This window comes from Esox lucius, chromosome 13 (assembly GCF_011004845.1).
Source record: "Esox lucius isolate fEsoLuc1 chromosome 13, fEsoLuc1.pri, whole genome shotgun sequence".
NCBI lineage: Eukaryota > Metazoa > Chordata > Actinopteri > Esociformes > Esocidae > Esox > Esox lucius.
This window is the reverse complement of record NC_047581.1, coordinates 39,284,756-39,413,288: the sequence shown is the minus strand read 5'-3', so window position 1 is coordinate 39,413,288 and position 128,533 is coordinate 39,284,756. Positions and strand designations below refer to the sequence as shown.

The 128,533-nt window shown below is 42.0% G+C and overlaps 1 protein-coding gene across 5 annotated transcripts; it reads right to left on the bottom strand.

Annotated features, from left to right (window-relative positions):
* Positions 1 to 40,628: 40,628 nt before the first annotated feature.
* Positions 40,629 to 108,871, bottom strand: smarca2 (SWI/SNF related, matrix associated, actin dependent regulator of chromatin, subfamily a, member 2). 5 transcript variants are annotated; one of them, XM_029124838.2, is made up of 35 exons: positions 108,765 to 108,871; positions 107,222 to 107,444; positions 106,878 to 107,010; positions 106,018 to 106,374; positions 103,475 to 103,576; positions 103,105 to 103,351; positions 96,586 to 96,712; positions 96,257 to 96,430; positions 87,636 to 87,809; positions 87,281 to 87,451; positions 85,729 to 85,779; positions 85,503 to 85,633; positions 85,358 to 85,415; positions 84,998 to 85,113; positions 81,618 to 81,771; positions 81,066 to 81,229; positions 74,838 to 74,904; positions 74,469 to 74,579; positions 73,411 to 73,653; positions 67,507 to 67,620; positions 67,310 to 67,417; positions 67,106 to 67,192; positions 64,847 to 64,893; positions 64,556 to 64,722; positions 61,598 to 61,761; positions 61,187 to 61,462; positions 60,845 to 60,871; positions 56,228 to 56,305; positions 55,664 to 55,882; positions 53,868 to 54,091; positions 51,605 to 51,710; positions 47,682 to 47,783; positions 44,917 to 45,067; positions 43,764 to 43,930; positions 40,629 to 42,424 (listed from the first exon to the last, which is right to left on the bottom strand). In XM_029124838.2, the coding sequence occupies exons 2-35, from the start codon at positions 107,432 to 107,434 to the stop codon at positions 42,389 to 42,391; spliced, it is 4,866 nt and encodes a 1,621-aa protein (XP_028980671.1). In that variant the 5' UTR covers positions 107,435 to 107,444; positions 108,765 to 108,871; the 3' UTR covers positions 40,629 to 42,388. The 5 variants fall into 5 exon arrangements, with proteins under 5 accessions (XP_028980671.1, XP_028980672.1, XP_028980673.1 ...); XM_029124839.2 differs by having other exon boundaries at positions 61,235 to 61,462; XM_029124840.2 differs by lacking the exon at positions 60,845 to 60,871 and having other exon boundaries at positions 61,235 to 61,462.
* Between the last annotated feature and the right edge of the window lie 19,662 nt (positions 108,872 to 128,533).

Genomic DNA, 128,533 nt, shown 5'->3' with positions numbered 1-128,533 from the left:
GTGTCTAGATTCAACATAGTGTCTAGATTCAGTGTAGTGTCTAGATTCAGTGTAGTGTCTAGATTCAGTGTATTGTTTAGATTCAGTGTAGTGTGTAGATTCAGCTTAGTGTGTAGATTCAATGTAGTGTCTAGATTCAGTGTAGTGTGTAGATTCAGTGTAGTGTGTAAATTCAGTGTAGTGTCTAGATTCAGTGTAGTGTCTAGATTCAGTGTAATGTCTAGATTCAGTGTAGTGTGTTGATTCAGCATAGTGTGTAGATTCAATGTAGTGTCTAGATTCAGTGTAGTGTCTAGATTCAGTGTAGTGTGTAGATTCAGTGGTGTCTAGGTTCAGTGTAGTGTGTAGTTTCAGTGTAGTGTGTAAATTCAGTGTAGTGTGTAGACTCAGTGTAGTGTGTAGATTCAGCATAGTGTGTAGATTCAGCGTGGTGTGTAGATTCAATATAGTGTCTAGTTTCAGTGTAGTGTGTAAATTCAGTGTAGTGTCTAGATTCAGTGTAGTGTCTAGATTCAGTGTAGTGTGTAGATTCAGTGTAGTGTCTAGATTCAGTGTAGTGTGTAAATTCAGTGTAGTGTCTAGATTCAGTGTAGTGTGTAGATTCAGTGTAGTGTGTAGATTCAGTGTAGTGTCTAGATTCAGTGTAGTGTCTAGATTCAGTGTAGTGTGTAGATTCAGTGTAGTGTGTAGATTCAGTGTAGTGTCTAAGTTCAGTGTAGTGTCTAGATTCAGTGTAGTGTCTAGATTCAGTGTAGTGTGTAGATTCAGTGTAGTGTGTAGATTCAGTGTAGTGTCTAAGTTCAGTGTAGTGTGTAGATTCAGTGTAGTGTCTAGATTCAGTGTAGTGTGTAGATTCAGTGTAGTGTGTAGATTCAGTGTAGTGTCTAAGTTCAGTGTAGTGTCTAAGTTCAGTGTAGTGTGTAGATTGTGCACTTCCCAGACCAAAGAGCATCAGTCTAGCAGAGCTTTAACCCTAATTACAAGGCTGTGGTATGTGGCTGAAAGAGGTGGTTTTCTATGACTACCACTAAACACAACATTTTCACAAAGCAGAGCCAGCCTGCATCATAAAGGACATGTCAAAGGGGTGAGGGGGCTGGTGGTGTTCTTTCTGTCTCATTCTCCCTTCTCATCTTTGTCCTGAAAGAAAACTGTTGGTGGACAATAGCTGGTGACGTCTCTGTGAAGTTATGCTGGAGTCACAATGTCCTGTTAGATGGTGCTGTGACCTTTCCTGGTGTCAGAGGTGGTTCTGTCCCGGGGGTCTCTCCGTCACTGGGAAGTTGTGTAATAAAAGTATTTGATGCAAAGAAACCCATTCCAAAGCCAAGGGAGCGACGTGAGTGGACATCATTCAAAACAACCACGTCATATTCTGGAAGTTTCTTTTACCTCCTCCTCTGTCACAAACTCAAATTCACTGTGTTCATTCCATCATCAGGCAAGCATTAGTGGCCTGTTTTAACCAGAAACCGTTAGCATAGTAACAGGTGGCCGGGTAAATGTCTTCACTAATTTGGGAGGGTGGCAGAATAAGATAACACAGTTTAAGTGCTTATTTTTTCCTTCACAAAAATGAAATGGATAAATTAATGTCTAGTCATTTGTCCCAGTTTCTGTGTAATTCCAGTAACAATATGCTAGCGACTTCATCATACAAAATACACACAGAGACATAAAGACTGTATCCAGAGATTGTCTGGGCATGTAGGTCTGTAAGGAAAACCACATTATAAATGAAAATCCTTAACTATCCTTTCACGGCACAAATGCATTAATCAATCAATCAATTTATCAAATACATTTTCTGAGGACTTTCAAAATAAGCAGTTATAACCAAGTGCTTCCACAGATACACACCTTAAAAGCTCAACAGCATGTTGATTTAGCAGCTGGATCTCGTTCTAGTTACTTTATTGACTGTATATGAGCCCCCATAAAAGGGTTCACCATATCTTCCGTCTGTGACCATCATCTGCACTGATTGGAAAAAGTATTGTAAAAGCCCAAGCCTTCTCCATACTTTTTTCCTCCCTTCAATCTGGTACAGATTGATCTTTGTTTTGTTATTGGATATACTACATTATGGTTGGATCACATTATTAGATATACTATAGTACATTAAGGTAGGATCACATTATTGGATATACTACAGTATGGTAGGATCACATTATAAGATATACTACAGTATGGTAGGATCACATTATTGGATATACTACAGTATGGTTGGATCACATTATTAGATATACTACAGTATGGTAGGATCACATTATTGGATATACTACAGTATGGTAGGATCACATTATTGGATATACTACAGTATGGTAGGATCACATTATTAGATATACTACAGTATGGTAGGATCACATTATTAGATATATTACAGTATGGTAGGATCACATTATTGAATATACTACAGTATGGTAGGATCACATTATTGGATATACTACGTTATGGTTGGATCACATTATTGGATATACTACATTAGGATCACATTAGATTAGATTAGATTAGATTTAACTTTATTGTCATTGAACAAGTACAACCAAATGCAAATGGCATCTAACCAGAAGTGCAAATAGAAGATTGCAGAAAATTATGTGGAACAATCAAGAACAATATATGTTATAGGTGGGATGTAAAAATGTGCAATGAAGGCAAATGCAAGTACAAATGGCAGTTCTAAATGTGCAATGATGGCAAATTGAAAGTGTACGGTAGCAACAGAACTGCAGGGATAGCAGCAATGAGGTTCCTGAGGTAGACATGTACATGTAGCAACTGAAAACGTCCTTATCAGACTTTGTAAAGCGAGAGAAGTGCAACAAGGTCCATGAGAGGAAGTACTAAGCAGTGGGTGGGTGGGTGTGGTTAGTGATGGGTCACAGAGTTCAGCAGGGTTACAGTAGATGGAAAGAAACTGTTCCTGAGCCTGCTGGTGCGAGAATGGGGAGACCTGTACCACCTGCCTGATGGAAGGAGGGCAAACAGTTTGTGGCATGGATGTGATGGGTCCCTGATGATGGTGCGTGCCCTATGCAGACAGCGCTTGTGCTGGAGTTCTAAGATGGCTGAGAGCTGGGCACCAGTGATGTGCTGGGTGGTTTTCAAAACCCCTTGTAGGGCCTTCCAGTTGGCCACAGAGCAACCACCAAACCACACTGTGGCGCATTTAATCAGAACATTCTCGATTGTGAAGCGTAAAAGTTCACAAGGATGTTCGACGGGCCTTCTTCTACCTCCTCAAAAGTTCAGACACTGCTGCACCTTTTTGATCAGGGCTGAGGTGGTGAGGGTCCAGTAGAAGTCCGCGGAGATGTGGATACCCAGGAATTTAAAGCGGGACATGCTCCACCTTAGTGCCATCGATGAAAACTGGGGCATGACTGCACCCTTTAGACTTCCTGTAATCCACAATCCATTACTGGATATACTACATTATGGTAGGATCACATTGGATATACTACATTATGGTAGGATTACATTATTAGATGTACTACAATATGGTAGGTTTGCATTAGTTATTGTAGTGCCTAGAATGTGTATGAGCAGTGTGTCCTGTATGTAGAGTTTCTAGTGTGTTTAGTGTTGTGAATGTGCAGTGTGTCCTGTATGTAGAGGGTCTAGTGTGTTTAGTGTTGTGAATGTGCAGTGTGTCCTGTATGTAGAGTTTCTAGTGTGTTTAGTGTTGTGAATGTGCAGTGTGTCCTGTATGTAGAGGGTCTAGTGTGTGTATTGTTGTGTATGAGCAGTGTGTCCTGTATGTAGAGTTTCTAGTGTGTGTAGTGTTGTGTATGTGCTGTGTGTCCTGTATGTAGAGGGTCTAGTGTGTGTATTGTTGTGTATGTGCAGTGTGTCCAGTATGTAGACGGTCTAGTGTGTGTAGTGTTGTGTATGTGCAGTGTGTCCTGTATGTAGAGGGTCTAGTGTGTGTAGTGTTGCGTATGTGCAGTGTGTCCTGTATGTAGAGGGTCTAGTGTGTATAGTGTTGCGTATGTGCAGTGTGTCCTGTATGTAGAGGGTCTAGTGTGTGTAGTGTTGCGTATGTGCAGTGTGTCCTGTATGTAGAGGGTCTAATGTGTGTAGTGTTGTGTATGTGCAGTGTGTCCAGTATTTAGAGTTTCTAGTGTGTGTAGTGTTGTGAATGTGCAGTGTGTCCTTAATGTAGAGGGTCTAGTGCGTGTAGTGTTGTGTATGTACAGTGTGTCTAGTATGTAGAGTGTCTAGTGTGTGTAGTGTTGTGTATATGCAGTGTGTCCTGTATATTGAGTGTCTTGTATGTGTAGTGTTGTGTACATGCAGTGTGTCCTGTTTGAGAAGTGTCCTGTATGTCCTGAGTTGTGTATGTGCAAAGTGCTTTTATTTGCAGTGTGCTGTTTGTAAGGGGTCCTGTATTTGCAGTGTGGTGTATGTAAAGGGTCCTGTATTTGCAGTGTGCTGTAAGTAAGGGGTCCTGTATTTGCAGTGTGGTGTATGTAAAGGGTCCTGTATTTGCAGTGTGCTGTATGTAAGGGGTCCTGTATTTGCAGTGTGGTGTATGTAAAGGGTCCTGTATTTGCAGTGTGCTGTATGTAAATGTTCCTGTATTTGCAGTGTGGTGTATGTAAAGGGTCCTGTATTTGCAGTGTGCTGTATGTAAGGGGTCCTGTATTTGCAGTGTGCTGTATGTAAAGGGTCCTGTATTTGCAGTGTGCTGTATGTAAAGGGTCCTGCATGTGCAGTCTTCTCTTTCACTTCCTTCCATCTCCTCTCCCAGCTCCTCTCATTGTCTTTATCTACTCTTCTTCTCTCTCTTTCTCCATCTCTTTTCTTTCCTCTTCTTTTCTCCAAGTAAAACAACAGAAAGGAGATCCTATGTGCAGTTGCGTTGACTACATGGTAGAGGAGGAGAGAAGACAGGAGGAGAAGAGAAAATTGGATATGAGAGGGTAGGGAAGTGGATTGTTCAAATGAAAGGAAGATTTTACATCAGACATGGTTTCAGTTCAGCTGATCTAGGTCATGCCAGCTGAAGGCTGAGGGTTAGGTGTGGTCTGATCTGATTTTAAGGTATGGTCTTGTGAGTTTAGGATGTGGTCATGTGAGGGTGTGGTTATGTGATGTTAGGGTCTGGTCATCTGATGGTTAATGTGCAATTTTATTTTAACAAGCTCATTTCCCCATTCACACTTCTAACTCCTCACAATGAACTTTTTAGGAAGAAACCCTTAGCCAATAGAAAGACTAGGTTTTGTTGTAGTAGTCTGTCATTACAGTTGTTTTATGGCAACCTAGAAATGGGTAGGTTTGTAATGTACTGAATGGCCCTGAATTCAATTAAAAGCTAATATCCACTTTTCCAGCTGACTAGATGTGATAATAGTAAGCTACTGCTTCCACATCATATCTTGATTTTGGCAGAAGATGATAGTTGTATTCATAATGTTGCCAACTTAGCTAGCTAGTATACATACATACAATTAGGGGAGAGTGGGGTAAGTTGAGACATATTTTACTCATATTTTACTTGGAAAAAAAGAGACCACTGCACCTTTTCCTTTCCTTTCCAAAAAGGTTGGAAAGGATGGTTTTGAGTGAGGAACAGAAGGGTTAAAATTATACTGCATAACTGCAGATTTTCTGTCATATTTCAATTATTTCAAAGAAAATGTAAACTAATCAGATCATTTATTTTGCCAAAGATCTAAAAGCAGCCAGAGTATCCTCTTCTTTAGGTAAAATGTGTGTGTTGTATGTTAGAAATTCTATGACATTAAATTATGCAATGAGAGATACACATCACAGATATACACGTTTTGTGGCATGACAGCTTTTCTACAATATTTAAAATAAGATTTATTCAGTTTTACTTTGAAATCATATTTGATACACCAGAGACTTAACTTATTTTATTGTGGGGCAAAGTGAACCATTGGTTCAACTTCCCCCGAGTTTTGGCTCATCTTCCCCCACAATCCCAAAATGCCTAGCTTAACTATAGAGGGCTAATCTTTTGCAAAACAATGAACATGTGTTCATACAGTGGCAAATCACCAACATGTATGATATATATTATTAGACCTGGATACATATGCTTTGATTTAACAATCATTATATCTGAAGTGAACATTTTACATTGTACCTGTGTACCTTACTTTATCCCTGCCATTTGTAAATAATAGGTTCTGCCTGAATATATGGTCACAACAAAAACATCTACAATTGTCTAGATACAGAGGGTGGGTCAACTTACACACTGGCTCATCTTACCCCAAGAATAACTGGCTACTATCTTGCTACTATTAAACAAGTCGTAATAACTACCTAGCTAACTACTGTTAGCAAATGTTTTGGTAAGTAAAAAAATATAGACTGCATGTTGCAATTGATGAAAAGCAACTGAAAGCAACTGCACTCAAAACTTTATGATCTGTGAACTCAATGTTGGATAATTGCATCTAGTCAACATGTAGTCACAATTGGCTACTTTCCCCATAATGCAACACACTTTGTTTCCTCATAATGCCCCTAATTTATAGTCCAATAATGTAACACACTTTATTTCCCCATAATGCAACACACTTTGTTTCCTCATAATGCCCCTAATTTATAGTCCAATAATGTAACACACTTTATTTCCCCATAATGCAACACACTTTGTTTCCTCATAATGCCCCTAATTTATAGTCCAATAATGTAACACACTTTATTTCCCCATAAAGCAACACACTTTGAAAGTCAGTGACCAGCAATGGTTAATGTCTTCATTTTGCCGGACAAGTGAACATAAGTGACATGGAGTCAAATCTGATAAACTTGGCCAAACCTAATTGGTTCCCTCAGTCATACAAAGACATGGTCCAACCTAATTGGTTCCCTCAGTCATACAAAGACATGGTCCAACCTAATTGGTTCCCTCAGTCATACAAAGACATGGTCCAACCTAATTGGTTCCCTCAGTCATGCAAAGACATGGTCCAACCTAATTGGTTCCCTCAGTCATACAAAGACATGGTCCAACCTAATTGGTTCCCTCAGTCATACAAAAACATGGTCCAACCTAATTGGTTCCCTCAGTCATACAAAACATGGTCCAACCTAATTGGTTCCCTCAGTCATACAAAGACATCAAGCATGCTCTCAAGGCTAGCCCTACAGTCAAGGGCATATTCAGAATAGAGTAAAACTGCTTTTGAAAACTATGCTCCAAACATGGAATGTCATTCAGACATTGGTCAGCCTAGTTGGTTCACTCAGTCATATAAAGACGAGGTCAGCCTAGTTTGTTCACTCAGTCCTATGAAGACGTGGTCAGTCTAGATGATTCACTCAGTCATATGAAGACGCGGTCAGTCTAGTTGATTCACTCAGTCATATGAAGACGTGGTCAGTCTAGTTGATTCACTCAGTCATATGAAGACGCGGTCAGTCTAGTTGGTTCACTCAGTCATATGAAGACGCGGTCAGTCTAGTTGGTTCACTCAGTCATATGAAGACGCGGTCAGTCTAGTTGGTTCACTCAGTCATATGAAGACGTGGGCAGTCTAGTTGGTTCACTCAGTCATATGAAGACGCGGTCAGTCTAGTTGGTTCACTCAGTCATATGAAGACGTGGTCAGTCTAGTTGGTTCACTCAGTCATATGAAGACGCGGTCAGTCTAGTTGGTTCACTCAGTCATATGAAGACGTGGTCAGTCTAGTTGGTTCACTCAGTCATATGAAGACGTGGTCAGTCTAGTTGGTTCACTCAGTCATATGAAGACGTGGTCAGTCTAGTTGGTTCACTCAGTCATATGAAGACGTGGTCAGTCTAGTTGGTTCACTCAGTCATATGAAGACGTGGTCAGTCTAGTTGGTTCACTCAGTCATATGAAGACGTGGTCAGTCTAGTTGGTTCACTCAGTCATATGAAGACGTGGTCAGTCTAGTTGGTTCACTCAGTCATATGAAGACGTGGTCAGTCTAGTTGGTTCACTCAGTCATATGAAGACGTGGTCAGTCTAGTTGGTTCACTCAGTCATATGAAGACGTGGTCAGTCTAGTTGGTTCACTCAGTCATATGAAGACGTGGTCAGTCTAGTTGGTTCACTCAGTCATATGAAGACGTGGTCAGTCTAGTTGGTTCACTCAGTCATATGAAGACGCGGTACACCCTGATTTGTTCCCTCAGTTCTCAGTGTTATTTATTACAGTATGGAGACTCACAGAAAGTAACTTTTGAAAACAAACACTTCTAGGACAGATGCCCACTTTCCATCTATGCAGGCCAGGATGCCTCGCCAGAGGCTTGGAACATTTAGATATAACCAAACAGCCACAATGTGTTTAGACAAATGTTTATGCATATTAATACAGTTCAAATACACAGCTACAGTCAACCCTACAGAGGAACACAGTGGAACTTAAGGTTTTTATTAATAGTCTAAACCACAGCACTGCTTTGGACCACATCTGTTTCACATAAACACTGAAGGGGTATTTGCAGAGAGGCTTTGGCAGCAGGTCATGTTTGGTCACTCTAAAAACTGTTTGACAAAATTAAGCATTTCATGAGGATGTTAGGTGTGTACGGACTGTATGAGGAAGTCATGAGGTTTACGAGGACAGTAGGAGAAAGTCTGGAGATGTATAAGGACCGTATGAGCAAGATAAAGCAACAGACCATGAAGGGACATTTCTATTCTGCTCTATTTACCTGTTTATTTCTGTTTATATGGTATATGGTTAATGTGTGCCATTAAATTGTGAATTTCCAAAAACTAGAATACAGCTTCGGAAAAAAGGAAGAGACAACTGCACCTTTTTCTTTCCTTTCCAAAAAAGTTGAAAGGGAAGATTTTGAGTGAGGAACTGAAGGGTTAAAATTAAGAGACCAATGCAAATTGAACGCTTCTGTTCCTCACTCAAAACTTTATTTTTCAACTTTTTTGGAAAGGAAAGAAAAAGGTGAGGTGGTCTTTTATTTTTTTCTGGAGCTGTATCTACATTTCGCTGGTGGATATGGGCGATCATGAATGGTTGTCAGCAATCCACATTATCCAGAATTGGTTGTGATAACCATGCCTTTCTCTAATAAAGAATCATCAGAAGCAGTGATTGTTTTGCAATCTCAAAAAGACTCCAGAGAATCTGTCAAAACTAGTACTGCCCCTGTTTTGAAAAGCCTACCTTTGAGGGTGGGACCGGAGCTCCTGATTGGCTGTCATTAAAGCCAGAGATAAGTCAACCTGGCGATACTGCAGTGTCAATGGTTGAGAGTCCAATGGCTCCTGAACACAAACACATCAGGGTGCTGGAGCAATCTGCGAAACATAAAAGCTACTATAATCGTAATCAAGAATGTCATTGGTTGAACTTACCAGCTACGAAATAAAACAATACTGCTGATGTGCATAATTATGTCTAAAATTACAATCCAGTGGGTTAGGGTTAACCTAACAGGCTGACAGGCTGGGGCGCGACGGGGCTAAAGCACTACCAAAAATAAGCCTAACACCCACATTAGGACCCCCAAGAATGAGTCAGGAACGTGTTGACACATCAGTGGATGTTTCAAGACATTATTCAATGATGAGACGAGGGTCACCAAAGTCCTAACCAGACTGCAGAAGTGATAGACCTAGCCCCATCTTAGCACCTCCAGACATAGATCTAGCCCTGTCTTAGCACCCCCTGGCCTAGACCTACCCCCATCTTAGCAGCTCCATCCCTAGACCTAGCCCCATCTTTGCATCTCCAGGCCTAGATCTAGCCCTGTCTTAGCACCCCCTGGCCTAGACCTACCCCCATCTTAGCAGCTCCAGCCGTAGACCTAGCCCCATCTTAGCATCTCCAGGCCTAGATCTAGCTCTGTCTTAGCACCCCCTGGCCTAGACCTACCCCCATCTTAGCAGCTCCAGCCCTAGACCTAGCCCCATCTTAGCATCTCCAGGCCTAGATCTAGCCCTGTCTTAGCACCCCCTGGCCTAGACCTACCCCCATCTTAGCAGCTCCAGCCCTAGACCTAGCCCCATCTTAGCATCTCCAGGCCTAGATCTAGCCCTGTCTTAGCACCCCCTGGCCTAGACCTACCCCCATCTTAGCAGCTCCAGCCCTAGACCTAGCCCCATCTTAGCATCTCCAGGCCTAGATCTAGCCCTGTCTTAGCACCCCCTGGCCTAGACCTACCCCCATCTTAGCACTCCATGGCCTAGATCAAGCCCCATCTTTGCACCCCCTGGCCTAGACTGTAGAAGTAGTTTAGGGGTACATAAGGGTAGAAGTAGTTTAGGGGTACATAAGGGTAGGAGTAGTTTAGGGGTACATAAGGGTAGGAGTAGTTTAGGGGTACATAAGGGTAGAAGTAGTTTAGGGGTTAGGGTGACCAGACGTCCCGAAAAATTCGGGACAGTCCCGAAATCCAAGCAGTTGTCTCGAATCCTGCCCTAATTGTCCCGAAAATTTGAACGAAGTCTCAAAAGCAGACTCTAGAGGAATGATATATATATTTTTTTGACTCTCGATTAGTTCTAGGATGATAGAACATTAAAAACTGTCCATGCATTGAGGCGTCCTGCAGCCAGCTCCCATTGGCTGCTCATTGGCTGCAAGTTGCAATAGTATGTATAGGTGGCTACAGGCGCGAATTTTCATTCATTCATTTTTGAAATGGAGGCTCAGGCTGGTGTCAAGGTCAACACGTAGCTAAAAAGCAAAAACGCCTCTGCAGATACCGGGAGGACTGGGTAGGGAAATACCCCTGGATTACTGCAGTTTTACGCGATGCTGAGAGTGCTGGCAGCAGTGAAATCCTCCGCGAAATATGCCAGCGTCGTGCCTCCAGCGCAACCCAATCTTAGGAGGTATTATATAGCTTATGTATTACACTTTTGTTGTTTCTGTTATTTTATACGCACAAAGAAAATACAACCTATTTGTCCCCTTTTTCTGTCATAGAGTAGATGAAGACAAATAACTAAAACTGATACATCCACCTGACATTATATACAAGAACCTTCCTATAGAGTTAGTGTATTAGAATGCCTGAGAGCCAGCCAGGCGCACCCACCTTGTCTCCACTGGCGCTGGTGAGGACAAACGTGGAGAAGACCGGGAGCTGGTACTTGGTGTTGAGGGGCCAGCTCTCCACGGACATTACATACCACCCCGACATCCCCCCCCCCCCCCCCCGTCGCCTCGTCCCGAATTTTACCCATTCTCATCTGGTCACCCTATTAGGGGTACATAAGGGTAGGAGTAGTTTAGGGGTACATAAGGGTAGGAGTAGTTTAGGGGTACATAAGGGTAGGAGTAGTTTAGGGGTACATAAGGGTAGAAGTAGTTTAGGGGTACATAAGGGTAGGAGTAGTTTAGGGGTACATAAGGGTAGGAGTAGTTTAGGGGTACATAAGGGTAGGAGTAGTTTAGGGGTACATAAGGGTAGGAGTAGTTTAGGGGTACATAAGGGTAGAAGTAGTTTAGGGGTACGTGAGGGTAGGAGTAGTTTAGGGGTACATAAGGGTAGAAGTAGTTTAGGGGTACATAAGGGTATAAGTAGTTTAGGGGTACATAAGGGTAGAAGTAGTTTAGGGGTACATAAGGGTAGGAGTAGTTTAGGGGTACATAAGGGTAGAAGTAGTTTAGGGGTACATAAGGGTAGGAGTAGTTTAGGGGTACATAAGGGTAGAAGTAGTTTAGGGGTACATAAGGGTAGGAGTAGTTTAGGGGTACATAAGGGTAGGAGTAGTTTAGGGGTACATAAGGGTAGAAGTAGTTTAGGGGTACATAAGGGTAGGAGTAGTTTAGGGGTACATAAGGGTAGGAGTAGTTTAGGGGTACATAGGGTAGAAGTAGTTTAGGGGTACATAAGGGTAGGAGTAGTTTAGGGGTACGTGAGGTGTGAGGGTAGCGAGGGTAGCGAGTGCATAATGGAGAGGCAAAAACAAAAGTAAAAAAACAATACTGACACAAAGGATCACTTTCTTGTCTTTATGAGTAAAACACAGAACCACACAGTGTCAACAAACAGACTATAACCTGTGAGGGGAGGGTGAAAACCAGGAACTAATAGACATCATAATAACTAACTGAAAACAGGTGTGTGTGCGTGCGTGTGTGTGTGCGTGCATGTGTGTGTAATGGGTGTGCATGCGCGTGCGCGTTCGTGTGTGTGTGTGTAATGGGTGTGCGTGCGCGTGTGTGTGTGTAATGGGTGTGCGTGCGCGTGTGTGTGTGTAATGGGTGTGCGTGCGCGTGTGTGTGGTACATAAGGGTAGAAGTAGTTTAGGGATATATAAGGGTAGGTGTAGTTTAAGGGAGCATAACAGTAGGAGTTATTTAGGGGTACATAAGGGTAGGAATAATTTAGGGGTACATAAGGGTAGGAATAATTTAGGGGTATATAAGTGTAGGTGTAGTTTAAAGGTACATAAGGGAAGAAGTAGGTTAGGGTTTCTCTCAAATCTCTGGCATCTCCTCAAACCAACGTTTCAAGAACAAGTTAACCAAAACAAATACTTCACAGTCGGATCAATTTTCCTCAGCCGTCCCTCCCCTGTCAACTTTCCATTTGATGCCCATGAAACATAGCTCTCCACATTAAACCCCATTGATTTCACCTCAATCTCCAAACTCATAATGGCATCCAAGATGGCATCCGGCTTCCTAGATTCCCACATTTCTCATTAAAGCTTGTCTGGCTGCTCTCTGTTCATAGATCACACATAGTGTCAATCTATCCATCACGTCTGAGGAGGTGGCGATGTAATGTCTGAGGAGGTGGCGATGTTACCTCTGTGGAGATAGCTTCATCACTTGCTTTTCTAAAAGAGGACGTAATCATTGGGTGTTTTACACAAGCATGTTCAGACAACACAGATGCTGTGTTTTTGAGTACTGTAATGCATATTTTTTTACTACTGTCATCTATCAAAACGTAATGATTAGCAATTTTGAAAGCAGCATAATGCACATAAGGCCATTGTTGCCAGATTCAGGGATTTTGAGACTATTTAGCTCCCTTTTCGACTAGAAGGGAGAGGAAGATCTGTTACGTAACCTATTTCACAGGCTTCCTTTACCTGGTAGTCGAATCACCGTCTTAAACCCCATCTGCATCATTCAGCCTGTTCCCTATTTAGTGCCCTACCTTTCAGCCTGTTCCCTATTTAGTGCCCTACCTTTCAGCCTGTTCCCTATTTAGTGACCTACCTTTCAGCCTGTTCCCTATTTAGTGCCCTACCTTTTAGCCTGTTCCCTATTTAGTGCCCTACCTTTCAGCCTGTTCCCTATTTAGTGTCCTACCTTTCAGCCTGTTTCCTATTTAGTGCCCTACCTTTCAGCCTCTTCCCTATTTAGTGACCTACCATTAAGCAGGCCCCATTTGGGATGGGGGGCAGAATAGCTGCAGCCTCTGAGGACCGACCAGACAGTCCCTCCCTTACCAAACCATCTACACAGGAAAGGGCAATATTTGAACAGTTTCTTCATCCAGCTTTGTATAGTGTTGTGCTCGTTTAGCAGAGAAGCCTGCATTGTACTGAGAAGTAGACTGGAAACGATCGTTTGGACGGGTGGCTGCCTAGTCTGAGCCGGGTTGGGTTGAGCTGGACCGGGTTGGGTTGAGCTGGACCGGGGTGGGTTGAGTTAGACCGGGGTGGGTTGAGTTAGACCAGGGTGGGTTGAGTTAGACCGGGGTGGGCTGAGTTGGGCTGGGGTTGGGTTGTGATGGGCTTGGGTGGTTTAAGTTGGGCTGGGGTGGTTGAGTTGGGCTGGTTTGAGTTGGTCTGGGGTGGGCTGAGTTGGGCTGGGGTGGTTTGAGTTGGGCTGGGGTGGGCTGGGGTGGGCTGAGTTGGGCTGGGGTGGTTTGAGTTGGGCTGGGGTGGGCTGGGGTGGGCTGAGTTGGGGTGGGGTGGGTTGAGTTGGGCTGGGTTGGGTTGAGTTGGGCCGGGGTGGGTTCTCGTGGATTTGAAAAGCACTGTTCTTGCATTTCATCAATATTCATACAGAAGATAATTTTTTTTATAAAACTTGGTTTGTTGTTTCTTAAACAATGAGATGATCTGTAATGGCAGGTTTGGGGAAACTATATTTTCTTTTAAATTATAAAATACAATGTGAGGTAATTAGAAGCACTGTGACTGTGAGTATAATTTATCAAGGGACTGGAAATAAATCACAGTAAGGTGAAAATTGGGACAACATCTCTCTCTGGCCAACACACAGTGGGAGGATGACAGGTTAATTCCTTCTCTATTCTCCTCTCCCCCCTCCACTCCTCCCCCCTTATCTACACTTCCCGTCTTCTCTATCCCCCTGTCACCCCCTCCCTCCAACCCCTCCACCCCCAAAAAAACACTGACAGAAAGGCAGGACAGTAATTGATTGATAATTGTGCATTCATTCAAAGAAAGACTTTTCAGCAGCAGAGCGTTTCTTTTTTGTTCTGCAGCTGCTGTAGAAACACCAAAGCTTTTCACTTCTCACAATCTCTAAGCTCAATGCCCACAATCCCAACCCTTCAAAGGAAAAATAGACATAGATTTTTTTACATTTCAAATAGTTTAAATTCCTCATATGATTCATTGAATGAACATCAACAGGAAAATGACAGTGAAAATAATATTGGTTGATATATTTCTCAAGTGGTCTCAAAGTGAGTCAAGTTGATTGAGATAGTTTGGGACTTTTCTTCGGGCTGGGGATACAGATGTGAGCGTTGTATTCTTAAACATGTAGATAATGGGTCAACAGAAGAGTACTGGTCTGGTACCAATACAGATGGAGTGGAGTGGGCCATCATACTGGTAGGTCATCAGAAATAAATTGTTCTAAATGCTGAGCAATCTTTATTAAGTGACCCTCTATGGCTTTCTTATTGTGAGTAATACCACTTTGTAACAAGTTACAGTTTATGCTAAAAATATTTGGGAAGTATAAATCATTTGTTGTTTCAATATGCCGGCCAGTAGTCACTGAAATTAAATTATTTAGTGGCTATATGGTTAAAGTATAGATTGTCAGATTTCATTATTATTTTATTTTACATATCGGATATAAAAATGCCAGCATGGTTTGTTTATGATTCTAAAAAATATAGCCTTGACATCGTCAGCACTCAATGATTTGAAATGTTAAACAACTATAGAGGTCCCAAACATGTTTCATGTCAGGTTATTTGGGTCTATATGGATGAAGCATTTAAAAATAACAGCATGTTCTGTACATAGTCAAGGGTACAAAAAGTGTTTGAATAGGTGACAAAGTAAAGACAATTCTGAATAAACACTAATTATAATTAATTATAACAATTTATATCACTATATAGAAATTTAACACAATACTGATGGGAGGCAAATGAAAGGATATCCCTGAATAAATGATTGGAGGAACATAATGAATGCAGATGCTTCCTTACAGATGTACTGCTTGATACAGTTAACATCATGCTCTGTGGTCTGTATAAAAATGCTGAGCAGGCCCAGTTGACCACAATTTTGCATCAAGAAGGCAAGAGGAAAGAATTGTATTGATTTTGAAAGAGGGTTCATTATTGGGTCTCAAATGGCAGGAGCTTCAGTCACGATGACTCCAAAAGGCAAGCGTTTCAATAGAAACAGTGTTTTATATTCATTGCATCCATTTCAGGAAGCAAGGAGGTGCACAAAACTCAATAACAGTAAGTAAACTCCACTCATATATTAATTAATTACCAGCGAAAGTCAGTGCGGGGAAGACCGTAGAAATACAGGACTGTAACAGGTGTGAAGGCAAGTCGTTTAATACAGCATTCAGGATAGATAGCAAACCAGTTATGTCGCTCTGAGACATTAAAGGACTTGTTTGGTTTTGTGGGGTGATTGTGACATTGCTTCATGGGTGACAACAATCATTGTGTTCAGAAGTTGTTGGGGCAGTTTGAAACAGTTATGCGAAGGCAACAGGGGGGTGGCTATTGTAACTTTGGTTCTACTTTGAAGAGGTTAAGTTTCACATGTTTTCTGAGAATCAGTAGACTCTCCTATCCAAGTCTCCTGCTTTGTAGGCAATTCACTACTGCCCTGTAGTGAATGTGAACAACTAGAAGCCAGTAGAGTGGGTGGAAGAGCGAGGTGGCATGGAAGAATTTGGGAAGGTTAAACATCCTAGCAGACATTCTAAGTAAGTGGCTGGGGTTTGGTGGCAGAAACAGGGAATTTAACCAACACTGAGCTGCAGTAATCAAGTGAAATGATAAGCGCCTTGATTAGTGAGGAGAAGGGGGAAAATAGTTTTCTGGATTAGAAACTTGGCATTTTAAAAGATAGAAAGAAAGTGGCTTTGGCCATAAGATTGATAGAGGAGATGGTAGTAAGAAGGGAGCAAATGGTTGCCAAGTCATTCTGTTTTCCTCCAATTTCGCTGTCCCAAGCCCCCTTCTGTGAGCTTGCAGTGAGTCGTTCAGCCAGAGAGCAGGATGGGAAAGCCAAGCTGGCCGGGAGAAAAGAAGACATTGAGTCATAGGGTTCGGAAAGGGATGAGTGTCGGGTGGAAAAGCCAGAATCAGGAGACAGAAGGGATAACTTAGGAGATGGGAGAGATTAGAGGAGCAGTCGGGAAGAGTCCAGAGGGACCTGGGTGGAGGCTGACAGTGGAGGGGTGAAGGAAAGCAATAGGAGACAAATTAGACATCAAAGGTCTCGCGCGGCATAACGGTCCCTGACCCAGTTGGAGGTGCAGGGTAGGAAGTTCCTCTTTGTTTCAGGGCATTTTGTGCCTTGAGTTGTCTTTAACAAGCTGAACTCATGCTCAGTTTTATTCAGGGTCTTTGGAGTCATTGATGTGCTGCAAGGTGAAGTGCCATCCAACAAGGTTTTTATGCATTTGTTTCATTTTGAAGGAACAAGATGTTTCTTCGCAGTGTAGAATTCATTGTACAGGACTACTGCTATCAGCAGGTACATTCATGAAGACAAGTTAGCCAGTTATATTGACTGCCATACATGCCCAAAACATAACACCCCCTTTGTCTTATTTCATTAGACAAATTGATTAAAAAAATTCTCTCCACTATGTATACATCTTAATATGTGTAATATTTTTCCACAATACCTTTTTTTCAGAACACTTTCTGGTAATTCTTAGGCGATCCTGCTTTTGAGACAAACTAGTGTTTTTGCCCCATGCCGTCCAGCCTCTGTAGTTCTGGTGAAGTCTGATACATCCATGTCACCTCCTGGTACATTGTTTTCGTCTACCTTATGGTGAAGTCTTCCTTTGTCATTGCTGAGCTAAAACAATTTATAATACAAATTACAGGTATTATTAATACAGCAGGAGGCGCCGGGGCAGTAGGAGGCACCGGGGCAGCAGGAGGCACCAGGCCAACAGGAGGCGCAGGGAGCTCAAGAGGGGGGTACAGGACACCGGCGCAGCGAAGGACCCCGCCCCCAGAGCAGGACAGGATGCTGGGGCGGTGACAAGCTGTGGAGCAGGGTCTGGGGCGGCAAAAGCAGGCCGTGGAACAGGTCTCTGGGTGAAGGCTGTAGGTCAGGCAGGACTCTGGGTGAAGGCTGTAGGCCAGGCAGGACTCTGGGTGAAGGCTGTAGGCCAGGCAGGACTCTGGGTGAAGGCTGTAGGCCAGGCAGGACTCTGGGTGAAGGCTGTAGACCAGGCAGGACTCTGGGTGAAGGCTGTAGGCCAGGCACCAGGGTTTGAGGACCTACCTGCTACTTCCATTCTGACGGTTGGTTATTCTGTCATGATTTGGTGGGTGGTGGAAGTAATCACAGACAGGGTGTGCGTCAAAAGGCCCAAAAGGCCTAAAAAATTAAAATCAAACAAACAGACGGCATCTTATGGACAAACAATAACTGACAAAACCATGAAAACCAAAACAACTTCAATAGGATCCCCAATCAGAGGCAACATGGGCCAGCTGCCTCTGATTGGAGACACCTGACACGAAACATGGAGATACCTAGAGGCATCTATTCCTGCCTCTGATTGGGGACACCTGACATGAAACACAGAGATGCCTAGAGGCATCTATTCCCTGCCAGGCCCTGACAATGGCCCCCAGACCAGCGCAGAGATGGCTAAGGGCATTCACATAGCCAGGACCTGACACTAAAATTGCAGAAAGCAGCTGAATCATTGTAGTTGGCTCTCTAAACGGTGGTAATACCATTTATCTGCAAGCTTCAAGGCCTAATGTCATTCAGCCTAATGTTTTCTCACCCATCAGAGACATCTGACCCCATGGGTATCTTTACATTGTTGTGGGGTGGTCATCACTAGCAACATGCAGCATTTAAAAATAAACAAATATTCTATTAATTAAAACATCTTTTGAAAAACAGTTACAGTATATCTATTCTATATTCATGCTCCAAAAGAAGACGCTCAGTCTCATTAATAAGAACAGAGTCTCAGTAATAACAGCTTTCCATTAATAAGAATATAGTCACAGTAACAACCACAGAGTCCCAGTAATAAGAACAGTTCCAGTAATAACAACAGTCCCATTAATAAGAAGATTGTTCCATTTATAAGAACAGAGTCACAGTAAAAACAACACAGAATCCCATTAATAACAACAGAGTGCCAGTAATAACAACAGAGTCCCATAAATAACAACAGAGTCAATTGAAATAAGAAAATAAGTCCCAGTAATAAGAACAGAGTCCCATTAATATGAACAGTGTCCCAGTAATAACCATTGTGTCCCAGTCATAAGAACAGCTCCCTGGTCCAGGTGGGTTCATTCTTTATATTTTCGTTAGAATTTCTGGGGTATGTTCCCCATATTCTATTGTTCACAGGTTTGCAGGGGTCATCCACAAAAGGACAATCTGAACCTCCAGGAACCTGTAGGACAACCTGAACCTCCAGGAACGTGTAGGACAACCTGAACCTCCAGGAACCTGTAGGACAACCTGAACCTCCAGGAACCTGTAGGACAACCTGAACCTCCAGGAACCTGTTGATTGTTGAGACACGTAGAGGTTGGAGTTGCTTATTGTGACTTCTGACACCAATGCACACAACACACACACCCCCATACACACACCCACACAAAACACACCCACATACTGTATATACAAACCCACACACACACATTACCTAAATCCTCAGTCTGTTTGCAATGTAGGCTGTTCATTTGTAAAATAAAATAACAGCAATTATCACAGCACCCTACCAATACCAGCCCATGTGCTTGCAGCCATTTTTGTAAATACAAATGTTTCAGTATTAAAGGATGAATTAAATAATCATTTTGCTTTGTGTCCAAGACATTACTATATTTTATACTGTAACAATTGGAGATAAAAATGATTCTGTTACCAAGCTAGTTGAAACATTATGATCCACTCATCATCACCAATCCATCTGATAAAATTTATAAATCTGACAAAATCCTTTTGTCATCTGTGTTTATCATTGGTACCTGTCAGAACGTCTGTCTGAAGTGATAAATAGTTGTGCCATCTGATATTGAAAGAACTTTCTGTTTTTAGTGTTAACTGCATCTTGCAAAGGCTTACCTATTTCTTCTTAATTTGAGAGAAAAACATAACAATCTTCTATAACAACTAACATGACACTGTGGAAATGTTTTGAGAATTCCTGTTTTGACTGAATCCAGTATTGCTGTCAAGTTCAATTTCATATTGACTGTTTGGTTCCCATCTTGATCTTCAGGCCAGGCTTAGTCTCAGAGGCTTCATAGCAGCCAACACGTAACTAACCCCATTCACTCACTCATTTTACACACACTCACACACACACACACACAAACACACACACACACACACACACAAGCACACACATTACTCCCTGTGGAATTAAAGGTGACATTTTGAAAGTAGGCTTGAAACTGGGTCAATATTGCTGTAATTAGTAATTAAATATTTTTCAGTATTCTACTGTGGCTGGGAGAGGAGAGGACTTGGCTGATGTCAAACGACCATCCCTGTCACACAGCCTCAAGAACGCTGCAGGAACAAATGTCAAAAAACATTTGTCACAAAGTTGTCTGTCTGACATCTTCAGATGGCCTGTTTGACAAGACCTCCTGCTTCTCCCTGCACAGAAAAACTACAAACATTAAAATGTATATTTGCAGTAAAAATGTATTACAATCTGTTTAGTAAAAAAAGACAGTGTTAACCTATTTAGGTGAAAAGTGTTAATCTGTTTAAGTGAAATGTATAAACCTGTTTAGGTGAAAGGTGTTAAGCTGTTGAGGTGAAAAGTGTTAATATATTTTGTGAAAGTTTTAATATGTTGAGGTGGAAAGTGTTAATCTGTTGAGGTGAAATGTGTTAATCTGTTGAGGTGAGAATTGTTAATTGGTTGAGGTGGGAGGGGTTAATCGGTTGAGGTGGGAGGGGTTAATCCATAACATTTTGATGTGTTAATCTGTTGAGACAAGAAGTGTTAATCGTTGGAGCTGAGAAATGTTAGGGTAAGAAATGTTAATCCCAACTCATTGGAGATGGGATATATTTATTTGTTGAGGTGACAGGTGTTAATCTGTTGAGGTGAGAAATACTAATCAGTTGAGGTGGGAGGTCTTTTAACACCTCCCATAAAGACAGTCCCAGTCTTTATAGTCCCAGTCTTAAAAATCCCTGTCAATAAAGTATCAGTTTCCACAGTCCCAGTCTTTATAATCACAGTCTCCATATTCCCAGTCTCTACAGTCCCAGTCTTTATAATCCCAGTCTCTACAGTCCTAGTCGTTATAACCATAGTCCCAGTCTCCATAGTCCCAGTCTCTACAGTCCAAGTCTTTATAGTCTCAGTCTCCATAGTCCAATTCTTTATAATCCCAGTCTCTGTAGTCCCTGTTTCCATGGTCCCAGGCGTTAATCAATCCACCCACATTGCCAGGCATCACCCAAGGGGACACCCACCATCTGCAAACTACTTGATTGAGGGCAGAGTATTGCCAGCAAAATACAGCCCAATTGCACAAGTGTGCAACAAAGAGACAGCAAGCCAGTGACTCTTCCCCCGAAAGCCATTGGAGGGAGGGCATCCCAGTGGCGACGAGAGCCCACCTGGCAAGACAGCAAGGGTGGACAGTATCAAGCCTTCTGGTCACCTTCACACCCCGGGCCAGGCTACACCTAATTATAAACCGTGCTGTAGAGATGAGTTTTTAGTAGACACTTGAAAGTTTGCACTGAGTTTGCATTTCTAACCTTAATTGGCAGATCATTCCACAGGAGTGGAGCTCTATGAGAAAAGGCCCTGCCGCCAGCTGTTTGTTTAGAAATTCTAGGTACAATTAAAAGGCCTGCATCTTGCGATCGTAGGTTACGTGTAGGTATGTATGGCTGGATCATTTCAGCAAGGTAAGTAGGAGCAAGTCCATGTATTGATTTATAGGTTAACAGTAAAACATTAAAATCAGCCCTAACCCTTACAGGCAGCCAGTGTAAAAAGGCTAGTACAGGAGTGATGTGTTCTAACATGTTCTAGTTAGGATTCTAGCAGCCGTGTGCAGCACTAATTGAATCTTATTTATTGATTTGTCAGGGTAACAGGAAAGAAGAGCATTGCAGTAATCTAGTCTAGAAGTAACAAAAGCATGGATTCGTTTTTCTGCATCAGTTTTTGATAGAAAGTTTCTGATTTTTGCAATGTTTCGAAGATGAAAATAAGCAACTCTTGAGACATATTTTATATGTTCATCAAAGGAGAGGTCAAGGTCAAGGGTAACGCCAAGGTTTTTTACAGTTTTTTGGGATACGACCATGCAGACGTCGAGGTTCACAGTAAAATCTGCTAACAACGCTCTTTGTTTCTTGGGTCCTAAAACAAGCATTTCTGTTTTTCTTGAGTTTAAGACCAAGAAGTTCTCGGTCATCCACTTCCTTATATCTGAAATGCATACTTCCAAAGTAGCTAATTTTGGGGCTTGTCCATGCTTCATTGAAATATATAACTGTGTGTCATCAGCATAACAGTGAAAATGTACACTGGGGTTTCGGATTACATCGCCCAGAGGCAGCATATATAGTGAGAACAATAATGGGCCCAGAACCGATCCTTGAGGAACACCAAAGCATACCTTTGACTTGTCAGAGGATATGCCATCCACACTAACAAACTGATATCTTTCAGATAAGTAAGATTTAAACCAGGCTAGAACATCCACGTAGCCCAATATGGGTTTCCAATCTCTAAGAGAAGGGAGTGATCAATAGTGTCAAAAGCAGCACTGAGATCAAGAAGCAACAGAACGGATGCAGAACCTTTGTCTGAGGCCATTAGAAGGTCATTTTTACCTTCACAAGTGCAGTCTCAGTACTATGATGTGGTCTGAAACCGGACTGGAGCATTTCATAAATGTTATTTGTCTCCAGGAAGGCATTAAGTTTTTGGGAAACACATTTTTCTAAAATTTTTGAGAGGAACGGAAGGTTCGATGTTGGCCTATAATTGTTTAATATGTCAGGATCCAAATGAGATTTTTTTAGAACACGCTTAATTTCCGCAAATTTTAGTGAGTTTGGTACACATCGGGAGGAAAGGGAGCAATTTATTATGTTCACCATTGGCTGACCAGGAAATAGCTCCTTAAGTAAGTATCGAAGATACATTTTGGATTGTTTTTGTTCACCTCAAACAGGTTGGAGAAATAAGCTGATCGAGCAGACGTGAGTGATTTTCGGTATTGTTGTGTACTGTCTATCCAGGCTAGTCTGAATACTTCCAACTTGGTGGAGCGCCACTTGTATTTCGCAGTGTTGAGTTTAGATCCTTGATTTGATCGTTTACAGATTTATTTAATCTGTGGTTAATGAGCGAACTTGTAAGAATACCAAGGAATTTATTTTTTGTCCGAGAATTTATAGTACGGCTTTTGAAACTCATTGTTTGCGGAGCAAGTGGATTTCTTGTTTTAACGGTAAATGTAATAAGACACTGATCCGATAATCCAGGATTTTGGGGGGAAATGATTAGATCTACAATATCTATTTCTCGTGACAGGACTACATCTAAAGTGTGATTGTGGCAATGTGTTGGACCTGAGACATGTTGGATAAAACCCATTGAGTCAAATATGGCTTCAAAGAGGATCATTGGAATTTTCCATATGAATATTGAAATTGCCAAAAATGTGAATACTATCTGCCATGACTACAAGGTTAGACAAGAATTCTGGAAACTCATTGAGGAACATTGTGTATGGCCCGGGGGGCCTATAAATAGTAGCTATGTAAAACAATTAATCGGCCTGGTTAACTTTCATTAGTAAAACTTCAAAAGAATGAAACTCAGTGATGTGTTTGAGAGTAAATTTATATTTACTGTCATAAATATTAGCAACACCCCCTCCTTTTCGGGATGCAGGAGGGATATGATCACTAGTATAACCAGGAGGAGAGGACTTATTTAAGGCAATGAATTCATTAGGCTTTAGCCACGTTTCACATAAACAAATAACATCTATTTTATGATCAGAGATTAATTCATTTACGGCAACAGCCTTTGGAGCAAGGGATCTAACATTAAGGAGTCCCATTTTGAGATGCGAGGTGATACAGTCATTTTTATTTTTATTTGTGACCGAGGTGGAGGAAGGCTTTATCTTAATAAGGTTGTTTTTGTTAGCACTACACCTTGTTTAACTTTTCTCAGCCTGGAACGAGTCACTGTTGCAATAGGTAAAGCTGTACTAACTACTCTGGCTATGCTACAGACTCCACTATGCTAGCAGGCTGGCTAACAGCCTGTGGCCTGACCTGCACCCTATCTCATGGTGAGGCTATAGGAGTGAGACTCCTGTCAATGTTCCTAGACAAAAGAAGAGCACCACTCCAGCTAGGATGGAGTCCATCGCTCCTCAGCAGATCAGCGATCAGCGATTGAGTTGTGCAAGTCTGCTGTAGAGCTCGTCACCACCCCTAGCTGGGAGGGGGCCAGAGACAATTACTAGGTGCTGACACATCTTTCTAGCTAGTTTACATGCTGATGCTATGTTCTGCTTCATAACCTCTGACTGTTTCATCCTAACGTCGTGGGTGCCAACATGAAAAACAATATCTCTGTACTTGCCAGTTTTAGACTTTGCCCTGGTAAACAGTGTACGATTGTCGGCTGATTCTTTAGTCTAATACTTGACTCTGACTCCAGTGGGGAAAACCTGTTGAAAGTCTCAGTTGGATTTAGCAGGTTTAACTAGTCGATGGCATTTCTTCCCAGTGACCAAGAGAAAGTTCTTGCCAGGAGCTGTGCCGGGGGGCTAACAAGACTATCGTTTCTTCCTGGTGGCACTGACAGTTTTTTCTATTTCTACACTAGCATAATCCTTGCCTGACATTTGCGTCTGAAGCCGAGCCTCTAACTCTGCTCTCTTTAACTGAAGACGATAGTTCTCCTCCGTGTTGTTGCTACAACAATTACAGTCATAAGGCATTTTAATGATATTTAGAATCAGGTGTTCAGGGGTGAGTAGTTCCGTTAATTATGTCCAAAAAGAGTCCCGGTGGAGTAAAGTTGGGTAAGAGGTCAACAGATAAAAATATGGCGTTGGTAAACTTTTAAGTAAAATTTGACCAATTAGTTTATATAGAGTACATTCGAATAAAGTTTGGCAGGTAGGTAACAGCAGGCATCGGACAGCACGTCAACGTTCCCACAATGCAATTGGTAAGTCACGAACACAACTTCATTATCATATTTTCTACCAGGTGTTTTCCCAGCACTGACAAACATTAACACATCAGTGCTAATATGGTGTACATTTGTTTGTGCAACATTATGCAACCTCATTTATATGATATGTATTTCTTTAGGAGTCAGAGGATAATGATCCTGAAATTATATATTAAAACATGAATATGTAGCTTCAGTTTAAAGACACCATAGTATACATGTCATGTTCAGATTGAAATGTCAGGTTAGACTAAATATGACATAGAAATATTTTGCTCTATTTCACAGAGTTTACAGATTAAGACTTAAATATAACCCTGTTAGTGTTGCATTTACAAACTAAAATGTCTTATGTACCAGGACAGCATTTTGTCATAACTTTGTCTCCTTACGAGTTCCAACAGTCCAACCAACAAGTTCTAGCTTTCTGTCGGACGATGTCCAGTGGGCAGCAGTTTGAGTTCTGCAGGTGGCCTGTTGACAAAGCTGCACCCGCAGGGCTTCTGACTGCTCTCTGGTGTAATCCAGGGCATTAATGACTTATTCAGATGTCCATTCCTCCTAAGCACATCACCACAGATGTATGAATGGAATCAGAAAGAGAGAGATGGCACGCCATGCCTCTCTTCTCTCATCCTTTCCCTCTTCCTTCCTCTTCCTGCACTCAACCTTATCCCTCTGTTCAAACACAGTGACCACCCATCCACTCAAACCTCACAGAGGTTGGAGGTTCACCGTGACTGTAAAATTACTCGCAGACATTAAGAAAAGTAAAAAATTACAGAGCAGATATTTTTGTCACTACATTATATTAATTTAAAGAATCATTGTCACCTGGATGACATTTTTCTCAATACTTTGCATTAATGGTAACAGTTGACAGGTTTGTTCACCAGCCAGATCTTCCATGCTTTCCACGGACCGGCTGAGAATCCAATAGGCATCGATCTGGCTGCCTTAGGAACAGTATAATCAATCACCAGGGTATGTCTTAACAACAATTGGGTATCACCAATTTCCCTGTCGGGGATTAAATTACACATCACTGTCATCCCTTCATACACTTCAAAGGATCTCAGAGACAATTTGGGATTAAATTACAAACCATTCCCCTTCCTTTATATACTTCAAAGGGTCTCCCTGGGACAGAAAGGCAGACTGAATGGGATGCATCAATATATAAACACCATGGAAGGGCTGAAATGTTGAAAGCAATCCAGAAATGTTGAAAGCTTTGGGTGTGGAGGGGATGTCTTGGATGACACGCCTCTTCAACATTGCGTGGGAGTCGGGGAAAGTGTCTAAGGAGTGGCGGACCGGGGTGGTGGTTCCCCTGTTCAAAAAGGGGGACCAGAGGGTGTGTGCCAATTACAGGGGTATCACACTTCTCAGCCTCCCTGGGAAAGTCTACTCAAAGGTACTGGAAAGGAGGGTTCGGCAGATAGTCGAACCTCAGATTGAAGAGGAACAATGTGGATTCCGTCCTGGTCAACAACCGACCAGCTCTTTACTCTTGCAAGGATCCTGGAGGGGGCCTGGGAATATGCCCATCCAGTCTACATTTGGAGAAGGCGTATGGATTTGGAGAAGGCGTATGACCGGGTCCCTCGGGAGATACTGTGGGAGGTGCTGCGGGAGTATGGGGTGAGGAGGTCCCTTTTGAGGGCTATCCAATCCCTGTATGTCCAAAGTGAGAGCTGTGTTAGGTTTCTCGGTTGTAAGTTGGACTCGTTCCAGGTGGGGGTTGGCCTCCGCCAGGGCTGCGATTTGTCACCAATCCTGTTTGTAACTTTTATGGACAGGATATCGAGGCGTAGTCTGGGTGGGGAGGGGTTGCAGTTTGGTGGGCTGGGGATCTCATCGCTGCTTTTTTCGGATGATGTGGTCCTGATGGTATCATCGGTCTGTGACCTTCAGCACCCCATGGACCAGTTCGCAGAGGAGTGCGAAGCAGTTGGGATGAGGATTATCACCTCTAAATCTGAGGCCATGGTTCTCAGCAGGAAACCGATGGAGTGCCTCCTCCGGGTAGGGAATGAGGCGTTACCCCAAGTAAAGGAGTTCAAGTATATCGGGGTCTTGTTCGCGAGTGAGGGGACAATGGAGCAGGAGATTGGCCGGAGAATCGGAGCAGCAGGTGCGGTATTGCATTCGTTTTACAGCACCGTTGATACGAAAAGAGAGCTGAGCCGGAAGGCTCCATTATATCACGAAAATTAAAACTTTATTTTGAGGAATATAACATTGTCATGTTCTTTGAGATAAACAACACCACTTGTGTTAGTTTGGAGTGTTTTAGAGTAGATTTCCACTTGCAATGCAGCCTTGCGACAGGGGATTGTACAGTTTCTAGTTGTACAATGCCAATAACGCTAATTATTGACTGAGACATGGCTGAATAATAGATTGTTGTAAAAAATTACTCTATGTGCCTGAAGGACCTACTCAGGGTAAGGAGACTAACCACCGAAATATGAATTTAATATGGATTTTAAAAAAATTTACACAATGGCTGCTTTTTTTAAACATACTTTTTAACACCTGTCACAGCAATATTTTTTTTAAAAGCACTAAATTCTGACTGTTTATGAGAAGGAAATGCAATTACAGATTGGCTCAGTCTTGGTTTCACATTTAAATTGATTCTGAGATGACTCTGAGAATGCTACCTTATCCGTATACCTCAGTTGTATTGTCACAAAGGTCTCCAGCACAACACAGGATTTCCTGCACAGGAAGTCCCAACATCAGTAGTAAGCTGTTTAATTTAATGGAAAACCCAAGCACGCCTCTAGGTACCAACAAATACTGTGTTTGACCCCCTTTCGCCTTCAGAACTGCCTTAATTCTACGTGGCATTGATTCAACAAGGTGCTGAAAGCATTCTTTTGAAATATTGGCCCATATTGATAGGATAGCATCTTGCAGTTGAAGGAGATTTGTGGGATGCAAATCCAGGGCACGAAGCTCCCGTTCCACCACATCCCAAAGATGCTCTATTGGGTTGAGATCTGGTGACTGTGGGGGCCATTTCAGTACAGTGAACTCATTGTCATGTTCAAGAAACCAATTTGAAATGATTTGAGCTTTGTGACATGGTGCATTATCCTGCTGGAAGTAGCCATCAGAGGATGGGTACATGGTGGTCATAAAGGGATGGACATGGTCAGAAACAATGCTCAGGTAGGCCATGGCATTTAAACGATGCCCAATTGGCACTAAGGGGCCTAAAGTGTGCCAAGAAAACATCCCCCACACCATTACACCACCACCACCAGCCTGCACAGGGGTAACAAGGCATGATGGATCCATGTTCTCATTCTGTTTATGCCAAATTCTGACTCCACCATCTGAATGTCTCAACAGAAATCGAGACTCATCAGACCAGGCAACTTTCTTCCAGTCTTCAACTGTCCAATTTTGCTGAGCTCGTACAAATTGTAGCCTCTTTTTCCTATTTGTAGTGTACCCCATCCGCCTCAAGATTGTGCGTGTTGTGGCTTTACAAATGCTTTGCTGCATACCTCGGTTGTAACGAGTGGTTATTTCAGTCAAAGTTGCTCTTCTATCAGCTTGAATCAGTCGGCCCATTCTCCTCTGACCTCTAGCATCAACATGGCATTTTCGCCCACAGGACTGCCGCATACGGGATGTTTTTCCCTTTTCACACCATTTTTGTAAACCCTAGAAATAGTTGTGCGTGAAAATCCCAGTAACTGAGCAGATTGTGAAATACTCAGACCGGCCCGTCTGGCACCAACAACCATGCCACGCTCAAAATTGCTTAAATCACCTTTCTTTCCCATTCTGACATTCAGTTTGGAGTTCAGGAGATTGTCTTGACCAGGACCACACCCCTAAATGCATTGAAGCAACTGCCATATGATTGGTTGATTAGATAATTGCATTAATGAGAAATTGAACAGGTGTTCCTAATAATCCTTTAGGTGAGTGTATGTCCTGTATGTCCGGCAAAACTAATCTTTTATTTTTTATGGGATTTACAATCAACTGTAGGTCATAACAGAATGGCACAATCATAAAACAAAACATGGCAACAAAGTAAAAAATGAACTGACCCCTGTTCAAAAGTCTACATACCCTTAATTCTTAATACTGTGTATTGCCCCCTTTAGCATCAATGACAGCGTGCAATCTTTTGTAATAGTTGTCTATGAGGCCCCAAAATCTTACAGGTGGTATGGCCTGCCCATTAGTCTTGGCAAAATGCCTCCAGGTCATGCAAAGTCTTGTTGTCTTGCATGAACCGCACGTTTGAGATTTCCCCAGAGTGGCTCGATGATATTGAGGTCAGGAGACTGTGATGGCCACTCCAGAACCCTAACCTTTTACTGCTGAAACCACTGGAGGGTCAACTTGGCCTTGTGCTTAGGGTCATTGTAATGCTGAAATGTCCAAGAGCATCCCATGCACAGCTTTTGTGCAGAAGAAAGCAAATTGTCTGCCAGTATTTTCTGATAACATGCTGCATTCATCTTGCCATCAATTTTCACAAGATTCCTTGTGCCTTTAGAGCGCACCCACCCCAAAATATCAGTGAGCCACCTCCATGCTTCACAGTGGGGAGGGTATTCTGTTCAGGCCTTGTTTACCCCTCTCCAAACATAGCGCTTATGGTTGTGACCATAAAGCTCTATTTTGGTCTCATCACTCCAAATTACCATTTGTGCCAGAAGCTGTGAGGTGTGTTAAGGTGTTGTCATGCATATTGTAACCACGCTTTTCTGCTCCCCATTGCTCAGTATCTAGTCTGCTCAGTGCATCCATGTGAGAGTTAACAAACTCATTGACTATTTATACACAGACACTTATTGCATTTTAAAAAGCCATGTGTCGGAAATTCACCTTAAATTGCCATTTTCACCTGTGTGTGTCACCTTGTGTGTGTCACATTTCATAAATGGAGACGGAAGCAGGTGCAGAATTTCGAGGCGTTTCCTTTTTAACCCTCTGAGTACTATGCTTAACATTTTTGGGTGGCACTACTTTTATATTTGGGCTTATAAACAATATGTAATGTAAATCGATCATTTGGTATTTGGCATAAAATTATTCCAAAGTACCTCAGCTAATATAAGCATGCATGTTAATGTTCTTATAAGGTAGAGTTTTAGGGAAAAATGCACAATTAAGTAAATAATTTCATAAGCGAAATCATATTTTATTCTATATATCATTGAATTCTGACCATAACACACCCATACGGAGTGGTACTCCCAATATAAATGTTCTGTGCAAACACAATGCACATGTGTGTAAGAAAAGGATGAATGTGAACAGAAAAATTTAATAATTTGCCTTTTGTCCAACACGTTTTTGACACCATTTTTAATTTAAATCAGCCCAAAAACCCTTTTGGAACTGACCACACAACCATGTGGAACAGTTCTCCCATTCTAAATACGCAAAGCAGACAATATCTCTAATGATCACATCTGTATTACATTATTACATGATAAATTGGTTATTAGATGTTACTTACCAACTGTTTATGCGTTAGCATTAACCTGTTGTTAGCATTCGTCCTTTGTTGTCCGGGAAAATCAGCTATCCAGCATTTGATAAATGTAACGGACTATGGCTACATTTAGTAAATGATTTTTTTCGTTTTGCCATTTTATACTAATAATAATACTTCTAAAACTGTTGAAAACACATCCTTTCTTTGTCTTTTCGACAAGTTAGCGTTAGGCAATGACACAATGCTAAAACGTTCGCTAATGCTAAGTTAGCATGCTAGTTAAGCGGACATACTGCTATAACCTCTTCTACAGTAAGATTGAGCAAATGAAGAAAACGAAACTTATTTCCCACCCAGCAACCTTATGATTTGATCAAATAAACAGATACCTTCCCTTGATTGGGTAGAATAAACTATTCCGGCAGCGGGTCGGGAGCAGGGAAGGTCGGCGGAGAGCCAGGAGCCGGCGAAGGGCCCGAAGCCGGGGGAGCTGGTGGAGGTTCAGGAGCCAGGACGGCCGGCGGAGAGTCAGGGGCCGGCGGAGGGCCAGAAGCCGGGGGATCTGGTGGAGGTTCAGGAGTCAGGAGAGGTGCAGGAGCCAGCGGGGGATCAGGGGCCGGTACAGGGTCAGGGACCGGGAGAGCCGGCCGCGATAGGCTGGGGAAGCGGAGCGGCCAGGGAGCGCCGTCGAGACCGGGACTGGAGAGGATGGTGGAGCGGACGAGACAGGAGAGGAAGGCGCCGCTGTGGCGGGGTCAGGAGAGGAGGGCGCCGCTGCGGCCGGGTCAGGAGAGGAGGGCGCCGCTGCGGCCGGGTCAGGAGAGGAGGGCGCCGCTGCGGCCGGGACAGGAGAGGAGGGCGCCGCTGCGGCCGGGACAGGAGAGGAAGGCGCCGGGGCAGCAGGGGGAGCTGGCGGCTGCGGCGGACACTGGGCAGTATACCTGTCGGGCATGGGGTTTTCCAATGTGGGAGATGGGGACTGGTGCAGGCCGCGGGACAGGAGGGGGGACTGGGGCAGGCCAAAGGCCGCGGTGCGGGAACAGGGGCGGTGGAAGGTCGCGGAGTAGGTAGCGGGGTGCGCCTAATGGCCAGGCCTACAACCTGGCCAGCCCGCTCGGGGTTGGGGAGGCTGAGGAACGGGGCCGGGAGCAGACCGGGATGAGCCCAGGGCGGTTTGTTGCCAGCGTTGGCGTCGCCATGGTTGACGCGGTATGGCGTGGCCACTGGGGGGACCAGCGCTCTAAGGTGTGACGGTAGGGGTCCTCCTCCTCGGAGTCTGAATCAGGCCATCCAAGGAGTTCCCCTACAGTCCACTCCTGCTGCCTCCTTTGGGTTGGGTTGGTCATTCTGTCACGTTTCATAAATGGAGACGGAGGCAGGTGCAGAATTTCAAGGCGTTTCCTTTTTAATAAACAAACAAAAGCAGAGAACACAAAACGGAGTGCCGGGAGATACGAAATACTCAAGGTTTCAGGAGTTCAGGTATACATAAAACATGAGAAGCAGACAAGCACAATGACCAACAGCGACAGGGAGAAAATGGCCGAATTAAATACACAGACAAACGAGGAGAACAGAAACAGGTGGGGGCTAAACACAGGTGAAATTAATATACTGATTAACTGAAACAAGAACAGGAAAGACCGTACAAGGACAAGACAAGTACAAACAGAAACACAAAGTGGAATGGTCCCCTCAGGCAGGGACCGTTACAGTGTGTCTGTAACAAGGCCAAACATTCAAGGGTATGTAAACTTTTGATCAGGGCCATTTGGGTGATTTATGTTATCATTATGATTTAAAAAGGAGCCAAATAAATATGTGATAACAAATGGCTTCATATGATCACTATTCTTAAATAAAAAATTTTTTTTGCACCATCAGTAATATTTAGAAAATCAATGCCAACATTTCTGCCAGGGCATGCAACCTTATGTTTAGGTTTGGAAGGTGAAAATTCTCACATGGGGATGTATCGGAAATGAAACAGAAAAGTGACATTGCTGCTTTTTTCTACTAGCACTGGATTTTTCATGAACGATATATCAACCCAAAATGTTGGCCCTGCCTGTCCAACCTCAAGATTTCTTGTGAAAGTGGTTTGTCTGACGAGAACAATTACCTGGACAAGTTTTTTTTTTCTCAGAAATGTACCAGAAATGTGTTGTTGCAACCCAAGGTCCAACAACACAAGACTGCTTTACAACTGACAGAATAATCACACATAAACCAGCACTCCACAGTCACTCATACCCAACAGTGAATTGTCACACATAACCAAGGCACTCAACAGTCACTTATTCCCAACAATGAATAGTAACACATAACCCAGCACTCAATAGTCACTCATACCTAACACTGAATAGTCACACATAACCCAGCACTCAACAGTCACTCATGCCCAACACTGAACAGTCACACATAACCCAGCACTCAACAGTCACTCATGCCCAACACTGAACAGTCACATATAACCCAGCACTCAACAGTCACTCATGCCCAACACTGAACAGTCACACATAACCCAGCACTCAACAGTCACTCATGCCCAACACTGAACAGTCACACATAACCCAGCACTCAACAGTCACTCATGCCCAACACTGAACAGTCACACATAACCCAGCACTCAACAGTCACTCATGCCCAACACTGAACAGTTACACATAACCCAGCACTCAACAGTCACTCATGCCCAACACTGAACAGTTACACATAACCCAGCACTCAACAGTCACTCATGCCCAACACTGAACAGTCACACATAACCCAGCACTCAACAGTCATTCATGCCCAACATGGAACAGTCACACATAACCCAGCACTCAACAGTCACTCATGTCCAACACTGAACAGTCACACATAACCCAGCACTCAACATTCACTCATGCCCAACACTGAACAGTCACACATAACCCAGCACTCAACAGTCATTCATGCCCAACACTGAACAGTCACACATAACCCAGCACTCAACAGTCACTCATGCCCAACACTGAACAGTCACACATAACCCAGCACTCAACAGTCACTCATGCCCAACACTGAACAGTCACACATAACCCAGCACTCAACAGTCATTCATGCCCAACACTGAACAGTCACACATAACCCAGCACTCAACAGTCATTCATGCCCAACATGGAACAGTCACACATAACCCAGCACTCAACAGTCACTCATGTCCAACACTGAACAGTCACACATAACCCAGCACTCAACAGTCACTCATGCCCAACAATGAACAGTCACACATAACCCAGCATTCAACAGTCACTCATGCCCAACATGGAACAGTCACACATAACCCAGCACTCAACAGTCACTCATGCCCAACATGGAACAGTCACACATAACCAAGGCACTCAACAGTCACTCATACCAAACACTGAATAGTCACATAACCCAGCACTCAACAGTCACTCATACCCAACACTGAACAGTCACACATAACCCAGCACTCAACAGTCATTCATGCCCAACACTGAATATTTACTTACACCAAATACTAAAACTAGTCACACATGCATAACGATGAACACAGACACTCATAATATCTCTATAGACTGGCCTTACATATCCCTTTAATCAAACTATACTCTATATTATTATATAATATGTATTATAATTAAAATTTTTACACTGGAAAGTCATTAATTCCCAGCATAAAACAGAGTTACATACTGTATACATATACACAGCAGGACCATGGACAAGAATGGTATTACAGAGAGAATGGACTAGAGTGAATGGACTAGAGAGAATGGACTAGAGAGAATGAACCAGGGAGAATGGAACAGAGAGAATGAACCAGAGACAATGGAACAGAGAGAATGAACCAGAGAGAATGAATCAGAGAGAATGGAACGGTGAGAATGGAACAAAGAGAATGAACCAAAGAGAATGAACCAGAGACAATGGAACCGAGAGAATGAACCAGAGACAATGGAACAGAGAGAATGAACCAGAGACAATGGAACAGAGAGAATGGAACAGAGAGAATGAATCAGGGAAAATGAATCAGGGAGAATGGAGCAGAGAGAATGGAACAGAGAGAATGGACCAGAGAATGAACCAGAGACAATGGAACAGAGAGAATGAATCAGAGAATGGAACAGAGAGAATGAATCAGGGAAAATGAATCAGGGAGAATGAACCAGGGAGAATGAACTAGGGAGAATGAACCAGAGAGAATGGAGCAGAGAGAATGGACCAGAGAATGAACTAGAGATAGAATGGACCAGGGAGACTGGAAAAGAGAAAATGGAGGAGAATGAACCGGAGAGAATGTACCAGATGGAATGGTCCAGAGAGAAGGAACCAGAGAGAAGGGACCAGGGAGAATGGATACTGTTTGCTTAATGAACTGGTCACCATGTTACTGTAAATGGGCTCACAATACTTTTTAAGTCAACATTTAGGGTTGAAACCACCCTGTTCCTAATAGGCTATAAATGATAGGCCTACTGAAACCCTCCCTGTTCCTAATAGGCTATAAATGATAGGCCTACTGAAAACCACCCTGTTCCTATCCATCCATCCATCTTCTCCCGCTTATCCGGGGCCGGGTCGCGGGGGCAGCAGTCTAAGCAGGGGTGCCCAGACTTCCCTCTCCCCAGACAGTTCCTCTAGCTCTTCCGGGGGGACACCGAGGCGTTCCCAGGCCAGCCGGGAGACATAGTCCCTCCAGCGTGTCCTAGGTCTTCCCCGGGGTCTCTTCCCGGTGGGACGGGACCGGAACACCTTCCCAGGAAGGCGTTCCGGAGGCATCCGAAAAAGATGCCCAAGCCACCTCAGCTGACCCCTCTCGATGTGGAGGAGCAGCGGCTCTACTCTGAGCTCCTCCCGGGTGACCGAGCTTCTCACCCTATCTCTAAGGGATCGCCCGGCCACCCTGCGGAGAAAGCTCATTTCGGCCGCCTGTATCTGGGATCTTGTCCTTTCGGTCATGACCCAAAGCTCATGACCATAGGTGAGAGTAGGAACGTAGATTGACTTCACCACGACAGACCGATACATCGACTGCATTACTGCAGAAGCTGCACCGATCCGTCTGTCAATCTCCCGTTCCATCCTTCCCTCACTCGTGAACAAGACCCCTAGATACTTAAACTCCTCCACTTGAGGCAGGCACTCTCCACCAACCTGAAGTGGGCAAGCCACCCTTTTCCGACTGAGGACCATGGCCTCAGATTTGGAGGTACTGATTTTCATCCCCACCGCTTCACACTCGGCTGCAAACCGTCCCAGTGCATGCTGAAGGTCCTGGTTAGAAGGGGCCAACACGACAACATCATCTGCAAAGAGCAGAGACGAAATTGTGTGGTCCCCAAACCTGACACCCTCCGGCCCCTGGCTGCGCCTAGAAATTCTGTCCATAAAAATTACGAACAGAACCGGTGACAAAGGGCAGCCCTGCCGGAGTCCAACATGCACTGGGAACAAGTCTGACTTACTGCCGGCAATGCGGACCAAGCTCCTGCTTCGGTTGTACAGGGACCTGACAGCCCTTAGCAAAGGACCCAGGACCCCATATTCCCCAAGCACCCTCCACAAGATGCCGCGAGGGACACAGTCGAATGCTTTCTCCAAATCCACAAAACACATGTGGATTGGTTGGGCAAACTCCCATGAACCCTCCAACACCCCGTAGAGGGTATAGAGCTGGTCCAGTGTTCCACGGCCCGGACGAAAACCACACTGTTCCTCCTGAATCCGAGGTTCTACTATCGGTCGTATTCTCCTCTCCAGAACCCTGGCATAGACTTTCCCGGGGAGGCTGAGAAGTGTGATCCCCCTATAGTTGGAACACACCCTCCGGTCCCCCTTCTTAAAAAGAGGGACCACCACCCCGGTCTGCCATCCAAGAGGCACTGTCCCCGACCGCCACGCGATGTTGCACAGGCGTGTCAACCAAGACAGCCCCACAACATCCAGAGACTTGAGGTACTCAGGGCGGATCTCATCCACCCCCGGTGCCTTGCCACCGAGGAGTTTCTTGACCACCTCAGTGACTTCAGCCCGGGTGATGGACGAGTCCACCTCTGAGCCCTCATCCTCTGCTTCCTCAATGGAAGACGTGTCAGCGGGATTGAGGAGATCCTCGAAGTACTCCTTCCACCGCCCGACGACATCCTCAGTTGAGGTCAACAGCTGTCCACCTCTACTGTAAACAGCGTTGGTAGGGCACTGTTTCCCTCTCCTGAGGCGCCGGATGGTTTGCCAGAATCTCTTCGAGGCCAGCCGATAGTCCTTCTCCATGGCCTCACCGAACTCCTCCCAGGCCCGAGTTTTTGCCTCCACAACCACCCGGGCTGCAGCTCGCTTGGCCTGTCGGTACCCGTCAGCTGCCTCAGGAGTCCCACAAGCCAACCAGGCCTGATAGGACTCCTTCTTCAGCTTGACGGCATCCCTTACTTCCGGTGTCCACCACCGGGTTCGGGGATTGCCGCCTCGACAGGCACCGGAGACCTTACGGCCACAGCTCCGGGCGGCCGCTTCGGCAATGGCGGTGGAGAACATGGTCCACTCGGACTCAATATCTCCAACCTCCCTCGGGATCCAGTCGAAACTCTGCCGGAGGTGGGAGTTAAAGATCTCTCTGACAGGAGACTCGGCCAGACGTTCCCAGCAGACCCTTACAGTACGCTTGGGCCTGCCGAGTCTGTCCAGCTTCCTCCCCCGCCATCGGATCCAACTCACCACCAGGTGGTGATCAGTTGACAGCTCCGCCCCTCTCTTCACCCGAGTGTCCAAGACATACGGCCGCAGGTCAGATGAGACGACAACACGGTACTCGAAAAACATTTTGAGTACCGTGACGTCGCCCGGTATGGCGCAGCCGGGGCCCCACCCTGGAGCCAGGCCTGGGGTTGGGGCTCGTATGCGAGCGCCTGGTGGCCGGGCCTTCCCCCATGGGGCCCGGCCGGGCTCAGCCCGAACGGGCGACGTGGGGCCGCCCTCCCGTGGGCTCACCACCCACAGGAGGGACCATAAGGGGCCGGTGCGAAGAGGATCGGGCGGCACCCTGTTCCTAATAGGCTATAAATGATAGGCCTACTGAAACCCTCCCTGTTCCTAATAGGCTATAAATGATAGGCCTACTGAAAACCACCCTGTTCCTAATAGGCTATACATGATAGGCCTACTGAAAACACCCTGTTCCTAATAGGCTATAAATGATAGGCCTACTGAAAGTGAATCTGGATGACAAACTGCTATAGGATATACAGACCTTCAAAATGCAGATTCCCCTTATCAATACTTTTCAAGATTATTGGAATACATTTTTGGGAAAAGGAAAATGCCATTTGCATGTCTGAGTGAGATAAGCTGCAGGTGGCATTATGATTTTTTTTAGATCTCCATTATATAGTGAGTGTAGGTATTATAATGTTATTATAAGGTATTATAAAAAACATAACTAACATTAACTGGATACTACAAAGGACTGAACTACACAGATGTAATACAACCTTTGCTTTCTAAAAATGACTTTTTCTGAGCAGGCCCTGAAATACTGACCTCACAACACTGTTCTATAAAATAATCAAATTGTTTTTCCGCCTCAGTTCTGTTAAAAGCCAACACTTTGCCTTCAATCAGTAATATAAATATGGGTGATAAACAGGGATTTAGAAGCAGTTTTCCCTGAATAGGATTAGAATGTCAGGTGATGACTGTTGGGTCGTTTTAAGTAGATTGACTGCAGGCAGCCGGCAACATTATAACCAGAAAATGAATGAGAAGACGACGTGCCAATTTGTGTTTCATCTAATAATAAATAAATGAAACTTTGACAATACCTCATCATTCATCCAATCCATGGTAGTATAGTATTCTCCTGTCATTACTTTGTCGCTAGACTAGATTATGGTTTGGGGTATTCAGGCAATAACAACACAAAGCTGTGGGTCAGTAGAGGCTGAGTGTAATGACTTCATGGTGGGAAGGCTTTGTTAACATGATACATTGTGTATTTTAAATAAGAAAGTGCAACAGCCACGTGTTACCCAATGGTGTGACCATGTACCCAAAATATGTGGAATAATTCATTAATTCAGCATTAAAGGTATTTTGATTCAATACTGCGATATGACACCATGACCTGTTATCATAGCTCTGTACTAAAGGACCAGTTATCACAACCCTGCACTGAAGGACCAGTTATCATGGTTCTTAACTAAAGGACCAGTTGTAACAGGTTCTGTACTGAAGGACCAGTTATCATGGTTATTTTCTAAAGGACCAGTTGAAACAAGTTCTGTACTGACGGACCAGTGATCATGGTTCTTTAGTAAAGGACCAGTTATCATGCTACTTTACCAAAGGCCCGATTGAAACAGGTTCTGTAGTGAAGGACTAGAAGTCACAGTTCTGTACTAATGGACAAGTTGAAACAGGTTCTGTACTAAAGGACCAGTTATCATGGTTCTGTACTGAAGGACCAGTTATCATGGTTCTTTACTAAAGGACTAGTTGAAACAGGTTCTGTAGTGAAGGACCAGTTGTCACGGTTCTGTATTAAAGGACCAGTTGAAACAGAATCTGTACTGAAGGACCACTTGAAATAGGACCAGTTATGTAGGTTCTGTATCAATGGACCAGTGGTCATGGTTCTGTAATGAAGGACTAGTTGTCACGGTTATGTACTAAAGGACTAGTTGTCACGGTTCTGTTCAAGGACCAGTTGAAACTGAACCAGTGGAAAAAGGTTCTGTAATAAAGGAGCAGTTTAAACACAGCTATGGCGATGCAGACGTTTGTACCGTTTCTCTCCCGCCTCATCCTTTCTCTTCATCTCTCATTCTCTTCAACATCCTTCTGTTTCAATCTCTCTCTTCCTCTCTTTTCATCACCCCCCACTGAAATACAAGCAGCAACCTCAGTTTTGACATCACACAAACATATTAAGGAGCAGGAGTGTGACAGTCTCTCACACACACACACACACACACACACAGTGGAGTAGGAGTGTGACCATCTATCTCACACACACACACACACACACACACACACACACACACACACACACACACACACACACACACACACACACACACACACACACACACACACACACACACACACAGTGGAGTAGGAGTGTGACCATCTATCTCTCACATACACACAGTGGAGTAGGAGTGTGACCATCTATCTCTCACACACACACAGTGGAGTAGGAGTGTGACCATCTATCTCTCACATACACACAGTGGAGTAGGAGTGTGACCATCTATCTCTCACATACACACAGTGGAGCAGTATAAGCCGTCACCTTTAAGACACACTAAGGATGTTGAGCAGGAATGAACGTCACATTTCTCAGCAGTAGCTTCTATTATCTTGTGACAGCCGTGTTTCAGCCATGTCCACCAAGCATGTTTTCTTGGTGACAGCTGAGTGAATCACAATGTTTCATTTCAACAGAAGTAGTGGCAGGGAGTAGCTTTTATTATCTACTGGTTCTAGTGCTGCCAGCACTCTTATCTCTCTACCCACTTCACTCTATCCTAGCTGGAGTGGGTGGGACAATTTTTTACCAAGAAGCTTTACGGACTCAGAGATGCACTACTGTCTTAAAGGTTGGGCAGAGCTTTAGGTTAATTGCGTTAAAATTATGCCTTCTTGTTGTTTTACATTTCCCCAACCATTCTGTTTTGGGATCCAAGCTTTCTGTATAGATAGGAAGAAAGCCAGCTTGAGATGGGGCTCTCTCACTACAGGGATTAAAGTGGTTTACATCCAATAGATGCTTAGTTTTCATACAAATAATTGTCTGAATGCCGCGCTCTGCTCCGGGCTTTGGCCAAGCTGGGCAGACCAGCTGCTGCAGTGTGAAGGAGGGGTGTGTCTCAGCCATGCGTTAAACCTGGAGCGAACCCTGGAATCCAGCAGGGGACAAAGCCTGTTAGCCTTTTCCCGTCTGGCCTTTTAAGTCATGCAGAGTGGGAGATAAGAGGACCAAAGTTAACACGCTACAACAGCATCAAACTACAGAAAGCACCTGCTCCTTTCTCCTCATACGTGACTCACCAAGCGCTCTCGGGAGAATTCCTTGATGTGTAGCGTGTTAGGAGGACTGGGTCACACTATCACTGCTGGGTTGTGATGATTGCTGAGCGGCTCACAAAGACTACTGAGGAATAGCAGGGATGGCTTTGGCAGCGCGCTCTGTCCAGCTGATATCTGGCTCCAGGACCACAATTACTATCTAAATTACCTCTTTATTCTCCGGCTTAGGTTTGTCAAAACTTTTCCTCACTTCCAATAGCCAAACACACACGGGTTAGCCTGGCAGCACAGGGCACTGCTCACAAAGCAGCACAATAGTTTAGCTGCAGCTTTGAAAATGGCCGGAGTTCAAAAGGAGATATTTGCACGTGTGGGACAGAGAGGTATGATGAGCTACTACCGGCCCCTCTAATGCCCTCTACTGGCCTGGTGAGGAACTGCAGTGGATTGGAGAGGTGAGGGTCAAGGACCCAAAAGACACTGTTAAAAAAACATTGAATTAGAAAGACAAAACTAAAACACATAGGGAGAAAGAAGTGGACTTTAATTTGCCCTGGGCTACGACCCTCAATCACAAATAGTAATATGTGCAAAGCAAAGATGAAATCACACTTAGGAGAGTTGACCTGAGCAGATCAAACCACACAGAGATGTTAAGTCTGTCTGTCCATATCTAATGCCTAAATGAAACAATCAAAGCAGAGCAATTCAGACCATAAGCATAAAATCAATATAACGTATGGCAAAAAGAATACATTTCTGTTCAAAAAATTCAACACATTCAATGCATGTTTTAAATATATATTTTTTCTTGGACAGCTAGCTGCGGGAAGTAGAAATTGGCCTAACATCGGACTCAGCTGTCTACTCATTAGCTAGGATCAGGGTTGAGCTCAACACCAGCCACTGACAATGTTAGTCCAATTATCTCCAATACTCATTAATAAGAAAAAGTACTTCCTGATTCAACTGAAATGGAATTGACTCCACCATTGGCTAGGATAATCTCAGAAAAGGAAGTGATATTCAAGGATAATGTTGGAATAATAAATGACTGAAAGACAATGATGAATAATTTTTGAATATTAAGTGACCAAATAAAGGTTGATAAACATATTAAAAGACTAAAGGATCATGTTAGAATATTAAATGATTGAAGGACAGTGAAGGATAATGTATGAATAATACAGTAATGAAAGATAATGAAGTATAATTTCGAAAGTATTAAGTTACTGAAAGATAATGTTTGAGGAAAGGCAATGAAATAGAAAGAATAATAGAGAAGATGAGCTGTCTGCCTCTGAATACGTTAAAAAAAACACAAAGCTATTATATCAACTAAGAAAGTTGCTAGCTTATATTTGTTCATAGCTAAATGGTGTAGACTGTATTTCATTGTAAGCAAAAACATTTACAAACATGCATAAAATATAGATTCTCCACAAAAAAATGTTTATCTTAAAAATATTCCTGTTGGGTAAACTATAAAGTCTATTGCTATAGAAACCCTGTCTGTCTCTGTGTGTCTGTCGTTGGCTGTGTTTCAATATGCATGGTTTGGTTCAATCTACAGCGTATAGAAAGTATTGAAGTTGCTGTAATTTTGAAAAAGCAATTCCAAACCTAAGAACACGAAATGGTACATACTAAGACATACAAAAGCATATACTAAGATTATGAAAAGTTCAGAAGCATACTTGGGAGTTCTGGAAAACCAAGTGCCCATCAGAGTATACCTTTTCAGATGTGATGTTTACAGTATTCATACTAAATAAAACTTTTGTAGGTTATTTACTGTCATGGCAGAGCACACAACCAAGCAGCCTGTGTCAACTAAGCATGCATTATTATTATTTTCACAATGTATACATTATGGATACGTAATATTAAAGTAGCTATCTAGCTAATATAACCAGAGCAGCTGAAGCTAGCAAGCGTAACCACAGCAGCTGAAGCTAGCTCTTGTCAGTTGTGATGGGGATCTGGTGGCGTTTCAGACTAAACATATTTTCAGCTGTTCTCTGGGACTATACAGTATTCTCAGGTTCTCTCGACAGAAGAGGAGAAAGCAGGATGCATTTTGATACACAGCCTGTGTCTGTCTGCCCTATGGACTGTCACAGTCTTAACATAATCACATTACATCACAGTAGTAGCGGGGACCAAGAGAGAAAACAAAGCCAAAATCTATTTTCAATAAGTTCAAATATAGGAAATGACAGAAAGATAATAATGAATGTTCCTTTTAAGCACAAGGGTCAGCACTCTTCCTTTTCCACTTGGTCACTCATCTTCACTCCTGCTCCCCTCGGACTGCTCCTGCAGACGAAGAGACAACAGTGAGGTCATCAACACGTCCTCAACAATGAAGACAACACTGTGAGGTCATCAACACTTCCTCAACACTATAAGGTCCTCAACAATGAGATAAACACCATAAGGTCATCAACCCCCTGAGGTTATAAACACCATGAGGTCATCAACAGTGGACCGGCTGTGCTGAGAAGCCCCCAGACCAGGGCAATGGCTAGAACAAATGCATCTAAGGTTAATATTATGTCCCACTCAACCACAGTCCTAAGGTTAATATTATGTCCCACTCAACCACAGTCCTAAGGTTAATATTATGTCCCACTCAACCACAGTCCTAAGGTTAATATTATGTCCCACTCAACCACAGTCCTAAGGTTAATATTATGTCCCACTCAACCACAGTCCTAAGGTTAATATTATGTCCCACTCAACCACTGTCCTAAGGTTAATATTATGTCCCACTCAACCACAGTCCTAAGGTTAATATTATGTCCCACTCAACCACAGTCCTAAGGTTAATATTATGTCCCACTCAACCACAGTCCTAAGGTTAATATTATGTCCCATTCAACCACTATCCTAAGGTTAATATTATGTCCCACTCAACCACAGTCCTAAGGTTAATATTATGTCCCACTCAACCACAGTCCTAAGGTTGATATTATGTCCCACTCAACCACAGTCCTAAGGTTAATATTATGTCCCACTCAACCACAGTCCTAAGGTTAATATTATGTCCCACTCAACCACAGTCCTAAGGTTAATATTATGTCCCACTCAACCACAGTCCTAAGGTTAATATTATGTCCCACTCAACCACAGTCCTAAGGTTAATATTATGTCCCACTCAACCACAGTCCTAATGTTAATATTATGTCCCACTCAACCACAGTCCTAAGGTTAATATTATTTGACATTCTTGCAAGAGTTGGGGATTTTTCTGATGATTTTGAGACATGGGAAAAATGTTCAGGATTATTTAGTAAAAAAAATATATAATTACGTTAATGTCAATCAATCAATCAAATGTATTTATAAAGCCCTTTTTACAACAGCAGTTGTCACAAAGTGCTTTTACAGAAACACCCGGCCTTAAACCCCAAGGAGCAAACAAAAGTAGTGTTGAATGTCCCAGAAAGTGGTTTAGCAGTCCCACTGATATTAGCTATTTTTAGCTACTTCCCTGGCAGATCTGTGGACAGATGTAACACTGTTACAGAACATCACTACTTGAATCAGGGTTGGAGTCTGAATCTCCATTTTAACACCAGACAAATCTTGGCTCAAATAAATAATGTGAAATAATGTCGCTGGGGTCAGCAGGTTGCCCCTGTGAAGGACCTACATCCTCCTGGTCGTCGTCAGTGTCATCGTCACTGACGACAGGTTTGGCCTTGGAACGACTCTGTCGCTTCTTGCTCTTGTCTTTTTCGTGGTGACGGGATCGGCTGCTGCTGCTTCCTTCGCGGCCCTCCTTTTTACTGAGCTTAATCTTCACCCTGACTGACTTGGCTGCAAGACAGAGATGGTGGGGGGAGAAAGAGATAGAGATGGTGGGGAGAGTAAGAGATAGAGATGGTGGAGAGAGTAAGAGATGGTGGAGAGAGTAAGAGATAGAGATGGTGGGGAGAGTAAGAGATAGAGATGGTGGGGAGAGTAAGAGATAGAGATGGTGGGGAGAGTAAGAGATAGAGATGGTGGGGAGAGTAAGAAATAGAGATGGTGGGGAGAGTAAGAGATAGAGATGGTGGGGAGAGTAAGAGATAGAGATGGTGGGGAGGGTAAGAGACAGAGATGGTGGGGAGAGTAAGAGATAGACATGGTGGGGAGGGTAAGAGAGAGATGGTGGGGAGAGTAAGAGATAGAGATGGTGGAGAGAGTAAGAGATAGAGATGGTGGAGAGAGTAAGAGATAGAGATGGTGGGGAGAGTAAGAGATAGAGATGGTGGGGAGAGTAAGAAATAGAGATGGTGGGGAGAGTAAGAGATAGAGATGGTGGGGAGAGTAAGAGATAGAGATGGTGGGGAGGGTAAGAGACAGAGATGGTGGGGAGAGTAAGAGATAGACATGGTGGGGAGGGTAAGAGAGAGATGGTGGGGAGAGTAAGAGATAGAGATGGTGGAGAGAGTAAGAGATAGAGATGGTGGGGAGAGTAAGAGATAGAGATGGTGGGGAGGGTAAGAGAGAGATGGTGGGGAGAGTAAGAGATAGGGATGGTGGGGAGAGTAAGAGATAGAGATGGTGGGGAGAGTAAGAGATAGAGATGGTGGGGAGAGTAAGAGATAGAGATGAAAGGGGGGATGAGAGGGAGAGGAGGTAGAGAGAAACCACATTTATTTTTCCTTCAGTGAATATACTGGAATGGATTTATGAATGATTAAGCATAATGAACAAGCCCTCAACACATCACTCAGATTGGAATGAGAAAAAGGGAGTGAGAACGGGAACGAGGGTAGTGGAGAGGGGGGTGATGGAGACTAAAATAATCCCTATCTTACTCTCTGCCTCTGACTCTTCCTCATCCTCCTCATCGTCCTCATCATCGTCCTCATCATCATCGTTGCTCTCCTCTTCACTCTCCTCCTCCTTTATGATTCTCTGTCGTGCACTCTTAAACACAGACTGGAGCACGATGGAGTCCTCATAGATCTACAACACAAAGAATGACATAGCAATGTTCCTCATAGATCTACAACCCATACAAAAACATTGAAATTGAGTCATAATAAGAAATACATAAAAATAACATTCTACTGTCCCTGAATTTAAGTGCCCTTGCTTACACAAACTTTAATATGCCCATAACCCTTGTAGCCTGAATGAGGGAACGATTTGCAACATACTTGGGGAACATGCTCTCACTGAGCACACAACTTGAGAAGTAAATATAATCAACCCTTTCATAATATTTTATTATAAGATGAAGAATAAAATTAAGGTTAATATTTTTATTAACCAGTTTTATTTTAATTACAAACTCAAACGCCAATTGTGCTCTCTCTACTGATAATAGAAACGATCTTGTTTGAGCCTGGTGCTTTTTCCCCTCCACTTTACGCACATTACATCAACGTTCTGTGGCTTCACTGCCATGATGAATAGCAGCCTCAAATTACTGTAGAAACTGCAATATTCCTCATTTATTGTCCCTTATTTACAGTTCCTCTGACCAATATAAGAGGAATATAAACTACTGTCATGTTTTAGAAAAAAAATAAAATCAGTTTTTTATGGAAACCTAAGCAGTTCCAGTCCAGTGAATAGCCTGAAAGGTACGTGGAAAATTGCCACAAAAAAAGGTAACCAAAAACAGAAATATAATTTACATTTCAGAGTTATAAAAAAGGCCCTTTTCAAGGTATGTGATGGGTTAACAACTTTTCAGCTGTTCTACAGCAATGCAAGTAAATTAAGACATGGAAGTTGACGCCAACAATTCCTACAGGTGTCCCAACTTTAATTGATTACCTACAAATCGCAACCGCCTTCTCTGGGCCTGAGCTGATTTAAGATGCACTGAGGCGAAGTGAAAAACTGTCCTGGGGTCTGACAAATCAAAAAGTGAATTTTTTTGGAGGGATCATGGATACCGCATCCTCCAGACTAGAGGAGATGGCCCATCTGGCTTCTTATCAGCGAACAGTTCAAAAGCCAGCATCCGTGATGGTATGGGGGTGCATTAGTGATGGTATGGGGGTGCATTCATGCACATGGCCATTATGAAACGAAAAGTACGGCAAAGGAGACCCCGAACTGTCCAGCTGAAATCCAATAACAAGCAAGAATGGGAAAACATTTCACTTTCAAAACTGCAGCAATTAGTCTCAGTTCCCAAACACTTTCAGAGTATTGTTATAAGATGAGGTGATGCAACACAGTAGTGAACATGCCACTGGCCCAACTTCTTTGAAATGTGTTGCTGGCATCAAATTCGGAATAGACATTTTTTCCCAAAACAATAACATTTCTCAGTTTCAACATTTGATATGTTGTCTTTGTACTGTTTTCAATTAAATACAGGGTTAAATAATTTACACATAATTGCATTCTGTTTTTATTTACATTCTACACCACTTCCCAACTTTTTTGGAATCGGGGTTGTAGAAAGAATGCTACGACTGTCTTCAGTTGTTATGTCTGCAAAAGGTATCTACTTTGATGAGTCACAAATTTAGATAAACATTTTGTTAAATAAATATTATTCCATGATTTATTTTTTGTCTACAGTTGTTTATTTGTTCTATGCTTTAATTTCAGAGTACATTAAGTCAACTGTGTGTAAAAACTGGAGAAAAAAAAATCTAAAATGTTTGACCAGTAGTGTATCTGCTTAGCATATTAGACATCATACTATTAATACTGATAATATTGTGTTGGTCCTTATTCCTATCTATTCTTTCCTATATAGCTTTCCTAAATACTTCAAAACTATATAAAAAAAAAAGATAAAGAACAGTAAACAAATATTTCTTAGCAGTACATTATTTTAGCTGCTTCTAAATACCACCAAGGTCTAGGAGCTCTTTCAAAGTAATTTTGAAAATGTAAGATAGTTAGCAACACAATGGTCAGTAAGTCCCTCAAAACCCAAAATAAGTGGGGCACCCCTGGGGTTGGTCCATCAATTCGCACATGACCCTGAATTAACAACGAGATGAACTGTAAAGGGATATATTATGCTATATCCTAGGCTAAATCCTTCCCTACGCTAGACTCCTCGATACACTAGATCCCTCCCTATGCTGGATCCATCCCTACGCTAGACCCCTCGATACACTAGATCCCTCCCTATGCTGGAGCCATCGATATGCTGGATGCCTCCATGCGCTAGATCCCCCTGTGCACTGGATCCCCCCATGTGCTAGATCCCTCTATTGTCTGGATCCCTCTATAGTCTGGATCCCTCCTTAGTCTAGATCTCTCCCAACACTAGAACCCTCAATACAAAGGATCCCCCCATTCACTGGATCCAATCCGTCTCCTACCCATTACCTTTGATGCTTGTGAGCTGACCATTTCCAACCCAGTGGGATTCCCCTTTTCTGTCTCCCTTCAAGATATTGTTTGGTAGGAAGGTACCCCTCCATACCATCCCACTCTAAGGATGCCACACTTCAGGCACAGCAATGGTACATCACGTATTGAAAATCATACTATCCCTGAAATACAGTATACCACCAAAGCCAACACACCATGTAGATTGACAATACACAGACAACATGTAATAGATATACAATATATAGCCAGGATAAGAGGTACTGACCTGTGACCCCTCCAGGTTAAATGTCTGCGCATTGTGACAGAGGAGCATCACATCCTTTTCCAGATCAGACACACTCCTGTATTTGTGGCACCGCACGCGCTCCTGGTGAAACAAACATTTACATTGTCATAATTGTCGTAATGGCAAGACATGAGGCGCAGAGCTAGGGAACATCCTTTTACTGTTCTTCATACAAGAAAACGAACAGAAAAACAACAAAAGGATAATTTTACCAAGAACTGAAGAGCAGCAGAACACAATGCTAACTACAAATAATGACCAACAAACTGAAAGTCTGTTATCTGCTTTTAGCTACATGCTATGTTATCTGCTGTTAGCTACCTGCTATATCTGCAGTTAGCTACCTGCTCACTGCTAACTGCTACCTGGGTCATGTCTCTCTCTGGTGCTGATCCTTCCCCTGGCCTGACACAGCTCCTGCAGTCTATGTCGCCCCCAGCACCAGTATCACTGGAAGGTGTACCACCGGTTCTGGCTCTCCCTGCCAGAAAAGTATGACAGTGCAGCAGCGAAGTGCCAGGGGTTCCTGTTACAGCTGGACCTTTACCTGTGCCACACCACCAAGATAGTCACTGAGAGGGATAAGGTTGCCGCTCTAATCACATGCTTAACAGGAAAGGCACTCGAGTGGGCAAATGCGGTCTAGACGGTGGGAGGTCCATTCTTGGACGACTACAGGGTATTGACACTCCTCCTTCGGTCTGTCTTGGACAATCCACCCATTAGCCGTGAGGGAGGTCAGCACATCATGAAGCTACAGCAAGTCAGCAGGACGGTGCCTTCTTCAGGATGGAACAAAAGGGCCCTGATCACTCACTTCAGGAGTGGGCTGCATCTCACCCTAAATCAACTACTGGAGATGGTGATACGCCTAGACAACCTCCTGTGGTCCTGAGGATGCCTACCCTCATGTAGCCTGCCTATACCTTCCCTGCCACCTGCTACACTGGTTCCCATGGAGCTAGGACTAATAGGTCTTCCCCATGCAGAGAGAGAAGAGGTGGGTCACATACCCCTGTTACACAATCTGCTCCTCCTGTTCTATTCCCTGACTATGCCACATTTCCTCATCCTGTGGCTCTGATAGATTCTGGGTCTGCAGTGAATTTCATAGATAGATCACTGGCCATATGCCTTAACATTCCCTTGGTTCCTTTCCAGACACCCCTTCCGGTCTGAGCCCTGGATAGCAGGCCCATACACAACGGACTAGTACAGGAGGACACTGTTCCCGTTGCCTTGTGCATTCTTGGTTCCCACAGTGAACAGCTTCCCCTGTATGTTCTAGACTCCCTATCCTTCCCAGTCATGCTAGGGCTCCCGTGGTGGTCCCATCATAACCCCTACATATCCTGGCCTGAGAGCAGACTGCTGGGTTGGTCGCAGGAGTGCCAGGGGAGATGTCTTCTGGTTCCCATGGGAGCAACCACGGTGGACAGCACCCTCTAGATGCCCTTCCCTGAGGAATACAAGGACCTCCAACTTGCCTTCTCAAAGACGCAGGCCACAAGTCTGCCCCCTCACTAGCCGTGGGATTGCACCAATCGATCTCTAGCCCATGACAGTGCTGCTGAAAGGACATGGGTACCTGCTCTCCTCTGCAGAGACAGAGACCATGGAGGCTTACATGAACGCAGCCCTGAAGCAGGGGTTCATTCGTCCCTCCACTTCACCTGCCTCCTCAAGTTTATTTTTCGTAAAAAAGAAAGACAGTGGTCTGCGCCCCTGTATTGATTACCATACTCTGAGTACCGCCACTGTTAGGTATAGCAATCCCTTACCACTCATTCCTACAGTGATTGAGCAATTACAGGGGGCGCACTTCTTCACGAAATTGGACCTTGGGTGTGCTTACAATCTGGTGCGTATCTGGGAGGGAGACAGAAGTGGAAAACAGCCTTCAGCACTAACAAGGGCATTACGAATACCTTGTGATGCCCTATGGCCTGATGAATGCCCCGTCAGATTTCCAGGCGGTGGTGAATGAAATCTTCTGGGACATGTTGGGTCACGGCGTGGAAGTATACATCGAGGCGTTTAGAAAGATAAAGACTCGGTTCACTACAGCACCAGTGTTAGCTCCTGACACCTCCCTGCCCTTCATAGTGGAGGTGGAGGTCTCTGAGGTTGTGGTAGGGGTGGTATTATCCCAGAGTTCAGAGCTCGGCCCCTGTGCCTACTATTCGAAGTTGCTGACTTCTGCAGAACACAAATACGATGTGTGCAACAGGGAGCTGCTAACCTTGAAGAAGGCTCTGAAGGCATGGAGGCACTGGCTGGAGGCACTGGCTGGAAGCAGCGAAAAATCCCTTTCTGGTCTGGAATGAACATCGGAACCTGGAATATGTCCGGGCAGCGAATAGACTCAACCCTCGTCGAGCCAGGTGAACGTGAGGGTGGATACCCTATCACGCCTATACAGCACAGAGGAGAGGCTCAGAGACGACATGTCCATCATTCTTTCCTCCATCATTGTGGTACCTGTGCTTTGGGATACCAAGATCCAGCAGGCTTCACAGGCAGAGATGCCACCTGCCCAGCTGAACGAACATATGTGCCAACAGTGGTACCATCTCATCTCATGGGCTCACACCAACCCATCCTCTGGGCATCCTGGCATATGCCGGAATATAACCTGCCTGTCGGAGAAATACTGATGGCCCAAGGGACGTAGGGTGTACGTTTGTTCCTGCTCCACCTGCGCTCAGAGTTAAATGCCTAGACACCTCCCTTTTGGGAAACTCCACCACCGGTTACACACCGACCATGGTCCCACCTCCCTCAAAGTGGTTTACAACAATACTGGTCGTTGTGGACCGGTTCTCAAAAGCTTGTTGCCTCCTTCCTCTGTCTGGTTTGGCCACGGCCCTGCAAACTGCGGAATCCCTGTTTCACCATATCTTCTGGCACTACGGAATCCCAAAGGACATTGTGTCTGACCGTGGGCCCCAGTTCACTTCCAGAGTATGGAAGGCTTTCATGGAATGCCTCAGGGTCGCGGTCAGTCTCACCTCTGGGTTCCATCCTTAGCGGGCCCCCCCTACATTGACGGTGGCTAGACGTAGTCTTTTATGATGTTCCGTGCTTTCCTCAGGCATCGTGTATGGCAGATGCCTTGCATGAAGGGGAGATGGAAGCCGATGATATGTTTGGCTGACTTCACCACCCCCGGAGGCCTTGCAATCAGCAGTGGAGCAGCTGCCGTACCAGGCAGTAATGCAGCCTGAGAGGATGCTGTCAGGGACTCCACTTCAGCTCCATTGATGTGTATGGGGGGCATGACCCCCACTCTGCTGGTTCCTGAAGTCCATGATCATCTCCTTTGTCTTGCAGACGTTGAGAGAGAGGTTGTTGTCCTGGCAGCATGTAGCCAGGTTCCTTACCTTCACTCTGTGTCTTGTTGTTGGATGAAACCCAGGATGGTGGTGTTGTCTGCAAACTTAAGGATGATGTTGGATCATGCATGAACAGGGAGAACAGGAGGGAACTGAGTCATTCAGACAGGTGAAGGAAGGTTTCTTCGGTACGGCGACAATGGTGGTCTGTTTGAAGCAGGTGGGGACTGCTGACTGATTCAGGGAGAGGTTGAATATAGAGGTGAATACCTCTGATAGCACCCCCTGAAGACACGGCCTGGAATGCCATCTGGCCCTGGTGACTTCTGAGGGTTCACTTTTAAAAGCTCTCCTCACGTCAGTCGTAGCTAAGGACAGAGTGCAGTCGTACTAGTCCTCAGCAGACCTCACAGTAGGAATGGTGTTGGTTGCCTCTTTTCTGTACTAAGCTACCTGCTATTCTATCTGTTGTTAGATACCTAATATTACCTAAGTTCAGATTTAAGTTCCTACAATATTCAAAATAAAAAGTGTGCTTTTATTAAAATTATGTATTTTGTTAGGTACCTTGATCTTCTTGAAGTCGACAGGTTTCCTAATCAGCTCGTAGTACTCAGGGAGTTCCTTTCTGGATGGAAGCTGGACAAACACCTCTGACAGCTGTCTGTTAGATCTGTTAACACAACAAGTACTGATCAGTCTGGCCTTGGTCAACTATTTGGACTGCATTGTAAAATTTTGTTACAGAGACAATTACATTAATTGGAAGCCATTGGCCCTCAGTCATGAAACCTTCTCAGAAAAGCTTGAAGAGAGATGTACATTCATCTCCAAGTGTGATTTATGGAACTGTTGCACGTCTTCAAAAGTGTAGAGCGTAGATGTCATCGAAATTTGATAAATCAGATAAAGCCATGGACGCGAGAATCCGCTGTACCTGCTCTTATTTAAATACGTAATTTCTGTGGGTGTGGCGATCTTCAACCAATGAATTGACAGCTTTCAGCATAAATTATAGCCTAAAACCGGTAATTAACCATTCATCATTTTCCATGAAAAAACCTTGCAGTCAATATTCTTTTGCGTCTCAGCCCAGAGCCTAGGTCCTTCAGAAGTGCAAACTCTGCCATTAGGGAGCTGCTCAACCCAGAACCATTGGTTTATTTATATTCTCTCATGTCAGTTTAAGACCTGTTAGCTAATCAAGATGCCAGCCACCGAAATTATTATAAACATTTATGATCTCAAAGTATGTCGATACTATAGGCATGAGTGACTTGAGAAAAGCAAGGAAAAGCTAGTTTATTTGTCTAGTGCATTACACACACATGAACAACAGAAATAAGAGATAAAAATACAGCATAAAGTGAAAGGAATAAATCATACATTAATGAGGTAGTGATACATTATTTTACATTGTGGTACGTTTGTATGTGCTATATTCCTTGTCATCTTATTTTGTATTACTGATTATCATTGATATAATTGTGGTTGTTGTTACTGAGGCTGGTATGATTGTTGTTTTTCGTGATCATGATGGTCTTATTGTGAATCAAGCATGATCTTATTTTTGGAGGCTGTTTCACACGGTCTCGGAACAGACGTGAGTTTGATCATAAGGATACTACAAAGATAATACTGATGAATGAGGGCCATTGTTCACAAGCAGAGGAACTTGGAATATTGGGAGTAGTGGTATTTTGCTATCTTTTGAATAAGAGTGAAGACAGCTAAAACTATCGCCCTATTTAAAATGAACTCAGAGTCAAGTCAAGTTTTGTGTTTAATTATTAATTCCAGTTAATTTTGAAAGATTACGTACACTAGACTGCCCCACTAACATTTGACCCTGCTTACATTTCAGTCTTACAAACAAATAAGCCATAAATAGGATTTACCCCTTGGTTCACCCAGGCCAGAGGGATACAGTAATAAATAAATGTTGTTTCAATGCAATACAGATTAGAATACTATTTAAAGTGAACAACTGTTTTACCGGAACAGCTCAGAGACTTTCCAAGTCACTCAATGTGATTGCATCTTCTACCACACACAAGCAGAAAGGTTAGGGTTTGATTAACCTTAAGCCTAACACTCCATTCAATTCTTAATTCATTTTGAAGGGTCTATTCTGAAAACGCAAACCTGGCATTTTTTTAAAACAAGCAGAGTAATATGTTTTAATTAAATAAAATATATTGACTTGTCTGATGTTTTAAAATGGAATAACCAACACTTGGTTAAAAGGCTGTTTCCCTGGATTTAAACCAACAGAAAATCTCCAACTGAACACCAATCTTCCTGAAGATAGTCAGAATTATAATCAGCCAGAGCAATAAAAATAACTAACAGAAAATAGGTAGATGTTCATGGAATAACAGGCCTTTACTATATAGGGATGCACAGACAGGAGAACTGGACAAAATGTTTCTAAACTTTTTAGCCAAATCCTCACTGTGGGACAGCTAACAACGCAATGCAGCTGAGCTGTCTCAATCCATACTGCACTGACCCAGGGAACAAAAGTTCTTTCTTCATTAAAACATGCTCATTGTGATAAATACTAGCTAGTTATCTAACTGAAAGTACACTGTATTTAGTGTTGTAGATTAGTTAGCTTCTTTTTTATATAATGGAGGGGGTGTCTCAGGCAAGACCGGATGTAATCAAATGACAGAAACACTGCACCTCTTGGAGACCTCTTTTCATCTTTTCAGTAATTCACTTCCAAAAGGCCAACTTAAAATGTTTGTTCTGCACTAAAGCCCGAGAGCAGGACAGGAAGTTAAGCCCTTAAATCCTGACACTTAGCCTGGCCATGTTGAATTACCCGTCTCTGTAGTTGATGACGGTGTCGATGATGGCATTCATTTGTTTGGTTAGTTTTGGGGGGTTGGGGGAAAGCTTCTCAGCAGGAGGGCGTCCACGCCTTTTCTTGGCTTTCTCTCCTGCCTCCTCCCTCCGTCCATCCTTGTCCCCTCGTCTCCTCCTCTTCCTTGACTTCTTCAGACGGATCTCTTCCTCCATCTCCTCCAGATTGCCATCCTCTACAGCCTGTAGGAGGTGTATCACATAGTAATTTACATTAAAAGTTGTCATATCATCTTGACCCCTGCTAGTCTCAGACATTGACCCCTGCTGGTCTCGGCCATTGACTCCTAATGGTCTTGGCAATTGACCCCTGCTGGTCTCGGCCATTGACCCCTGCTGGTCTCGGCCATTGACCCCTGCTGGTCTCGGCCATTGACCCCTGCTGGTCTCGGACATTGACCCCTGGCAGACTCCGGAACCTTCCAGGGGCAGTCAACTCGGCCAACCCACCCTTGAACTGCTGCCTCCCTTCAGGACCTGGTCAGGGAGGTATAATGTTGTTTCAGTACAGCAGGTTGGGGAAAAAGAGGATGGAAAAGCGGTGAAAGGAACCAGAGAAGATGCATCCAGAGTTGGAGAAAACAGCAGGACGACATTAAGCCATGCTGCCCTTTGTGTTGTACTACTGGGGTGCCAGACAACCATGGGAGGAAGGGCAACAGAGGCCTGTACCCGTTCCTTCCAGTAATTATGATGCCACCATAGACACCACACAGCCACACAGAGAGCGCTTTTCTCCCTTTCTACTTCCTACATCAATAATCAGCCCTCCAGGACCCTAAACTCCACCGACTCTGTGTTTGTTCCCTGTGGTTCTCCCAGTTATTACTTATCCAGTGAAATTCTAATAGTTTTAGATGACAGGAACTGAAAAAAGGCATTATTTTAAATTGGTACCAAAAGTAAAACCAGAACCAAAACCATAAAATGTCAAATGGTACCCATCCCATCTCCCCACCCCAACACCACAACACCTTCACACATTAACACTCAACGCCTACACACATCCCTACTCAACACTACAACACCTTCACACCCCCCTACTCAACACAACGACACCTTCACACATTAACACTGAACGCCTACACACATCCCTACTCAACACCACAACACCTTCACACCCCCCTACTCAACACAATGACACCTTCACACATTAACACTCAACACCTACACACATCCCTACTCAACACCACAACACATTCACACATTAACACTCAACACAACGACACCTTCACACATTAACACTCAACACCTTCACACATCCCTACTCAACACAACGACACTTTCACACATTAACACTCAACACCTTCACACATCCCTACTCAACACCACAACACCTTCACACACCCCTACTCAACACCACGACACCTTCACACATTAACACTCAATACCTTCACACATCCCTACTCAACACCACAACACCTTCACACATTAACACTCAACACCTTCACACATCCCTACTCACACATTAACACTTAACACCTACACACATCCCTACTCAACACCACAACACCTTCACACATTAACACTCAACACATACACACATCCCTACTCAACACCACAACACCTTCAAAAATCCCTACTCAACACCACACATTAAAACTCAATATCCCTATGAGTAGTGAATGTGTGTAGATTAATGGCAAACAATGCACATTTGATGTATTATAAAGTCTATAACACAACAGAATGTGGATGAAGTGAAGGGGTGTGAATACTTTTTGAAAGCCCTGTATATAACATATCATCGCCCACCCTGAGCCACTGTTTCTCTGTCAGGGCGTCGCTGTAGTCGATGTCGCCTCTCCTGCGGGAACCTCGGCCAAAGATCTTCTCCTCTTCTTCTTCACAGGTGAGCCGCTCCACCTCTGCGTCGTCCTTGACGATCCAAGATGGCAGCTCATCCTCCTCCATCAGACGGGGCTTCCTCTTGGGGTTCCTGGCATCCTCCCTTCGCCGCTCCAAGTCCATTCGCTGGGATGCAGAAAACACCACTGTGTTACTGAACTGTGTTACCCAACATCAGTATGGAGGTCCAACTCAGTATTCAACTAAAAAACTTCAAGATTAAATGCTAAGAAATCTAACTGATTCATAACCATTAAATCAAATATATTTATAAAGCCTTTTTACATCAGCAGTCACAGAGTGCTTTTACAAAACACCCTGCCTATAATTCATTAGTCACTGCAAAAACATGCAACATTTAGAATTAAAGGGAGCGCTGTGTGAGCAAACACCTGCAAGTCATATTACACCTAAACCTTTCTGGACTATGTCTAATAATGTATTTGAGTGAAAATAAAGCAATTCTCTCACCATGAAAAGCTCAAACTCCTCCTCATTACGAGCAATCATCTGATTCAGAGTCTCATCATCAGGGACCTCATCTTCCTCCTACATTGAACACAGACAGGCAGGACAAAGACAAAACAGGCAGACAGACAGACAGGACACAGACAAAACAGGCAGACAGACAGACAGACAGGACACAGACAACAGACAGGCAGGACACAAACAAAACAGACAGAAGGACAGACATGTAGGAGATGGACAGAACACCAACAGAACAGACAGGCAGATAAAAGACAGACAGAATACAGACAGGATAAACAGGCAGGAGACAGACAGAACAGACAGGAAGGGAGGAGACAGACAGAATAAAAACAGGATAGACAGGCAAGGCACAGACAGACAGGTAGGAGACAGACAGGATACATACAGGATAGCCAGGCAGGACACAGAATAGATAAACAGGCAGGAGACAGACAGAACAGACAGACAGGCAGGAGACAGACAGAACAGACAGACAGGCAGGAGACAGACAGAACAGTCAGATAGGCAGGAGACAGACGGGATACATACAGGATAGACAGGCAGGACACAGAACAGATAGACAGGCAGGAGACAGACAGAACAGACAGACAGGCAGGCAGGAGACAGACAGAACAGATAGACAGGCAGGAGACAGAGAGAACAGGCAGACAGGCAGGAGACAGACAGAACAGACAGGCAGGCAGGCAGGAGACAGACAGAACAGATAGACAGGCAGGAGACAGACAGAACAGGCAGACAGGCAGACAGGCAGGCAGGAGACAGACAGGACAGATAGACAGGCAGGAGACAGACAGAATAGACAGCAGGAGACAGACACAACAGACAGACAGGGAGGAGAAAGACAGGGTACATACAGGATAGACAGGCAGGACACAGAACAGATAGACAGGCAGGAGACAGACAGAACAGACAGACAGGCAAGAGACAGACAGAACAGACAGGGAGGGAGGAGAAAGACAGGGTACATACAGGATAGACAGGCAGGACACAGAACAGATAGACAGGCAGGAGACAGACAGAACAGACAGACAGGCAGGAGACAGACAGAACAGACAGACAGGCAGGAGACAGACAGAACAGGCCAATTAATGACATGAAAGAGTCCAGTCCGACATAATGGTTAGCCTTCATTAAGAGGGTTCTTGTTGTATTGCATTATGTTGTGTTTGGCATTTTATTATGTTGTAAAATGATCTATTTTACTGTATTGTGTTTTGTCATGTTTTGTAATGTGATGTATTTTATTGTATTGTGTTGCATTGTGTTGTGTTTTGTTGTTTTACATTGTGTTGCATTGCAATATATTGTGATTGGTCAATTTACTCAAAGCAAGGCATGGAACACCATTTCACACCTACACACCTGAAAAGTTATACAACTAGGACAAATAAACCCAACCTAAAAGAAGTAAATCCAGGGTTCAACGCTAACTTTTTTTCTCCCTGGTCCTGTCGGGCCAGATGCCCTGAAATGTACTGGCCCTGAAATGTACTGGCCCTGAAATCTACTGGCCCTGAAATCTACTGGCCCGGACTGATTTTTACTGGCCTGACCTGAATAAAACAAAACACAATACAATTGTATTGTACAGAAGAATTTTAAGTAAATATCATGTCATCAGAATATTGATGAATACCACATTTTTTTTTTTATGATGTGAGACATGAGCTGATACAAGCAATAGCTGTTTATCATCAGGGTTGTCAGCAGCCCTTTGGCCACATGCTGCAGGGGACTTAAGAGCAGGTTTTCGGTAGTTATCCGTTCCTTCGCCTTATTGGCTTTCGTCGGGAACGCACAACAGGTACGGCAGCACGAGTCCTTTGCCATGGTTGTTTTTGACCCACGTAAACCTCTTTCCCCGAAAACAAAAATAATCATGTTCGCTTTGCCTCATTGCCTCATTGCCTCATTGCCACATGCAAGAATGAGTGAACATTTAAGAAGAAGAGGGACAAGGATGATAAGCAAACGTTTCAATACAATACTACAAATTTAAATGGGGAAATTGAGCACTGGCCTTAACGTTCCAATGACTATCTTTGTTTACTGACCTGACATTAGCTCTTACTGGCCCTGGGCCAGCGGGCCATTGTTAATGTTGAACCCTGTTGTGGACCAATAGAAGCAGCCCATAACCTTTTGTGTTGGAACAATAGAATTAGCCTATATCCATTTTGTGTTGGACCAATAGAAGCTGATATCCAGTTGGAACAACATAATTAGCCTGTATGCTGATGTATTGGACCAATAGAAGTAGCCCATATCATGTTTGAACAATAGAAATAGCCTGTATGCTGTTGTATTGGTCCAATAAAAGAAGCCCATATCCTATTGAACTGCAAATTATGCTGAGCATTCTTAACTGGAATTAAATGTGCGTTGTAAATTGAGAGAACACCGAAAACAGTGACTTGACAAACATGCATCCAACAGGGCTTGACCATGACATTCACCAGGGCTTCACGATGACATTCACCAGGGCTTCACAATGATATTTGCTAGGGTTTAAAGCTGCCATTCACGAGGGCTTCACACAGCCATGCAGTAAGTAGCCAGTCAGCTGCTTGGGATATACGTTGGCTATACACTGTGGTCTAAGATCAGTTACCTTTCCTAGTCTTACGTCTCTTACCTTCACCCCAGTCCAAACATCTAAACTTTCCCCCATTCCTAACTAGGGTTGTCACGATATCAGATTTTTACTACACGACTATCGTGGCCAAAATAATTCACGATAATAATATTATCACAATATCTATAGAAAATGTGAAGAAAAAAATTATAATAATCAGTCAAATACAACTTTGTTTATTGTGCGTTTTGTTTCTTTTTTAGTAAATGAATTACACTCAAAATACGAGTGTAGGGAGGTGGAGACAGAGTCTGTAACCATAACTGTACAAAAAAATCAAAAATAAAGCTTACAAAAAGAACAATTACACTTAATGGACAGTGAAAAGGCAACTAGGTGAACAGATAAAAGATCCACAAGGCCTAACACCCAGAATGGTTTTGGGAAAAATACAACTAATTATCGACTACTGAATAGGTTCATGTGGGGCTAACAAGTTGATTTCAATGCCAGTGCTTAGGTCCAGACTTGTAGTTTAGGCCCTTGAAGATTTGTCTATAGGTGACATGAATAAGCTATCAAAAAACCCAGAGGAATTCTTTGAAAAATGCAGTGTCATTTTCGCCTATTGACTATGATATTATCATATAGGTATTATAAACATGACATCAATATTACATTTTTTAAATATCAAGGTTTTCATCAATACCGATTTATCATGACACCCCTATTCCTGACCTCTGACCTTAACCCCAGTCCAGATACCTAAACTATCTCCAATCCCTGACCTTAACCCCAGTCCAGATACCTAAACTATCTCCCATCCCTGACCTCTGACCTTAACCCCAGTCCAGATACCTAAACATTCCCCCATCCCTGACCTCTGACCTTAACCCCAGTCCAGATACCTAAACTATCCCCCATCCCTGACCTCTGACCTTAACCCCAGTCCAGATACCTAAACATTCCCCCATCCCTGACCTCTGACCTTAACCCCAGTCCAGATACCTAAACATTCCCCCATCCCTGACCTCTGACCTTAACCCCAGTCCAGATACCTAAACATTCCCCCATCCCTGAGCTCTGACTTTAACCCCAGTCCAGATATCTAAACTATCCCCCATCCCTGACCTCTAACCTTAACCCCAGTCCAGACATCTAAACTATCCCCCATTCCTAACCTCTAACCTTAACCCCAGTCCAGATACCTAAACTATCCCCCATCCCTGACCTCTGACCTTAACCCCAGTCCAGATACCTAAACATTCCCCCATCCCTGACCTCTGACCTTAACCCCAGCCCAGACATCTAAACTATCCCCCATCCCTGACCTCTAACCTTAACCCCAGTCCAGATATCTAAACTATCCCCCATCCCTGACCTCTGACCTTAACATCCAGTCCAAACATCTAAACATTCCCCCATCCCTGACCTCTGACCTTAACCCCAGTCCAGATATCTAAACGTTCCCCCAGACAAGGCCAATGTCCAGCCACCTAACCTTCTGGCCAGTCAGTCAGTCAACCAGACAGCCAGCCAACATTCTGGGCAGCCAGTCAGTCAAGCAGACAGCCAGCCAACCTTCTGGGCAGCCAGTCAGTCAACCTGCCAGCCAACCTTCTTAGCAGCCAGTCAGTCAACCTGACAGCCAGCCTATGTTTTGGGCAGCCAGTCAGTCAACCTGCCAGCCAAACCTCTGGGCAGCCAGTCAGTCAACCAGACAGCCAACCTTCCCGGCAGCCTTCCAGCTACCCAGACAGCTTTTCAGCCAGCCTTCTTACCAGCCCACCAGCCAAACCGTTTTTCAGCCCTTCAGCCAGCCAGTCAACAAGCCTTTCAGTCATTTAGCAATCTAGCCAGCCCGGCTGGAAGGCCAGCCAGTCGGCCTGCCATTCACTCAGTCAGGACAGTGCAATGACTCCAGTGACCACAGGCCTTCCAGACAGATGTTAAAGCTGTTTCAGGCTGCTGTTAAGGCCGGAAAACGTAGATGACAATATGATGATAATAACAGTTGTATTTACCATAGCCACCTGACCCCTCTCTTCTTCCTTCATTTAGAAGGAAAACACAAGAACACAGGAAACAGTGACATTATAGATGAAAGTCTGAGGTAGTGTTCATAGGAACCATTCTCAGGAAAACGTATTATACATTTCAGAACAATTTAAATGAATATAGTAACGTGTGGAATGTTATGCTTTGGAGCCTATTCTAAACCAACACACCTGGTTCATGTCATCTACGTTTTCATATTCAGTGAGTTTTATCATGGTGGGATGTTGGTGACAGAGTACATTACATGAACATGGAGCCAACATCTACATCTACATATCTATATGTAAGTGTGAACAACTTCAACATACCTGCAAGGCACTGCATTTAATCTTTATTCCCACGCCACCGTGACCAACCTCATTCTGTTCCTCTGTCTCCAGTATGGCCTGCAGGAATGCCCTCCTCTCGTGGCTTGAAGACTTCTGGTCAAACATGCCGGCCTGGATGACCTTTTGGTCAACGTTCAGTTTGTACTTTGCAGCCGCCAGGATCTTCTCCTCCACGCTGTTCACAGTGCACAGACGCAGAACACGCACTTCATTCTTCTGACCAATACGATGAGCCCTGTCCTGGGCCTGGAGGTCCTGGGTGCCAATTAGAAAAATTAGGTGAGATGGTGAGCCAATGAAAACAGAAAGGTGTATCGATTAGCCAATGAGAACAGACAGGTGAGACGGTCGGCCAATGAAAACAAATAGGAATGTTCAACCTGTGGTTACCTGGTGAGGGTTCCAGTCAGAGTCGAAGATGACCACAGTGTCAGCAGCCTGCAGGTTGAGGCCAAGTCCCCCTGCTCGTGTACTTAGCAGGAACACAAAGTACTGGGAACCTTTCTCATTGAACTTCTTTAGCAGCGCTGCGCGGTCTTCTGACTTGGTGGTCCCTACAACACATATCAAATACATACACAATCAGTGCTCTACAGAGACATGGGGAAAAGACCTGGGGTCGTATTCACAAAATATTTTATCTTACCACTAGGAGGACTCCTAAACAGCACTAAAAGTTCCTAGCAGAGATGTGGGGAAAAGACCTGTTCTACAGAGATGTGGGGAAAATAACCGTTCTGCAGAGACGTGGGGAGGAGACCTGTTCTATAGAGACGTGGGGAAAAGACCTGTTCTACAGAGACGTGGGGAAAAGAACTGTTCTAGAGACTTGGGGAAAAGAACCGTTCTACAGAGACGTGGGGAGAAGACCAACTTTTACTAAGGAAAAGGGAGAAGTCTTAAGTTAAGAGAAAGGGCAGGGTTGACCCCATTGCTATGGATGATTTCGTGTTCCACAAACAAGCTTACTTACTATGCCCACAGTGATTGGCTGATAGGGGAGGGGTCTCTGTCAGTGAATTCATCAAAGCAATTCTGTAGAAGGATGTGTCATTGTCATATTGAAATAAAGATATTAAAAGTGTCACTGATTAAACATGAAACCAAGAATGACATACTGACTAGACAAGATAAGTTCAGTTAATTGTCAGACTCTTTCATGTCTGGCAGCTCGTAAAGAAATGCACGTTCATCTTTTGCAATAATTTGTCCAATTATCAATCAATCAAATGTATTTATAAAGCCCTTTTTACAACAGCAGTTGTCACAAAGTGCTTTTACAGAAACACCCGGCCTTAAACCCCAAGGAGCAAACAACAGTAGTGTTGAATTTCAGTGGCTAGGAAAAACTCCCTAAGAAGGCCGAATTTTAGGAAGAAACCTAGAGAGGACCCAGGCCCAGAGGGGTGACCAGTCCTCTTCTGGCTGTGCCGGGTGAGATATTAAGAGTCCAGTTGGAATAATTAATAAATGCATGTGGGCTAAATCCAGAGTCTATTTAAATTTAGACTAGGTCAAAAGTATGACCAGATGGACAAGGACAGGGACAGCAACGGGCCCCCCAAACCAGGTACTCCGCAGGTGTGGACCAGGACCTCATGTCCTCCTAGAGATTAAAACAGGAGGAGACTGGGGAAATTCAGAAAATGCATTCCTCATGTCAACAACGATTTATAGTGGAGAAGGAGAACTTAGTGGGGAAGGAGAACTGACCCAATCCCCCAGCACAATAGTATAGCAGCGTAAGACCTTGGAACTGAGACTGGGGGTGTCCCAGCACCAACTACAGTGGCTGTTGGAGCTATGGTAGACCTCTGAAGGTGTGTTGTGGTATCTGACACCAAGACTTCAGCAGCAGATCCTTTGAGTCCTGTAAGTTGCAAGGTGGGGCCTCCATGGATCGGACCTGTTTGTCCTGCACATCCCACAGATGCTTGATTGGATTGAGATCTTGGGAATTTGGAGGCCAGGTCAACACCTTGAACTCGTTGTTATGTTCCTCAAACCATTCCTGAACAATTTGGCTTTGTGGCAGGGCGCATTATCCGGCTGAAAGAGGCCAATGCCATCAAGGAACACCGTTGCCATGAAAGGGTGCACATGGTCTGCAACAATTCTCAAGCAGGTGGTACGTGTCAAAGTAACTTCCACATGAATGGCAGGAACCAAGGTTTCCCAGCAGAACTTTGCCCAAAGCATCACACTGCCTCAGCCGACTTGCCTCCTTCCCACAGTGCATCCCAGTGGCATGTGCTCTCCAGGTAAGTGATGCACACGCACAGGGCCATTCACATGATGTAAAAGAAAATGTGATTCATCAGACCAGGCTACCTTCTTCCATTGCTCCGCCGTGGTCCAGTTCTGATGCTCATGTGCCAATTGTAGGTGCTTTTGGCAGTGGACAGGGGTCAGCATGGGCACATACGCAACAAACTACAATTCACTGTGTGTTCTGACACTTTTCTATCAGTTCCAGCATTCACTTTTTCAGTAATTTGAGCTATAGTAGCTCATCAGTTGGATCAGACCTCATGGGCCAGTCTTCACTCCCCACGTGCATCAGTGAACCTTGGCCAACCATGACACTGTTGCCGGTTCACTGCTTTTCCTTCCTTAGACCACTTCTGATAGGTACTGACCACTGCAGACAGGGAAAACCCCACAAGGGCTGCAGTTTTGGAGATGCTCTGACCCAGTCATCTAGCCATCACAACTTGGCCCTTGTCAAAGTCACTCAGATCCTTATGCTTGCGCATTTTTCCTGCTTCTAACACATCAACTTCGAGGACAGAATGTTCACTTACTGCCTAATATATCCCACCCACTGACAGGTGCCATGATAACAAGGCTATCAGTGTTATTCACTTCACCTGTCAGTAGTCATGTTATGGAAAACACCTGTTCTACAGAGACGTGGGGAAAAGAACCGTTCTACAGAGACGTGGGGAAAAGACCTGTTCTACAGAGACGTGGGGACAGGACATGTTCTACAGAGACGTGGGGAAAATAACTGTTCTACTGAGACTTGGGGAAAAGAACCGTTCTTCAGAGACGTGGGGAAAAGAACCGTTCTACAGAGACGTGGGGACAAGACCTGTTCTACAGAGATGTGGGGAAAAGAACTGTTCTACAGAGACGTGGGGAAAATACCATTTCTACAGATATTTGGGGAGTGGACCTTTTCTGTAGAGATGATCTGACAGGACCTATCTACAGAAATGTGGGGGGGTTCTTGAAAAATAAAGTAAAAAATACAGCAGACCATTCAATCTGTTTGGTTAATGTGACATCATTCTGGAGATACGGCGACCCCAGACCATGATCAGGGTTAACGGTCAGGTTGTGTACCATCAAGGCGGAGGTACAGGAAGTTTCGGTAGGAGAAGTAGTCCTCCATGATGGTCATGAGGGAGGTCATCTGGCAGAACAGCAGAACCCGGTGTTTTGTGCTGTGCAACTTGGGAAGGATCCGGTCCAGCAGCTCAAACTTCCCTGAAGCACGGTAGAGCTCATGTCTGGGAGAAGACACAGAATGACAAAATATTATGGCAAAGGTCTGATTGGAATTCACATGAACCCTTGTAATCTGTCTTTTGAAGTGTGTTTTATAGATGAAGGGACAGAATGTTCTTATCTCACCCACTGATGACTCCATTTGGGTAGCCTAAATGCTCAGCAAAGGACTCCTGTGAGAAACAAAAGACTCCTGTGAGAGACAGTGTAATACATGTTGGGAAGCAAAGGACTCCTGTGAGAGACAGTGTAATACATGTTGGGAAGCAAAGGACTCCTGTGAGAGAGTGTAATACATGTTGGGAAGTGTGATTACTATACAAGGTCAGTTGACATATACTGTGTGTAATCTTATGCCCTTCATTCGATTGCACGGTGACTGATACAGAGGCAAGACATCCTGCATTCTAAAATGCCAATGAGATGAAATTGACACCACCAACATATGGGCCAAATTCATTATTTTGAGTAAAACAAATAACACTTAAAGGGACACTGTGCAGAATCGTGCCTCTAAACAATAACACAACTTGTCTCCTCCTCGTCTTCCCTTCCCGAACGAGACCCGAATGGTATTAGCCAGTCCTGGGTAGTTTAGGATGGGAATGATAGTACTGAGAGTGCCTAAAGCAAGTATGAGGAGACTACAGATCGAATGGTATTAGCCAGTCCTGGGTAGTTTAGGATGGGAATGATAGTACTGAGAGTGCCTAAAGCAAGTATGAGGAGACTACAGATCGAATGGTATTAGCCAGTCCTGGGTAGATTAGGATGGGAATGATAGTACTGAGAGTACCTAAAGCAAGTATGAGGAGACTACAGATCGAATGGTATTAGCCAGTCCTGGGTAGTTTAGGATGGGAATGATAGTACTGAGAGTGCCTAAAGCAAGTATGAGGAGACTACAGATCGAATGGTATTAGCCAGTCCTGGGTAGTTTGGGATGGGAATGATAGTACTGAGAGTACCTAAAGCAAGTATGAGGAGACTACAGATCGAATGGTATTAGCCAGTCCTGGGTAGTTTAGGATGGGAAGGATAGTACTGAGAGTGCCTAAAGCAAGTATGAGGAGACTACAGATCGAATGGTATTAGCCAGTCCTGGGTAGTTTGGGATGGGAATGATAGTACTGAGAGTACCTAAAGCAAGTATGAGGAGACTACAGATCGAATGGTATTAGCCAGTCCTGGGTAGTTTGGGATGGGAATGATAGTACTGAGAGTGCCTAAAGCAAGTATGAGGAGACTACAGATCGAATGGTATTAGCCAGTCCTGGGTAGTTTGGGATGGGAATGATAGTACGTCAAGGGAAATTGATAGACGGATCGGCGAGACATTTTGAAATTTGGAATATCTTGTTATACAGTTTTTTTGGTTTTAAATATGATTTTAAACATTAACTTTAAACATTAACAGCAGAGGTCTACTGGTCATTTTACATGTATTTTGTCTAGTAGTACAGCAAAGATCTTGCATACTGCCCCTTTGAAGAGTTAAAAAATTACTCAGAAATAGGATGAAGAGACATTGAGTAGTGGGGATAGGATGGAGAAGACATTGAGTAGTGGGGATAGGATGGAGAAGACATTGAGTAGTGGGGATAGGATGGAGAAGACATTGAGTAGTGAGGATAGGATGGAGAAGACATTGAGTAGTGAGGATAGGATGGAGAAGACATTGAGTAGTGAGGATAGGATGGAGAAGACATTGAGTAGTGGGGATAGGAGGGAGAAGACATTGAGTAGTGAGGATAGGATGGAGAAGACATTGAGTAGTGGGGATAGGATGGAGAAGACATTGAGTAGTGAGGATAGGATGGAGAAAACATTGAGTAGTGGGGATAAGATGGAGAAGACATTGAGCAGTGGGGATAGGATGGAGAAGACATTGAGTAGTGGGGATAGGATGGAGAAGACATTGAGTAGTGAGGATAGGATGGAGAAGACATTGAGTAGTGAGGATAGGATGGAGAAAACATTGAGTAGTGGGGATAAGATGGAGAAGACATTGAGCAGTGGGGATAGGATGGAGAAGACATTGAGTAGTGGGGATAGGATGGAGAAGACAATATGTTTTCAGTGTGTTGGAAAATATATTCTTCCCCATTTGTTAGAGCAAAATGTGTTAGAATATGGACCCTACCTCAACGTGTTGGAACTTGTAACCTTCCTTAATGTGTTGGAACATGGTATCTACCCTAAAGTGTAGGAACCTGTAACCTACCTCAATGTGTTCACCCATATAACTTTCTCAATGTGTTGGAACTTGTAACCTTCCTTAATGTGATGGAACAGTGCCCCTACCTCAACGGGTTGGAACATATTACTTACCTAAATGTGTTGGAACATATAACTTACCTCAATGTGTTGGAACATATAACTTACCTCAATGTGTTGGAACATGTAGGGGTGGTTGCAAATCTTTTTCAGCTGCATGATAGTATTCATCAGAGTTTTCGCACCTCCTTTACCCTGATGAACAACAGAAAAAATGAAGGGCTGGGCTGGGTGGAGTTCAATACATAATAAATTGGTATTAACAGTCAAATCAGTGTGACGCTCTGGTTAGCCTGTAGAGCTGCCCTCTACCTTCTTGTCTTTCTCTGACCCATCAGTGAGGAGGATTCCTCTGCCCTGCATGTGGCGGTACAGAACCCTCTGAATGGCCGACATGTCACACTTGATCACATACTCCACCTACAAACACAATGTATGTGTGATTAGTATACAGTACATCAAGTATCATCCAGTATAAAGTAACAGTGGTTTAGTATGAGACCCTCCACCTTCTCTGGTAACTGGGACTCCACTTCTTTCTTGAGTCGACGCAAGAGGAAGGGGCGGAGCACCTTGTGGAGACGCCGGATAATCAGTATGGTCTCTTCCTCATTAAGGTCCACCTATGGACAGATCAGAATACTCCATTAAATGGAAAGGATTGTCAAGCTATTTCCTGGGAACTTGTATATGTTAGTAAACTGCGCTGAATATATGAGGAGGTAACCATGATCCAATCAGATTAGGTTAATTTCCAGGTTGATATATTTCCTGGTCGCTGATATTGGCACCCTCTGTAAATACAGTTAGGTCTGAAAATATTTGGACACTGACACAATTTTCATAATTTTGGCTTTGTACACCACCACAATGGATCTGAAATTAAACAACCGAGATGCAATTGAATTGCAAACTTTCAACTTTAATTCAAGGGGTTGAACAATTATATATAATATATCCCTATACACTTCAGAATTAATCTTCCTGCTTCTGTCTTTGTCACATCTTCAAGTGACCCATCACTAGTGACCCAGTGCCATTGGACCCCATGCATGCCCATGCCATCACACTGCCTCCACTGTGTTTTACAGATGATGTGGTATGCTTCAGATCAGCCATCCCAAGCCATTCTTTTTTCTTCCCATCATTCTGGTACAGGTTGATCTAAGTTTCATCTGTCCAATGTTGCTTTTGGGCAAATCTGGTCTTTCTATTCTTGAGGCTTATGAATGGTTTGCACCTTGTGGTGAACCCTCTGTATTTGCTCTTGTGAAGTCTTCTCTTTATGGTAGACTTGGATAATGATATGCCTACCTCCTAGAGAGTGTTCTTCACTTGGCTAGATGTTGTAAAGGGGTTTTTCTTTACCATGGAAAGGATCCTACGGTCATCCACCACTTTTGTCTTCCGTGGACTTCCAGGTCTTTTTGTGTTGCAGATCTCACCAGTGCATTATTTTTTTCTCAGAATGTACCAAACTGTTGATTTAGCCAGTCCTAATGTTCCTGCTATCTCGCTGATGGATTTTTGCTGGACCGCATTAGCGGAGTCATCCAAGAAGAGCGAATGTAACTGACTGACTAACTCTTATTAAATAGGGTAGTGGTTAGAGAAGCGGCCCTTTAAACGATAGGTCCTACGTTTGAATCTCGTCACAGTCAAAACAAATTATGCATTAGGGTTTGTTCTGGATAGACAAAAACTTTGCTCGCTACAACCTGCAGCAGTAAGATTTAAATAAAACTGTTTATGTTTATACAATATTGCGACCATTTCTGGTGTATTTCCTAAGTGGAAATGGGGATTTCTAACCGTTGAGCTATTTTCTTATAGACATTTACTGAATTGTGCAGCTCAACAACCTTTTGTTGCACATTATTACTATATTCTATGGTTTTCCGATAGCAATGGATGACTTTGGTAATTTGGCCTGTGTGTCACCTCATATACCCCAGTGAAACAGGATCAGTAAAATTTTACTTATAATAATTTCTAGGGTTTACAATAAGTGTAGCAAATATGTTTTGGAGAATAGTTTTTATATAATTTACTTCTTCATTTATTTATTTCAATACTTTTACCTAAATTAAGTATTTTGAATCAAAGATCAAGAGGATAAACATGTATGTGTCCCAGAGGCTAATAATTGGGTTGTACAACTTAAACATCATCAACAAGTTTGCATGAGGCTATTTTAATAATTTTTTCATGATATGACTGTTCAAAGAAAGAACAGCTGTTGCCTCTTGAAAAGAGACCTGTTGAAATGTCACAGTGGAGGGTAGGTGGAGCATACACAATTAAGGGACATGGTGTCACTATGACATGTTCAAGGGCTTTCTGCATGCACTGCAAGGTTTTTCCCACCATATTTCAATAGGACTGACATCTGGGCTTTGACTCGGCCAATCCATAACATTCCATTGCAACCCTATTTCAAAATTCCATAACCTTCCATTCCAATAGGACTAACATCTGGGCTTTGACTCTGCCATTCCATAGATGCCAAAAAACTTGGACTCATTTTTCCAGAGCACATTATTCCAGCAGTTTTGGTCTTCACCCAGTGGGTGTCTGGCAAAGGTCAGTCTTCATATTCTTTTTTGGGACCAGAGGCTTCTTCCTTCCTGACCTCCCATTTAGGCCAAGATTGTGCATTCACTTTCTGACAGTTGACTCATATATTTTGACACCGATTGTAGGGCCCAAAGATCACTGGATATTACCCTGTGGCTCTTAAAGACCTCTATGAGCATCTGTAGGTTAGCTCTTGGGCTGACTTTATGGGATGACCTATTCTATGTAAATTCCTTGTGGTATGGACTTCAATCCATTTGTAGAAGATGCAGTGACATTATGTACTTCAAACTTCTTGGAAATTGCTTTGTAACCCATTACATTTATTGGCAGTTGACTTGACCTTAGCTCTTCACTGGCATTTTTTCAATAGTTTTTTATTGGAGAGTTCACATTCATGTCGTGAATTGTGTTTACTCTGCACTAGTTTAACAACCACAACCTAAAAATGCATTAGTAGGCTGCACATCCGTTTGTGCAACGGATGTGAGGAAATGGGAATATCTCTTCTTGTGTCCCGCACCCCAGTCTCACTACAAAAACCCATCAAAAGACTCCTCCTTAAATAGGTATAGTCCTCAAAATCGGAGTAGTCCTGAGAATACCCAGAAAGTCTCTGACCTGGTGTCAATGGGGACACTTGAATTCCTTTACCCTGTATCACTCGACACGTCCACTAAATTAGTAATGAGTTCTAAACCCACAAAATGTCAGCTAGACTTGATTCCAATAAAACTACTTAAGAAGCTACTTCCTGTGCTAGGTCAGCCAATGTTGAACAAAATTAATTGCTCCCTTTTCTCCAGATGTGTACCAAACTCACTAAAAATATCAGAAATAGAGGCTCTTCTGAAAAAAATCTGGATCCAGATATATTAATCAATGATATGACAATATGAACCGTCCGTTCCTCTCAGAAATCTTATGCAAAATAAATTCTTTAAAAATTCTTACTAAATTTGTTTCCCAACAACTAAATGTCTTCCTGAAGACAAATAACATAACCCTAACCCTAACCCTAAGACAAATAACATTTACTCTGGTCCGTTTTCAGACCCCATTATAGCACTGAGACAGGACTTGTGAAGGTAACAAATGACCTTCTAATGGCCTCAGATGACCTTCTAATGTCCTGTTGCTTCTTGATCTGAGTGCTGCCATTGATCACTCCCTTCTCTTAGAGAGACTGGAAACCCATATTGGGCTACGTGGACATGTCCTAGCCTGGTTTAAATCTTATTAATCTGAAAGATATCAGTTTGTTAGTTTGGATGGCATATCCTCTGACAAGTCAAAGGTATGTTTTGGTGTTCCTCAAGGTTCGGTTTTGGGCCCATTATTGATTTCACTATATATGCTGCCTCTGGGTGATGTCATGCGGAATCAAAAATCCCCAAATTAGTGACTTTGGAAGGGATGTGTTCCAGATATTAGGAAGTGATATTAGGAATATGATGGAGAACTTCTTGCTTTTAAACACAGGAAAAACAGAAATGCCCATTTTAGGACGCAAGAAACAAAGAGTTTTGTTGGATCTCGCAGTGAACCTTGAGGGTTGTATGGTCGTATCCCAAAAAACTGGGATACGAGAAACCTCAGCCTTACCCTCGTCCCTGACCTCTCCTTTGATTAACATATAAAATATATCACAAGAGCTGCTTTTTGCCATCTTTGGAACATTGCAAAAATCTGACATTTTATATCAAAAACTGATGCAGAGAAACTAATCCCTGATTTTTTTACTTTTATAATATATTACCGCAATGCTCTTATCTCCGGTTACCCTGATAAATCAATAAATAAAATTAAATTACCACTAAAAATAGCTGCTAGAATCCTAACTAGAACTAAATGTTGAATGTTGACACATTACTCCAGTATTAGCCACTTTACACTGGCTGTCTGATAGGGCAGGAATACATGGACTTGCTCCTACTAGCCTTGCTGAAATGATCCAGTCATACATACCTACACATAACCTTAGATCGTAAGATGCAGGCCTTCTAATTGTACCTAGAATTTCTAAACAAACAGCCAGAGGCAGGGCCTTTTCTCATAGAGCTCCACTGATGTGGAATGATCTGCCAAATAAGGTTAGAAATGCAGACTTAGTGCAAACTTTCAAGAGTCTACTAAAGATTAATCTCTTCAGTATGGTTTATAATTAAGTGCAGTCAGGCCCAGGGGTGTGAAGGTGAATGGAAAGGCTTGATACTGTCCACCCTTGCTGTCTTTCCAGGTGGGCTCTCATCACCACTGGGATGCCCTCCCTCCAATGTAATTCAGGGGCGGAGTCACTGGTTTGTTGTTCTCTCCATTGTGTCCATTGGGGTGTACTCTACTGGCAATACTCATTTCAGGGTGGTTGCAGTTGGTGGTTGTCCCTTTGGTTGATGCTTGGCAATGGGGGTGGATTGACTTCCTGCCTGTTGGGCCCTGTCTGGGGCCTCCCCCAGATAGGGCCACAGTGTCACTGGACCCCCCTGTCTCAGCCCCAAGGTTATACGTTGCTATATTATTGTGCCGGGGGCGTAAGGTCAGTTCTCCTTCTCCACTATAAATCCTTATAAACCTAAGGAATACACTCTCAAAATGTTCCTTGTCCCCTGCTCCATTTAAACTTTGGAGGACATGAGGTCTTGGACCACACCATCCGAGTACCAGACTTGCAAGACTCGTTGCTGCCCCTGTCCAAAGTCCTACTGGTTGTGTTGCAGATCAAGACGATACCTGATGATTCCAGCTGCCACTCTGCTGACACCTCATCCCCCCTCCATCTGGTCATGCTTCTGACCTGGATTAGGTTTAACAGACTCTGGACTCTGGCTTGCCCACTTCAGGTTGGTGGAGAGTTCTTGCCTCAAGTGGAGGAGTTTAAGTATCTAGGGGTCTTGTTCACGAGTGTGGGAAGTTCACGAGTGAGGGAAGGATGGAACGGGAGATTGACAGATGGATCGGTGCAGCTTCTTCAGTAATGCGGTCGATGTATTGGTCTGTTGTGCTGAAGAAAGAGCTGAGCCTCAAGGCGAAGCTCTCGAATTACCGGTCAATCTACCTTCATACTCTCACCTATGGTCATGAGCTTTGGGTCATGACCGAAAGGACAAGATCCCGGATACAGGCGGCCGAAATGAGCTTTCTCCGCAGGGTGGCTGGGCGATCCCTTAGAGATAGGGTGAGAAGCTCGGTCACCCGGGAGGAGCTCAGAGTAGAGCCGCTGCTCCTCCACATCGAGAGGGGTCAGCTGAGGTGGCTTGGGCATCTGTTCCGGATGCCTCCTGGACGCCTTCCTGGGAAGGTGTTCCGGGCCCGTCCCACCGGGAGGAGACCCCGGGGAAGACCTAGGACACACTGGAGGGACTATGTCTCCCGGCTGGCCTTGGAACGCCTCGGTGTCCCCCCGGAAGAGCTAGAGGAAGTGTCTAGGGAGAGGGAAGTCTGGGCATCTCTGCTTAGACTGCTGCCCCCGCGACCCGGCCCCAGATAAGTGGAATAAGATGACTTGTACTGTTAAAACGTTCACCCGGAACAGCCAGAAGAGGACTGGTCAACCCTCTGAGCCTGGTTCCTCTCTAGGTTTCTTCCTAAATTTCGGCCCCTCTTAGGGAGTTTTTCCTAGCAGCTGTGATTCAACACTGTTGTTTGCTCCTTGGGGTTTCAGGCTGGATGTTTTGTAAAAACACTTTGTGACAACTGCTGATGTAAAAAGGGCTTCATAAATACATTTGATTGATTGACTGATTTAACTTGGTTCAATTTGAGATGCTTAAAGTCCCACCTCAGGGGAATTGAATTGTGCACAGTGGCCTGCGTGGTAGATTTGGTTTCCATCTTACCCTCTCCCCTGTCATGGCAAAAGGGGCATTAAACCACTGCTCAAAGGTGTTGCAGGACTTGAAGATGGTGGGCAGCAGGAAGTTGAGAAGCGCCCAGAGCTCAGGGAGCTTATTCTGCAGAGGGGTACCCGTCAGCAGGAGGCGCCGGGGGGCCACGTAGTGGGTGTTCAACACCTGGGTCAGCTTACAGTGGTGGTTCTTCATACGGTGGCCCTCATCCACTATCATGTACTTCCAACGGATCTGAAGGGTAGAAGATAAGGGTAGAAGATAAGGGTCAGTGGCCATTAGTGCAAGGGACAGGGGTAAGAGAGGGACAGAGGGAGGGGACAGGGTAAGAGGGAGGTAGAGGGATGGGATGGGGTAAGAAGAGACAGAGGGAGGGGATGGGGGTAAGTTGGGACCAGAGCGAGGGGATGGGGGTAAGTGGGGAACAGAGGGAGGGAACAGGGTAAGAGGGGACAGAGGGAGGCGACGAGGGTAAGAGGGGACAGAGGGAGTGGATAGGTTTAAGAGTGGGGAGAGGTTAGGTTGAAGATGGGTGAGAGATTAGGTTGAAAATGGGGGAGAGGTTGGGTTTAAGATGGGGGAGGGGTTAGGTTGAGAATGGGGGAGAAATTAGGTTGAAGATGGGGGAGAGATTAGGAATAGGATGGGGGAGAGGTTAGGATTAACATGGGGGAGGGGTTAGGATTAAGATGGGGAGAGGTTAGGATAAACATGGGGGAGAGGATAGGATTAAGATGGGGGAGAGATTAGGTTGAAGATGGGGAAAAGGTAAGGTTGAAGATGGGGAGAGGTTAGGTTTAAGATGGGGGATGGGTTAGGATTAAGATGGGGGAGGGGTTAGGTTTAAGATGGGGGAGGGGTTAGGATTAAGATAGGGGAGGGGTTAGGATTAAGATGGGGGAGAGGTTTAAAATGGGAGAGGGGATAGGACTAAGATGGGGAAGGGGCTAGGATTAGGAGGAGGGAGGGGTTAGGATTAAGAGGAGGGAGGGGTTACGTTTAAGATGGGGGAGGGGTTAGGATTAAGAGGGGTAGTACTTCCACTCCACCTTGGCCAGGATGTGCTTGTCCTTGATAATGTACTCATACGTGGTGAGCAGGACATTGAACTTCCCACTGCGGAGTTGAGCAACCAGGCCCCGTCGCATAGCAGGAGTGCCCTGTACAACAGACAGAGAGTATTCATCCCCCTGGGATTCTACACAGGATATTGTGTTACAACATGAAAACAAAATGGATTTAATTATCGGTGGAGTTTTCACCACTGATCAACATAAAAAAGTCCATAATGTCAAAGTGAAGAAAAAAATATACAAACTACAAATAAAGGGTTGATGACAGGGTGATGAAGGGTTAACCCTAGTGAACACTGGGAGGCACAGAGAGTTTGACACATGCTACCTGTGGAAGGGTGTTACCTTGTAGGCAATCTTGACAACAGACGGAGACCACTTGTCAAGCTCATAAACCCAGTTGGACAGAGTCCTGAAGATAAAGAAGACAAAACACAGTTGAGACCAGGAAACAGAGTCCTGTCAAAGTCAAGTCAAAGTATTTTATTTGTCAAGCGCACTGAAAAACATGCTTCATTCGGAACAATGAAATTCTTGTGACATGGCACACGACATCTACGTAGTAATTAAGAAATATATAAAGCGACCAAAGGCACTGCAACGGGTGGTGAAAACCGCCCAGCACATCACGGGTGCCCAGCTCCCAGCCAACGTAGAGCTCCGGCGAAAGCAGTGTTTGCACAGGGTATGCAGCATCACCAGGGACCCTTCACATCCATGCCACAAACTGTTTGCACTCCTACTATCAAGCAGGTGGTACAGGTCTATTCGGTCCCGCACCAGTAGACACAGGAACAGTTTCTTTCCATGTACTGTAACCCTGCTGAACACTGTGACCCAGAAAACCCTGTGAACTCTGTAACCCATCACTAAACATACCCCCCCGCCTCTCAAGGTCACAATATTGAAGGACCACTACACCACAGGGCCGGCTGGCAGACTGAATAGTCTCATCGGTTTGTGATCTATAATACCCGAAATAGCACACAGATGCATATTTTGAAAATCCACCAGAAACATTTACAATAATATAACTTTTAAAGACAATGGTCCAGTCGTCCTTTACACTAATTGTCATACAAATCCATTCAGCTGTTTCGGAGGAAATGTCGTTTAAGTGTGTTTTTATCAACGACAAAATCGTGAGAAACTTCAGTTTATAGCACCACCAAGCAGTATTTCTGTATGGGAGTTTTCCTGTCCATTCCTAGCAGACACATTTACGAGTACGATTCGTTTCGTAGCTGTTTGATGTTCCATTTGGGTTTAATGGACGTGTAAAGTCATAGACCCGCCCAGCTCAATTTCATTCACTGATTTCGGCCATATTGTTTGAGATATCAAATTTCCTTATATAACATTTAAAGATAATGGTTCAAAGGTCCTTCACACCAAACGGCATGCAAATCCGTTCAGTGGGCTCGGAGGAGATGTTGTTAACGAGTTTTTCACAGAAGTCAAAAGGGAGGCCATATTGTTTGAGATATCAACTTTTCTTATATAACTTGTAAAGACAATGGTCCAGTGGTCCTTTACATCAATTGTCAACCAAATCTGTTCAGTGGTTTTGGAGGAGATGTCGTTTAAGTGTGTTTTTATTAACGTCAAAATCGTGAGAAACATCGGTGATGTTTATAGCGCCCCCAAGAGGTATGGCCCTGGAGAATAATAATAATAATAATAATAATAAAACGTACAAACATAAAAGGGTTCCAGCAACTTCGTTGCTTGGCCCCCTAATAACAAAACATACAAACATAAAAGGGTTCCAGCAACTTCGTTGATTGGCCCCTTAATGAAGCCTCGAGTAGCCATCACTTGGTGATGATAACTGACTTTTTCGTCAAGTGAAAAGACAAGAGAATCGTGGACTCTACCAGAAATAGACGCAATACTGTATAACCATAAACAGTTTTAGTTGAGGCTTACTATAACGTAGCTACTGAATGTTGTAGCCAGCTATGTTTTCTATCCTGACCCAAAAAGCATGACTGGATGTGTACTTCGAAAATCCACAAGAAATTGATGCACTATAACCATAAATTGATTTATTGAGGCCCTCAATAAAAATGTATAAAAACTGAGGCCCTCACCAGATTTAAAACCGGGTCTCGCACGTGAGAGGCACTGTCTTTAACTACTACACCACTGCGACACATGTTCCAGCACTCGCTAGACACCATTCAGTATTGTGTTAAACTGACTAACATCTCTTATTAAGTTTACCTCCACCACAAAAAGCGTCTTTGATCTACGGCTTTTGCCCAGTGGCCTGCCAAAGCTATTTTCATTTCATGGCACAAAAACATTTGTTTGTCTTTTTGTGAATGTCATTTGTGAATGACATTGATACAATAAGTACAGGTGACGATAACTGACTTTTTAACAAAACCCCAAGGGGTTCCTAGATGACGAAGGCAGTGATACCACTGTTACTGGGCCTCACGCTCCCCAGATCTGATTCCAATTCAGAACCTCTGGTACGTTATGTATTGGTGCATCCGACGTCACCAAGTAGTTCCACAGACTGTCCAGGAGCTCACTGATGCCCTGATTCAGGTCTGGGAGAAGATCCCCCAGGACACCCTCCACCGTCTCATCAGGAGTATGCCCAGATATTGTCAGGAGTGCATACAGGCACATGGGGGCCATACACACTACCGAGTCAAATCATGAGTTGCCGTGATAAAATTCACGCAAGTTGGAATAGCTTGTGATTTCAATTGTTTACTTAGATTTTCGGGATTTGAGTTTGAATCCAGCCCTCAAACGGCTGGTGAATTTGGTTTCCACTTACCATTGTTAGGTCATTTTGTTCTCAATTAATTAAACAATGTACAGTAAAGATTTTAATCTTTAATATATTTCCTTCATCGAGACCCAATGTGTGAATTAAGTGTTCCATTATTTGTTTTAGCAGTGTAGTACCAGTCAAAAGTTGGGAAAATGTTTCAGACACTATTACTAAATGTTGACTGTTTTCCACATTGTAGAATAATAGTAAAGACATCCTAACTATGAAATAACACATATAGAATCATGTAGTAACCAAAAAAGTGTTAAACTAATCAATATACTATATTCTATATTGTTCAAAGTAGCCCCCCTTTGCCTTGATGACAGCTTTGCACACTCTTGGCATTCTCTCAAACAGCTTCATGAGGTATTTTTTTGTGGTGTGATTTAGTACATAATATGCAAAAAATATTAAAGAAACGCACATTACTTTTAGGAATAAAGAAACACCTATCCCACTAAAGGTCTAATGTCAATCTCCAGAGTGGTACACATGATCTGACTGCATACACAACTTGGCGTGGCAGTCTTAACCCCCAGATGTATCAAAAGATTTTCGCCTAACAAATTCTCGTGCATAAATGCATAAATGAACATACTTTTCAGAAGGTCGACATTTCTGTATTATACGTTTTTTATTCTAATATTTTGAGATACTGAAGTTTTGATTTCCATGAGCTGTATGCCGTAATCATCAAAATTGAAGAGAAGTGAAACTTTAAGTGGAAAAACACATAGAGCTACATATCAAATAAACATTTTAGCAAATACATTAACATTCACACTGTAGCCAAATGTGCCCCCCCCATATCAGAGTCACTCCTATATCCTTGTCTGGGGGTGCTTTGGTGGTGCTAAAGTGGACGATTTTTACAAGGTAAAAGTGATCATGAAGAAGGAAGGCAGTCATTCCATTGTGCAATGCCATGCCATACCCTGTGGATTGTGCTTGATTGGAACCAAATTCCTTCTACAACAGGACAATGGTCAAAGCACAGCTAAAAACTATGGAAAAATGATTTATGGAAGAAGAAGTCAGCTGGTATTCTGTATAATGGAGTAGCCAGCACAGTCAACAGAGCTCAACCCTGTTGAGCTATTGTGGGAGCAGTTTGACCGTATGGTACATCAGAAGTGTCTATTTAGTCAATCCAACTTGTGGGAGGTGCTTCAGAAAGCATGGGGTAAGATTTCTTCAGATTACCTCAACAAATTGACCACTAGAATGCCAAAAGTCTGCAAGGCTTTAATTGTTGCAAATGGAGGAGTATTTGACAAAAGCAAAGTTTGAAAGACCCAATTATTATTTCAATTAAAAATCCTTATTTTTTAACCATGTCAATGACTATGGCTGACTCTCAAATTGCATGTAACATACTATGTACTGCAAGTACATACTTCACGTGTGATGATAAAGTATGTACTGTTTATTATATAGTAAGCTATTATGTCAGTAATGGGACCGATTGAGACACACTATCTCGTCATAAAACGATCTAAACATTTGATAATTTTGTTGCGCATTAACGTCACAACAACTTTGAATATTTAGCTGGAGACCATTAAGCATTGTGTTGAATTGACCAATGTTTATTATGAAGTTTACTTCTACCACAGATAGCATCTATGAACTGTATGGCTTTTGCCACTGGCTGTTTTAATAGCTTACAAGCCAGCAATACTAGTATCATACTACTTGGAATAGTCAAGAAATAGAAAAGAGCCCATGCTAGCGAGACTGAAGATTAACTTTACACTGTTAAAGCCATTTCATTTCATGGCACAACAACATTAGCAATAACTATCAACATAGGTGACAATAACTGACTTTTACGTCCAGTGAAAAGCCAAAAGAATCGTGGAAACCCTTCCTCTTCATTTGCGCAAGGGGTTGTGGTCTATATTACCCCAAAAAGCATGCACTGATTCACACTTTGAAAATCCACCAGAAATTGTAGACCATCCAGGAACTTTTGGCATACTATTCTCAGCTTACTAAGGTTTGGTACATACTAATCTTCAGGCATACTAATCTGGCATACAATATAATTTGCATGTATGCAATTTTTGATTCAGCCTATATTTACAATACATTTTGCTATATTTCCTATTCAAACACATTTCATGTAAGTTATTATGGAAAACAAGGACATTTCCAAGTAACCCCAAACTTTGAAACGGTAGGGTACATTGAATTATATGGTAAAACGTAATCTAAACAGGACTGAATGGAGAATGCACCGCAATTACTCAGGCAAACAGGAATATGTCTCATTGCCCCCAACTAACCACCCCACCCCCTCATTAATCATCCAATTTGTGTTGTAAATGTTACAGTCGTGTATGGCTGATGCAGTAGAATCAAACAAATTATCTAAGTGGGTTTCAGAAACAGACTATGTTATTTCATGTTAGCCAGTTGTCCATTTCAGGAAACCTTGTTTCCTGGGCTACATATGTTAATGCGGGCTGTTTTTAGCATTTCTGGGATGTGTGTTAGTTTGTTTTGCTCTTCTGGGAGATTTAGCTGAGTTATGTCAGTGAGATTTAAATTTGAACCAGTTGTAGCGAGTGCTCCTCTCCCCTAAGGCATTCAGTCCCAGTTCAAACAGTGGGACTCCATTCCACAGTAACAATATCAACTGACAATACCCTTAGAGTTAACACAGAAGTCTCAACAATGGGGTTAAAATTAATATAACACAATATTATGATTGACAGGAACACTGACAAATTTATAGTATTTGCAGCATGGCTACAATACATAGATAGGATGGTAGGGATTACCAGAGTAGGGCCTGATAGACTAATGATTCAATGTCTCAATGAGATAGGATGGTGGGAATTACTAGAGTAGGGTCTGGGTGATTTATGAGTCAATGTCTCAATGATGCCTTGATAGCAAAAACATTTAAAAACGATACTGTTTTTAAATGTTAGTGTACTTGAAATGGTCTGGTGCTTTATTCTGTTGGCTAAATGAGTTTGAACATCTCATCTTTGCTGCCAGCTTTAAAGGTAACATTACTGCAGGTGACTAGAGAAATAATTAATCTATGAAAAATGAATCTTCTTTCCTATTTTAAATGCATTAATGTGATACTGTATAATGTGTAATTCACAAAGAATGTATGTGCAGTTGAAACTGGGACATAGAATCAAAGTTTGTAAATGTCACATCAACACCCAGAAAATAGGCATTTTAAATGTTCATTCTGAACCAAAATGGAACCACATTCACAATGTGTTCTAAAACTGTTGGTTTGAAATTTGGCTCAGGGTAATTATTCCAGAAGACAAAAATAGTGCAGCATCCTAAATCATCAAAATAATACTAGGTTTTGTTTTACATAAGGGGTATATGGCAATAATCTACCAGGGAGAAAATAGACCATCAGAAAAGAATGAGACACCAGCACATTACCATTATCATTGAAATGTTACCTATAGAGATGACTCCGGTTCAGATTTAGTCTGTTACCTATAGATATGGCCTTGATTCAGATTTAGTCTGTTACCTATAGATATGGCCTTGATTCAGATTTAGTCTGTTACCTATAGATATGGCCTTGATTCAGATTTAGTCTGTTACCTATAGATATGGCCTTGATTCAGATTTAGTCTGTTACCTATATATATGGCCTGGATTCAGATATAATCTGTTACCTATAGATATGGCCTGGATTCAGATACAGTCTTTTAACTATAGGGATGGCCTGGATTCAGAGATAGAGGTATAGTCAGGATGTTAGAGGCTAATGGTCAGCGATTACGTACGAGAGTGGTACGATGATTAGGTAAGGTCCATTGAGTCTCTTGTGTTCCATCAGGTATGTGATGAGTGCAATAGTCTGAATGGTCTTCCCAAGCCCCATCTCATCAGCCAGGATTCCATTCAAATTGTTGTTGTATAGAGACACCATCCACTCCAGACCCTGGACCTAAAACACCCACAGAAGAGATGTGTTAAACCTAACCACCCTGACACATAAGCCGAGATAACATTTGTAACTGATTGAAACTAATTAATTTATTGGCCTCCAGTTATATCACTCATAGGCGAAGGACAACTAATTATTCTGTGCACTGATATTATAGGCTGATATTAGTTTTGCAAAGAAATATTTGTGAAAAGGAATAAAAGCACTGATATTCCTTATATCAGTTATTTTGATTGTAATTCAACTCCGAGCAACACCAGGAGAGAGTAGGCAATGGTGCCAAAGACAGAATATTTGAATTAAATAATCAAAAGTACCCTTTACCAAGCAAGCAGCCTTGTACTAATCACACTCTCCCTTGGTTAATATTAACTGGGTACCTATTTACCTGGTAGTGTTTGAGAGTGCCGTTGATGAGCAGTGATGACTGTTTCTCTACCCTCTCGATGATGGCGTGAGCCACTCCATAGTAAGACTGTTGGAAGACGGTCAGTTCAGTCTCTGGCACCGTGTACTCATCATCCACATCCTGCTTGGCAGACCTGAGGACAAGACAAGGCAGTCACCTGACAGACTTGAGGACAAGACAAGGCAGTCACCTGACACACCTGAGGACAAGACAAGGCAGTCATCTGACAGACCTGAGGACAAGACAAGGCAGTCACCTGACAGACCTGAGGACAAGACAAGGCAGTCACCTGACAGACCTGAGGACAAGACAAGGCAGTCACCTGACAGACCTGAGGACAAGACAAGGCAGTCACCTGACAGACTTGAGGACAAGACAAGGCAGTCACCTGACAGACTTGAGGACAAGACAAGGCAGTCACCTGACAGACTTGAGGACAAGACAAGGCAGTCACCTGACAGACTTGAGGACAAGACAAGGCAGTCACCTGACAGACCTGAGGACAAGACAAGGCAGTCACCTGACAGACCTAAAGACTAGATTAGGCAGTCACCTGACAGACCTAAGGACTAGATAAGGCAGTCACCTGACAGACCTAAGGACTAGACAAGACAGTCACCTGACAGACCTAAGGACAAGACAAGGCAGTCACCTGACAGACCTAAAACCAAGATAAGGCAGTCACCTTGCAGATCTGTCCGGTGTGTCCATTTCGAATTGTCCTCTGATCAACTCTGAATACTAATGAGACCTTATTCATTAAAACAACTGGTATCCTGTCCAGTCAAAGCACAATCAAACAATGTACCAACTAATGTGCAGCCAATCGGAGCTGCTAACTGCAGATGAGAATGCACTGCCTGAGTGCTTTGAACCAGGAAAACAGGAACTAGGGTATAAGTTCCATAAAGGATATTTAAGCATCTTGCGTCATACAATAATGTGTGCTGGCTAAGCAAAGGAAATGATGTCAAGAGAGAAGCCCATGTGTGGCAGATACCTCTGATTGATTTTCTTTGTAACTGCGGCCACAACAAATACAACACATGAAGAAAAAGATTTATGTAAAACTAAATGTAGCTGAGGTTTGTTTTTTCTGAGCTACAACTTCAATAACCTGATTGGACTTCAATTGGTGATACATGATTAAGATACAAACTGCTTTAAACAATAGTTTGGTAATTTTCTTTTCTGATTTTAGCAGACAAACAAAATGCAGGGTGTCCCTACGCTACGTTTTGATAACTTAAATCTACCCAGAGGTGATGCAGTTTGTTCTCATCAGATGTGAAAAAGAAAATGTAGTCAACACAGTTGTGTTCATAAGTTTGCATACCCTGGCAGACATTGCGAAATGTTGGCACTGATTTAGAAAATATGACTTAACATGCAAAGAAACTGTCCTTTATTTAAGGATAGAGATCATATGAACCCATTTATTATCACATAGTTGTTTGGCTCCTTTTTAAATCATAATGATTACAGAAATCACCCAAATGGCCATGATCCAAGGTTTACATCCCCCTGAATGTTTTGTTACATACACACAAGGTGACACACAGGTAAGGAATGGCAATTAAAGGTGAATTTCCCACACATGTTGCTTTTTAAATTGCAACTAGTATCTGTGTATAAATAGTCAATGAGTTTGTTAGCTCTCAGATGGTTGCACTGAGCGGGCTAGATACTGAGCCTTGGGGAGCAGAAAAGAACTGTCAAAAGACCTGCGTAACAAGGCAATGGAACTATATAAAGATGGAAGAATATACAAAAAGATAGGCTTGCAAATGCCAGGAGTACTGTTCCATCACTTATTAAGAAGTGGAAATTCAGGGATCTCTTGAAACCAAGTCAAGGTCAGGTAGACCAAGAAAGATTTCAGCCAAAACTGCCAGAATTGTTCAGGATACAAAAAATAAAACACAGGTAAACACAGGTAATCTGGAAAAAGGTGTGGTTGTTTCAAGGAGCACAATACGAAGATACTTGGACAGAAATTAGCTGCATGGTCAAGCGCCAATGCCACAAAAAAGCCCAGTTACAATATGCCCGACAACACCTTGACACGCCTCACAGCTCCTGGCACACTGTAGTAACGAGACCAAAATAGAGCTTTATGGTCACAACCATAAGCACTATGTTTGGAGAGGGGTGAACAAGGCCTATAGTGAACAGAATAACCTACCCACTGTGAAGCATGGTGGTGGCTCACAGTTGTTTTGGGGATGTGTGAGCACTAAAGGAACAGGGAATCTTGTGAAAATGTATGGCAAGATGAATGCAGCATGTTATCAGAAAATACTGGAAGACAATTTGCATTCTTCTGCACGAAAGCTGCGTATGAGACGCTTTCCAGCACAACAATGACCCTAAGCACAAGGCCAAGTTGACCCTCCAGTGGTTACAGCAGAAAAAGGTGAAGGTTCTGGAATGGCCATCACAGTCTCCTGAGCTTAATGTCATCGAGCCACTCTGGGGAGATCTCAAACGTGAGGTTCATGGAAGATGACCAAAGACTTAGCATGACCTGGAAGCATTTTACCAAGACGAATGTGCAGCTATACCTCCTGCAAGAATTCGGGGCCTCATAGACAACTATTACAAAAGACTGCATGCTGTCATTGATGCTAAAAGGGGCAATACACAGTATTAAGAATTAAGGGTATGTAGACAGGGGACAGTAAAAACATTTCTTTGTTAACATGATTTGTTTTATGATTGTTCCATTGTGTTACGACCTATAGTTGAATGTGAATCCCATAAGAAATAAAATACATGTGTTTTGCCTGCTCACTCATGTTTTCTTTACAAATGTTCATATATTAACAATTCTCCAAGGGTATGCAAACTTTTGCACACAACTGTATACAAATTTTAAAGAATACACTACAATAATGGATTAATTAAAAAACAGCTATGCCATGCATAAATATTTTAGAAAATATATCAATGTAAGACTCATGGGGCCGGTTTTGTCAGACAGATTAAACCTAGTCTAGGACTAAAACAAGAAGCTCAATTAAGTTTTCTATTAAACTTGAACTTTTTGTCCTAGACTAGACTAGACAGCCCACGGTGAGTTAAAGCTGGACATTATGTTCTAGACACATCTTAATGATGATCAAACAGATTTTGAGTTCTATTGGAGTGGTGGGGAAAAGGATCTGAATAATTATGTACATTTATTATAGAACATTTCTAAAAACATGTCTAAGTTTTGTCATTATGGGGTATTATGCATTGATTGGTTGCAGGGGGAAAAATATATTAGAAATGAAGTCTATGACAACAACATTTGAAGAGGAAAATGAACCTTACAGATGAAAATCCCTGGGTTAAGATGGGATAAGGAGACCTACTCGATTATTTGCTTGGCAGCGATCTCCGGTAACTCGTCACTGTTGGGATGGAATATTTTCTTTTCCTCAGTCTGAGAGTCTGGCCTACTGGACACTCCTGGAATCTCCTCCTCTTCCTGAAGCACAAGGAAATTAGGAACAACACGTTGGTTTTTTACCATTCTGTCTCACGTTCCACTTAATTTAATTACTGTAGGCAGTTTAGCAATAATGCTTTGGATTCATAAAAGAAGAGAAGATGTGAAAACTGCTGGTGTAAAGTAGGTCAAGAGTAGTTGTGAGTCATTCTCTGTTCAGTCATTCTAACTCCCTGAATTGTCCGTTTCTATAAGACTAGACAGCGCAGGCTGAGTCACTCACCTCCTCCTCAAACTCAGAGCCGCTCTCTTCGCTGTCCGACCTCGGGGCCACTTCATATCTGAGATGTAAAATAGTTGGTTAGAAGTCAAGCAGAATAATACACGTGAACCTAGAAAGGGACATAAATGAGATGCTGTCATCTCACCCAGGGTTCATCTCCAGCCAGGCCTCCAGCTGGGAAGACTTGGGGGCGTCCACCCCCTGTAGAACCTTGCCTGTCTCTGTCTGGATCACCTTGACTGGCAGCTCGCTCATCTGGCTGCTATCATCCATGGGCTTCAGGCACAACAATTGTTTAGTGACCACAAGTCAATCAAACTGGAACAGGAATTTTAATGGACAACTAGAGACTCGACTTGATTGCGTCTTACCTCTCCATCAGGCCCGAGGCCACTCATCCCCTCTCCGCTGTCATCCACTTTCTATGGATCACATTAGAATCCATTACAATGTTAAGCCTAACACATTTCTATGCAATAATCTTTGAGAACAAGAGAACTAAGTCATACTATCTCTCAAAGCAGCCCAGATTTCAGTTGCCAGCCCACACTTCTCTGTCACTCAAACAGTGTGAAGGGCTTGATTTAAACAACACTACATGAACTGCATGTTACAGCAGCATTTCCTAAATTTAGGTTTTATGGTCGATTGCAGGTTTCAGAATTTCCCTTCATCCAAGTTAGGTGGTTAATATCAAGTACATAATAAGGAGCAGTGCCACCCTTGGCCTGTGCCACCTTTTGCCTTCAAAACAGCTCCAACTACTTCTTGGAGTATTGGGATATTGCATTATTCTTCAATAAGAAAAGCCTCCAGTTCTTTGGTGGATGAAATGAGGTACAAATCTACTTCGCACTGTTGACAAGAAATTACCATAAAGTTTTAATGACGTTTAAATCTAGTGATCAAGGAGGCTGTTTGATATCATCCTGGTGTTTATAAAGCCACTCTTGAATTCTTTTAGCAGTGTGTATGAGGTCATTATCATCCTGGAATGCTGGAACATCAGCTCTGTTTTCTAGACTCCTGCTTTTGGGTCATTGAGCAACAACCCCGTTAAGCGTCTGTCCATCCCTGTCGTTCAGCTGTGACTTATGATCACTGTTCCCTCTTTGTAAATGTAATGTATCCATGTTGTATTTGTTGTAATGTATCCATGTATTACTGTATTACTGTTCCCTCTTTGTAAATGTAATGTACCCATGTTGGGCATCTGCTGTCAGGGTTTTGTAAACCGTCATCCATCACACATTGATTCATGTTGCAGTTCTTCTGCACCTGCAATTGGTGAAGCAACTATTTTTCCTTTTTGGAACTCTGTTAATTTCCTCATATTGCTTTGAAAACTCAAATATCAAATTGCTTTCATAGCTGACACTTATGTACTGCTAATTGGAAATGATCCTAATGTGACCTTTAAGGCTGCATTTGTAATTGTGATTTAGTTCAAATGAACAGTCCTTTCCCATGTGGTTTATATGTTATTTTATCTACCCTCTGTGCGGTCCTGTATGAGTAGACCTGCCCACCACTACTGTCTAGAATGTTAATATGGAACCATGAAAAGAATAAGAATTTAGAAAAAGATAACACAGAATTGGTGAAAAATCTTCATTAACAGGGAGTAACTTGTGATGAAACAATGACATTAACAGGAAATTATTACTGATACAGCACTAATAGTAACAGAAAGTAACTAGTAATACAACACAATAAAGCTACTGATGCTGCTGCAAGCCAAAGGTCCCTAGCTGGTTTGAGTCATGACAGTATATTCACAATAGTGTGGCTGTGTAAAACTGCCAGTAGGATGCAAAGTCCAATAGACGCCCAACTTGAATCAATTAAAAATTCTCTAGATTGAGCTTGAATTGCAAAACTAGCCAATTTCATCACACCGAGAGATTCTTATAGGTTTCTCACCTTCTTCTTCTTCTTTTTCTTCTTCTTCATGTTTGCGGCCTGAGCAGCCTTGTGTTCGTAGACAAGGTCAGTCAGGTTGGCCACGTACTCGTCCGTCTGTTGCAGCAAGTACGCCAGACGTTTGTCCTTCTTCTGGTCGATCAATTTCCTGTAGCCCTCCTCATCCTCTGCCTAAAACAGGGATTAAATGGTAGAGGTCAAGAGACTGAACTAAGAGACTAGCACTGAACCAGAAATCTTCCTGTAGCCGTCCTCATCCTCTGCCAGTAAAAGGTTAAAGGTCACAGGTCAACAAGCAAAACCCATTATAATGTACATTTTAACTCACGACAAGTCTTCTCTTCCTCTAACTCACCATGAGTCTTCTCATCCTCTCCTTCTCAATCCTCTCTGTCTCTTTCTTCTGCTCTCTCTCTGTGTTGGTGTGCCAGGTGGCGATGGCCTTAGTCAGCTTCTGCATTTTTCCAGAGATGGAGCGATGGTACTCCTTAAAGTCCTTGGCATGCTGCAAAATACTGTTCAGATACTCCTAGAGACATATAGACAAATAGAGAAAAACAAAGAATGTAGGTCATGTTCCCATGTGAAAAAGGATTAATATTTATTAGACATTAGATTTTCATTTGTTTTCATTTATTTAGCAGACACTCCCCTTTCCTCAACTATAAACATCAACTGTCTATAGGCCTGACAAAATCAGTTTTAGTTTAAATTTTTGTTTTAACTGCTAAGCGATTGCCAGTGCACCAATATCTCAAGATAAGCAACCTAACCTTTTATGGCTTTTATGAGTCCACTGTCATGCATCCACTCTAGGATCAAGTAAGTTTTTACTGTGTAAGAAGAGATACAATAAAAGGGAGAATATTCTAATATACTAATATACGCCCACTTCAACGCCAAGGCAACTGTTTTTTGTTTTTTTTACAATAAAGCAAAATGTATTTATTTTTACAGAACATTCAGAACTGTTATTATAGTATTAAAAAATACATGAAACTACTGCCTTCAATGAGAGTTTTTCTCAGTGCTAAAGTCAAAACTAAAATAATTTATAATGAGATTAGAAATTGTCTGCTTGAGGTATTGGTGAGAATTGCGGGTTATTGAGGTTTATTAATTGAGCTGTTGTTGACTAAAGTGGGTAAGTCAGATACACCAGTTCAGGTGTTCTAGCGTGGGTTATTGAAATACACTGGTTGAGGTGTTATTGACTAGCACAGATTATTGAGATATGCTACTGTAGTTGAGGTGGTATTGTCAAGCGCAGGTTATTAAGATACACTAGTTGAAGGTGTTTTCAACTAGCGTGGGTTATTGAGATACGCTCGTTCAGGTGGTATTGACTAGCACAGGTTATTGAGACAAAAACATTGTGCCTGTGGCCAGAAATCTGGGAGTTTTCTTTGATCCAGACATACAATTTGAATGTAACAGAAAAAACTTGTGCAGTCATGCTTTTACCTACTTTACCAACTGCCAAAATAAGAAAGGTTTTATCTTTTGAGGACACTGAAAAAAGTATACATGCTTTCATTTTATCTCACCTATATTATTGTAATGCTTTGTTTACATGCCTCAACAATATATCCCTAGGTGAACTCCAAGTTGTACAAAATTCAGCTGCCAGACTTCTTACAACGACTAAATCAAGGTCTCATATAAACCCAGTGTTGACAGCTCTACATTGGGAACCGGTGAAGTTCAGGCACTAAATGATCTGGCACCTGATTACATTAGTGACATGCTATAATGCTATACAAATGCTGCACTGTTAGGCCTCTCAGATCATCTGAAAAAAAGCCCCTAGACTCTGGAACAGCCAACCACAGAATGTCAGAGATGCTATGTCAGTGCATTCTTTTAAATATTACCTAAAAACAAATTTGTATAACTATTAGGAATATTTTATTATTGTGATTTTATATATATATATTATATATTTTATATATTTGTATACATTTTACTTCTTTTACATTGAAAATAATTATATACAGTGGATATAAAAAGTCTACACACCCCTGTTAAAATGCCGGTTTTTGTGATGTAAAAGAATGAGACAAAGATAAATCATGTCAGAACCACTTTTAATGTGACCTATAATGTGAACAATTCAATTGAAAAACAAACTGAAATTCTTCAAGGGGGAAAAATGTAAAATAAAAACCTTACAATAACCTGGTTGCATAAGTGTGCACACCCTTTTATAACTGGGGATGTGGCTATGTTCAGAATTAATCAATCACATTCAAACTGTTCTAGTAGGATTTTCCTGACATTTTCTTAGTTGCATCTCAGAGCAAATGTCATGGTCCGCAGGGAGCTTCCAAAGCATCAGAGGGATCTCATTGTTGAAAGATATCAGTCAGGAGAATGGTACAAAATAATTTCCAAAGCATTAGATATACCATGGAACATAGTGAAGATAGTCATCATTAAGTGGAGAAAATATAGCACAACAGAGACCTTACCAAAATTGATGAAAAGACGAGAAGAAAGCTGGTCAAGGAGGCTTCCAAGAGGCCTTCAGCAACATTAAAGAAACTGCACGAATTTCTGGCAAGTACTGGGTGTGTGCTACATGTGAAAACAATCTCCCCGTGTTCTTCATGTGAATGGGCTATGGGGTAGGGGGTCAAGACAGAAGTTTTTTCTTACAAAGAAAAACATCCACGCCCGGCTGAAGTTTGCAAAAACAAACATCAAGTCCCCCAAAAGGGAAAATGTGTTATGGCCTGATGAAACCAAGGTTGAACGTTTTGGCCATAATTCCATAAGGTATGTTTGGCGCAAGAACAACACTGCACATCACCCAAAGAACACCATACCCACAGTGAAGCATGGTGGTGGCAGAATCATGCTTTGGGGCTGTTTTTCTTCAGCTGGAACCGGGGCCTTAGTCAGGGTGGAGGGAATTATGAACAGTTCCAAATACCAGCCAATTTTGGCACAAAACCTTCAGGTGTCTGTTAGAAAGTTCACATTTCAGCAACCCAAAGCACACATCCAAATCCACAAAAGCATGGCTTCACCAGAAGAAGATGAACGTTTTGGAATGGCCCAGCCAGAGCCCAGACCTGAATCCAATTGAACATCTGTGGGGTGATCTGAAGAGGGCTGTGCACAGGAGATGTCTTCGCAATCTGACAGATTTGGAGTGCTTTTGCAAAGAAAAGTGGGCAAACATTGCCACGTCAAGATGTGCCATGCTAATAGACTCCTACCCAAAAAGACTGAGTGCTGTAATAAAATCAAAAGGTACTTCAACAAAGTATTAGTATAAGGGTGTGCAAACTTATACAACTAGGTTATTGTGAATTTTTCTTTTTCCTTTTAAAGATTTCAGTTTGTTTTTCAATTGAATTGTTCACATTATACATCACATTAAAGGTGGAAAAAGTTCTGACATTTATTTGATTTATCTTTGTCTCATTCTTTTACATCACAAGGTATTTTAACATGGGTGTTATTAATTATTATTATTATTATTATACACCAGTTGATATGTTGTCGACAAGCGTGGGTTATTGAGATACATCGACTAGATATCGAGATATCGACTAGTGCGCGTTATTGGGATACAGTAATTGAGGTGTTATCGACTAGTGTGTATTGTTGAGATACACTAGGGGAGGTGTTATCGACAAGCGTGTATTATTGAGATACACTAGTTGAGGTGTTATCGACTAGTGTGTATTATTGAAATACACTAGTTGAGGTGTTATCGACTAGTGTGTATTATTGAAATACACTAGTTGAGGTGATATCGACTAGCGTGTATTATTGAAATACACTAGTTGAGGTGATATCGACTAGCGTGTATTATTGAGATACACTAGTTGAAGTGATATCGACTAGCGTGTATTATTGAGATACACTAGTTGAGGTGTTATCGACTAGCGTGTATTATTGAGATACACTAGTTGAGGTGTTATCGAGTAGTGCAGGTTATTGAGATACTGTAGTTGAGGTGATATCAACTAGAGCAGGTTATTGTGGTACAGTAATTGAGGTTTTATCGACTAGCACAGATTCTTGAGATACAGTAACTGAGGTGTTATTGACTAGTGCAAGTTATAGAGATACAGTAGTTGAAGGGTAATCGACTAGTGCGGGTTATTGAAATACACTAGTTAAGGTGATATCAACTAGCGTGTATTATTGAGATACACTAGTTAAGGTGTTATCAACTAGTGCGGGTTATTGAGATACTCTAGTTGAGGTGTTATCGACTAGCGTGGGTTATTGTGGTACAATAATTGAGGTGTTATTGACTAGCGCAGGTTATTGAGATACACTAGTTGAGGAGTTATTGACTAGCACGAGTTACTGTGACACACTAGTTGATGAGTTATCACTTGCCATGATGATGGTAACTTTCTGTCCTTCTTGCAAAGGTTTGATATCATTTTGTGACATGTGCAATCATTCTTCGGTACAATCGATACTACCAAACATGAAAAATGGAGATAAGAACCGTTTTTTATTTGATCCAAAATAGGAATCAAGATTCTCTTAACATCATTAAAGATCACAAATGGATTTTACATGCGTTTTAACTCATTTTAATCCCTGAGGGAAACAGAAAGCCATGGAAGGCCACAATACAGTTCCCTAATCCTGAGATTTACATAAAGAATATATTTATGATGCAGATTTGATGTAAGTTGATTTAATTTACAATAATCCTGACAATCATTCATAAAATACATATTTTTGGCTTTATAAGTATAAAAGCATTTTATTTTCATATTTTTGGGCAAAGCGTGCCCATGGCCTGGGTTGTTTATTTGACCTTCCTTTATAGGCAGCCAACCACTTTAAAGTCAGCTTTAATACAAATCACTGCGACATTCATAACTATTCAATAGATTAAGTTGATTCCCTACTAAGTTCTATGCATAGTTGAATGTTTCTGAATATCTGAAACCAAGAAAACAACAACACTCATAGTTCTTCTCCCCCAATTCCGTTCTACCTCTAAACAAGACTGATGATTGCACACATTCTGGCCCTACAGAAATATATTACCATGAAGTGTATAACAACTGATGGGATAAACAAGCTATAATGCTTTCCAAATGCTGACAGTTCTTTTTCAACTCCTGGTTGATTGAAGATGGGAAAAATGTGTTCCAACTTGAGCAAGTGTTTTGATTAATTAGGTTCTGTCTGGGGGGTAATGGAAAACACGCTTTTGAAAGAAAGCTTTGAAAGGACATTTCCATGTTGTTTTCAAATAATTTTCATTGTCCAATTCAACTGAATTGGCAATTATGGGTATACAATGCTGATGCAGACAAACAATGTTGAAATAACAGGCACTTTTATCTGAAGCCCGGCCATCCCTGAATCATTTCTGTAAGTGGTTATCCAATGCAGCAGCGACACTCTCTGACCTTTCCATGAAATGTGTGCAACAGAAGACAGCCAAGTTGGAGGTCTTGGCTATAGGCCAACAAAAACAAAAATGTCATGTAAAATCAGGGTTCTTCCTCAGGTTTTCTGCCAACATGATGCTGATTATCGCCTATTCTCTTTTGAAAAACATACATAAATGTTTTGGATTAACTTGAGCTATGATAAGATTTACATTTTAAAGAGATTATCGGGGGCTTCCTGTATACAGAATAGAAGAAACAACAATGTTTGATCAATAAAACATATAGGGCTGAGCCTGTTTTGTCAAGTCAAGCTGCATATACGGTACCAGTTCAAAATTTGGACACACCTACTCATTCAAGGGAATCTCTTATTTTTCACTATGTTCCACATTGTAGAATAATGGTGAAAACATAAAATCTATGAAGTAACAGATGGAAAAATTTTGAAAAATGTGTCAACACATCAAAATACATTTAATGTAATAGATTCTTCAAAGTTGACACCCTTTGCCTTGACGTCAGCTACGCACACTCTTTGCATTCTCTCAACCAGCTTCATGATATAGTCACCTAGAAGGCATTCCAATAACAGCTGTGCCTTGTTAAAAGTTAATTTGTGGAAATCTTTCCTTCTTAATGCATTTTAATCATCAGTTGTGTTGTGACAAGTTAGGGCTGGTATACAGAATACCATCATTCTGTCTGTACTGTAGTAGTCCGTATTATGGCAAAAACAGCTCAAATAAGCAAAGAGAAACAACAGTAAATCAATATGTTAAGACATGAAGGTCAGTCATCTGGAAAATGTACAAACTTTGAAAGTTTCTTTCAGTGCATTTGCAAAACCCATCAAGCGCTATAATGAAACTGGCTGTCATGAGGAGAAGAGCCACTGTTACCTCTGCTACTGAGGATACGTTCAAAAGAGTTACCAGTCTCAAAAATCTGGGATTAACTACACCTCATATTACAGCTAAAATAAACGCTTCAAAGAGTTCATGAAACAGACACATCTCAACATCACCTGTTCAGAGGAGATAGCATGACTCAGGCCTATATGGATGAATTCCTGAAAAGAAACCACAACTGAATGACACCAATAAGAAGAAGAGACTTACTGGGCCCGGAAACATTAGAAATGGACATTAGACCGGTAGAAATCTGTCCTTTGGTCAGATTAGCCCAAATTCGAGATTTTAGGTTCCAACCACTGTGTCTTTGTGAGTCGCAGAGTGGGTGGTCCCCACCATGAAGCATGGAGGAGGAGGTGTGATGGTGTGGGGTACTTTGCTGGTGACACTGCATTCTGCTGCAATACTCCATCCCATCTGGTTTGCATTTAGTGGGACTTGCATTTCAAGAGGTCACACCTTCAGGCTGTGTAAGGGACCAAGAGTGATGGCACTGAATCAGATGACCTGGCCTCCACAATCAACCGACCTCAACTCAATTAAGATGATTTGGGATGATCAGAGTGAAGAAAAAGCAACCAACAAGTGCTCAGCATACATGGAAAAGACTGTTGGAAAAGCATCCCAGGTGACTACCTCATGAAGCTGGTTGAGATGATACCATGAGTTGGCAAAGCTGTCATCAAGACAAAGGTGTGGTGGCTACTTTGAGAAATCAAACTTTTTTACTCTGATCAGTATAACACTTTTTTGGTTACTCCATGGTTCCACGTGTACTTTCATAGTTTTGATTTCTTTTCATGGCCTGTTTTCTCACCTGAACATAAATTGACTGAACTGTGTAGAATATTAGCAGCCAACAAATGACTGAAGGACTTTGAATGTTGCTGCCTGTCATTGCTTGTTTGAGGGGAGATAATTGTGTGTCTTTGTGACGGTGGTGGAAAAGATGGACAATGCATCTTCTCCATTTGACAACAGAAGCTGGTGCGCCTTCTGTTGGGAAATAGAAATTCAGCATTTTAGGGATGGTTTTGTATAAACATTTCATCCCATCTGGTTTTCAGGCTGTTTTACAAGTAAAAACAGAGATTGAACTGAAGATGGTGCAGCTGTTTCAGGCTGTTTTACAAGTAAAAACAGACTGAACTGAAGATGGTGAAGCTGTTTCAAGCTGTTGTACAAGTAAAAACAAAGATTGAACTGATGATGGTGCAGCTGTTTTAGGCTGTTTTACAAGTAAAAACTGAGATTGAACTGAAGATGGTGTAGCTGTTTCAGGCTGTTTTACAAGTAAACACAGAATGAACTGAAGATGGTGAAGCTGTTTCAGGCTGTTTTACAAGTAAAAACTGAGATTGAACTGAAGATGGTGCAGCTGTTTCAGGTTGTTTTACAAGTAAAAACAGAAGTTGAATTGATGATGGTGCAGCTGTTTCAGGCTGTTTTACAAGTAAAAACAGAGACTGAACTGAAGATGGTGCAGCTGTTTTAGGCTGTTTTACAAGTAAAAACAGAATGAACTGAAGATGGTGAAGCTGTTTCAGGCTGTTTTACAAATAAACACAGAATGAACTGAAGATGGTGAAGCTGTTTCAGGCTGTTTTACAAGTAAAAACAGACTGAACTGAAGATGGTGAAGCTGTTTCAAGCTGTTGTACAAGTAAAAACAAAGATTGAACTGATGATGGTGCAGCTGTTTTAGGCTGTTTTACAAGTAAAAACTGAGATTGAACTGAAGATGGTGTAGCTGTTTCAGGCTGTTTTACAAGTAAACACAGAATGAACTGAAGATGGTGAAGCTGTTTCAGGCTGTTTTACAAGTAAAAACTGAGATTGAACTGAAGATGGTGCAGCTGTTTCAGGCTGTTTTACAAGTAAAAACAGAAGTTGAAATGATGATGGTGCAGCTGTTTCAGGCTGTTTTACAAGTAAAAACAGAGACTGAACTGAAGATGGTGCAGCTGTTTTAGGCTGTTTTACAAGTAAAAACAGAATGAACTGAAGATGGTGAAGCTGTTTCAGGCTGTTTTACAAATAAACACAGAATGAACTGAAGATGGTGAAGCTGTTTCAGGCTGTTTTACAAGTAAAAACAGAGATTGAACTGAAGATGGTGCAGTTGTTTCAGGCTGTTTTACAAGTAAAAACAGAGATTGAACTGAAGATAGTGCAGCTGTTTCAGGCTGTTTTACAAGTAAAAACAGAGATTGAATTGATGATGGTGCAGCTGTTTCAGGCTGTTTTACAAGTAAAAACAGAGACTGAACTGAAGATGGTGCAGCTGTTTCAGGCTGTTTTACAAGTAAAAACAGAGATTGAACTGAAGATAGAGCAGCTGTTTCAGGCTGTGAAAAAAAAGCGAGAACGGCAGATGCTTGCACATTTTAAGCACAGATTTCAAAACAAAACTAAAACAAAAGATGTATGTAGCCATATCATACCAGAATACTTTGACCTCTAATTGAGTATATTTACCACACAATTCATATGGGTTGGTAGGTCTGCATTTCTGAGAAAAAAGCAGATAAAAATGTTGCGGAAAGTAATGTTGACCTTTGATCAAGTAAAGCCAAACTTGTACCTGCCCTATGGGTGAGTGGCTCTGAAAGTTTAATATACACCATCTTAATGTGACAATAAAGTACTAGTTGGACATTATCTTCATCCCCTGGTGTTACCTGGTGTTTCTGTCTTCGTTTCCTCTCCTGTTCCATCTTCTGCTGTTTCTCCAGTTTCTCTGTCATGCGGGCCTCCCTCAGCGTCTGGCGCTTGCTCCTCTTGTAGGCCTTTGAGTTCAGCGCTGTCTCCAGGGTGGTGTCTCTACGCATGCATTGAACCACATCCTGACGAAGCTGAAGGAAGACAACAAGAGATACCAAATATCAATATGTTACATGTGAGATTAAGACTATTGTTAGATGTCTGGAGCATGCAGGTCAGAGTACAGGTTCAGAAGGCTTTCACGTTCAAACACTGGCAGGTTGGGATTTAAACATATGAAGTGCACCTGTCTTTGGAAGTTGAGTAGTCTCAGAGCCTTGAGCTCTACAGTGGCTTTACTCCTCAGGTCTGGAGGCAGAGCTCCAGGCAGACTCTCCAGTTCCTGGATCCGGTGGGCGATACGAGCCTGTAGTCTGGGGTGACAATACATTTATTGACCAAATCAGAGGCGCCCTTATTTATTGAGTTGATGGTGTAGATCAGCCAACCAGATTAGCCAACCAGGTTCATTCAACTGCTGCTGACTAAAGCCTTACTGGAAAAGAACGCAATAACAAGGCTAGGGGATTTTAGAAAATGTGTGCAAAAAATGTCACTGTCAAAATAATATTCACACTTTTGTTTTCAAATCTACATATTTTTCTAATATTCTAATATAATTTGACTATTTAAAATTAAATGTTAATTAAATTAAACTTAGAGGTATTTTTACTTTTATTGACATAAACAAGGTAACTGTATGGAACTCAGTGATCATTCCTTTTCTCTTGAAACATTCAAGCAAGGGAAAACAACACTATTTTTGTTTATAAGTGTAAACAAGCTGGCAAGGATACCAAATGTAGTTCTGGGACTATATGTTCTAGTTCGTCTTAACATTTTATTTTGAACCCAACCGTGAATACACCGTGACTTCATTTTTAGATTAGATTAAACTTTACTGTCATTGAACTTCATGCCAAATCCAAAACAGTACATTAAGACCCCCAAAACATTTTTGACATTGGAATCTGATATTGTGGTTATAATCTAGGTTTGTTATTATAGAAGTGACTGGCTACCAGAAGGTTGGTGAGTAAAGGTCAACTCAGCAGAATAATCAGTAAGTCAGTAAATAAAGTAGACATATTAAATTACTCTACTGGGGGAAAAAATTGTCAGGTATGATTTGGCGAGGAAGATTTGTCCTGAATGAGGGCACATGAGGCAAAACACTGTACTATTCTGTAGGCCAGGCCTATCTACAACATTAAACAAAAATACAACATGTTGACCGCACAGTAATTGTCAGCACTGTAAGTTTCTGCATTGTTAATGTCTGCACTGTAAGTTTCTGCATTGTTAATGTCTGCACTGAACATTTCTGCATTGTTAATGTCTGCACTGCGCATTGCCTTCCATGTAAAAACAAAAACAAATGCAAAAATTCCTTATAGCTGGCAATGTCTTTTATTTCTTCATGTTAGTTTAACAAACAGTGCCTTAAAAGTATTCATTACCACATTTTACTGTGTTACAACATGAAGTGCCAATGAGTCTTTAAATTCTTAAAATCTGCAACTGTCTTTCCACTAGAAAATGTTCTCGCTCTGGGAGGAATGTTGTTTAGCAGGGGGACGTGCGCTGGGGCTCTTTGAAAATATTCCTATCGTCCATTGATGGGGGGCATTAATGAAGAGGCACATACAGGTAGCTAGACACCCTCCTCCGTTTGCTTCTCCCATCTCTCCTATTCCCTCCTCCATCTATTCTCTATTCCTATTCCCTCCTCCATCTATTCTCTATTCCTATTCCCTTCTCCATCTATTCACTCCTTACCTATTCCCTCCTCCATCTATTCTCTATTCCTATTCCCTTCTCCATCTATTCTCTCCTCATCCTATTCCCTCCTCCATCTATTCTCTATTACTACTCCCTTCTCCATCTATTCTCTCCTCATCCTATTCCCTCCTCCATCTATTCTCTATTCCTATTCCCTTCTCCATCAATTCTCTCCTCATCCTATTCCCTCCTCCATCTATTCTCTATTCCTATTCCCTTCTCCATCTATTCTCTATTCCTATTCCCTTCTCCATCTATTCTCTCCTCATCCTATTCCCTCCTCCATCTATTCTCTATTCCTATTCCCTCCTCCATCTATTCTCTATTCCTATTCCCTCCTCCATCTATTCTCTATTCCTATTCCCTTCTCCATCTATTCTCTCCTCATCCTATTCCCTCCTCCATCTATTCTCTATTCCTACTCCCTTCTCCATCTATTCTCTCCTCATCCTATTCCCTCCTCCATCTATTCTCTATTCCTATTCCCTTCTCCATCTATTCTCTCCTCATCCTATTCCCTCCTCCATCTATTCTCTATTCCTATTCCCTCCTCCATCTATTCTCTATTCCTATTCCCTTCTCCATCTATTCTCTCCTCATCCTATTCCCTCCTCTCCATCGCTTCTTTAATATCTTCCTCTCTCTTCTATTCCTCTCCCATTATCTCCATATCTTTTTTCTCTCCTCTCTGCCCTGGTAGGGTACTAAAATAGATTTGGATAAGATTCAACTTTATTGTCACTGAACAGTACAAGTACAGTACAATGAAATGCAGTTAGCCTATAACCAGCAGTGAAAATAGAAGAGGGCAGACAATTGACAAGTATCAACTATTATGTATGTACAATTGGCAATTCTAAATGTGCAAAGAAGGATAATTGAAGGTACAAAGTAGCATGTGCAACTGAACTGCGGAGTCCAGTAATACAAGGAGAGTAGTGCAACAAGGTCCCTGAGAGGCAGTACAAAGTGGTGGGTGGGTCTGGTTAATGATGGGTCACAAGAGTTCAGCAGGGTTACAGAAGTTGGAAAGATAGTGTTCCTGAGCCTGCTGGTGCAGGAATGAAGAGACCTGTACCGCCTGCCTGATGGTAGTAGGGCAAACAGTTTGTGGCATGGATGTGACGGGTCCCTGATAATGCTGCGTGCCCTATGCAGACATCACTTATGCTGGAGTTCTATGATGGCTGAGAGCTGGGCACCAGTGATGTGCTTGGCGGTTTTCAGCACCCATTGTAGAGCCTTCCAGTTGGCCAGAGAGCATCCGCCAAACCACACTGTGGCACAGTTTGTCAGAATGCTCTCGATTGTGAAGCGGTAAAGGTTCACAAGGATCTTGGAAGACAGACAGGTCTTCTTCATCCTCCTCAAAAAGAACAGGCCAAGATTAAGGTGTTGAGGGTGTACAGGAAAATAGTTTTTAGTGAAGACGAAATAAAGTAGGGGGCTCAGCACACAGCCTTGTGGAACACCGGTGTTCAGGATCAGGGTTGAGGAGGTGAAGTTGTCTAATCTGACAAACCAGGGTCTGTTGGTTAGGAAGTCCAAAGTCCTGTTGCAGAGAAAGGGCCCAATCCCCAGGTCATAGTTTGTTGACCAGCCTAGAGGGGATGACAGTGTTGAATGCTGAGCTAAATTCTATGAACAGCATTTTCATATAGGTTTTGGTTGTGTCCAGGTGGGTCAGGGCAGAGTGTAAAGCTGTGGAGATGGCGTCCTCTATAGACCTGTTCCATTGGTAGGCAAACTGGTAGGGATCCAGTGTTGGAGGGAGGCAGGACCTAAGGTGGACTGCTTTGGCACTGGCACAATGGTTGCGGTCTTGAAGCACGTTGGGACAACCACCTGGGCCAGTGACAGGTTGAAAATGTCAGTAAAGACCTCGTCCAGTTGCTCAGCACATGCTCTGAGCACATGAGATGCCAACAGGACCAGCAGCCTTGCGTGCATTCAAAATAAGATCGATTTTATCTACGAAAATTATACAAGCTTTCATTTCATCTCGCCTAGACTACTGTAATGCTTTGTTCACATGCCTCAACAATAAGTCCCTAGGTGACCTCCAAGTACAGAATTCAGCAGTAAGACTTCTCACAACGACTAAATCAAGGTCTCATATAAACCCAGTGTTGACATCTCTACATTGGTTACTGGTGAATTTCAGAACAGATTTTAAATTCTACTTATTCTGTTTACATTTAAGGCACTACATGGTCACCTGATTACATTAATGACATGCCCAACCCATACTGCACTGTTAGGCCTCTCTGATCTGTTCCAGTGTCTAGACTGAAAATGAAAGGAAACCGGGCCTTTGCTATATGGGCCCCTAGACTCTGGAACAGCCTACCACAGAATGTCAGAGATGCTATGTCAGTGCATTCTTTAAAATCTTACCTAAAAACAAATTTTCATAACATGGCTTTTACAAATATTTATCATTGTGATTTTATATTTTTTTATTCTTTTTACTTCCTTTACTTAAAAAAAAATTATATACATGTTTTATATATATATATATATATATATATATATATTTATTATTATTTTAATGTATTTAAATTTTTGTGTGTGTATAGAACTGTCCATCCGCGATGGACAATCTGAGGGTATGGTAATCTGGGGGGAGCTCAGCTTTAATGGATGGGACTTTGTTGTCCCTGTCAAAGCGAGCATAGAACCTGTGACTATTTCTGGTGGATTTTTGAAGTATGCATCCGTGCATGCTTAATATAACATAGACCACAACCCTTTGTGCAGTAAAAGAGGAGGGGTTTGCATGATTCTTTCGTCTTTTTACTTGACAAAATAGTCAGTTTTCACATATACTGATACAGCTGCATCTGAAAAAAATATAATACAGTGGAAAAGTCTTTTTTTTCCCGTAGTTCATATCAAAAAGTGACACCTTCATATATTCTAGAATCATTACACATAATGTGAAACATTTCAAGCCTTTTTTGTTTCAATCTTGATGATTATGGCTTACAGCTAATGGAAATAGAAAATCCAGTATCTCAAAACATTAGAATAATAAATGTGCAATACAGAACTGACATTTCATAGAAAATGTCAACTGAAATGTTGAAATGAAATGTTGCCAGACAGTTCATAGATGCTATTTGTGGCTCGACGTAAACTTAATAAGAAACGTTAATCAGTTTAACACAATGATTAATGGTGTCTAGCTAAATATTCAAAAATAATCTAAGGTCGAGACACAATTTTCTGATGAGGTAGTATGTCCCAATCGGTCCCAATACTGGCATTCTTGCTTACTATATACTTAATTAAAAGTACATAATTCACCATCATCCGCAAAGTACGTACTTGTAGTACATAGTATGTAGCATGCTATTTGAGATTCAGCCAAAGCTCTCGATTTCCTCGTAGTTCACAAAGCGTAGTGGTTAGCTATTCAACTGTTATTGTATGGACAACCATCTACAGTAATTTTTGTACAAGAGTATACTTTAGTTCTGTTAATAAACATTCTGTGATTTACGCAAAAATGTAATGGTTGAGGTAATAGCAAGCGTGCCGCACAAGCCCTGAAAAGTGAAGCCAAAACGTCTCGATCGCCCCCTGGTGAGTGGTCCCAGTATAGGTCATAAACCCCGCCCTCCCCATGTTATTCAATGGGACGCGAGACCAACTAAACAATTAAATTACCCTTCAAATATATTTTTTCCGAAGCTGGTTTCTGTCATTTACTGTAGTTTGTATCACGCTAATGTAAATTCAAGAGTTTGTTTTTAAAATAAGTTTGTTTTTAGTTAGTTATTTAATGCTCTAAAAACGGTGGTGTGACGTCGTGATTCACAGCTGTGATTGACAGCTATCTGAGCCGAGGAGCCACTGAATCTTCGGAGGACTGAGAAGATTGGAACTTTACATTTAATCTCTAAATTTCTATAATTGATATAATTTCACACGGACATAATGGGTTGTTCTGCAGTACATTGTGCTAACCGATCTGGCATTTCCAATCGATCTTTGAATTTTTTTCGGTAAGTTAAATTTATAAGCTATTTAATTAGTAAATAAATGTAATGGGCTAGCTAACGTTAGCTAAAAGACAACAAGCCTCGTTAATAGCCATGTTAATAGCTAGCAGGTGATCGTTAGCTAGAAGTTACCAATTATTTTTGTATTAGGCCTATTCTAAATTAAGGTTAAACATGATGTAAGTTAGGCTATAACATATCGTCTAGGTTTAACAAGCAAAGGTTGTACTGTACTTGGACTTGCGATTGATTACGGTATGCGCATTCTGCGAGGGAGAGTGAGGGCGGGGCACAGGGGTGGGGCCGTTGATTTCGCGGCTTTACGGCTTTACTTCCTTCTCGCTACTGCGCATAACTACTGCGCAGAACTGGTCCCAAGATCGCTATCTGCGCAGACGCAAGTCCAAGATGTCAGCGCCGTATCAGGACACTGGTGGCTTAATTTTTCACAGATGGAAAAGAGCGAAAGGGCGTCGTCCATTATTTATACAGTCTATGGGTAATAGTTGCATTCCCACTGTTTAAATAGCGTAAAGGTTAAAGACACAGTCTGCCACATAGAAAAACACGGATCAAAACCAGCCAGCAAAAACCCCTAATTACATTTTGCTTTCTTGTTGTGACACAATAAAATGTGGCAAAGTGCAAGAGGGCTGAATACTTTTGAAAGATAGCTGTAGATAGCTACAAAAAATAGATAGGTACCAAATTATACCTTTATCAGAAAGAGACTACCAGAGCCAGGGGTTCTGGATTGTAATAGTGAAGAAAACATAACCGACGCCCTTGTCACATTACAATGTCATAAATGAAATTCTAATATGGTAGCCCTGAGTAGTCCTAAATTAATATGGTCCAATCTAAGCTTGGTGATTTTGATGAATGTGACAATAATGTCTCACTTTTATTATTGCTTAGGGAAAAGTTAGAAAAACCCACTGTGATGAATGACTTAAAGGTCAGGATTTAGCCATTACCTGTACTCCCGTTCCTGCAGGATCTCGGTGGGGTCCAGACCTTGTGGTTTCTGAATGGGCGTGACACGGTTCTGTTTCTGTTGCAGTGTGATGACAGGGGACGGCTGCTGCCCCTGGGGCTGATGGGGGATGGAGGGACCGGACATGGGGCCAGGCGGAGGGGCTTGAGGAGGGGCAGGAGAGGGTCTTCCACTGAGGGGCGGGGCTAGCATTTTCTGGGGGTTGTTAGGATTCTCATTACCCTGACCTGAAAAGGGAATAGCACTGATCCCTGATCAATCAATTTGAAGAACACAAAGAATACTTTTTACCCGTTGTAAGAAAAACTTAAATAGAGCCAGGGATAAGGTTTGGGTAAGGCTTAACTAACCTTCAGGCCAGGGTTTGGACCCAGGGGTCTGGGTGTGTCCTGGCATGCTGGGGGTGGGGCCAAGGCCTGACGGAGGGCCAGACATGGATGCCATGGCCATACCTGGCAACACAATACAACATGATAATGTCCATACCTGGCAACACAATACAACCCGATAATGGCCATACCTGGGAACACAATAAACAATTATAATGGCCATACCTGGCAACATAAAACAACATAATAATGGCCATACCTGGCAACACAATACAACATGATAATGGCCAAACATGGCAAGATATTACAACATGATAATGAAAACACCTGGCAATACAACAATTATACAATGTCATCATGCCAGAACAATTATATCAGAACTAGTTGGTTTCTAGTTAGTGATCAGTCTAATACCTTTCCAAACAGAAGAAGCAATAACACTGGTGAAATGTTATTCAACCTAGCTAAATTTTTGTGTTTTGCAGACACTTATTCATGCTTTTTCTAGATCTCCCTGAAGAGGGATCATGGACTCCTCATCGGTGGCAGAAGCAGCATGAGTATCCTTATATGTTAGTATCATTGTCCTTGAATATGTTCCAATCTGTTGGGTCAAGGTGGTCCGCTTTTTACTCGACAGACTCAGTTTCCAAACTGTATGTTTGTGGACTCACTTCCTACCGTTTCCTTTCATAGAGCATACCGGTGACAGCGCCAGATCTGACTGCCTGCCTGATTTGACTGACCCCATGGCCTGTGTCACACACAAACGTTCTGACTGCTGATTCACTGTTTCTCTCCACAAGTTCTGCGCATAGTTACCATTGCTATGACAAACAGACGTTGCTACGACTCGCAGAATGGAGTTCCTAGAAGAAGAGAGACGTAACAACACCTACCAGGAGATAATAATACCTACTATAACATAACAACACTTATCAAGAGATAACAACACCTACCAGGAGATAATAATACCTACTATAACATAACAACACTTATCAGGAGATAACAACACCTTCCAGGAGATAATAATACCTACTATAACATAACAACACTTACAAGGAGATAACAACACCTACCAGGAGATAATAATACCTACTAGAACATAACAACACTTATTAGGAGATAAAAAATACCTACTATAACATAACAACTCTTATCAGGAGATAACAACACCTACCAGGAGATAATAATACCTACTAGAACATAACAACACTTATCAGGAGATAACAACACCTACCAGGAGATAATAATACCTACTAGATAATAACAACACTTAACAGGAGATAATAATACCTACTAGAACATAACAACACTTATTAGGAGATAACAACACTTATCAGAAGATAATAATACCTACTAGAACATAACAACACCTACCAGGAGATAATAATACCTACTTGATCATAACAACACTTATCAGGAGATAACAACACCTACCAGGAGATAATAATACCTACTAGATCATAACAACACTTAACAGGAGATAATAATACCTACTAGAACATAACAACACTTATTAGGAGATAACAACACTTATCAGAAGATAATAATACCTACTAGAACATAACAACACCTACCAGGAGATAATAATACCTACTTGATCATAACAACACTTATCAGGAGATAACAACACCTACCAGGAGATAATAATACCTACTAGATCATAACAACAATTATCAGGAGATAACAACACCTACCAAGAGAAAATAATACCTACTAGAATATAACAACACTTATCTGGAGATAACAACACCTACCAGGAGAAAATAATATCTAATAGAATATAAAAACATTTATCAGGAGATAACAACACCTACCAGGAGATAATAATACCTACTAGCACATAACAACACTTACCAGGAGATAACAATACCTACTAGAACATAACAACACTTATTAGGAGATAACAACACTTACCAGGAGATAATTATACCTACTAGATCATAACAACACTTATCAGGAGATAGCAACACCTACCAGGAGTTAATAAAACATACTAGAACATACTAGAACATAACAACACCTACCAGAACATAACAACACCTACCAGGAGATAATAATACCAACAAGAACATAACAATACCTACCAAGAGATAACAACAGCTACCAGGGTCAACAACACCTACCAGAGGGAAACAACACCTACCAGGAGATAACACCTACCAGAAAGTAACAAAACCTACCCGGAAATAAAAACACCTACCAGGGTCAACAATCAATCAGTCAAATGTATTTATAAAGCCCTTTTTACATCAACAGTGGTCACAAAGTGCTTTTACAAAACACCCGGCCTTAAACCCCAAGGAGCAAACAACAGTAGTGTTGAATTTCAGTGGCTAGGTAAAACTCCCTAAGACAACACCTACCAGGAGATAACAACACCTACCAGGAGATAACAACACCTACCAGGAGATAACAACACCTACCAGGAGATAAAAACACCTACCATAGTATAACAACACCTACCAGAAGAAAAAAACACCTTCCAGGGGGAAACAACCCCTACCAGGAGATAACACCTACTGGGGGTAATGACACATATCAGGGTCAACAACACTTACCAGGGGATCTGATGTATGGGCTGCCTGTGCCCGGTTGCTGTTGCTGTTGTTGTTGCTGCATGGTGGGTAGACTCCTCTTTCCCTGGACCGCAAGCTGCAGGTTCTCAGGTAATGGCTGGCCCCTCCCCAGGATCTTATATGCCAGGATCTGGGCCCGAAGCTGCTGTAATTGGACAGGGCTGAAGGAGGAGGGGCCACGGCCTTGAGGCCCCTGGGGACCCAGAGCTGACTGGGGGTCCATCTGGGGCATCATGGGGCCCGAGGCAGGAGCCATGGGAGGCGTAGGCCCGCCCCGGGACAGGGGGCTGGAGGCGTGTTCTTGGACACCCATGGGGGAAGGGTGGGGGGACATGTAGCCTACAGGAGGGACATCAGTCATAGGTGTACATGCAATACAGCGTGTTATGGTTGTATATTATTATCAGGCCAGTGTGCTATACATATGTCATAGGTGTACATGCAATACAGTGTGTTATAGTTGTATATTATTATCAGGCCAGTGTGCTATACATATGTCATAGGTGTACATGCTATACAGTGTGTTATATTAGTATATTATTATCAGGCCAGTGTGCTATACATATGTCATAGGTGTACATGCTATACAGTGTGTTATAGTTGTATATTATTATCAGGCCAGTGTGCTATACATATGTCATAGGTGTACATGCAATACAGTGTGTTATATTAGTATATTATTATCAGGCCAGTGGGCTATACATATGTCATAGGTTTTCATGCTATACAGTGTGTTATATTAGTATATTATTATCAGGCCAGTGTGTGCAAATATATATAGCTCATGAATGTGATTCAGAATCTGGTGTAATAGGTTGCAGTTCTATATTGAGATGTGTTACCTTGGTTGCTGTGCTGGTCCAAGGGGCTCTGTGGAGGCCCCATGCCACTATGTAAAGCCCTCATCCCAACACCCTTCATCTGCCCATAGTTCATGTCCTCTACCATCCCTTTCTCATGAAGACCCTCCAATGGCTGAAAACACATCAACATTAATGGGTTTACTGGACCTCTGCTCTACTGAAATGTACATAAAATGCAGCCACTATAGTAGCATTATGGTGTAGGGGCCTGTTGTTTTATATTCGAGAATGAATTATTTTTCACAGAATGAATTTACATACAAATGCTCAATAAGATGTATCTAGTCCATGAAATCATAGGGTTGTGCGGAATTGAAGGATACCTTGTGCATGGTGTGCATGGTGTCCTGAAGGTAGTCCCCAGCCAATGGTCCCTGTAGGATGGGGGGGCCAGGGCTAGGACCCATCATGTGTACAGAGCCTGGGGAGGGGCCTGGTCCTGGGGAGGGGCCTGGTCCTGGGGAGGGGCCTGGTCCTGGGGAGGGGCCCGGGTGGGTCTGGGACATGCCACCAGCCTGCTCCATAGGGGTGGACATCTATTGAACTCTGCCATGTCAATGGAAAGTTGAAAGGAAGTTATTAGATTTGTTTCATAATTTTTTTGTTAGTGATTTGTTTATTATTGATAGATTATATATTGTCTTCATTTCTGTAGATAGGACACACACATTATCTACACATCAAGTCATAATTGATCATGGAATTACGAATAAAATAATTGTTTCACAGACCTAATAAGTGTATGTATTTATAGAAACAAATATATGTCACACATTAGTCTGATTAAGCCTCGGAAGGAAACTCAGGAGAACATTAGTGAACATTTATTTTGTATAACAATGTCCTAAACAGACACGCCTCCTCCGAGCTGAGAGGCCTGTCGACACAGTGACAGACGCGCAGCGAAGTAATGTATCAGGAGTTTCAGAAACGCAAACAGAGCGGGTATATAATGTCAAATATAGCTTAGCTTTAAAAAATATATTAATGATTGTATCTAGGCTATTAGCTAGCCGCGTACAGGATTATCGAATGTGTGAGCATTAATGACGCTTAGTTTCACAAATTTCAACAAAGTAGCCTTGAAATGAAAACCAACACCATCCATGTCTGAAATTGTCACTTAAACTATGTAACTATAAACTTCAAACATGGCGATGTGATGACAAAAATAACGGTACAGTGTGCCGAAATTTAGGAGGGTCGACTGAACTGTCATTTCCTGATAGAACTCTCAAATCTGAAATCAGGCCTTAATTTTGCAGCTCTGTCAACGGTTTTTATATCAGTTGTATAACTACAACGTTACACTAGTCAGATATTTTGCTTAAAAGTATCCATACGATTATTGGGTGCATGTCAAAATAAAGGTATTTTCCTTCTTGCTACAATGTAACCCCCAAATTGTATATAGTTGTTGGGCATCATTTTAACGAGACAAGTGGAGCTGATTGGCTCATAGCTTCCCCGAATGTAGCTGTTTCTCTTAACTTCTAACATGGACGTTGCTATTAACCAAATACGCCGTTAATTTGGGGAAATAACAGAAGATGTATAATATATTTTTCGTTACCACATTGCACATTTATTAGGCAATACAAACGTGTAATTTCTACATCAATTCATGATACAGAAACGTATTTAAACAGAACGCATAGTTCCAATTCCACTACGACAGCTAACGGGGGCTAACTAGCTAACTTTACCAGAGTTAGCACAAGCCTGCCAGCAACGTGCATACTGTAATGTCTCTGTAACAACATGCTAACAACATTGCTAATAACAAGCTAGCTAGCCATCAATGTTACGGATTATAATTGTTTGTCATGAATATTATTTCGATTCAGCAAAAGTTACTACATTTACCTTAAGGTAGAATAAACCGAATTCAGTCTGAAAGTAATATTACTGCTTTAAAATATGCACTGTACGGTCCCTCCCCCTCTGTTTTTCTGACAGCTTTACGTTCAGGGTTTTCTGATTTGTCTAGACTTCGAGAAATAACACCAGTCTGGATAATGATTGGTTGAAGAACACAGCACATATCACTTTCTCCGTTTTGAGGCGGGACTAATATAGACCGCTTAGAAATCACTGGAAAAGTCAGTCTCCGTACGTCAACATACCTTATCTTGTCATTACAGTGGCCCTAGCAAAGTTTATTAACATGAACTTGGAATGTAACTTAATAAATATGTAAATACAAACGATTCCAGTCCAAAGTTTGGACACACCTACTCATTCAAGAAACAAAAAATACGACAAAGGAGACCCCAAACTGTTGAGCAGCTGAAATCCAATAACAAGCAAGAATGGGAAAACATTTCACTTTCAAAACTACAGCACTTGGTTTCCTCAGTTCCCAAATGCTTATAGAGAGTATTGTTAAAATTAGAGGTGATGCAACACAGTGGTAAACATGCCCCTGTCCAATTTTCTTTTAAACGTGCTGTTGGCTTAAAATTTAAAATTGGCATATTTTCCAAAAACAATGCAATTTCTCACTTTCAAGATTTTATGTCAATTAAATATAGGGATAAATGATTTGCACCTCATCAAATTCTGCTTTTATTTGCATTTTACAAAGTGTCCCAACATTTTGGGAAACAGGTGTAGTTTTACTATTTTCCAAATTGTAGATTAATAGTGAAGATATAACTGTGATATAAAACATATGGAATCATGTAGTAACCAAAAGTGTAAAAAAAGATCAAAACACATTTCATATCATAGATTTTGTATTCTCTCAACCAGCTTCACAAGGTTGTCACCTGGAACACATTTTAATTATCAAATGTGTCTTGTTAAAATTTTAACCAGTTCAGACTTTTGACAGGGACAGCTACAAGTAACTTGGGCCAGGCTGACCTGAGGCATGTTAATTAATCTGCCCTAGTCGAACAGGCAGCCAGGGTAAATAGGCTAATACTGGAGTAATGTGATTATTATTTTTTGTTCTATTGAAAATTCTAGCAGCTGTGTTTTGCACTAATCAAAGTTTATTGATTTTCTAAACAGGTTAACTGGAGAGAAGAACATTGCAATAGTATAATCTTGAACTAACAAAAGCATGGATTAGCTTTCCTGCATAATTTTTTCAATTAAAGGTCATTTTTATAATGTTCCAAAGATGGAAAAAAGCTATTCTTGAAATATATTTTAAATGTTCATCAAAAGAGACATCAGGGTTACAGGAAACATTGAGGTCTTTGACTGTGTATTGGGATATGACCATACAACCACTGAGGTCTTTCACTGTGTATTGGGATATGACCATACAACCACTGAGGTCTTTCACTGTGTATTGGGATATAACCATACAACCAATGAGGTCTTTCACTGTGTATTGGGATATGACCGTACAACCATTGAGGTTCACTGTGAGATCTGACAAAAAATCTCTTTTTTTTCTTTGGTCCTAAATAAAAGCAAAACATTTCTGTCGTCCACTTCTTTATGTCTGATACTCTAGCTTCCAGTGTAGCCTATTTTTGGGCTTCCCTACAAACTGATATCCTTCTGATAAATAGGATCTAAACCAGATAAGAACGTGGCCCAACATAGGTTTTCACTAGGGTCAAAAAGCAATAGTATGGATGCCCCAACTTGCTCAGGGATAGAACATCATACCTTTCATGTTGACGGTTGATGGATTAGGACAAGGGACCACCCTGGCAACCTAGCCTGACTACTGAAATTATTCCACTGTCATGTCCTACCAACGTTGTAATGTAAATGTATTCACAAAGTGCACAAAGCGTAGCTGTATATTATATTCACTCTCTTTAGTCTTGGCTTGTTTCTATATAATTGTAGGCCTGAATATTAACCTCCTAAGACCTGAGCTTTGGTGCAGGAAGCCTAATATGTCCACATATGTGGACACCGGTTCTCAGGAGACTAAATATTAGAATACACAATCATATATAATGTCTATAATAAATTAATAGTTATATTTATCACGGTATATACTGACTACATGAGCATAACATGATCGAATTCTTAGTTTAGGGTATAGCTGCTGTATCCCATACAACCACTAGAGGACAGCAGTGGATACCATTTAACATTAATGTGGCCACACTATTCTGTAGCAGGCCAGGATGGACAGGTGGCCTCTGGGATTGGGAATGGGGTTCATTCAAATCACCACTTTCATGTTTTATTAATCACAAGAACAGGATACAAATGGTAGACATATACTTTCCAAAAAAAACACTTCAGATCATGAAAAGAAGTACAACCCTGTTTCCAAAATAGTTGTGATGCAACGAATTAAGGATCTACGATATAAAATGTATTTGATCTGTTTTACACGTTTGGTTACTACATGATTCCATATGTTTTATATCATAGTTATGATGTCTTCACTATTAATCTACAATTTGGAAAATAGTAAAACTACAACAAACTAAAAAACTAGCAGCAGAAGGCAATTATGTGCAAATCATTCATCCCAGTATTTAATTGAAAATAGTACAACAAAACAACTTCAAATGTAGAAACTGAGAAATGTGATAGTTTTATATATATATGGCTATTTTAAATTAGATTCCAGTAAAACATAAATTTTCTTTTTCGACAGGGGCATATATACCACTGTGTGCTATCCCCTCTTCTTTTAACAATACTCTGTTTAAGAACTGAGGAGACCAATTACTGAATTTTTTGGACTGAAATGTTTTCCCATTCTTGCTTGTTATTGGATTTCAGCTGTTCGTTTCAAAATGCCCAAATGTTTTCAGTGAGTGACAGGTCTGGACTGCAGGCAGGCCAGTTTAGCACCAAGACTCTTTTATTACGGATCCATGCTGTTGTGATACGTGCAGAATGTGGTTTGGCATTGTCTTGCTGAAATAAGCAAGGCCTTCTGGGAAAAATATGTTGTCTGGGTGGCAGCATATGTTGCTCCAAAATCTGTATATATTATTCAGCATTAATGGTGCATTCAAAGACATGCAAGTTACCCGTGCCATGTGCACTAATGCACCCCCATGTGCACTGATAACACACCAGATGGTCCCTCTCCATCCATGATTACCAAAAATTATTTCACATTTTGAGACCACATGACAGTTTCCCACTCCACTTCAGTCCATCTAAAATGGGCTTGTGCCCAGAGAAGGCGGGTGTGTTTCTGGATCTTGTTTTATATATAGAGTTTTAACTTGCATTTGTGGATGTAGTGATGTACTGTGTTCACAGACAATGGTTTTCCGAAGTGTTCCTGAACCCATGCAGGGATTTTCACTACAGAAATGCGTCTGTTTTTAATGCAGTGCCGTCTGAGGGCCCAAAGATCATGAGCATCCAATATTGGTTTTCGGCCTTGTCCCTTGCATACAGAGTTTTTTCCAGATTCTCTGAATCTTATAAAGATATTATGTACCATAGATTCAGGCTGGGTGTTTTGTAAAAGTGTTGTAAAAAACTGTTGTAAAAGGGCTTTATAAATAAATTTGATTGATTGATTAAGATTATGAGATCCCCAAACTCTTTGCAATTTTATGTTGAGAAACATTATTCTTAAATTGTTGCTATATTTGCCTGTGCAGTCTTTCACAGAGTGGTGAACCCCTCCTCATCTTTACTTCTGAAAAACTCATCCACTCTGGGATGCTGATTTTAGACCCAATCATGTTACTGATCTGTTGCCAATGACGTATTAGTTGTGAGATGTTCCACCAGGTAATTTTTTTTGTATTACATAACTCTTCTTGTCTTTTGTTGACCCTGTCCCAGCTTTTTTGAAACTTATTGCTGGCATCAAATTCAAGGTGGGCATTTATTTTTAAGGAACAATAAAACATTTCAGTTTCAACATTTGATATTTTGTCTTTGTACTATTTTCTATTTAATACAGGGTGTAAATGATTTGCACATCTTCGAATTCTATTTTTATTTCCATTGTACAAAGTGGTTTTGGAAACTGAGTTGTAAATGTTTGAGTAGAATATAATAAATACAGTTTTTTCACGTGTCTCAGTGTTCCAGAAGTAATAATTATTTCAAGAAGGTTTTGTAGTTCTGCTGTAATTAAAACTGCAAGAAGGTTTTGTAGTTGTGCTGTAGTTAATACTGCTCTATACTACTGTATGTGACATTTGGGCTGTCACAATATCAGATTTTCACTACACGGTTATCGTGGCCAAAATAATTAATGGTAACGATATTATCGCGGTAGAGTATCTATTGAATATTTGAAGAAAATAAAATGCTAGTAATCAAATTCATCTTCAACTTTGTTTAATGTGTTTTCTTTTTCTCTTTTTTGGCAAATTTATTAAACTCAAAATACTAGTTTTTGGAGGTGGAGAGAGACCATAACTGTACAAATAAAAAAAATATAAGCTTACAAAAAGAACAATTACACTTAATGGATAGTAAAAAGGCAACCGGATTAACTCATAAACAAAAAATCCACAAGGCCTAACACAGAAAGGTGTTTTTGGAAAAATACAAGTCCTTTGTTCCATGTGAATGGGCTACAAAAACTGCGCGTCTTTGCCGATCTTTCCGGGGTCTAGTGGGGCTAACAAGTTGATTTCAACAGCAGTGCATAGGTCCAGTCTCCTTGCTTAAGCACATGCATCGTTTTTCTATAGGTGACATGAATAAGGTATCGAAAAACCAAGAGGGTTTTTTGGAAACATACAATTTCATTTTCACCTAGAAAATACTAAATTATCATACACTCACCTAAAGGATTATTAGGAACACCTGTTCAATTTCTCATTAATGCAATTATCTAATCAACCAATCACATGGCAGTTGCTTCAATGCATTTAGGGGTGTGGTCCTGGTCAAGACAATCTCCTGAACTCCAAACTGAATGTCAGAATGGGAAAGAAAGTTGATTTAAGCAATTTTGAGTGTGGCATGGTTGTTGGTGCCAGACGGGCCGGTCTGAGTATTTCACAATCTGCTCAGTTACTGGGATTTTCACGCACAACTGTTTCTAGGGTTTACAAAGAATGGTGTGAAAAGGGAAAAACATCCAGTATGCAGCAGTCCTGTGGGCGAAAATGCCTTGTTGATGCTAGAGGTCAGAGGAGAATGGGCCGACTGATTCAAGCTGATAGAAGAGCAACTTTGACTGAAATAACCACTCGTTATGGTATGCAGCAAAAGCATTTGTGAAGCCACAACACGCACAACCTTGAGGCGGATGGGTTACAACAGCAGAAGTTACAACATCGGGTACCACTCACAAATAGGAAAAAGAGGCTACAATTTGCACAAGCTCACCAAAATTGGACAGTTGAAGACTGGAAGAATGTTGCCTGGTCTGATGAGTCTCGATTTCTGTTGAGACATTCAGATGGTAGAGTCAGATTTTGGCATAAACAGAATGAGAACATGGATCCATCATGCCTTGTTACCACTGTGCAGGCTGGTGGTGGTGGTGGTGTAATGGTGTGGGGGATGTTTTCTTGGCACACTTTAGGCCCCTTAGTGCCAATTGGGCATCGTTTAAATGCCACGGCCTACCTGAGCATTGTTTCTGACCATGTCCATCCCTTTATGACCTCCATGTACCCATCCTCTGATGGCTACTTCCAGCAGGATAATGCACCATGTTACAAAGCTTGAATTATTTCAAATTGGTTTCTTGAACATGACAATGAGTTCACTGTACTGAAATGGCCCCCACGGTCACCAGATCTCAACCCAATAGAGCATCTTTGGGATGTGGTGGAACGGGAGCTTCGTGCCCTGGATGTGCATCCCACAAATCTCCATCAACTGCAAGATGCTATCCTATCAATATGGGCCAACATTTCTAAAGATTTCTTTCAGCACCTTGTTGAATCAATGCCATGTAGAATTAAGGCAGTTCTGAAGTCGAAAGGGGGTCAAACACAGTATTAGTATGGTGTTCCTAATAATCATTTAGGTGAGTCTATGTGTATTATTAACATGATATTAATATTTCATTTTTTAAATATCACAGTTATCGTCAATACCATCATATGGCGACACCCCTATGTGGCATGTTAGTGAAGTGACCTTTGTTATTTCTACAGTACCCATATATACTAGTGAAGAGACCTTTGTTATTTCTAATAACAAAGGTCATCCTGATAGGATTTGTAGGTTTCTACAGTACCCAACACCAGTTGGAGTCAATTGGAAAATTGGAAAAAGAGCTACTGTATAAATACTGCAATGTACGTTAAACTGAGCCTTTTGTCAACCTGCTTAAGCTGTCTACACGCCAGATGGGACACCAGAGAAAGCTACTGAAAACCTATGAGATCTAAATCAACATTTCATGTTTAACGTGATGAAGTGAAACCACCATTTAAATCTGCTCCAGCCTAATGACAATCTAAAAGGCAGGACATGCAAATATCCCATCAAAATGGTCCCAAAAATTTGCATCTCCTGACATCAGAAACTTTCCTGATGATGTCACACAAAACACAGCTGTTCATATGTGATATATTTAGTTTAGCTTGAAAAGCCTACAAAAAAGGTTATTATAATTTAACAAAACAATATGCCAATTAGTTTAGAACACACAATATGCCAATAATGCCGGTAAACATGTGTGTTTCATAACGTGTACGGGTGTCCAAAGGACTTTACTCATTACCAGTAGACCATAGTAGGTATAAGTCTGTAGTCTTAACCAGTAGACCATAGTGAATGTAGGTCTTTAGTCATAACAAGTAGACCATAGTGAATGTAAGTCTTTACTCATAACCAGTAGGCCATAGTGAATGTAAGTCTTTAGTCATAACCAGTAGACCATAGTAGGTATAAGTCTGTAGTCTTAACCAGTAGACCAAAGTGAATGTAAGTCTTTACTCATAATCAGTAGACTATAGTAGGTGTAAGTCTTTAGTCATAACCAGTAGACTATAGTAGGTGTAAGTCTTTAGTCATAACCAGTAGACCATAGTGAATGTAAGTCTTTACTCATAACCAGTAGACCATAGTGAATGTAAGTCTTTACTCATAACCAGTAGACCATAGTGAATGTAAATCTTTACTCATAACCAGTAGACTATAGTAGGTGTAAGTAGGTATAGTAGGTGTAAGTCTTTAGTCATAACCAGTAGACTATAGTAGGTGTAAGTCTTTAGTCATAACGAGTAGGTCATAGTAGGCGTTAGTCATAACCAGTAGATTATAGTGAATTTTGGTCTTTAAACATAACTATTAGAAGATAGTAGCATATTTTGTGTCAAGTAGCTACCAACTTGCTATCATAACCATATGGGTTTTAGATTTTATAGACTTTTCATCTCTCTATCAGTCCCATTTCTCATGAAAACTCAATGCAATAAAGATAGTGAAAGCAGGTTAAATAACATGGGCTTTATTACAAGCCCTTTACTTTTGATTGTTTAGTTCTTAATTTCAGTTACGATTTTAAACACTACAAATCCATTACATTTTTCTTACCGGAAACAAATCACCAGGCGTTCAACTTGACAAATGAAATTGCGCTACTTGGTGTCCATTTTGGTCTGTGGTCCTACCATCTGGAACAAGTGATTGTATTGGCCTTGGTCCAGACAAAGGTAGCTACAAAATTTCTCTCCTAAAAGCTGAAGCTCTTCAATCAGTCAGTAAAAGTCCCCAACCTGTTTTTCGCAATCTCAGCCATTGGTCTTATTGTTGAATTGCCCTATTAGTACTATCTTGACTATTTAAAATAACCAGTAATAACCTCAAACCTTTCATTTACCTTTTCTGAAATATGTGCTATTAATGTTGTAGTTAGTGAATATACCAAATAATAAATATTTCAAAATGTTTTATAAGAAAAATTTGCTATAAGTGCAAAAAAAGTTTGACATTCACAGTTTTTTTCTCTATTAATAATTTTGAAGGGGCTCTGTGAAAGTGTCGGTGGCGTGTCAAGGCTGATGAGATCTTTTCAAATGCTAATGTCATGTCCTGGATAGGGACATCTAGGCATCTCGATGCGCCTGGGGGGTTGCCTCTAGGAATCTCTGCGCTGCCGTTTGGATTGTCCCCAATTAGAGGCAGCTGCGTTGCCTCTAATTGGGGACCCTATTTAAGTTACCCTGGTTTGCCTTTTGGTTTGTTTGCGTTATGTGCTTCAATTCACATTTGTTGCTCTTCTTTGTTATTTTGTAATCAGTTCCAGTGATTTATAAAAAATAATAAAGGAATGTTTGATGATTGCCCTGCTCAACGCTTCCTACAACCGTGACGGTATCTCTCAAAACCTTGTTTATTTTAACAGTCCTTTAACACTAATTTCCTAGTTAACATTAACATTTAAATTGAATGCATTTGACACAGTAATGTACGCATTGTTATGCTAATGACACAGTAATGTACGCATTGTTATGCTAATCACACAGTACTGTACACATTGTTATGCCAGGTCTAAAATTGTTTCAGTGTTATGCTAATGACACAGTACTATACACATTGTTATGCTAATCACACAGTACTGTACACATTGCTATGCCAGGTCTAAAATAGTTTCATTGTTATGCTAATGACACATTACTAAACACATTGTTATGGTAATGACCCAGTACTATACACACTGTTATGCTAATGGCCAGTTTTATACCCATTGTTATGCTAATGACACAGTACTATACACATTGTTATGCTAATGATACAATACTATATGCATTGTAATGCTAATGATACAGTACTATATGCATTGTTATGCTAATGACACAGTACTATACGCTACAGCTTCCTCTATTGAACAAACTGTTGCACACCTGCAGTCAGATTTTTTACTGTTCCGAAAATCACTTACGGACCGTAGGTTGGTATTAAATGCAAATAAAACTAAGTACATGCAATACATACTTTACATGCCTCAGCATCTGTAATCAAATCTCTGGATGCAGTCTATAATTTGGCCTTGAGCTTTATCACTGGTTCAGATTTTCACACTCATCACTGTCTTTTATATTCTTCAGTTGGCTGGGATTCACTGACATTTAGAAGGGCCAGATATTGATTGATGTGTTTATATAAGGCAGTCATGTAAAAACTTCCTGATTACCTAACAGAGAACATGAGTTGGAAGAACAGAAGATACCAGACACATTCCCAAGACTGGATAATGTTAGAGGTACTGTGGACCTGAACTGGCTAAAACTGCTTTTGAATATATTTTGCCTCACACTCATGGAGTGCCAGTCATTTTTTTATGTATGTTTTATTTATATTATTTACATTTGTATGTGTTTTAATTTTAGTGATACAGCGTTCAGCTAAGAGCTGAAAGATCTTGGCCTCAGGTTGAGTTCCCTTGATACAAAAGGTAAGTAAATAAATAAACATCTATAATACTTGTATAATGATTTTGAAACCTATTACATACAAATATGTCCTAAACTATTACACTACTAGTCAAAAGTTTGGGGTCACTTAGAAATCTTGTTTTTGAAAAGCAAATTTTCCTAATTCACCCTAGAAGTGTTTTCTAATGATCAATTAGCCTTTTAAAACTTGAATTAGCAAACAATGTGCCATTGGAACACAGGACTGATGGTTGCTGATAATGGACCTATGTAGATATTCTGTTGAAAATCTGCTCTTTCCATCTACAGTAGTCATTTCCAACAATAACAATGTCTGCACTATATTTCTGATCGGTTTGTTGATATTATAATGGGCAAAAAATTACATTTGGAACACAAACCAGATAAATTAACAAAAACAGTGGTGAATCCTCTAGAAGAACATTCCAGTCTGACTATAGCCCATCCTTTGTTATATTTAACCTCAACCATATCCTTTCTTCAGTTTATCCAGGGCTGTCATCAGTAACCGCTAATCACATGATCATGGACATGGTCTCCAACAGTGTGTCAAGGGGAGTTGGTGATTCATTATAGTTGTACAAATTTAACGTTTTCTTTAATAACACTTGAAGAACAGATGGACACAGAGCGCTCTGAGAGAATTTCATGACAGCTTTTGATTTGTTAAACTTTTTATGATTTATTTTTAATACTATAACTACTGTATTTCCATTCACTTTCCAGGGTCTCCTTTAACAGAGCAAGTCAGGTTTTTAGTAGAAGGCGTTGTCATCCCTGTTCTATTCTAGATATTACCAAAATGAATCTAGCTGAACTCTAAGTGAATCACCAAAAGTTAAACAACCATGAAATACACAACCAAAAGGTAATCAGACAGTAAGTACACAACCAAAACATAAATTGATTGAAAGTACAACAAAGATTAAACCAAACTCATATTTCAGCAGTTTTATATTTCAGTCTTAAATTGTAACATACATTTTTCATATGACTGAATTTTCTGCAACATCGCAGCTGTTAATGCCTCTGTGTAATCAGAGATGATGTTGGGGGGCGAATGCCTCTGTGTTATCAGAGAAACTTTGAGGGGCAAATGCAGACTGGCCAACTATGTTTCTTTGAATAGATACTCCAGGTGTGCACAAACAAAAGGCACGTTATATTTAGTTTTACATGAGACACATTTGGCCCCATTTGTTGTTTACTTTACAACAGTGTTGGTTTGGCGTGAGACACATTTGGATATCCATGTTGACTTTAATAGTTATTCTGCACGTGACAGCAAGAACAGCCACAGACAACGAGTCAGAATATGTAAAACACAAACAAATAGACAGATAATAATACAATAACAATTACAATCATTATCCTAACTAAATAGGATTATTATAATGTCCACCTAACAATAGGACCTGCTGATAAGAAAATTAAACTGTTATCATGAAATAATATGATCTATACAAGCAGGCCAGTCTTCTATTATGTAATAACACATGACCTGAACAAGCAGGCCAGTCTTCCATCATGACATAACATATGACCTAAACAAGCAGGCCAGTCTTCTATCATGACATAACATATGACTTATACAAGCCAGTCTTCTATAATGACATAATATTGTGACCTAAGCAAGCAGACCAGTCTTCTATCATGACGTAACATATCACCTAAACAAGCAGGCCAGTCTTCTATTATATAATAACATACGACATAAACACACAGGCCAGTCTTCAATAATTTTATAACATATGACCTATACAAGACAGTCTTCTATCATGACATAACATATGACCTATACAAGCCAGTCTTCTATCATGACGTAACATATCACCTATACAAGCAGGCCAGTCTTCTATCATGTAATAGCATATGACATAAACAAGCAGGCCAGCCTTTCTATCATGTAATAACATATGACATAAACAAGCAGGCTAGTCTTTTTTTAGTATTTAATACCACAACCTGAACAAGAAGGCCAGTCTACATACATTGAAGCCCAAAATGAATGAGCAATATTTTCTTGAAAGTTTCTTGCATTATCTTGTGAATGTAGTAAATATAAGAAATATAGGTCTGGTTTCATAGACACGGACTAAGCCTAGTACAGGACAGAAATATATATCCAAGGAACTTGAATTCAGAGACTCTCTCCACAGCTCCAAAGTTTCTTGCATTATCTTGTGAATGTGCAGGCTGGTGGTAGTGGTGTAATGGTGTGGGGGATGTTTTCTTGGCACACTTTAGGCCCCTTAGTGCCAATTGGGCATCGATTAAATGCCACGGCCTACCTGAGCATTGTTTCTGACCATGTCCATCCATTTATGACCTCCATGTACCCATCCTCTGATGGCTACTTCCAGCAGGATAATGCACCATGTCACAAAGCTCGAATCATTTCAAATTGGTTTCTTGAACATGACAATGAGTTCACTGTACTGAAATGGCCCCCACAGTCACCAGATCTCAACCCAATAGAGCATCTTTGGGATGCGGTGGAATGGGAGCTTCGTGCCCTGGATGTGCATCCCACAAATCTCCATCAACTGCAAGATGCTATCCTATCAATATGGGCCAACATTTCTAAAGAATGCTTTCAGCACCTTGTTGAATCAATGCCACGTAGAATTAAGGCAGTTCTGAAGGCGAAAGGGGGTCAAACACAGTATTAGTATGGTGTTCCTAATAATCCTTTAGGTGAGTGTACAATTTCTGCTAGTTTACTTTGCTATATATACTGTATTTATTTCTTTATATTTTTTGCTTTATATTTTACTTATTGTTACTGCGTAGATGTCATGTGCCATGTCATAATAATTTCACTGCTCAGAACGACACTGTTATTTTGTGCATCTGACAATGAAGAAGACTTTGACTTTTATGTCACCTGTTTTGGTACAAATGAAAGTGACAACAGGTGAACTGGAGAGGCAACAGCAAGACAACCCCCAAAAAGGGGGTGGCCACAGACAATTGCTCTTTTCGTATCCTTTGTGACTGATTCTTCTCTAGTTTAGTGTTATGCTAGTGTCCTTGTCACTACAGGTAGAATGAGGCGGTATCTGCAGCCCATTCAGGTTGCACAGGGAGTCCAGCTCCTCTAGGATGGTACATCCATACGTGCCATCACAAGATTTGCTGTGTCACCAGTAGTCTCAAGAGCATGTAGGAGATACCAGGAGCTGTCCATTATACGAGGAGAGCTGGACAAGTCTGTAGAAGGGCATCAACCCAGCAGCAGGACCGGTATCTGTTACTTTGTGGGAGGAGGAATGGGAGGAGCACTGCCAGAGCCCTACAAAAAACTGTCAGAAACAGACTCTATGAGAGTGGTCTGAGGATCTGACGTCCTCTAGTGGGACCTGTGCTCACAACCCAGCACCATGCAGCTCGATTGGCATTCACCAGAAATTACCAGAATTGGCAGGTCTCATCTTCACAGATGAGAGCAGGTTTACACTGAGCACATGTGACAGATGTGAAAGAGTCTGGAGACACCGTGGTGAATGTTATGCTGCCTGCAACATCATCCAACATGACCGGTTTGGTGGAGGGTCAGTGATGGTTTGGGGAGGCATATCCTTGGAGGGTCGCAAGGATCGCCACGTGCTAGCCAAAAGTACTCTGACTGCTGTTAGGTACCGGGATGAAATACTGAGACCCATTGTCAGACCTTACGCTGGTGCAGTGGGCCCTGGGTTCCTCCTGGTGCAGGACAATATCTGGCCTCATGTGGTCAGAGTGTGTAGGCAGTTCCTGGATGACCTCACGTTCCTCACGTTCCCCAGACCTGAATCCAATTGAGAACCTCTGGGATGTTCTGCATTTGTGCATCCGACACCAACAAGTAGCCCGACAGACAGGAGTTCACTGATGCCCAAATGTTTTCAACAAATTACACAATGTACAGTAAAGATTTTGATCTTTAATATATTTCGTTCATCGAGACCGGATGTCTGATTTAAGTGTTCCCTTAATTTTTTTGAACAGTGTATTTAACTCTTCAAATCTTCCTCATGAGAGAACCTGTTGTGATTTACGGGCAGGTACGGCATGTTATCTGTCCCTTGACCCACCAGTGTCTTCTGTCCTTTGACCCACCAGTGTCATCTGTCCTTTGACCCACCAGTGTCATCAGTCCATTGACCCACAAGTGTCATCAGTCCATTGACCCACCAGTGTCATCTGCCCATTGACCCACCAGTGTCATCTGTCCCTTGACCCACCAGTGTCATCAGTCCATTGACCCACCAGTGTCATCAGTCCATTGACCCACCAGTGTCATCTGTCCATTGACCCACCAGTGTCATCAGTCCATTGACCCACAAGTGTCATCTGTCCATTGACCCACCAGTGTCATCTGTCCCTTGACCCACCAGTGTCATCTGTCACTCGACCCACCAGTGTCATCTGTCCTTTGACCCACCAGTTTTATCTCTCACTCGACCCACCAGTGTCATCAGTCATTTGACCCACCAGTTTCATCTGTCACTCGACCCACCAGTGTCATCTGTCCTTTGACCCACCAGTGTCATCAGTCCATTGACCCACCAGTGTCATCTGCCCATTGACCCACCAGTGTCATCTGTCCCTTGACCCACCAGTGTCATCTGTCCATTGACCCACAAGTGTCATCAGTCCATTGACCCACCAGTGTCATCTGTCCATTGACCCACCAGTGTCATCAGTCCATTGACCCACAAGTGTCATCTGTCCATTGACCCACCAGTGTCATCTGTCCCTTGACCCACCAGTGTCATCTGTCACTCGACCCACCAGTGTCATCTGTCCCTTGACCCACCAGTTTCATGTCACTCGACCCACCAGTGTCATCTGTCCTTTGACCCACCAGTGTCATCAGTCCATTGACCCACCAGTGTCATCTGTCCCTTGACCCACCAGTGTCATCTGTCCTTTGACCCACCAGTGTCATCTGTCCTTTGACCCACCAGTGTCATCTGTCCTTTGACCCACCAGTTTCATCTGTCACTCGACCCATCAGTGTCATCTGTCCATTGACCCACCAGAGTCATCAGTCCATTGACCCACCAGTGTCATTAGTCCATTGACCCACCAGTGTCATCTGTCCCTCGACCCACCAGTGTCATCTGTCACTCGACCCACCAGTGTCATCTGTCCATTGACCCACCAGTGTCATCAGTCCATTGACCCACCAGTGTCATCTGTCCATTGACCCACCAGTGTCATCAGACCATTGACCCACCAGTGTCATCTGTCCATTGACCCACCAGTATCATCAGTCCATTGACCCACCAGTTTCATCTGTCACTCGACCCACCAGTGTCATCTGTCCTTTGACCCACCAGTTTCATCTGTCACTCGACCCACCAGTGTCATCTGTCCTTTGACCCACCAGTGTCATCAGACCATTGACCCACCAGTGTCATCAGTCCATTGACCCACCAGTGTCATCTGTCCCTTGACCCACCAGTTTCATCTTTCACTCGACCAGCAGATTCAGATTCAGAGGGACTACAACTGGACCAGTGTCATCTGTCCATTGACCAACCAGTGCTCAATTTTCAAAAGGCTTTTTTCACCAGTCTCCTGGGATCACTTGCGGATTCAGACCAGTGGATTGAGACCAGCAGATTCAGATTGAGACCAGCGGATTGAGACCAGCGGATTCAGACCAGCGGATTCAGACCAGCAAATTGAAAAAAGCGGATTCAGACCAACGGATTGAGACCAGCCGATTGAGACCAGCGGATTCAGACCAGCGGATTCAGACCAGCAGATTCAGACCAGCGGATTCAGACCAGCAGATTGAGATCAGCGGATTGAGACCAGCAGATTCAGAGGGACTACAACTGGAGTTAGAGTTAGAGCCTGGAGGGACTACAACTGGTTAGTGTTAGGGTCTGGAGGGACTACAACTGGAGTTAGAGTTACGGCCTGGAGGGACTACAACTGGATTTTGAGTTAGGGCATGAGGCAGTAGTACCAGAGCAATGTACCCTAGTAGTACCCTATAATTAGGGTCTGGATAGGCCTATATTAACCATATGTCAAAACCAACTCCAATTTCATTCCATTCTCCTAAACACAATATGTACACAACAAATAACACAATACATACACAACTAATGACACAAAATATACACAGCTAATGACACAATATGTACACAACTAATGATACAATATGTACATAACAAATAACACAATATATACACAGCTAATGACACAATATGTACACAATAAATAACACAATACAGACACAAATAATGAAACAATATATACACACAACAAATAACACAATATATACACAGCTAATGACACAATATATACACAACAAATAACACAATATATACACAACTAATGACACAATATATACACTACTAATGACACAATATATACACAACAAATAACACAATATATACACAACAAATAACACAATATATACACAACAAATGACACAATATATACTAAATTAATGACTGAGTGAAAAGAGGTGAACACAATATATGCTAAACTAATGACTAAGTGAAAACAGGTGAACACAATATATACAGAACTAATGACTGAATGAATACAGGTGAACACAATATATACACAATTAATGACTGAGTGAAAACAGGTGAACACAATATATACACAAATAATGACACAATATATACACAACAAATAACACAATATATACAAAACTAATGACACAATATATACTAAACTAATGCCTGAGTAAAAAGAGGTGAACACTATATATGTTAAACTAATGACTAAGTGAAAACAGGTGAACACGATATATACACAACTAATGACACAATATATACACAACAAATAACACAATATATACACAACTAATGACACAATATATACTAAACTAATGACTGAGTGAAAACAGGTGAACACAATATATACACAACTAATGACTGAATGAAAACAGGTGAACACAATATATACACGACCAATGACTGAATGAAAACAGGTGAACACAATATATACACAACTAATGACTGAGTGAAAACAGATGCGTCCTCTGGGAGCGCTGCTGCCATCAATGAAGAGGAGCTGCGGTGTCAATTGGACCAGAACTGCCTCTACGCAAAAATAGATTGGATAATGGAATAAAACACAGAAAAACAGATCTTTCAACTTTCTGGGCCAGGGATTTCATCTTCTTGCAATAAAATATGACAGTACTGTAATGCATAGTACTGTAATGCATAGTACTGTCATGAACCTTCAGGAATGGGGAGGACAGAACCCGCCTTGAACTGATTGGACCAATCATGTTATGAGGTTGTTATGGAAATTGGGGCGCTGTAAAGAGGTTTTGAGGGGATATTTAATGGGTGGACAGAGACATTTACACTATCTGACAAAGACACATCCCATCCTGCACTTGATGTTAATGCTAACAGGCTAACAATGCTCATCAAACCAATTCAATTATCTCAATTAGCTGAACTATATATTGTCGGGAAACCTGTAGACATCTGATCTCAGTATGTAGTATGTCACTATGAGTGGATACATTGTTACTTCACCCTTTGCCAAAATCTCTGTTCAAAAGGAATGTAATATACCCCATATTGAGTTGGCATTTCCAAACAGACACAAGCAAGAACAAATCAGTATTGTCCACTTTGATCTACTAATTCAACTACACCCACTTCCTCTCTAAGATTCTGCCCACTCAGCTTCATCAGCCTTCCAATGCAAACTACATTTTGTGGGCTGACTTGTTGCCCATTTACTAATCAATTGAAATCTCATTCTGATACAATGTAAAAACAACTCTAACTGATTAGACCCATAGCTCAGAACGGGTATGCGAAAACAACCTACTGTGCAACTGCAAATGGCCTACTGCGTAAACTGAAACTGCATATGGCCTACTGTATAACATGGCACAGCATATGGCCTACTGCATAACATGGCACTGCACTGGCCTATTGCATAACATGACACTGCATATGGCCTATTGCATAACATGACACTGCATATGGCCTACTGCATAACATGGCACTGCACTGGCCTATTGCATAACATGACACTGCATATGGCCTACTGCATAACATGACACTGCATATGATCTACAGCCTAGCATGGCAATGCATATGACCTATTGCGTAACATGACACAGCATATGATCTACTGTGTAAAATGACACTGCATTTAGCCTACTTCATATATTTATACTGTAAAATGTTATTTTTTAGCATGTTACACTGCACTTTCCACTCACCTTTATTGTTGAAGCATAATCCAGACAGTTGTTTTAGTCAACGTTTAATCCTAAAGAAAAACAGTTGTTTAGTCAATGTTCAAACATAAAGGTGGGTTAAATACAGTGGATATAAAAAGTCTACACACCAGGTTCTTGCAATGTAAAAGAATGAGACAAAGATAAATAATGTCAGAACGTTTTACAACTTTAATGTGACCTAGAAAAAAATAAAATAAACACAATAACCTGGTTGCATAAGTGCGCACAACCTTAAACTAATACTTTGCTGAAGCACCTTTTGATTGTATTACAGCACTCAGTCTTTTTGGGTAGGAGTCTATTAGCATGGCACATCTTGACGTGGCAATATTTGCCCACGCTTCTTTGCAAAAGCACTCCAAATCTGTCAGATAGCGAAGACATCTCCTGTGCACAGCCCTCTTCAGATCGCCCCACAGATGTTCAATTGGATTCAGGTCTGGGCTCTGGCTAGGCAATTCCAAAACGTTAATCTGCTTCTGGTAAAGCCATGCTTTTGTGGATTTGGATGTGTGCTTTGGGTTGTTGTCGTGCTGAAAAGTGAACTCCTCCTCTTCATCCTCAGCTTTCTAACGGACACCTGAATGTTTTGTGCCAAAATTGCCTGGTATTTGGAACTGTTCATAATTCCCTCCACCCTGAGTGCCCCGGTTCCAGCTGAAGAAGAACTGCCCCAAAGCATAATGCTGCCACCACCACGCTTCACTGTGGGTATGATGTTCTTTGGGTGATGTGTAGCGTTGTTTTTGCGCCAAACATACCTTTTGGAATTATGGCCAAAAAGTCCAACCTTGGTTTCATCAGACCATCACACATTTTCCCACATGCTTTTGGGGGACTTGATGTTTGTTTTTGCAGCGTATCAGCCAGGCTTGGATGTTTTTTTGTACGAATAGGCTTCCGTCTTGCCACCCCACCCCATAGCCCATTCATATGAAGAATACGAGAGATTATATCCACTCTAAGCTTCATCTTTCAGACTGATATAACCTTTGTCTTTTCCCGCAGCGAGAAACCATTATTGGAGACTTGTGGACTTGGCTTGTATTGTTCATTATTCTTGTATCGTCTATAGTCATGGCTTTGAGGTCGGCTTCTATTTCCTTTATCATTTCTTTTATAAATCCAGCTTGCAAATGACCCTTTATCCCTTGATCTGATACCTGGCGTAGAACATATTTTAGATTTAATTTGAATATTGTTCAAGCATTGTGAAAATCAAATGTGTTTTATAAAGCCCTTTTTCACATCAGCAGTTGTCACAAAGTAATTTTTAAAACAACATCCTGATTATTGTTATTATTATCTAAAATATATATTTCCAGATTAATTCAGTGTATTTCATTTAATTTGAAAGGAACAAGACATGAAAATAAACAAGACATCCAATCAGGTGACCAAGGAGATAAATGCTTTGTCATCACTGTGTGATTTGAGATGTTTTCAGGGCTTAAGTGTTTTTGAGGGTAATGACAGACATGTTGAGCTAGTTACTGAGCTTTGGGCCCAATTGGTCAATAGACATAAGGCTTAGCACAGCTTGAGAGTCTAGTGACAGAGGTTTGTAATGACAAAGAGGAGCATTTAGAGAGTCTGTTCATTGGATGACTTCAGGGATCCCTCTATTTCAATATGGTCACCACCTTATTTTTCAACATGGCCACCTTGGCTGAATTTCAGCATGGCTGCCCCCCCCCATTCTTTAACATGGCCGCCACCCTGTATTTCAACTGGCCTGCCCCCCAATTCTTTAACATATCCACCTTGCCTGTATTTCAACATGGCCGCCACCCTGTATTTCATCATGGCCGTCTTGCTTGTATTTCAACATGGCCGCCCCCTGATTCATTAACATGGCCACCTTGTCTGTATTTCAACATGGCCGCCACACTATATTTTAACCCTGGCCGTCTTGCCTGTATTTCAACATGGCCGCCCCACGATTCATTAACAAGCCTGCCTTGCCTGTATTTCAACATACCCACCCCCCGGTTCTTTAACATAGCCACCTTGCCTGTATTTCGATATGGCTGCCAATCCAGCATTTCAACATGGCTACCATTCCTGTATTTCAACATGGTCACTTTGCCTGTATTTCAACATGGCCACCCCCCCGTGCATTTACATGG

Coding starts and splice junctions, on each gene's coding strand:
- smarca2 (XM_029124838.2), bottom strand. CDS start 107,434: ATGTCCACCCCTATGGAGCAGGCTGGTGGCATGTCCCAGACCCACCCG. Junction 54,092..55,663: donor CAGAGAAACAGTGGCTCAGG/GTGGGCGATGAT, acceptor CACCTCCTACAG/GCTGTAGAGGATGGCAATCT. Junction 43,931..44,916: donor GGAAGAGTCAGAGGCAGAGA/GTAAGATAGGGA, acceptor TCTGTCTTGCAG/CCAAGTCAGTCAGGGTGAAG.